Source organism: Ambystoma mexicanum, chromosome 2p (genome assembly GCF_040938575.1).
Source record: "Ambystoma mexicanum isolate Mex_15411 chromosome 2p, UKY_AmexF1_1, whole genome shotgun sequence".
In the NCBI taxonomy this organism is placed as follows: Eukaryota; Metazoa; Chordata; class Amphibia; order Caudata; family Ambystomatidae; genus Ambystoma; species Ambystoma mexicanum.
Window position 1 is genome coordinate 402,311,197 of NC_090923.1, and position 144,179 is coordinate 402,455,375.

The window sequence follows — 144,179 nt, forward strand, 5'->3', positions numbered from 1 at the left end:
CTGTATTTCTTCAAGTAGATCTTTGGCTGTACCATGTAGAAGAAAGTTATTTAAATTGGCTAGTGCTAAAGCAGGACTTTTAGCATAGTACAGTTTATAGACCAGATTTCTTATAGTTGAATGATATGTTGATATCATTTTGATATGATGGAAGGTGCTTTTGCAAATAGTTCCTGAAATGCAGGCTAATGAATGCCCTTGTAGTCCTGTGTGTGCGCACTGGACAGGTATCCATGTGTTGTTGTAGTTTCATTTTGATTTTGTCTTTGCCTTTCACATACCGATTGGGGAACTGGCATAAACCTTTGAAAGATTTTTTGGCAATGTTACACATTGACGTGCATGGCCATTTGTATACTGGACGATCTGGTTCAGTTGAATGGAGAGATGATACTGAATTATCTGGGGACACTTTTTTAAGCAGTATTTCTTGTTCCATAATGGTATTATTAAGTTTTGCATAGCCTCTTCCACTGCTATGTATGGCAATTATGTTTGTTTGCTTTTGTTTGTAAGCTTCTTCATTGAAATATGGTTCTGTGCTCGTGGTGTGACTCTATTCATCTCCACAGATATTTAAGAAGTTATTTTTGTTGACATTCCATTTATTTAGAAGTCTTTTTTGTAATTTAGTAGTTTTGTTAGTGGTTTCATTCTGTTTAAAACTAGAATAAATAACTTCCTTTTGAGAAGGATTGCACTGTCTATCAAAGCTTCTAAAATTAATTTTCCACGGTAGGTTTTAAGGGTTGTGCATGATTTCTCCCACTGTTTTTATAACATTTTGAAGGACTCTGTGGCGGGAACATTTTTTCTAATATACTTTTTTTGGTATGGTTACTTGCCACTACATCAAGATTTATAGGAGCAGTGTTAGCAGTAGTGGTAGCTGAATTGTTGTAAATCACTTTTGTTTTGTTTTACATTTTGAAAGAGGAGGGAAAGTGTTTGTACTGGAAGCTTGTTTTGTTTCACTTAATGACTCTATTAGATCTTTTGTTTTAACTTTTTGTACAAATTCTGCTAGAGATGGATGCTTATTTTGGACACTTTTATTTTCATTTGCTCTACTTCTGCGTTGCTTTCTACGGACTTGGTTCTTGGTAGGCATTCTTTGGGGTCTGTTGAAAAAAAAGAAGGTATGGGTTGGGCTGTTGTGCAATGTATGTGTGTTGTGTGCATAAGTATGATGGTGAAGATGTATGCGGGGGTGTGTGATTGTGCATTGGGCAGCTACAACTAGTTGGGAAGTCTATTTTTGTACTTGTGTGTTACTATACTTGGGTTCACATGACAGTACAAAGTAAGCTAGTGGTGAGCAGAAGTACCAATAGTAAATCTAATGGTATAGAATTAGAACAGTTCTTTGTTCTGTAATACTAACATTCTAGGGGCTGAGTTATGTCATTTGTGCATCGAAAAACAGGGATTTGTGCACTATTATGCCTGTTAATCGCTGTTTAACAAATGGGGATTTGTGGGTAGAATGGTGTGCAAATCTCTGTTCTTTGGCACACAAATTCCATGAATCAACTGCACAGTGAGTTTGAGTAACAGTAAGAATATTATGGTAGTATCGTACATACTTTTTTTGTTTGGAATGAACAGGTTTCTTCTGAGTTGTTTGTACTTCAGATGTTGCTGCTTTTCAGGAGAGTGGTCTTCACAGCAATTGTAAAAGAATGTAAAAGAAAGAAGTTAGTCATTTTGTGTGTTTATAGCACTGATGTTAATTTAGACATTTATTTGTATGTTTTTGTAGTAATATTCTTGTTTGATAAGTAAACATAGTGTGTGCATGCAGTTTCCTTTGACTATGTGCAGGCTTTATATTTTACTTACAATATGTTAGTTCAATATGCTTTGCAAATGAGTAGAATACTAAGTGTATGCAACTCACCTGCTTTTTTTAAGGCTGTGTTATTGAATGTTAGGAGATAGAACAATTAATTATATGCTTATTTTACAATTTAAATGGCAAAAATTGTATAGATAAGCATGGAATGTATGCATTTGTGAAGGTATGGGTAATAAAGCAGAAGAATGTGATTTATAGGCAGTGGTGTTATTTCAGCTGGGAGCTTTTCAATGATATTGTCTATCTGTGTGAGTGTATGAAGATGCATAATTTTACCCTGACTGTGTGCACTTTTATAATACACTACTAAGAGGGTAATTCATAGAATTCAGCGCACAAGTGGCGCACGCGGCTGGCGCACAGTGTGCGCATGCGAATCCCTGCGCCAGACGCGTGCGCTAAAATCCATTTCCGCGCACAGCGTATTCATGGATTCCAGCTACCAAAACCAGCCGTGGCGCACAGTGGCGCAGCGACCCTGCAGCAGCGCCAGTTACGCCCCCAAGAACGCCTCTCGCGCAGGGAAAAGCCATCAAAATCCCCAATCCAGCGCAAAGGGCTGCGCTAACCCTGTACCAGCACAGCAAGCGGGCTACCTGTATCACTGGGGTGCACGGGAAGTTCCACACGCGACTTCAGCAGGGTATGCGTATTTCAGGGGTGCGCGGGAAGTTCCACACGTGATTCCATCAGGGTACGTGTATTTCAGGGGTGCGCGGGAAGTTCCACACGCGATTTCAGCAGGGTACGTGTATTTCAGGGGTGTGCTGGAAGTTCCACATGCGATTTCAGCAGGGTACGTGTATTTCAGGGGTGAGCGGGAAGTTCCACACGCGATTTCAGCAGGGTACGTGTATTTCAGGGGTGCGTGGGAAGTCCCACACGTGATTTCAGCAGGGTATGTGTATTCCAGGGGTGCGCGGGAAGTTCCACACGCGATTGGCCCCATGCGAGCAGGGTACGTGTATTTCAGGGGTGCGCGGGAAGTTGCACACGCAATTCCATCAGGGTACGTGTATTTCAGGGGTGCGCGGGAAGTTCCACATGCGATTTCAGCAGGGTACGTGTATTTCAGGGGTGCGCGGGAAGTTCCACACGCGATTTCAGCAGGGTACGTGTATTTCAGGGGTGCGCGGGAAGTTCCACACGTGATTTCAGCAGGGTACGTGTATTTCACGGGTGCGCGGGAAGTTCCAAAAGCGATTCCATCAGGGTACGTGTATTTCAGGGGTGCGCGGGAAGCTCCACACGCGATTTCAGCAGGGTACGTGTATTTCAGGGGTGCGCGGGAAGTTCCACACGCGATTTCAGCAGGGTACGTGTATTTCATGGGTGCGTGGGAATTTCCACACGCGATTGGGGGTACGCGTATCTCAGGGGTGCGCAGGAATTTCCACATGCGATTGGGCCCTTGCGAGCAGGGTATGCGTATCTCAGGGGTGCGCAGGAAGTGCCACACGCGATTTCAGCAGGGTACGTGTATTCCAGGGGTGCGCGGGAAGTTCCACATGCGATTCCATCAGGGTACGTGTATTACAGGGGTGCGCGGGGAGCACCACACGTGAATTGCACGTGTGAGTCCTCCCAGGTGTTCCCTCTACACCCTCCACGGCCCCTGCAGGTGGCTCACACCACAGGGGCATACCCTGCACATGTCCTGCAGGCACACCATCCACCATGGCCATGACCCCCAGCCAACCCACATGTCAACTTGCACTACTGCCCACCAACGCATGTCCCCCTGCACCCCCAGTCACCAGGGGCACCCTCCACCAGGCCCCACCCATGTCTCCCAGCACCCCCAGCCCCCAGCAGTGCAGGGGCACCCACCACCAGGCCCCCACCCATGTCTCCCACCACCCCCACCGCCCAGCCACCAGGGGCACCCACCACCAGGCCCCCACCCATGTCTCCCACCACCCCCACACCCCAGCAGTGCAGGGGCAGCCTCCACCAGGCCCCCACCCATTTCCAACTCACGTCTCCCACCACCCCCACCCCCCAGCACTGTGGTGCACCTGCCAGCAGGCCCCCACCCATGTCCAACTCATGTTCCCCACCACCCCCACCCCCCAGCACTGTGGGGCACCTGGCAGCAGGCCCCCACCCATGTCCAACTCATGTTCCCTACCACCCCCACCCCCCCAGTCACCAGGGGCAGCCTCCAACAGGCCCCCAACCATGTCTCCCACCACCCCCACCCCCCAGCAGTGCAGGGGCACCCACCACCAGACCCCACCCATGTCTCCCACCACCCCCACCCCCCAGCAGTGCAGGGGCACCCACCACCAGGCCCCCACCATTGTCTCCCACCATCACCCCACAGCAGTGCAGGGGCAGCCTCCACCAGGCCCCCACCCATGTCTCCTACCACCCCCACCCCCCAGCAGTGCAGGGGCAGCCTCCACCAGGCCCCCACCCATGTCCCCCAGCACCCCCACCCCCCAGCACTGTGGGGCACCTGCCAGCAGGCCCCACCCATGTCCAACTCATGTTCCCCACCACCCCCACCCCCCAGCACTGTGGGGCACCTGCCAGCAGGCCCCCACCCATGTCCAACTCATGTTCCCCACCACCCCCACCCCCCAGCACTGTGGGGCACCTGCCAGCAGGCCCCCACCCATGTCTCCCACCACCCCCACCCCCCAGCAGTGCAGGGCACCCACCACCAGGCCCCCACCCATGTCTCCCACCCCCCCTCACCCCCCAGCAGTGCAGGGGCAGCCTCCACCAGGCCCCCACCCATGTCTCACACCACCCCCACCCCCCAGCAGTGCAGGGGCAGCCTTCACCAGGCCCCCACCCATGTCCCCCAGCACCCCCACCCCCCAGCACTGTGGGGTACCTGCCAGCAGGCCCCCACCCATGTCCAACTCATGTTCCCCACCACCCCCACCCCCCAGCAGTGCAGGGGCACCCAGCACCAGGCCACCACCCATGTCCCCCAGCACCCCCACCCCCCAGCACTGTGGGGCACCTGCCAGCAGGCCCCCACCCATGTCCAACTCATGTTCCCCACCACCCCCACCCCCCAGCACTGTGGGGCACCTGCCAGCAGGCCCCCACCCATGTCCAACTCATGTTCCCCACCACCCCCACCCCCCAGCACTGTGGGGCACCTGCCAGCAGGCCCCCACCCATGTCTCCCACCACCCCCACCCCCCAGCCACCAGGGGCAGCCTCCACCAGGCCCCCACCCATGTCTCCCACCACCCCCACCCCCCAGCAGTGCAGGGACAGCCTCCACCAGGCCCCCACCCATGTCTCACACCAACCCCACCCCCCAGCCACCAGGGGCAGCCTCCACCAGGCCCCCACCCATGTGTCCCACCACCCCCACACCCCCAGTCACCAGGGGCAGCCTCCACCAGGCCCCCACCCATGTCCAACTCATGTTCCCCACCACCCCCACCCCCCAGCACTGTGGGGCACCTGCCAGCAGGCCCCCACCCATGTCCAACTCATGTTCCCCACCACCCCCACCCCCCAGCACTGTGGGGCACCTGCCAGCAGGCCCCCACCCATGTCTCCCACCACCCCACCCCCCAGCAGTGCAGGGGCAGCCTCCACCAGGCCCCCACCCATGTCTCACACCACCCCCACCCCCCAGCCACCAGGGGCAGCCTCCACCAGACCCCCACCCATGTCTCCCACCACCCCCACCCCCCCAGTCAACAGGAGCAGCCTCCACCAGGCCCCCACCCATGTCTCCCACCACCCCCACCCCCCAGCAGTGCAGGGGCACCCACCACCAGGCCCCCACCCATGTCTCCCACCACCCCCACCCCCCAGCAGTGCAGGGGCAGCCTCCACCAGGCCCCCACCCATGTCTCACACCACCCCCACCCCCCAGCCACCAGGGGCAGCCTCCACCAGGCCCCCACCCATGTCTCCCACCACCCCCACCCCCCAGCAGTGCAGGGACAGCCTCCACCAGGCCCCCACCCATGTCTCACACCAACCCCACCCCCCAGCCACCAGGGGCAGCCTCCACCAGGCCCCCACCCATGTCTCCCACCACCCCCACACCCCCAGTCACCAGGGGCAGCCTCCACCAGGCCCCCACCCATGTCCAACTCATGTTCCCCACCACCCCCACCCCCCAGCACTGTGGGGCACCTGCCAGCAGGCCCCCACCCATGTCCAACTCATGTTCCCCACCACCCCCACCCCCCAGCACTGTGGGGCACCTGCCAGCAGGCCCCCACCCATGTCTCCCACCACCCCCACCCCCCAGCAGTGCAGGGGCAGCCTCCACCAGGCCCCCACCCATGTCTCACACCACCCCCACCCCCCAGCCACCAGGGGCAGCCTCCACCAGACCCCCACCCATGTCTCCCACCACCCCCACCCCCCCAGTCAACAGGAGCAGCCTCCACCAGGCCCCCACCCATGTCTCCCACCACCCCCACCCCCCAGCAGTGCAGGGGCACCAACCACCAGGCCCCCACCCATGTCTCCCACCACCCCCACCCCCCAGCAGTGCAGGGGCAGCCTCCACCAGGCCCCCACCCATGTCTCACACCACCCCCACCCCCCAGCAGTGCAGGGGCACCCACCACCAGGCCCCCACCCATGTCTCCCACCACCCCCACCCCCCAGCAGTGCAGGGGCAGCCTCCACCAGGCCCCCACCCATGTCCCCCAGCACCCCCACCCCCAAGCACTGTGGGGCACCTGCCAGCAGGCCCCCACCCATGTCCAACTCATGTTCCCCACCACCCCCACCCCCCCAGCACTGTGGGGCACCTGCCAGCAGGCCCCCACCCATGTCCAACTCATGTTCCCCACCACCCCCACCCCCCAGCACTGTGGGGCACCTGCCAGCAGGCCCCCACCCATGTCTCCCACTACCCCCACACCCCGGCCACCAGGGGCAGCCACCACCAGGCCCCCACCCATGTCTCCCACCACCCCCACCCCCCAGCAGTGCAGGGGCAGCCTCCACCAGGCCCCCACCCATGTCTCACACCACCCCCACCCCCCCAGCCACCAGGGGCAGCCTCCACCAGGCCCCCACCCATGTCCCCCAGCACCCCCACCCCCCAGCACTGTGGGGCACCTGCCAGCAGGCCCCACCCATGTCCAACTCATGTTCCCCACCACCCCCACCCCCCAGCACTGTGGGGCACCTGCCAGCAGGCCCCCACCCATGTCCAACTCATGTTCCCCACCACCCCCACCCCCCAGCACTGTGGGGCACCTGCCAGCAGGCCCCCACCCATGTCTCCCACCACCCCCACCCCCCAGCAGTGCAGGGCACCCACCACCAGGCCCCCACCCATGTCTCCCACCACCCCCACCCCCCAGCAGTGCAGGGGCAGCCTCCACCAGGCCCCCACCCATGTCTCACACCACCCCCCACCCCCCAGCAGTGCAGGGGCACCCAGCACCAGGCCACCACCCATGTCTCCCACCACCCCCACCCCCCAGCAGTGCAGGGGCAGCCTTCACCAGGCCCCCACCCATGTCCAACTCATGTCCCCCATCACCCCCACCCCCCAGCACTGTGGGGCACCTGCCAACAGGCCCCCACCCATGTCCAACTCATGTTCCCCACCACCCCCACCCCCCAGCACTGTGGGGCACCTGCCAGCAGGCCCCCACCCATGTCCAACTCATGTTCCCCACCACCCCCACCCCCCAGCACTGTGGGGCACCTGCCAGCAGGCCCCCACCCATGTCTCCCACCACCCCCACCCCCCAGCCACCAGGGGCAGCCTCCACCAGGCCCCCACCCATGTCTCCCACCACCCCCACCCCCCAGCAGTGCAGGGGCAGCCTCCACCAGGCCCCCACCCATGTCTCACACCAACCCCACCCCCCAGCCACCAGGGGCAGCCTCCACCAGGCCCACACCCATGTCTCCCACCACCCCCACACCCCCAGTCACCAGGGGCAGCCTCCACCAGGCCCCCACCCATGTCCAACTCATGTTCCCCACCACCCCCACCCCCCAGCACTGTGGGGCACCTGCCAGCAAGCCCCCACCCATGTCCAACTCATGTTCCCCACCCCCCCAACCCCCAGCACTGTGGGGCACCTGCCAGCAGGCCCCCACCCATGTCTCCCACCTCCCAGCAGTGCAGGGGCAGCCTCCACCAGGCCCCCACCCATGTCTCACACCACCCCCACCCCCCAGCCACCAGGGGCAGCCTCCACCAGACCCCCACCCATGTCTCCCACCACCCCCACCCCCCCAGTCAACAGGAGCAGCCTCCACCAGGCCCCCACCCATGTCTCCGACCACCCCCACCCCCCAGCAGTGCAGGGGCACCCACCACCAGGCTCCCACCCATGTCTCCCACCACCCCCACCCCCAGCAGTGCAGGGGCAGCCTCCACCAGGCCCCCACCATTGTCTCACACCACCCCCACCCCCCAGCAGTGCAGGGGCACCCACCACCAGGCCCCCACCCATGTCTCCCACCACCCCCACCCCCCAGCAGTGCAGGGGCAGCCTCCACCAGGCCCCCACCCATGTCCCCCAGCACCCCCACCCCCCAGCACTGTGGGGCACCTGCCAGCAGGCCCCCACCCATGTCCAACTCATGTTCCCCACCACCCCCACCCCCCCAGCACTGTGAGGCACCTACCAGCAGGCCCCCACCCATGTCCAACTCATGTTCCCCACCACCCCCACCCCCCAGCACTGTGGGGCACCTGCCAGCAGGCCCCCACCCATGTCTCCCACCACCCCCACACCCCGGCCACCAGGGGCAGCCACCACCAGGCCCCCACCCATGTCTCCCACCACCCCCACCCCCCAGCAGTGCAGGGGCAGCCTCCACCAGGCCCCCACCCATGTCTCACACCACCCCACCCCCCCAGCCACCAGGGGCAGCCTCCACCAGGCTCCCACCCATGTCTCCCACCACCCCCACCCCCCCAGTCACAAGGGGCAGCCTCCACCAGGCCCCCACCCATGTCCAACTCATGTTCACCACCACCCCCACCCCCCAGCACTGTGGGGCACCTGCCAGCAGGCCCCCACCCATGTCCAACTCATGTTCCCCACCCCCCCCACCCCCCAGCACTGTGGGGCACCTGCCAGCAGGCCCCCACCCATGTCTCCCACCACCCCCACCCCCCAGTCACCAGGAGCAGCCTCCACCAGGCCCCCACCCATGTCTCCCACCACCCCCACCCCCCAGCAGTGCATGGGCACCCACCACCAGGCCCCCACCCATGTCTCACACAACCCCACCCCCCAGCCACCAGGGGCAGCCTCCACCAGGCTCCCACCCATGTCTCCCACCACCCCCACCCCCCCAGTCACCAGGGGCAGCCTCCACCAGGCCCCCACCCATGTCCAACTCATGTTCCCCACCACCCCCATCCCCCAGCACTGTCGGGCACCTGCCAGCAGGCCCCCACCCATGTCCAACTCATGTTCCCCACCACCCCCACCCCCCAGCACTGTGGGGCACCTGCCAGCAGGCCCCCACCCATGTCCAACTCATGTTCCCCACCACTCCCACCCCCCAGCACTGTGGGGCACCTGCCAGCAGGCCCCCACCCATGTCCAACTCATATTCCCCACCACCCCCACCCCCCAGCACTGTGGGGCACCTGCCAGCAGGCCCCCACCCATGTCTCCCACCACCCCCACCCCCCAGCAGTGCAGGGACAGCCTCCACCAGGCCCCCACCCATGTCTCACACCACCCCTACCCCCCAGCCACCAGGGGCGGCCTCCACCAGGCCCCACCCATGTCTCCCACCACCCCCACCCCCCAGCCACCAGGGGCAGCCTCCACCAGGCCCCCACTCATGTCTCCCACCACCCCCACCCCCCAGCAGTGCAGGGACAGCCTCCACCAGGCCCCCACCCATGTCTCACACCAACCCCACCCCCCAGCCACCAGGGGCAGCCTCCACCAGGCCCCCACCCATGTCTCCCACCACCCCCACACCCCCAGTCACCAGGGGCAGCCTCCACCAGGCCCCCACCCATGTCCAACTCATGTTCCCCACCACCCCCACCCCCCAGCACTGTGGGGCACCTGCCAGCAGGCCCCCACCCATGTCCAACTCATGTTCCCCACCACCCCCACCCCCCAGCACTGTGGGGCACCTGCCAGCAGGCCCCCACCCATGTCTCCCACCACCCCCACCCCCCAGCCACCAGGGGCAGCCTCCACCAGACCCCCACCCATGTCTCCCACCACCCCCACCCCCCCAGTCAACAGGAGCAGCCTCCACCAGGCCCCCACCCATGTCTCCCACCACCCCCACCCCCCAGCAGTGCAGGGGCACCCACCACCAGGCCCCCACCGATGTCTCCCACCACCCCCACCCCCCAGCAGTGCAGGGGCAGCCTCCACCAGGCCCCCACCCATGTCTCACACCACCCCCACCCCCCAGCAGTGCAGGGGCACCCACCACCAGGCCCCCACCCATGTCTCCCACCACCCCCGTCCCCCAGCAGTGCAGGGGCAGCCTCCACCAGGCCCCCACCCATGTCCCCCAGCACCCCCACCCCCAAGCACTGTGGGGCACCTGCCAGCAGGCCCCCACCCATGTCCAACTCATGTTCCCCACCACCCCCCCAGCACTGTGGGGCACCTGCCAGCAGGCCCCCACCCATGTCCAACTCATGTTCCCCACCACCCCCACCCCCCAGCACTGTGGGGCACCTGCCAGCAGGCCCCCACCCATGTCTCCCACTACCCCCACACCCCGGCCACCAGGGGCAGCCACCACCAGGCCCCCACCCATGTCTCCCACCACCCCCACCCCCCAGCAGTGCAGGGGCAGCCTCCACCAGGCCCCCACCCATGTCTCACACCACCCCCACCCCCCAGCCACCAGGGGCAGCCTCCACCAGGCTCCCACCCATGTCTCCCACCACCCCCACCCCCCCAGTCACCAGGGGCAGCCTCCACCAGGCCCCCACCCATGTCCAACTCATGTTCCCCACCACCCCCATCCCCCAGCACTGTCGGGCACCTGCCAGCAGGCCCCCACCCATGTCCAACTCATGTTCCCCACCACCCCCACCCCCCAGCACTGTGGGGCACCTGCCAGCAGGCCCCCACCCATGTCCAACTCATGTTCCCCACCACTCCCACCCCCCAGCACTGTGGGGCACCTGCCAGCAGGCCCCCACCCATGTCCAACTCATATTCCCCACCACCCCCACCCCCCAGCACTGTGGGGCACCTGCCAGCAGGCCCCCACCCATGTCTCCCACCACCCCCACCCCCCAGCAGTGCAGGGACAGCCTCCACCAGGCCCCCACCCATGTCTCACACCACCCCTACCCCCCAGCCACCAGGGGCGGCCTCCACCAGGCCCCACCCATGTCTCCCACCACCCCCACCCCCCAGCCACCAGGGGCAGCCTCCACCAGGCCCCCACTCATGTCTCCCACCACCCCCACCCCCCAGCAGTGCAGGGACAGCCTCCACCAGGCCCCCACCCATGTCTCACACCAACCCCACCCCCCAGCCACCAGGGGCAGCCTCCACCAGGCCCCCACCCATGTCTCCCACCACCCCCACACCCCCAGTCACCAGGGGCAGCCTCCACCAGGCCCCCACCCATGTCCAACTCATGTTCCCCACCACCCCCACCCCCCAGCACTGTGGGGCACCTGCCAGCAGGCCCCCACCCATGTCCAACTCATGTTCCCCACCACCCCCACCCCCCAGCACTGTGGGGCACCTGCCAGCAGGCCCCCACCCATGTCTCCCACCACCCCCACCCCCCAGCCACCAGGGGCAGCCTCCACCAGACCCCCACCCATGTCTCCCACCACCCCCACCCCCCCAGTCAACAGGAGCAGCCTCCACCAGGCCCCCACCCATGTCTCCCACCACCCCCACCCCCCAGCAGTGCAGGGGCACCCACCACCAGGCCCCCACCGATGTCTCCCACCACCCCCACCCCCCAGCAGTGCAGGGGCAGCCTCCACCAGGCCCCCACCCATGTCTCACACCACCCCCACCCCCCAGCAGTGCAGGGGCACCCACCACCAGGCCCCCACCCATGTCTCCCACCACCCCCGTCCCCCAGCAGTGCAGGGGCAGCCTCCACCAGGCCCCCACCCATGTCCCCCAGCACCCCCACCCCCAAGCACTGTGGGGCACCTGCCAGCAGGCCCCCACCCATGTCCAACTCATGTTCCCCACCACCCCCCCAGCACTGTGGGGCACCTGCCAGCAGGCCCCCACCCATGTCCAACTCATGTTCCCCACCACCCCCACCCCCCAGCACTGTGGGGCACCTGCCAGCAGGCCCCCACCCATGTCTCCCACTACCCCCACACCCCGGCCACCAGGGGCAGCCACCACCAGGCCCCCACCCATGTCTCCCACCACCCCCACCCCCCAGCAGTGCAGGGGCAGCCTCCACCAGGCCCCCACCCATGTCTCACACCACCCCCACCCCCCCAGCCACCAGGGGCAGCCTCCACCAGGCCCCCACCCATGTCCCCCAGCACCCCCACCCCCCAGCACTGTGGGGCACCTGCCAGCAGGCCCCACCCATGTCCAACTCATGTTCCCCACCACCCCCACCCCCCAGCACTGTGGGGCACCTGCCAGCAGGCCCCCACCCATGTCTCCCACCACCCCCACCCCCCAGCAGTGCAGGGCACCCACCACCAGGCCCCCACCCATGTCTCCCACCACCCCCACCCCCCAGCAGTGCAGGGGCAGCTTCCACCAGGCCCCCACCCATGTCTCACACCACCCCCACCCCCCAGCAGTGCAGGGGCACCCAGCACCAGGCCACCACCCATGTCTCCCACCACCCCCACCGCCCAGCAGTGCAGGGGCAGCCTTCACCAGGCCCCCACCCATGTCCCCCAGCACCCCCACCCCCCAGCACTGTGGGGCACCTGCCAACAGGCCCCCACCCATGTCCAACTCATGTTCCCCACCACCCCCACCCCCCAGCACTGTGGGGCACCTGCCAGCAGGCCCCCACCCATGTCCAACTCATGTTCCCCACCACCCCCAGCACTGTGGGGCACCTGCCAGCAGGCCCCCACCCATGTCTCCCACCACCCCCACCCCCCAGCCACCAGGGGCAGCCTCCACCAGGCCCCCACCCATGTCTCCCACCACCCCCACCCCCCAGCAGTGCAGGGGCAGCCTCCACCAGGCCCCCACCCATGTCTCACACCAACCCCACCCCCCAGCCACCAGGGGCAGCCTCCACCAGGCCCCCACCCATGTCTCCCACCACCCCCACACCCCCAGTCACCAGGGGCAGCCTCCACCAGGCCCCCACCCATGTCCAACTCATGTTCCCCACCACCCCCACCCCCCAGCACTGTGGGGCACCTGCCAGCAGGCCCCCACCCATGTCCAACTCATGTTCCCCACCCCCCCCACCCCCCAGCACTGTGGGGCACCTGCCAGCAGGCCCCCACCCATGTCTCCCACCACCCCCACCCCCCAGCAGTGCAGGGGCAGCCTCCACCAGGCCCCCACCCATGTCTCACACCACCCCCACCCCCCAGACACCAGGGGCAGCCTCCACCAGACCCCCACCCATGTCTCCCACCACCCCCACCCCCCCAGTCAACAGGAGCAGCCTCCACCAGGCCCCCACCCATGTCTCCGACCACCCCCACCCCCCAGCAGTGCAGGGGCACCCACCACCAGGCTCCCACCCATGTCTCCCACCACCCCCACCCCCAGCAGTGCAGGGGCAGCCTCCACCAGGCCCCCACCCATGTCTCACACCACCCCCACCCCCCAGCAGTGCAGGGGCACCCACCACCAGGCCCCCACCCATGTCTCCCACCACCCCCACCCCCCAGCAGTGCAGGGGCAGCCTCCACCAGGCCCCCACCCATGTCCCCCAGCACCCCCACCCCCCAGCACTGTGGGGCACCTGCCAGCAGGCCCCCACCCATGTCCAACTCATGTTCCCCACCACCCCCACCCCCCCAGCACTGTGGGGCACCTGCCAGCAGGCCCCCACCCATGTCCAACTCATGTTCCCCACCACCCCCACCCCCCAGCACTGTGGGGCACCTGCCAGCAGGCCCCCACCCATGTCTCCCACCACCCCCACACCCCGGCCACCAGGGGCAGCCACCACCAGGCCCCCACCCATGTCTCCCACCACCCCCACCCCCCAGCAGTGCAGGGGCAGCCTCCACCAGGCCCCCACCCATGTCTCACACCACCCCCACCACCCCAGCCACCAGGGGCAGCCTCCACCAGGCTCCCACCCATGTCTCCCACCACCCCCACCCCCCCAGTCACAAGGGGCAGCCTCCACCAGGCCCCCACCCATGTCCAACTCATGTTCACCACCACCCCCACCCCCCAGCACTGTGGGGCACCTGCCAGCAGGCCCCCACCCATGTCCAACTCATGTTCCCCACCACCCCCACCCCCCAACACTGTGGGGCACCTGCCAGCAGGCCCCCACCCATGTCTCCCACCACCCCTACCCCCCAGCAGTGCAGGGGCAGCCTCCACCAGGCCCCCACCCATGTCTCACACCACCCCCACCCCCCAGCCACCGGGGGCAGCCTCCACCAGGCCCCCACCCATGTCTCCCACCACCCCCACCCCCCCAGTCACCAGGAGCAGCCTCCACCAGGCCCCCACCCATGTCTCCCACCACCCCCACCCCCAGCAGTGCATAGGCACCCACCACCAGGCCCCCACCCATGTCTCACACCACCCCCACCCCCCAGCCACCAGGGGCAGCCTCCACCAGGCTCCCACCCATGTCTCCCACCACCCCCACCCCCCCAGTCACCGGGGGCAGCCTCCAGCAGGCCCCCACCCATGTCCAACTCATGTTCCCCACCACCCCCATCCCCCAGCACTGTCGGGCACCTGCCAGCAGGCCCCCACCCATGTCCAACTCATGTTCCCCACCACCCCCACCCCCCAGCACTGTGGGGCACCTGCCAGCAGGCCCCCACCCATGTCCAACTCATGTTCCCCACCACTCCCACCCCCCAGCACTGTGGGGCACCTGCCAGCAGGCCCCCACCCATGTCCAACTCATATTCCCCACCACCCCCACCCCCCAGCACTGTGGGGCACCTGCCAGCAGGCCCCCACCCATGTCTCCCACCACCCCCACCCCCCAGCAGTGCAGGGGCAGCCTCCACCAGGCCCCCACCCATGTCTCACACCACCCCCACCCCCCAGCCACCAGGGGCAGCCTCCACCAGGCCCCACCCATGTCTTCCACCACCCCCACCCCCCAGTCAACAGGGGCAGCCTCCACCAGGCCCCCACCCATGTCTCCCACCACCCCCACCCCCCAGCAGTGCAGGGGCACCCACCACCAGGCACCCACCCATGTCTCCCACCACCCCCACCTCCCAGCAGTGCTGGGGCAGCCTCCACCAGGCCCCCACCTATGTCTCACACCACCCCCACCCCCCAGCAGTGCAGGGGCACCCACCACCAGGCCCCCACTCATGTCTCCCACCACCCCCACCCCCCAGCAGTGCAGGGGCAGCCTCCACCAGGCCCCCACCCATGTCCCCCAGCACCCCCACCCCCCAGCACTGTGGGGCACCTGCCAGCAGGCCCCCACCCATGTCCAACTCATGTTCCCCACCACCCCCACCCCCCAGCACTGTGGGGCACCTGCCAGCAGGCCCCCACCCATGTGCAACTCATGTTCCCCAGCCAACATGTCATCACAATCTAGATCCCTGGTCCCTATGGTCAGCCTCCAAATGCAAAACACCCACCCGAGTATTGCATCCACCCACTCATAATTTGCAATTACATCACAGAACACCAATTGCAAGTTCCGAAACAAACACATTTCCCTCACATACACCCAATGGGTGTCAGTGAATCTCAAAACACATATCATGAAATGCATTAAACCAATGAGATACCACACATTGAAGTTAAAAAAAATATATATGTATTAAAGGAAACATAAATAGAATAAAAAATGAAGAAACAGAAACGTGTATGTACAAAAATGAAAAGAAGCATGTCCGTTAAAAAAAGCAAAACCAAAAATAAAATTCCAAAGTAATGTCGTCCAAAGTCAATGTCCACAAAACAAAATCCAATGGGAAATAAAAAAGAAAGCCATTGCTCCATGGTAAAAAAGTGAAAAAAAATACATTCCAACTGCGAACTATGTACATGGGAACAAGCCAGGGTCCATTATCCCAACAAAATAAAGGAAACCTATCTAACTACACTAACTAATAAAATAAACTACATACAAAAATGTGACCAATGTCCGAAAGGTCCAACTAAAATAAAAACAAAAATGAAACCTAACACTACCTACATAACTATGTACAAGGGCAGCGGGCTAGTTTCACGGCTCACTTGTGGATGTCCCGGGCCAGGGCATCATCGAACTCCTCCTCAATGTCCCGGAGGCGGTCCTCCTCCATGGCCCCGAGGGTCCGCAGGGCCGTCGACGTCTCCACCTCCAAACCCCTGCGGATTGCCTCGAGGCACTCGGCCCGCCTCAGGGCCCTCCGCATGGAGTTCTCCGCCCTGACCATTGTGAGCCGTGGCTCTTCCGCCCGCTGCCGCTCTGCATCTATGGCATGGCCCAACCGCTGCCACACGGAAGACACTCTCTGTCCTGGGTCCTCCTGCCCTCTGGCCGATGCCTGCCCCTCCGATGTTGAAGGCCCCGAGCCTTCATGGCTCCCACCACGTTGCTGCTGCTGCTGTGCCTCTGCTCGTGCACTGCCTCCTGCTGCCTGCACATCCTCCGCCGGCTGGGGTGCAGTCGTTGATGTGGCCACCCCTGCTGGACGTCCGACTCCCGACTGTGGCAGGGATGCCTCCTCCACCAGCCTGGCCGCACCGTCAGAGGCAGCTCCACAGGGCACTCAGGTGACTGATGGGTGGGAAGATGGCACAGAGGACGACTGGCGCGTAGGGGGTCCAGTTGAGGAGGGGGTCAGAGCAAGCCCCATCAGACGGAGGAATCCGGCCTGGGTGACCTGTCCCAGCAGGCTGACGTGGTCAACGAGCCATTCGAGATGACTTGCAGTCTCTTCATGAAAAGACTGCAGGTCACCTCGCATGGCCCGTTGACGCAATGCCACACCAGCCAGGACAGGCTCAACCCGGACCTGGATAGCCACGACTGCAGGCAGAGGAAGGCCAGTTGACGTGAGCTCATCCCCTGCCTGAAAACGGTTCTGACGTAGGCATCCCTGCTGGTGCAAGATGATGCAGGGAAAGGATCAGGGACAGGATTGCACACAGGCACCTCCGCGGCGGCCTGTGCTGCCTCCTGTCCCTGGTCCTGCACTGCACCACTAGCACCAGTGGGATCCCCACCTCCAGACCCCGTCTCTGGTGCTTGCACGGCCTCCTCCTCCACCAAACCCCCCACCAACCTGGATGACTCTGTGCCATCTTCCCCTGTTGGGCCCTGTGTGGTCCCAGCTGCCCCTTCTGCTGCCGAGGATTCCAACTCCAACCTCCGCCTCTTGGACCTCCCCCCGGCAGCTGCGGCCTGGGACGCGGCACCGGACTCCTCACTCCCAGAAGAGATGACAACATGGGAGGGGAGCTGGGCCTTGCGTTTCCGGCTGGCGGTGGGATCCCCGCCGCTGTGCTCCACAGCACCTTCTCCGCCCTCTTCATCAGTTGACGCTGCAGACAAGGAGAAACAAAACACAGGCATCAGGGCACTGTACAATGGACACATACACACATGACAGTTGTACATGAGTGGCATTGGCAAACCTCAGACATGTCATCACAATCCCCAACACACATGTCATTACAACTCACACACATGAGCCATACCACAGCCATATCGCAACTGCCAACACCATCCATACACATACAACAGCATGAGCAGCCAAAGGTGAGCCATACATCACATGCAACACAGGAAGTGCATCACACATGTACACACACCACCACACTTGCATGCATGTGTACACCTCTGCCAAGTGTCGCACTGTTCAGACGGGCATCCATGTCACATCTGCCAATCAGGCTTCCACATACCGCTGTCACATGCATCCATGTTGCATCACTGTTGCACCCTTGTCAAATACACACACATGCACATGTACACAGTGCTGATACATGCAGCCGAAAACAACATACATGCGTGACATCACGGACATGTCAACTTACATACACATTCATCCAAACATGTGTGCCCACACAACTGCATTTGGCATGCAAGCCTACACACACAAGCACCATCCATGTCTCACACATTACAGCCCTCGCATGTGTCAGCCCCACAGCCCTGTACACCCCCACCCATACTCGACCCCATACAAACAGATGTGCAACCTGCACACTACTGAATAATCACCACACGCACTGCTCACAATCAGGATACATATACACTCAACGCTCGACTCCAGACGGGTCTGCTTCTCAAGGACCTGGACGTGGAGCGCTGGGGATATGCGTTCCAGGACCCTCATCTGTTCTTCCGACAAGTGGCCCCGGCGCCCCTTGGCATCCGCTGCCTTCAAGAGGCGCAGGGCCTTGTTCAGGGTCCTGGACCTGAAGTCCTCCCAGCGCTTCTTGACATGTTGTAAGTCGCGGACTGCCACCCCCTCCGCGTTGATGGCAGTCACGATGTCAGTTCAGATCCGAGTCCGTCCTTCCTTGTCGGCGCGGGAACATCCGAAGAGGGCATCATACTGCCCCAGGACTTGCTCCACCAGGACACCAACTTCGGTGGCACTGAAGCTGGTGTCCCTCTGCTTCTCTGGCCGGGGGTTGTCAGTGGTCCCAGATGGTGTTTGCTTCGACATGACAACCCCAGAGGCAGGAGTGGGTGGGCAACTGGGTCCTGGGGCTGGGCTGTGGAGCAATGGAATCCCAGTCGGGAGTCTTCGGTTCCAGCAGGGGTGGTCACAGCAACAGCACCCCTGGCTGATGTGCAGGCAGCAAATGGCAGGGCACGTGGGCAGCAGGCAGTCAGGCAGCAGCAGATGGCAGGTGGGAGCGTGCTCGGGGCACTGGGGGGCAGTAGTTCGGCCTTCTGGGCAGGAGCGTGGTCTTCTGTGTGCTTACGCGTGGCCAGCTTGCTACGGAGTGATTTGGCACGTGAAAAATCTGCACGTCAGCGTGTAATTCGAGGAAAGGCCCTTAGCGCGTAAGCGCGTCTGCACGCAGATGCATTTTCATTGGACAGAAGGCCCCTCAAGCGCAAGCGCCCCTGTGACGTGACGCGTACAGACGTGCATGGGCATTTCAGCGTGCGTGAAAAACTGCACGTTCGCGTGTAATACGAGGAAAGTGCCCATGCGCGTAAGTGCGCGTGGAAACTGCACGTCCGCGTGTAATACGTGGAAAGGGCCCAGGCGCGTAAGCGCGGGTGAAAAACTGCATGTCCGCATGTAATACGAGGAAAGGGCCCATGCGCGTAAGTGACGTGACGCGCGCGTGCGTTTCCCTCCGCACGGGTTAAAGGTGAGCGGGCCCAGCAGTTCGCTGTACGTGCCTTTCGTGGAGACCGACGTGTGTTGCTGCTTCCTGTTGTTTCGCGCCATCACAACTTCACAGCTATCAAGGTCGTATCTCTTCTTTTGGCGGGGGTATTGGCTAAGCGTGTTTTTCTGCATCGCGCTAGTCAGACGGTGAGTCGCACACGCTCTTTTTCCCATTGCGGGTGCCCCTGTGTATCGCACCCATTTTCGATGTCATAGTAGCCTGCGTGTCCCACGCGTACGCGTTATTCGTGTTACTGGGTGCCACCGCGTACTGCGGGAGGTTGAATCCACGCACGTAGGCTGTAGGGTTGCATGCACGGTTTTATTGCAGTTTTGGGGTGCCTGAGCGTTGCGTGACCTATCACCACATCACCGGGGTCACATACAGCTTTGCAGGTGCAGGGGGGCTGTTAACATATTGCTTCCCACCCCCTTAACCCCAATTGCCCAGGTCAATTGTGGTGTACACCTCCCATTGGCACCACTCCATCTGTGCCAGCACTACTACATCTGTGCCATGGTTGGGAGGCCACCAAAGGTGAGAGGCGCCTCAGCTGGGCGTACTCCTCGTGGCGGGCGTGGTCGGGGTCGTGGCCGTGGTGACCAGGGAGTAGGGGGACTCCAGGGTGTCCAGGGCAGCCACAGAGGGGGAAGAGGCAGGGGTGCGCCACTTGAGCACAATGTTGTGCCATGTGTCGGTGCAGCCATGCCACCACCCCCTGTGGTTCCGGGGGATGCAGCTCCTGCATCTGGCATTGGCACCCATATGACCCGGCAGTCCGTTCCATCGACTGCCACGGGCCCAAGGGTAGTGGTAGCTGCAGGTGCAGCTGTGGACACCGCCACCCAGGCTCAGGGTCTGCCAGCGCAGGCTGCGTTGGCACTTGAAGAGCCCTTGGTAGATCTCCAACAGGCCAGGGGGGAAACCATAGGGGCAGGCCGGGCTGCTCAGACCAAGACACATGTCCCTGGGGCAGTCATGTCATCTGCTGCCCCGAACAGCCGGGTGTTGGCAAGTGCAGGGGCAGATGCACCCAACAGCACCCCGGTTGTGAGTCTGCCAACCAGGACCGTTGCGGTCAATGACCCTGCCACAGCTGATGTTGCTGCGCAGGGTCCATTAGTGGGCACCCTGCTGCCACTGACACAAGTCAGGCCTTTGGTCATCCCTCCACCTGCCACTCCCTTGGCTCAATCCACCGAACCCACTGGCCATACTGGTCAGGGCGGCATTAGCCAGCCATGGTCTGCGCCACAGTCCAAGAGGAGGAAGGTTGCACCTGCAGCACAGGCTGGGACCCCACACACAGCCACGACCTCCTGCACGTCGAGGAAGAAGCCTTTCTGTAAGCAGGAACTGGACTTCCTCGTGGACTACGTGCGGGGCCACAGCCGTGACATGCTAGTGGGTGCCAATAGTCAGACCACGGCTGCCCAACGTGAAACCCACTGGAAGCATGTTGCGGAACATGTCAGTTCATTCGGCCATGAGGTGCGCACGGCGCAAGGGTGCAAAAAGCGTTGGAATGACATCAAGCGCAGCACTAAGGCCAAGCGTGCCTCAAATTACAACTTGACTCTGGTGACTGGCGGTGGGCCTGCACCAGAGGAGGAAGAACTCACTCCGCATGAGGCTCTCGTTGCGGAGTTCATACCACCTGAATTGGTCGAAGGAGTGGGAGAGAAGCTGGACTTTGATGCACAGTCCAGTGAGTGATGATGCGTGTTTGTTGAGGACGTGTGTGTTTCACTTGTGGGATGTGTTGTGCATGATTGCTGCTACATGTGACATGTACATGGTTCTGATGTGTAAGTAATGCAATGCTACCATCATGCATGTCTCCTCTGCCTGCATGCGGGACTCCATGTAGGCATGCTCCCTTGCCCCTCCTCCGCCACTCTGCACCCCAGTTCCACCTTTGCACTGGTCTGCTTCAATCTTGCCAATGTGTACTTTCTTGTTCATGTGTCCTGTGTAGATGCTAACTTCCAGCGTAGAATCTGCCAGACATATGCCGTGTGGTACAGCCTTAGTACTCGATGCAGGGTATCTCACTTGTACTGTGCATGGGTCAGATGTCCCACAGGGACATGAGTGCCCATTCATGCTCCATGTGCATTGCACGCATGCCCCTATGAGTCCTTGACTGGTTGATCACTGTAATATAAGGCCTTGGTTACATACATTGCCTGCCATCTCATCAGCCTTCCCATGTCAACTGTGGCTCAGTCCTGCATTGCACACATGTTTAGGCTCTGACAATCTGTGTGGCTCACAGGCCTCAGCCTGTTCAATGGCCAATGACTCTGTCCAACTCTTGTTGTGTCTTCTTCACACGTGGGCGGCCTCCGGAGTTTCCATCATGTGTCCTGCCCACTGTCCCAGCATCATTTGCAGTGTTGTAATTTGAATCACATTAAGCTGTTGATGCCAGTCAACACTGCCTGTCAATACACAGGTGTATGGTCAGCCATTTGATACCATGCTAGGCATCCCTGCTTTGGTACTGGGGTGGAGGGGTGCTTGGCTTCTAGACATGGTACACATTGAATGCACAATGCACGTGATGTCTGAATTTGACATTGCACTGCCTTCACATTTCCTGGCACACACCATGTAGTGCTTGTACATGTAGGTAGTGAGTGGCGTACACATATTCTGCACTGCATAGACCCACTTCCATGGAAACTGTGATCAGACCTTTCAACAGGTCTGATCACAGAAGCTATTCAAAGTATACCCAGCATGCATGCCAGGTCATATGTTGTGTGTCACATGTCTGCCAGATGCCTTTGCTGTCGGTGTGTGTGTCTGTCGTGTGCTTCTGACATGTGTATTGACCTTTTACTCTCTATTTTTCAGGTGATGACGCAATGGAGGCAGAGGATGGTGTTGTCATGCCAGACACAGGGTTGGTAACACCACATCAACCCGGCACTAGTGGGGGTCGTGGGGTGGTAGGCCACGAAAACCCCCAAGTGCTGCAGTCCATCTTGTCTCTGGCTGCCTATGAGTCCAGCCTTGATGACGACTTTGACGTCCATGTTGAGTTGGATGAGCATCAAGTCCATGTGTCAGGGGTGAGTGATTCTGATGTGGACACTCCTCTGTCTGCGACACCTGCACTGAGGGATCAGACAGTCTTGGTTCCTCCACCCTTGGTGGATCGGGACGCAGGGTCACCCTCCACACCAGTCACTGATGTGCCTGGGACATCACGTCGACGGGGGCATGTAGTCGTGCAGCCGCAGGCGGTGCCAACACAGCGAGGACCCCGGTCCTTGGGTCCCGCAGGGGTCAAGCCCGGCAACGCGGTCGCCGCGCGCCACCGCTGTATACTGAGTGGGAGCAAGACATGACTGCCAATTCCGAACGGCAGGGGGCAGCAATGGAGAACATCGCTGAGAGCATGGAGGGTGTGGCCCGATCTGTGCTCCCCACTGCTAGGCAGGTGCTTCTCCAGCAGCAGGCGGCACGGTCCACGGCCCGCTCGCTCAGGCTGGGCATGGCGGCCTCAGACAGGGCACGCCAGGCTGAACTGTCGTCTCTGCGTCAAGCAATTGCTGCTCCCACAGAGGCGCACATGGATGCCCTGAGGGAGGAGTATGCTTCCCTCAGATCCACTCTGGGTGTCCTTATGATGCCCCAGAGGCAGCAGGCAGAGGAGAGGTTTGCACAGCTTGAGCGTACCATCTCGGCTGAGCTACAGGCTTGCCGGGAGGTGCAGCAGTTGTCCAGCCAGGCCTTGCAGGAGGAACTCCGTGTTACACGTGCTACCTTGCAAGAGGAAGCACGTGTATCACGGGAGGTTCTGCATGCAGACCTACGTCACATCGCCACACAGAACCAGGCTCACCCGTCCGGCAGACTTGCTGCCAACGAGGGGCAAGCTGCAGCTAGGCGTGGCCAGGCTACTGTGCCACGTCCTCCTTTCCAGGATGAGCCAGACTCGGACGACCATCTATCTCCCACATAGGTCGTGCTGTGTAGGCGTTGAGCCCATGGAGGATTTGTTTTTGGCTCAGCATCATCGCATGTGGATGTTGAGCAGCACCCTGTACCTCCCCCCTCCTGGGTGCCTCCCCTTCCCCCCGGGTCGTATGTGGCCATTTTTGATTTTTCTTTTAGTTTAGTTAGTTAAGTTTCTGTTTGATAGTTAGTTTAAATAGGTAATGTAGGTTTTCCATAGTTAGTGTAATTAGCTAATAGTTGATTTAGTTTAAAATTGCTAGTCTATTGTGCTTTCATGTGATGGTGCGGTGCTTTGTGGCTTTTGAAGGCATCCACTGTCTGTTCCAGCTGGGCCCTTCATGGTTGTCTTGTGTATGTGTTTGCTGCTTGGGTTCCTTGACTCACATATGCCACTCCTTCCTCCCTTATCCATGGGCTCGCAAGGATGGTTCGGTGTTACAGCATTTTACACAAGGGCTTTGGACTGTCATATCTGTGGCATGTCTGGTGCTGTGTGACTTGTGTTGACACCCCTAGTGGGGATGATTTGGGTGTCATTGTCCACTGTTCAGCTTTTGCTAGATGGGGTGTGTCATGATTAATGTGGACATTGATTGCTATGCATTGTGTAGTATGTTTCATATCTTTCCTGTACATGTGCTTGTTGCAATTCATGCTGTACATAGTGTTCCACACTTTGGAGGTGAAAGACGGACTGATGGTGTGATTTGTGATGTGACTCTCTGACATGGTCAAGTAATGAGATGCCTGATGAGACACACACAGATGACTTTGAAGCATTAATCATGTGTATCATGCCCTTTCTGCAGGGGGATGAGCCTCCAGAGCACCTTTGCCAGCAGACATGGCCCATTGGACGATGAATTCTGGACCCATTTGTTGGTGCCCACATGCACATGTGTGCACAAGCAGAGGCACAGTGATTGCAGACCCACATCCTAGAGCTGCTGACATGTTCCAAGGAACTCCAGGCAAGGTGAGCATCACAGGGGGGCCACGACACAGCAAAGCTTGCACCAGGCGAGTTGCACATGCAGGCTTGGTCACAGCACTGAGGGTGAGCTTAGACGAATATTGGTGTTGAAGCACACAATGCAGCTCAGATGTGTTTGTGGACTGATGGCTGTTGATAGTAGGGTTGTCTGGGACACATGCAGGGGCAGTGGCACATACCCTCCGGTACACCAAGGTCCATTGAGCCACTTGTATCAACCATGTAGCCTTCCAAGACATGGAAAGGGGCAGCTCATAGGGACATACAGCAAGGGACATACTCGGGTGCAGTGCATGTCTTTTCCACGTACTTCATGATAAATGCACTGCCAACTTTGTTTCAGTCATGGTGGTACGCAACTTGCTCTGTAGTCATGGCTTGGTATATGGGTCTGTCTGCTTACCCAGGGAACATTGCATGTTGTGTGAATTGTGACACATTGGTGTTCCATTTGCCACGCACCCACCAGCGGCTGACTTACTGCATTGACTGTGTATGACCCGTCACAGGGGTGATGTTATATATGGATACGAAGCATCAACCACAGATTGTCTGTTTGTAGAGTAGTTTGTTGCTATGGGGTATGTTTGGTGTTGTGTTTTTGTGTAATTGGCACGTACAGGTTGTTGACTGTGGCTCTCTTTGCAGCATTGCAGTGCTCCTGTAACCGGACCTGAGAGTGCGCAGGCAGGAGGCCAGCACTCAAAACCAGAGCTAAGTGTCTTGTTGTTTTTCTTACGAACTGCTCTGCATAGGCTTGCTGGGAGTGTACTGATGCATGGATGTATGTGTGGTTCAATTTGGTATGTTTTTCTCTCCCTAATCACCCGTGATCCTATGCAATTTTGAAACCTGTACCCTCTACCCGGTGTTCCTGCTTCCCGTGCCTATCCAAGCAACGTTCCCTGACCCTCTTTCCCCACTGGGGTTGCGGATGCCTGTGTAAGCCCCGAACTTGCAGGCGCCAAAACCCTAGAGGGGGTGGTTGGTTCGTACCACTCCTGAGCCTGGACTACAGAAGGCCATGACAATGATGTCCAAGTTTGTTTGGATTGTGTATGTGTTCATGCAGGTTGTACTTTTTCGTGCATTCCCTAGTTTCATGTGTCATTCCTCCTCCCCTCTCCTGCCACTCATTCCAGTCATCCAATGTGTCAACACCTGTCCCGACTGCATATCCCTGAACCTCATTCCCCACCAGGGTCTCAGGGGCCTGTGTGAGTTTGACCTTGCAGGCACCCGGGACATGGTGGGGGTGGTTGTTTCGTGACACTCCCGTGCCTGTATAGGGGACCTGTGACAGTACACATCCATTCATGGTGCATCATCCTGTGTCATGTACCACACATGTCTCACATCCTGTCGTGACATTGTTTTGCTGTGCTACCTTGGTTGTTGCATCATTGTGGTAGTACTTGGCCTTTGTGAGATACTGCTACGTCAAGTCATCTACTGAAGGGTGTTCGGGTTCGTTTTTATGCCTTGGATTTTGTGATTTTGGAAATGAGTGTGGATTCTGAGGGTTCAGGCATCTTTTTACACACAAGGTGGGAGATGGTGACGAAGGGTAAAGGTCATCCTGTGGCCAGGTGGAATTGAGGTGTGGAGGCTCCATGACCCAGGTGCAGTTGTTCAGTGGGTCATGGTCATTTGTGAGGGAGGGGGGGGTTGTTGTTGATAGTTGCCTTGCCCTGCAGTGTGATGGGAACTCTGACATAGTAATGGTGGTATCCTATGTACATGTTGTGTTCTGCTGATCAATGCCTGTTCATGTGTTGTGTTTTCCTTTCAGGTGCGAGGGGATAGTTGTGGTTTGACATGCTGGGGTGTATACATGGTGGATGTTCACATGTGATGTGTAGGGAACACTGATGGTCACTTGAGTGCACATGCATATGTGGAGTGCATGTCCTTGCAGAACCACACACTTGCACTCTGATGCACTACATGTACTCCCACCCTTGCATATCCACCTGTACACTGTTTGCCTTCTGGTGCCCACTGTGTAGCGGCAGCACATGTTCTGTGACCGATCATGGATCCAGTACATGCCTAATTTGATGTTTGACATGGTCTGTCACTTAGATGTGATGCTCAGGGTGTGCATCACACACAATGGCTGTTCACTGTGCTGTGCGCTGAGCAGTGTGATGCAGGAGTAGGACACTGCACACATGAGCTGCAGTGTTGATTTTGCAATGCATAATGTGCATGTAGGCAGGCATTCATTGTGATGTTACGTCTACGACTGTTGTAATGCATTTGGAAATTACTTATTTTGGATGGGAGATTTTGTTGGTCTGTCATTTCATCCGATTCCGGGTCAGGCAGCAGTGTCCGATGCCACTGTGCATTTAGGACATGGCAATGTGTACCTTATCGTTACTGCATTGGTGTATGGGTATTGCGTGCCATGTCATGTTGATGTTTGGGAGGGTTTGAGTGACATGACAGTGATGGCCATGGCCTGTTTTGCAGGTGTGTGTGATGCACACCTTGCATGTCCGGGTCATCCGCTTCTCAGAGCAACTAGCTGGGGGTAGATTTCTCTCCGCAGCAGGGCCCTCCCCCTGGAACGGACTTCCAGCCTGACTTGAACTTGAGGGGAATCATCTCCAGTTCTGGAAGCACCTCAAGACCTTCCTCTTTGCTTCTGCTTACTGTCTGCCTCTCCCTTGCAGAATTCTCCACTGGAACTGCACAGGAGCTGCAACTGGGCCACTCTCACTGACCTCGGTCCCTGGCCCAGCCACTCTCCACTTGCACTGCCTCCCTGGCAACCCCTGCACTGCAGTACTGTCTCTCTATCCCTACAGCCCTCCCTTCCCAGCACTTGTCTGCACTTACCTTTGTAGTTGCCACCAGGCGACCAATGTATTATTTATTTGGGCTACTTCCCCTGTACTGGACCCCCCCCCACCCTTCCCCTGGCCTAGTAGTACCGTTCTCTGTGTTCCCTTTTTCCCCCCTCCCTGACTCATTGCGCCTTGGAATACTTGTGTATGCCCATATCATGTCATATGTCATATGTGTGCCTTTTGGTCACACAGGATAGCTTGTGTTTAAGTAGTTAGGGATGCAGACGATGTGGCACTTCCATGGCAACTTTCTGAGGGTGGTAGGGTTGTGACAGTTAACTGTCTCTTTGTCATCATCGATTGTCACCTGGTATGTGCCAGGCCTGTGTGCACTCCGCAGGGGTGGGAGTTTAGGTGAAAAATGTGGCCACAAGCTGGGTCCGGGCTTCCTCGCCACGGGCCCTGTCCCCTCCCATGGGCAGCGCCTGTGCCTGTGGTTGGGGATGTGGGGGCACCACCATGTCCACCGGGACGCCTTCCCGTGTTGCAACATTGTGCAGGACACATGCTGCCACAATGATCCTGCACACTACTGGTGGTGCATAGAGTAGTTGCCCACCAGAGCGGTCAAGGGAGCGAAAACGTGACTTGAGCACTCCGAATGTGCGCTCCACTATGCCCCTGGTTGCAATATGGGCGGCATTGTATCTTACCTGGGGTGGTGTGGTGGGGTTCCGGATTGGCGTCATCGTGTGGTTGCTCAGAGGGTAGGCACTGTCCCCTGGGGAGGTGATAATAGTTGAGATTATTAGGGTTTGGATATTTGTCTGTGTGTGACTTGCATGCATGTGCAAGGGCATTTGTACTGACCTAGGAGCCATGTGTCGCCATGCTGCCCAGCTTCCAGGGCCCGGCTCAGGGCAGACATTCTGTATATGAAACTGTCATGGGTGGAGCCAGGGTAGTTTGCATAGACAGAGGTGATGATTCCCTTTGCATCACATACCACCTGTACATTGATGGAATGCCAGTGCTTGCGGTTTCGGTAGACGTGCTCAATGGCCCTAGGTGGACGTAGGGCCACATGGGTGCAATCTATGGCACCGAGCACTTTGGGGAAGTGTGCCACCCTGAAAAAATCCAGGACAACGTCCTGCCTTTCTGCGGGTGTTATGGGCATGTATATGTGCCTGCGGACTGAGGGGTGCGCTGTCATGATTGCCAGTACCTGGTGTAGGCAGCGTGACTGCGTGGCCTGTGAGACCCCCCCACTATGGCTGTGGTTCACTGAACTGACCCAGTGGCCAAAAAATGCAGGACATTGAGCAGCTTCTGCAAGGGGCTCAATGCTTGGGAGCAAAGGGTGGGGGATGTGAGGTCATCTTCCCACTCCCTGACCAGGTCTAGGATGATATGGGGTGGAAACCTATACCTGCCATAGACCTGGTCGTCAGCCATCCCAAAAAGGCTTGTCCGTGGTGCGAAAATGCGTGCCCTGGCTATTCTCCTCCTCCTGCGGTGTCCCACGATCAGTGCAGAGACAAATGGGGCATTCATCGTAGCTGTACATACGCGTTTGTTGTTTGCGCGCACTTTTATGCTGTGCGCAGGGACGCTTCCGCCTGCCTTCGTGTGGCAGACGCGTTGACGCCTGTGCACGTCTTTTGCTGTGCGCGGGTTTCCCGTATTCGGATACGGTCCGAGTGTCATCGCGTGTGATCGGAGGGGAGTGAGCGTACACGCAACTGGCCTGGGTACGTGTGTTTTGGGGCGCGCGGTAAGTTCCACACGCGATTAGCCTGGGTACGTGTGTTCCGGGGTGCCGGGAACTTTCACACGCGATTGGTGGAAATCCACGTGTGTTCTGTCATCACGTGCAATGAGGGAAACACCTGCGTGCGTCACGTCACAGACGCGCTCACGCGCTAAGGGCCTTTGGTCCAATGAAATCGCATATGCGTGCTGCCGTGCATACGCGCTAAGGGCCTTTCCTCGTATTACACGCGGACGTGCAGTTTTCCACGTGCGCTTACGCGCATGGGCCCTTTCCTCATATCACACGCGGATGTGCAGTTTTTCACGCGCGCTGAAATGCCCATGCACATCTGTACGTGTCACGTCACAGGGGCGCTTGCGCTTGAGTGGCCTTCTGTCAAATGAAAATGCGTATGTGTGCAGACGCGCTTACGCGCTAAGGGCCTTTCCTCGAATTACACGCTGACGTGCAGATTTTTCACGTGCCAAATCACTCCGTATCAAGCTGGCCACGCGTAAGCACACGGAAGACCACGCTTCTGCCCAGAAGGCCGAACTACTGCCCCCCAGAGCCCCGAGCACGCTCCCACCTGCCATCTGCTGCTGCCTGACTGCCTGCTGCCCACATGCCCTGCCATTTGCTGCCTGCACATCAGCCAGGGGTGCTGTTGCTGTGACCACCCCTGCTGGAACCGAAGACTCCCGACTGGGATTCCATCGCACCACAGCCCAGCCCCAGGACCCAGTTGCCCACCCACTCATGCCTCTGGGGTTGTCATGTCGGGGCAAACACCATCTGGGACCACTGACAACCCCCGTCTAGAGAAGCAGAGGGGCACCAGCTTCAGTGCCACCGAAGTTGGTGTCCTGGTGGAGCAAGTCCTGGGGCAGTATGATGCCCTCTTCGGAAGTTCCCGCACCGACAAGGAAGGACGGACTCGGATCTGGACTGACATCGTGACTGCCATCAACGCGGAGGGGGTGGCAGTCCGCGACTTACAACATGTCAAGAAGCGCTGGGAGGACTTCAGGTCCAGGTCCCTGAACAAGGCCTGGCGCCTCTTGAAGGCAGCGGATGCCAAGGGGCGCCGGGGCCACTTGTCGGAAGAACAGATGAGGGTCCTGGAACGCATATCCCCAGCGCTCCACGTCCAGGTCCTTGAGAAGCAGACCCGTCTGGAGTCGAGCGGTGAGTGTACATGCATCCTGATTGTGAGCAGTGCGTGTGGTGATTATTCAGTAGTGTGCAGGTTGCACATCTGTTTGTATGGGGTCGAGTATGGGTGGGGGTGTACAGGACCGTGGGGCTGACACATGCGAGGGCTGTAATGTGTGAGACATGGATGGTGCTTGTGTGTGTAGGCTTGCATGCCAAATGCAGTTGTGTGGGCACACATGTTTGGATGAATGTGTATGTAAGTAGACATGTCCGTGATGTCACGCATGTATGTTGTTTTCGGCTGCATGTATCAGCACTGTGTACATGTGCATGTGTGTGTATTTGACAAGGGTGCAACAGTGATGCAACATGGATGCATGTGACAGCGGTATGTGGAAGCCTGATTGGCAGATGTGACATGGATGCCCGTCTGAACAGTGCGACACTTGGCAGAGGTGTACACATGCATGCAAGTGTGGTGGTGTGTGTACATGTGTGGTGCACTTCCTGTGTTGCATGTGATGTCTGGCTCACCTTTGGCTGCTCATGCTGTTGTATGTGTATGGATGGTGGTGGCAGTTGCAATATGGCTGTGGTATGGCTAATGTGTGCGAGTTGTAATGACATGTGTGTTGGGGATTGTGATGACATGTCTGAGGTTTGCCAATGCCACTCATGTACAACTGTCATGTGTGTATGTGTCCATTGTACAGTGCCCTGATGCCTGTGTTTTGTTTCTCCCTGTCTGCAGCGTCAACTGATGAAGAGGGCGGAGAAGGTGCTGTGGAGCACAGCGGCGGGGATCCCACCGCCAGCCGGAGACGCAAGGCCCGGCTCCCCTCCCATGTTGTCATCTCGTCAGGGAGTGAGGAGTCCTGTGCCACGTCCCAGGCCGCAGCTGCCGGGGGAAGGTCCAAGAGGCAGAGGTTGGAGTTGGACTCCTCGGCAGCAGAAGGGGCAGCTGGGACCACACAGGGCCCAACAGGGGAAGATGGCACGGAGTCATCCAGGTTGGTGGGGGGTTTGGTGGAGGAGGAGGCCGTGCAAGCACCAGAAACGGGGTCTGGAGGTGGGGATCCCACTGGTGCTAGTGGTGCAGTGCAGGACCAGGGACAGGAGGCAGCACAGGCCGCCGCGGAGGTGCCTGTGTGCAATCCTGTCCCTGATCCTGTGCCTGCATCATCTTGCACCAGCAGGGATGCCTACGTCCAGGCCCGTTTTCAGGCAGGGGATGAGCTCACGTCAACTGGCCTTCCTCTGCCTGCGGACGTGGCTATCCAGGTCTGGGTTGAGCCTGTCCTGGCTGGTGTGGCGTTGCGTCAACGGGCCATGCGAGGTGACCTGCAGTCTTTTCATGAAGAGACTGCACGTCATCTCGAATGGCTCGTTGACCACGTCAGCCTGCTGGGACAGGTCACCCAGGCCGGATTCCTCCGTCTGATGGGGCTTGCTCCGACCCCCTCCTCAACTGGACCCCCTACGCGCCAGTCGTCCTCTGTGCCATCTTCCCACCCATCAGTCACCTGGGTGCCCTGTGGAGCTGCCTCTGATGGTGCGGCCAGGCTGGTGGAGGAGGCATCCCTGCCACAGTCGGGAGTCGGACGTCCAGCAGGGGTGGCCACATCAACGACTGCACCCCAGCCGGCGGAGGATGTGCAGGCAGCAGGTGGCAGTGCACGAGCAGAGGCACAGCAGCAGCAGCAACGTGGTGGGAGCCATGAAGGCTCAGGGCCTTCAACATCGGAGGGGCAGGCATCGGCCGGAGGGCAGGAGGACCCAGGACAGAGAGTGTCTTCCGTGTGGCAGCAGTTGGGCCACGCCATAGATGCGGAGCGGCAGCGGGCGGAAGAGGCACGGCTCACAATGGTCAGGGCGGAGAACTCCATGTGGGGGGCCCTGAGGCGGGCCGAGTGCCTCGAGGCAATCCGCAGGGGTTTGGAGGTGTAGACGTCGACGGCCCTGCGGACCCTCGGGCCATGGAGGAGGACCGCCTCCGGGACATTGAGGAGGAGTTCGATGATGCCCTGGCCCGGGACATCCACAAGTGAGCCGTGAAACTAGCCCGCTGCCCTTGTACATAGTTATGTAGGTAGTGTTAGGTTTCATTTTTGTTTTTATTTTATTTGGACCTTTCGGACATTGGCCACATTTTTGTATATAGTTTATTTTATTAGTTAGTGTAGTTAGATAGGTTTCCTTTATTTTGTTGGGATAATGGACCCTGGCTTGTTCCCATGTACATAGTTCACAGTTGGATTGTATTTTTTTTTCACTTTTTTACCATGGAGCAATGGCTTTCTTTTTTATTTCCCATTGGATTTTGTTTTGTGGACATTGACTTTGGACAACATTACTTTGGAATTTTATTTTTGGTTTTGCTTTTTTTAACGGACATGCTTCTTTTCATTTTTGTACATTCACGTTTCTGTTTCTTCATTTTTTATTCTATTTATGTTTCCTTTAATACATATTTTTTTTGTTGAACTTCAATGTGTGGTATCTCATTGGTTTCATGCATTTCATGATATGTGTTTTGAGATTCACTGACACCCATTGGGTGTATGTGAGGGAAATGTGTTTGTTTCGGAACTTGCAATTGGTGTTCTGTGATGTAATTGCAAATTATGAGTGGGTGGATGCAATACTCGGGTGGGTGTTTTGCATTTGGAGGCTGACCATAGGGACCAGGGATCTAGATTGTGATGACATGTTGGCTGGGGAACATGAGTTGCACATGGGTGGGGGCCTGCTGGCAGGTTCCCCACAATGCTGGGGGGTGGGGGTGGTGGGAGACATGGGTGGGGGCCTGGTGGTGGGTGCCCCTGCACTGCTGGGGGGTGGGGGTGGTGGGGAACATGTGTTTGACATGGTTGGGGGCCTGCTGGCTGGTGCCCCACAGTGCTGGGGGGTGGGGTGGTGGGGAACATGAGTTGGACATGGGTGGGGGAATGCTGGCAGGTGCCCCACAGTGCTGGGGGGTGGGGGTGGTGGGGAACATGAGTTGGACATGGGTGGGGACCTGCTGGCAGGTGCCCCACAGTGCTGGGGGGTGGGGGTGCTGGGAGACATGGGTGGGGGCCTGGTGGAGGCTGCCCCTGGTGACTGGGGGGTGGGGGTGGTGGGAGACATGGGTGGGGGCCTGGTGGAGGCTGCCCCTGCACTGCTGGGGGGTGGGGGTGGTGGGAGACATGGGTGGGGGCCTGGTGGAGGCTGCCCCTGGTGGTTGGGGGGTGGGGGTGGTGTGAGACATGGGTGGGGGCCTAGTGGAGGCTGCCCCTGCACTGCTGGGGGTGCAGGGGGTGCTGGGAGACATGGGTGCGGGCCTGGTGGAGGCTGCCCCTGAACTGCTGGGGGGTGGGGGTGCTGGGAGACATGGGTGGGGGCCTGCTGGCAGGTGCCCAACAGTGCTGGGGGTGGGGGTGGTGGGGAACATGAGTTGGACATGGGTGGGGGCCTGCTGGCAGGTGCCCCACAGTGCTGGGGGGTGGGGGTGGTGGGAGACATGGGGTGGGGGCCTGGTGGAGGCTGCCCCTGGTGACTGGGGGGTGGGAGTGGTGGGAGACATGGGTGGGGGCCTGGTGGAGGCTGCCCCTGGTGACTGGGGGGTGGGGGTGGTGGGAGACATGGGTGGGGGCCTGGTGGAGGCTGCCCCTGCACTCCTGCGGGGTGGGGGTGGTGGGAGACATGGGTGGGGGCCTGGTGGAGGCTGCCCCTGCACTGCTGCAGGGTGGGGGTGGTGGGAGACATGGTAGGGGGCCTGCTGGCAGGTGCCCAACAGTGCTGGGGGGTGGGGGTGGTGGGGAACATGAGTTGGACATGGGTGGGGGCCTGCTGGCAGGTGCCCCACAGTGCTGGGGGGTGGGGGTGGTGGGAGACATGGGGTGGGGGCCTGGTGGAGGCTGCCCCTGGTGACTGGGGGGTGGGGGTGGTGGGAGACATGGGTGGGGGCCTGGTGGAGGCTGCCCCTGGTGACTGGGGGGTGGGGGTGGTGGGAGACATGGGTGGGGGCCTGGTAGAGGCTGCTCCTGCACTGCTGGGGGGTGGGGGTGGTGTGAGACATGGGTGGGGGCCTGGTGGAGGCTGCCCCTGGTGGCTGGTGGCGTGGGGGTGGTGGGAGACATGGGTGGGGGCCTGGTGGAGGCTGCCCCTGGTGGCTGGGGGGTGGGGGTGGTGTGAGACATGGGTGGGGGCCTGCTGGCAGGTGCCCCACAGTGCTGGGGGGTAGGGGTGGTGGGAGACATGGGTGGGGGCCTGGTGGAGGCTGCCCCTGGTGACTGGGGGGGGTGGGGGTGGTGGGAGACATGGGTGGGGGCCTGGTGGAGGCTGCCCCTGGTGGCTGGGGGGTGGGGGTGGTGGGAGACATGGGTGGGGGCCTGGTGGTGGGTGCCCCTGATGGCTGGGGGGTGTGGGAGACATGGGTGGGGGCCTGGTGGTGGGTGCCCCTGCACTGCTGGGGGGTGGGGGTGGTGTGAGACATGGGTGGGGGCCTGGTGGAGGCTGCCCCTGCACTGCTGGGGGGTGGGGGTGGTGGGAGACATGGGTGGGGGCCTGGTGGTGGGTGCCCCTGCACTGCTGCGGGGTGGGGGTGGTGGGAGACATGGGTGGGGGCCTGGTGGAGGCTGCCCCTGGTGACTGGAGGGGTGGGGGTGGTGGGAGACATGGGTGGGGGCCTGGTGGAGGCTGCCCCTGGTGGCAGGGGGATGGGGGTGGTGGGAGACATGGGTGGGGGCCTGGTGGAGGCTGCACCTGGTGGCTGGGGGTGGGGGTGGTGGGGAACATGAGTTGGACATGGGTGGGGGCCTGCTGGCAGGTGCCCCACAGTGCTGGGGGGTGGGGGTGGTGGGAGACATGGGCGGGGGCCTGGTGGAGGCTGCCCCACAGTGCTGGGGGGTGGGGGTGGTGGGGAACATGAGTTGGACATGGGTGGGGGCCTGCTGGCAGGTGCCCCACAGTGCTGGGGGGTGGGGGTGGTGGGAGACATGGGTGGGGGCCTGGTGGAGGCTGCCCCTGCACTGCCGTGGGGTGGGGGTGGTGGGAGACATGGGTGGGGGCCTGGTGGAGGCTGCCCGTGGTGGCTGGGGGGTGGTGGGGAACATGAGTTGTACATGGGTGGGGTCCTGCTGGCAGGTACCCCACAGTGCTGGGGGGTGGGGGTGGGGGGAGACATGGGTGGGGGCCTGGTGGAGGCTGCCCCTGGTGGTTGGGGGGTGGGGGTGGTGTGAGACATCATGGGTGGGGGCCTGGTGGAGGCTGCCCCTGCACTGCTGGGGGGTGGGGGTGCTGGGAGACATGGGTGGGGGCCTGGTGGAGGCTGCCCCTGCACTGCTGGGGGGTGGGGGTGCTGGAAGACATGGGTGGGGGCCTGCTGGCAGGTGCCCCACAGTGCTGGGGGGTGGGGGTGGTGGGGAACATGAGTTGGACATGGGTGGGGGCCTGCTGGCAGGTGCCCCACAGTGCTGGGGGGAGGGGGTGGTGGGAGACATGGGTGGGGGCCTGGTGGAGGCTGCCCCTGCACTGCTGGGGGGTGGGGGTGCTGGGAGACATGGGTGGGGGCCTGGTGGAGGCTGCCCCTGCACTGCTGGGGGGTGGAGGTGCTGGGAGACATGGGTGGGGGCCTGCTCGCAGGTGCCCCACAGTGCTGGGGGGTGGTGGTGGTGGGGAACATAAGTTGGACATGGGTGGGGGCCTGCTGGCAGGTGCCCCACAGTGCTGGGGGGTGGGGGTGGTGTGAGACATGGGTGGGGGCCTGGTGGAGGCTGCCCCTGGTGACTGGGGGGCGGGGGTGGTGGGAGACATGGGTGGGGGCCTGGTGGAGGCTGCCCCTGGTGACTGGGGGGTGGGGGTGGTGGGAGACATGGGTGGGGGCCTGGTGGAGGCTGCCCCTGCACTGCTGGGGGGTGGGGGTGGTGGGAGACATGGGTGGGGGCCTGGTGGTGGGTGCCCCTGGTGGCTGGGGGGTGGGGGTGGTGGGAGACATGGGTGGGGGCCTGGTAGAGGCTGCTCCTGCACTGCTGGGGGGTGGGGGTGGTGTGAGACATGGGTGGGGGCCTGGTGGAGGCTGCCCCTGGTGGCTGGGTGGTGGGGTGGTGGGAGACATGGGTGGGGGCCTGGTGGAGGCTGCCCCTGGTGGCTGAGGGGTGGGGGTGGTGGGAGACATGGGTGGGTGCCTGGTGGAGGCTGCCCCTGGTGGTTGGGGGGTGGGGGTGGTGTGAGACATGGGTGGGGGCCTGGTGGAGGCTGCCCCTGCACTGCTGGGGGGTGGGGGTGCTGGGAGACATGGGTGGGGGCCTGGTGGAGGCTGCCCCTGCACTGCTGGGGGGTGGGGGTGGTTGTCGACATGGGTGGGGGCCTGGTGGAGGCTGCCCCTGGTGGCTGGGGGTGGGGGTGGTGTGATACATGGGTGGGGGCCTGGTGGAGGCTGCCCCTGGTGACTGGGGGGTGTGGGTGGTGTGAGACATGGGTGGGGGCCTGGTGGAGGCTGCCCCTGCACTGCTGGGGGTGGGGGTGGTGGGAGACATGGGTGGGGGCCTGGTGGTGGGTGCCCCTGCACTGCTGGGGGGTGGGGGTGGTGGGAGACATGGGTGCGGGCCTGGTGGAGGGTGCCCCTGGTGGCTGGGGGTGCAGGGGGACATGCGTTGATGGGCAGTAGTGCAAGTTGACATGTGGGTTGTCTGGTGGGCATGGCCATGGTGGATGGGGTGCCTGCATGACATGTGCTGGGTAGGCCCCTGTGGTGTGAGCCACCTGCAGGGGCCGTGGAGGGTGTAGAGGGAACACCTGGGAGGACCCACACGTGCAATTCACCTGTGCTGCTCCCCGCGCTCCCCTGTAATACACATACCCTGATGATATCGCGTGTGGAACTTCCCGCGCACCTCTGTAATACACGTACCCTGATGGAATTGCGTGTGGAACTTCCCGCGCACCACTGGAATACACGTACCCTGCTGATGTTGCGTGGGATACTTCCCCCGCACCCTGAAATACACGTACCCTGATGAGATCGCGTGTGTGACTTCCCGCGCAACCCAGAAATACACGTACCCCGCTAAATCGCGTGTGTAACTTCCTGTGCACCCCCGAAATACACGTACCCCGCTCAATTGCGTGTGTAACTTCCCGCGCACCCCCAAAATACACATACCCCACTCAATCGCGTGTGTAACTTCCCGCGCACCCCCGAAATACACGTACCCCGGTCAATCGCGTGTGTAACTTCCCGCGCACCCCCAAAATACACGTACCTCGCTCAATTGCGTGTGTAACTTCCCGCGCACCTCCGAAATACACGTACCCCGCTCAATCGCGTATTTAACTTCCCGCGCACCCCCGATATACACGTACCCCGCTCAATCACATGTGTAACTTCCCGCGCACCCCCGAAATACACGTACCCTGCTCAATCGCGTGTGTAACTTCCCGCGCCCCCGAAATACATGTACCCCGCTCGATCGCATGTGTTGCTTCCCGCGCACCCCCGCAATACACGTGCCCCGCTCGCACAGGCCCAATTGCTGTATGTTGCCACTTTTGTGATGCGCTGGGACTCTACCGCCTGCCTTCGTGTGGCGGACGTGTTTCAGCTTGTGCGTGTCTTTGGCTGTGCGTGGCTTTGCCCTATTCGATTCCATGAATACGTGTGGTTAGAGTGCCTGTGGGCGTTCCGTCTGCTTCCCTGCAGTACATCCCCAGTTGCGCCCTTATTTTCGCGCGTTGTTCCCCATTCCGCGCGTTACGCCCCGTGTCCCGCCCACTTTCAGGTGTATGCGCCGAGGTTGTGCACTTTCACTGTGCGCGTCGCGCACGCCTTTCGGGATGTTGCAGTGACTTGTGCGCCATGCACGGGTTTGGCGCACATCCCGAGGTGAACACGCGCAGGGACTTCCATGAATCGCACGCGTGCGCCTGTTATTTTCCGCTTGCGCCTGCTTGCGCCTGCTTGCGCCTGCCTGCGCCTGCTTGTGCGAAGATTTTCGGCGCACGTTTGTTCCATGAATCGGCCCCTCAGTGTTTTTCTATAATGATACTGTTTTTCTCCCATCTTTTAATATTATAATTTTTTAGATAGCTGTGTGTGTAAAACAAAAAATTAGATGGCAGGTTTGGAAGTGAGAGTTGATTATAGCAGATGGGAAAAATGACAGTAAGTTTTTTTTATAGGTTATACAGGTTAAGTGGCAGTTACTCTGTTTATATGCATTCATAAGAGTTGTTCATGTACTGTGCAGAAAATAATCCTACCTGTAGTTTGTATTCTTGCATGTGGATATGCCTGTAGCTGTCAGTAGAAAACCTGGAGACTTGGACAGTAGTTTTTGTAGTAGGTGCTTTCCAATGATATGAGACTTGTACTCAGAGTGATCATCAGTACATTTGAAGTGCTGAACTCTGATGATGGAGTTAGATGTAGAGGTCTTGGATGTGATTGGTGGATGGTTGTGTGACTGCTTAGCTGTATCCAATGAGGGAATGGCACAGAGAGTAAAGTGGAAAGGGTAGAAGGGCTGTGTAAGAGTTACACTGTCTGTGGACACCACGGCTGTCCGCGGACAGGACGTGCCACATCTGGGATTTTCCTGCAAATCCAGCATGGAAAGGGGACTGTAGGGATCAGCCAATGAGATGTTGAGGTTGTGGATTTGTGTTGAAAGAGACTGTGTGTAGTGAAGATGGCAGAGGCGGAGAAAGTCAGGGTGTTGGTGCTTGGGGATATGTTTGTGCATGGTTTACAGCAGTATGCTCAATGTAGGCATGTGGCAAACAATTGTGATGTTAAAGGAGTGGAGTATTGTGGAGCTCTGTGCCTGATTGCAATGTACAAGGAATTGTACAAGTTTGTGAAAATATGGGCAGGATGAACAGTCCCCATGTGGTAGTTTTGCACCATGGTGCTTTCTATTTGGGCTATGTCAGTGCCTCTACTTTGTTGGCAGATTTGGAACACTTGGTTCAAGCAGTGATGAACATCCTTCCAAATGCCAAACTTATTTTTTCTGGATTAGTACCTATGGCAATATGGGACAATAGTTTTGTTTTATTCCTCAGCAAAACATTGCTAGGTGTGCAATCAACCGATCAACCAAGGCATGTGTGCTTTCATGCTTAGAGCTGGTATGTCCTTCTGTAATAATGATAATATTGATTCCAGTAATGCTGTTTATTTTAAAGAAGATGGCATTTCTTTATCTTTTATGGGAAATGCCATGCTGTTCTGGAATGTAAGGGTTGCTTTGGAGAAGGTAATGTGAGGATTTTAGGAGTAAAGTAAGAAAAAAAAGAAAAAAAATATAAAATAACAGGTGTCTGTCAACCATGTGCAAAAAAAACCCCCAAAAAATCTCTTTTCAGAGTCAACCTCAAAGTGGAAATGGGCACACTATTTAAATTGAAATAGACCATGCTCAGATTTTCGATATGTTAGCGGACATCGCGTATTACATACAGGGATTTTAGGGTGGAGAGGCATGCAAATAAGAATGAGAAAAGCAAGGGATTGGTCAGTAAAGTTTCTGGGTGTGTTGTGTAAGGAGAGAGTTTGACAAAAAGTATTTTTTCTGAGAGAAGAACAGATAGCTATGGCTCTGTGTTTCAGAAAACAGATCATACAGGTTTTTTGGAGAGTCATGGATCCATTGGTTGGAGGTGCATGAAAAACACTGTGGAGTAGCTTCAGACCTTGGATTCCCTCATGTGGAAGAGCGCTGGCATGGAGTGCGTGAAATGAAGTGGCTGGACTTGGTACCTCTCTGTGCTAGTTTGGAGATAGAGCTTCATCCAGACATAGGGCCTCATTACACAGAAGGCGGTGATCCAGGGTGCTATTAGCACCCTGGACCATGCCGGTAAATTACCGGCACCGCCTTGGCGGTAAGGGGATTTACCGCCCCATTCCAAGGTCGGTGGGGCGGTAAATCCCCCTTCCGCCATTGCCCTTCCCCATTCCCATTTCTGCCCCATAGGGCTCTATGGGAATGGGGAAGGCGCTAATTACGGCACCGCAATTTTGCGGTGCCGTAATTAGCTCCGATGTCCCTTAGCGGGTTGGCAGGCGTTAAAGCACCAACCCGCTAAGGGACCTCGTAGTCCGGCGGTAAGGGTTAACGGTCACCGTTGCCATTAACGGTGACCGTTAACCCTTACCGCCGTCCGTGTAATGAGGCCCATAATTATAATTCATTGTGGAGGGAACAGTTTAGGACATGTGTCTGGATTCCAACTCCAACCTCCGCCTCTTGGACCTCCCCCCGGCAGCTGCGGCCTGGGACGCGGCACCGGACTCCTCACTCCCAGACGAGATGACAACATGGGAGGGGAGCCGGGTCTTGCGTTTCCGGCTGGCGGTGGGATCCCCGCCGCTGTGCTCCACAGCACCTTCTCCGCCCTCTTCATCAGTTGACGCTGCAGACAAGGAGAAACAAAACACAGGCATCAGGGCACTGTACAATGGACACATACACACATGACAGTTGTACATGAGTGGCATTGGCAAACCTCAGACATGTCATCACAATCCCCAACACACATGTCATTACAACTCACACACATGAGCCATACCACAGCCATATCGCAACTGCCAACACCATCCATACACATACAACAGCATGAGCAGCCAAAGGTGAGCCAGACATCACATGCAACACAGGAAGTGCATCACACATGTACACACACCACCACACTTGCATGCATGTGTACACCTCTGCTAAGTGTCGCACTGTTCAGACGGGCATCCATGTCACATCTGCCAATCAGGCTTCCACATACCGCTGTCACATGCATCCATGTTGCATCACTGTTGCACCCTTGTCAAATACACACACATGCACATGTACACAGTGCTGATACATGCAGCCGAAAACAACATACATGCGTGACATCACGGACATGTCTACTTACATACACATTCATCCAAACATGTGTGCCCACACAACTGCATTTGGCATGCAAGCCTACACACACAAGCACCATCCATGTCTCACACATTACAGCCCTCGCATGTGTCAGCCCCACAGCCCTGTACACCCCCACCCATACTCGACCCCATACAAACAGATGTGCAACCTGCACACTACTGAATAATCACCACACGCACTGCTCACAATCAGGATACATGTACACTCACCGCTCGACTCCAGACGGGTCTGCTTCTCAAGGACCTGGACGTGGAGCGCTGGGGATATGCGTTCCAGGACCCTCATCTGTTCTTCCGACAAGTGGCCCCGGCGCCCCTTGGCATCCGCTGCCTTCAAGAGGCGCAGGGCCTTGTTCAGGGTCCTGGACCTGAAGTCCTCCCAGCGCTTCTTGACATGTTGTAAGTCGCGGACTGCCACCCCCTCCGCGTTGATGGCAGTCACGATGTCAGTTCAGATCCGAGTCCGTCCTTCCTTGTCGGCGCGGGAACATCCGAAGAGGGCATCATACTGCCCCAGGACTTGCTCCACCAGGACACCAACTTCGGTGGCACTGAAGCTGGTGTCCCTCTGCTTCTCTGGCCGGGGGTTGTCAGTGGTCCCAGATGGTGTTTGCTTCGACATGACAACCCCAGAGGCAGGAGTGGGTGGGCAACTGGGTCCTGGGGCTGGGCTGTGGAGCGATGGAATCCCAGTCGGGAGTCTTCGGTTCCAGCAGGGGTGGTCACAGCAACAGCACCCCTGGCTGATGTGCAGGCAGCAAATGGCAGGGCACGTGGGCAGCAGGCAGTCAGGCAGCAGCAGATGGCAGGTGGGAGCGTGCTCGGGGCACTGGGGGGCAGTAGTTCGGCCTTCTGGGCAGGAGCGTGGTCTTCCGTGTGCTTACGCGTGGCTAGCTTGCTACGGAGTGATTTGGCACGTGAAAAATCTGCACGTCAGCGTGTAATTCGAGGAAAGGCCCTTAGCGCGTAAGCGCGTCTGCACGCAGATGCATTTTCATTGGACAGAAGGCCCCTCAAGCGCAAGCGCCCCTGTGACGTGACGCGTACAGACGTGCATGGGAATTTCAGCGTGCGTGAAAAACTGCACGTTCGCGTGTAATACGAGGAAAGGGCCCATGCGCGTAAGCGCGCGTGGAAACTGCACGTCCGCGTGTAATACGTGGAAAGGGCCCAGGCGCGTAAGCGCGGGTGAAAAACTGCATGTCCGCATGTAATACGAGGAAAGGGCCCATGCGCGTAAGTGACGTGACGCGCGCGTGCGTTTCCCTCCGCACGGGTTAAAGGTGAGCGGGCCCAGCAGTTCGCTGTACGTGCCTTTCGTGGAGACCAACGTGTGTTGCTGCTTCCTGTTGTTTCGCGCCATCACAACTTCACAGCTATCAAGGACGTATCTCTTCTTTTGGCGGGGGTATTGGCTAAGCGTGTTTTTCTGCATCGCGCTAGTCAGACGGTGAGTCGCACACGCTCTTTTTCCCATTGCGGGTGCCCCTGTGTATCGCACCCATTTTCGATGTCATAGTAGCCTGCGTGTCCCACGCGTAGGCGTTATTCGTGTTACTGGGTGCCACCGCGTACTGCGGGAGGTTGAATCCACGCACGTAGGCTGTAGGGTTGTATGCACGGTTTTACTGCAGTTTTGGGGTGCCTGAGCATTGCGTGACCTATCACCACATCACCGGGGTCACATACAGCTTTGCAGGTGCAGGGGGGCTGTTAACATATTGCTTCCCACCCCCTTAACCCCAATTGCCCAGGTCAATTGTGGTGTACACCTCCCATTGGCACCACTCCATCTGTGCCAGCACTACTACATCTGTGCCATGGTTGGGAGGCCACCAAAGGTGAGAGGCGCCTCAGCTGGGCGTACTCCTCGTGGCGGGCGTGGTCAGGGTCGTGGCCGTGGTGACCAGGGAGTAGGGGGACTCCAGGGTGTCCAGGGCAGCCACAGAGGGGGAAGAGGCAGGGGTGCGCCACTTGAGCACAATGTTGTGCCATGTGTCGGTGCAGCCATGCCACCACCCCCTGTGGTTCCGGGGGATGCAGCTCCTGCATCTGGCATTGGCACCCATATGACCCGGCAGTCCGTTCCATCGACTGCCACGGGCCCAAGGGTAGTGGTAGCTGCAGGTGCAGCTGTGGACACCGCCACCCAGGCTCAGGGTCTGCCAGCGCAGGCTGCCTTGGCACTTGAAGAGCCCTTGGTAGATCTCCAACAGGCTAGGGGGGAAACCATAGGGGCAGGCCGGGCTGCTCAGACCAAGACACATGTCCCTGGGGCAGTCATGTCATCTGCTGCCCCGAACAGCCGGGTGTTGGCAAGTGCAGGGGCAGATGCACCCAACAGCACCCCGGTTGTGAGTCTGCCAACCAGGACCGTTGCGGTCAATGACCCTGCCACAGCTGATGTTGCTGCGCAGGGTCCATTAGTGGGCACCCTGCTGCCACTGACACAAGTCAGGCCTTTGGTCATCCCTCCACCTGCCACTCCCTTGGCTCAATCCACCGAACCCACTGGCCATACTGGTCAGGGCGGCATTAGCCAGCCAGGGTCTGCGCCACAGTCCAAGAGGAGGAAAGTTGCACCTGCAGCACAGGCTGGGACCCCACACACAGCCACGACCTCCTGCACGTCGAGGAAGAAGCCTTTCTGTAAGCAGGAACTGGACTTCCTCGTGGACTACGTGCGGGGCCACAGCCGTGACATGCTAGTGGGTGCCAATAGTCAGACCACGGCTGCCCAACGTGAAACCCACTGGAAGCATGTTGCGGAACATGTCAGTTCATTCGGCCATGAGGTGCGCACGGCGCAAGGGTGCAAAAAGCGTTGGAATGACATCAAGCGCAGCACTAAGGCCAAGCGTGCCTCAAATTACAACTTGACTCTGGTGACTGGCGGTGGGCCTGCACCAGAGGAGGAAGAACTCACTCCGCATGAGGCTCTCGTTGCGGAGTTCATACCACCTGAATTGGTCGAAGGAGTGGGAGAGAAGCTGGACTTTGATGCCCAGTCCAGTGAGTGATGATGCATGTTTGTTGAGGACGTGTGTGTTTCACTTGTGGGATGTGTTGTGCATGATTGCTGCTACATGTGACATGTACATGGTTCTGATGTGTAAGTAATGCAATGCTACCATCATGCATGTCTCCTCTGCCTGCATGCGGGACTCCATGTAGGCATGCTCCCTTGCCCCTCCTCCGCCACTCTGCACCCCAGTTCCACCTTTGCACTGGTCTGCTTCAATCTTGCCAATGTGTACTTTCTTGTTCATGTGTCCTGTGTAGATGCTAACTTCCAGTGTAGAATCTGCCAGACATATGCCGTGTGGTACAGCCTTAGTACTCGATGCAGGGTATCTCACTTGTACTGTGCATGGGTCAGATGTCCCGCAGGGACATGAGTGCCCATTCATGCTCCATGTGCATTGCACGCATGCCCCTATGAGTCCTTGACTGGTTGATCACTGTAATATAAGGCCTTGGTTACATACATTGCCTGCCATCTCATCAGCCTTCCCATGTCAACTGTGGCTCAGTCCTGCGTTGCACACATGTTTAGGCTCTGACAATCTGTGTGGCTCACAGGCCTCAGCCTGTTCAATGGCCAATGACTCTGTCCAACTCTTGTTGTGTCTTCTTCACACGTGGGCGGCCTCCGGAGTTTCCATCATGTGTCCTGCCCACTGTCCCAGCATCATTTGCAGTGTTGTAATTTGAATCACATTAAGCTGTTGATGCCAGTCAACACTGCCTGTCAATACACAGGTGTATGGTCAGCCATTTGATACCATGCTAGGCATCCCTGCTTTGGTACTGGGGTGGAGGGGTGCTTGGCTTCTAGACATGGTACACATTGAATGCACAATGCACGTGATGTCTGAATTTGACATTGCACTGCCTTCACATTTCCTGGCACACACCATGTAGTGCTTGTACATGTAGGTAGTGAGTGGCGTACACATATTCTGCACTGCATAGACCCACTTCCATGGAAACTGTGATCAGACCTTTTAACAGGTCTGATCACAGAAGCTATTCAAAGTATACCCAGCATGCATGCCAGGTCATATGTTGTGTGTCACATGTCTGCCGGATGCCTTTGCTGTCGGTGTGTGTGTGTGTCGTGTGCTTCTGACATGTGTATTGACCTTTTTCTCTCTATTTTTCAGGTGATGACGCAATGGAGGCAGAGGATGGTGTTGTCATGCCAGACACAGGGTTGGTAACACCACATCAACCCGGCACTAGTGGGGGTCGTGGGGTGGTAGGCCACGAAAACCCCCAAGTGCTGCAGTCCATCTTGTCTCTGGCTGCCTATAAGTCCAGCCTTGATGACGACTCTGACGTCCATGTTGAGTTGGATGAGCATCAAGTCCATGTGTCAGGGGTGAGTGATTCTGATGTGGACACTCCTCTGTCTGCGACACCTGCACTGAGGGATCAGACAGTCTTGGTTCCTCCGCCCTTGGTGGATCGGGACGCAGGGTCACCCTCCACACCAGTCACTGATGTGCCTGGGACATCACGTCGACGGGGGCATGTAGTCGTGCAGCCGCAGGCGGTGCCAACACAGCGAGGACCCCGGTCCTTGGGTCGCGCAGGGGTCAAGCCCGGCAACGCGGTCGCCGCGCGCAACCGCTGTATACTGAGTGGGAGCAAGACATGACTGCCAATTCCGAACGGCAGGGGGCAGCAATGGAGAACATCGCTGAGAGCATGGAGGGTGTGGCCCGATCTGTGCTCCCCACTGCTAGGCAGGTGCTTCTCCAGCAGCAGGCGGCACGGTCCACGGCCCGCTCGCTCAGGCTGGGCATGGCGGCCTCAGACAGGGCACGCCAGGCTGAAATGTCGTCTCTGCGTCAAGCAATTGCTGCTCCCACAGAGGCGCACATGGATGCCCTGAGGGAGGAGTATGCTTCCCTCAGATCCACTCTGGGTGTCCTTATGATGCCCCAGAGGCAGCAGGCAGAGGAGAGGTTTGCACAGCTTGAGCGTACCATCTCGGCTGAGCTACAGGCTTGCCGGGAGGTGCAGCAGTTGTCCAGCCAGGCCTTGCAGGAGGAACTCCGTGTTACACGTGCTACCTTGCAAGAGGAAGCACGTCGATCACGGGAGGTTCTGCATGCAGACCTACGTCACATCGCCACACAGAACCAGGCTCACCCGTCCGGCAGACTTGCTGCCGACGAGGGGCAAGCTGCGGCTAGGCGTGGCCAGGCTACTGTGCCACGTCCTCCTTTCCAGGATGAGCCAGACTCGGACGACCATCTATCTCCCACATAGGTCGTGCTGTGTAGGCGTTGAGCCCATGGAGGATTTGTTTGTGGCTCAGCATCATCGCATGTGGATGTTGAGCAGCACCCTGTACCTCCCCCCTCCTGGGTGCCTCCCCTTCCCCCCGGGTCGTATGTGGCCATTTTTGATTTTTCTTTTAGTTTAGTTAGTTAAGTTTCTGTTTGATAGTTAGTTTAAATAGGTAATGTAGGTTTTCCATAGTTAGTGTAATTAGTTAATAGTTGATTTAGTTTAAAATTGCTAGTCTATTGTGCTTTCATGTGATGGTGCGGTGCTTTGTGGCTTTTGAAGGCATCCACTGTCTGTTCCAGCTGGGCCCTTCATGGTTGTCTTGTGTATGTGTTTGCTGCTTGGGTTCCTTGACTCACATATGCCACTCCTTCCTCCCTTATCCATGGGCTCGCAAGGATGGTTCAGTGTTACAGCATTTTACACAAGGGCTTTGGACTGTCATATCTGTGGCATGTCTGGTGCTGTGTGACTTGTGTTGACACCCCTAGTGGGGATGATTTAGGTGTCATTGTCCACTGTTCAGCTTTTGCTAGATGGGGTGTGTCATGATTAATGTGGACATTGATTGCTATGCATTGTGTAGTATGTTTCATATCTTTCCTGTACATGTGCTTGTTGCAATTCATGCTGTACATAATGTTCCACACTTTGGAGGTGAAAGACGGACTGATGGTGTGATTTGTGATGTGACTCTCTGACATGGTCAAGTAATGAAATGCCTGATGAGACACACACAGATGACTTTGAAGCATTAATCATGTGTATCATGCCCTTTCTGCAGGGGGATGAGCCTCCAGAGCACCTTTGCCAGCAGACATGGCCCATTGGACGATGAATTCTGGACCCATTTGTTGGTGCCCACATGCACATGTGTGCACAAGCAGAGGCACAGTGATTGCAGACCCACATCCTAGAGCTGCTGACATGTTCCAAGGAACTCCAGGCAAGGTGAGCATCACAGGGGGGCCACGACACAGCAAAGCTTGCACCAGGCGAGTTGCACATGCAGGCTTGGTCACAGCACTGAGGGTGAGCTTAGACGAATATTGGTGTTGAAGCACACAATGCAGCTCAGATGTGTTTGTGGACTGATGGCTGTTGATAGTAGGGTTGTCTGGGACACATGCAGGGGCAGTGGCACATACCCTCCGGTACACCAAGGTCCATTGAGCCACTTGTATCAACCATGTAGCCTTCCGAGACATGGAAAGGGGCAGCTCATAGGGACATACAGCAAGGGACATACTCGGGTGCAGTGCATGTCTTTTCCACGTACTTCATGATAAATGCACTTTCAACTTTGTTTCTGTCATGGTGGTACGCAACTTGCTCTGTAGTCATGGCTTGGTATATGGGTCTGTCTGCTTACCCAGGGAACATTGCATGTTGTGTGAATTGTGACACATTGGTGTTCCATTTGCCACGCACCCACCAGTGGCTGACTTACTGCATTGACTGTGTATGACCCGTCACAGGGGTGATGTTATATATGGATACGAAGCATCAACCACAGATTGTCTGTTTGTAGAGTAGTTTGTTGCTATGGGGTATGTTTGGTGTTGTGTTTTTGTGTAATTGGCATGTACAGGTTGTTGACTGTGGCTCTCTTTGCAGCATTGCAGTGCTCCTGTAACCGGACCTGAGAGTGCGCAGGCAGGAGGCCAGCACTCAAAACCAGAGCTAAGTGTCTTGTTGTTTTTCTTACGAACTGCTCTGCATAGGCTTGCTGGGAGTGTACTGATGCATGGATGTATGTGTGGTTCAATTTGGTATGTTTTTCTCTCCCTAATCACCCGTGATCCTATGCAATTTTGAAACCTGTACCCTCTACCCGGTGTTCCTGCTTCCCGTGCCTATCCAAGCAACGTTCCCTGACCCTCTTTCCCCACTGGGGTTTCGGATGCCTGTGTAAGCCCCGAACTTGCAGGCGCCAAAACCCTAGAGGGGGTGGTTGGTTCGTACCACTCCTGAGCCTGGACTACAGAAGGCCATGACAATGATGTCCAAGTTTGTTTGGATTGTGTATGTGTTCATGCAGGTTGTACTTTTTCGTGCATTCCCTAGTTTCATGTGTCATTCCTCCTCCCCTCTCCTGCCACTCATTCCAGTCATCCAATGTGTCAACACCTGTCCCGACTGCATATCCCTGAACCTCATTCCCCACCAGGGTCTCAGGGGCCTGTGTGAGTTTGACCTTGCAGGCACCCGGGACATGGTGGGGGTGGTTGTTTCGTGACACTCCCGCGCCTGTACAGGGGACCTGTGACAGTACACATCCATTCATGGTGCATCATCCTGTGTCATGTACCACACATGTCTCACATCCTGTCGTGACATTGTTTTGCTGTGCTACCTTGGTTGTTGCATCATTGTGGTAGTACTTGGCCTTTGTGAGATACTGCTACGTCAAGTCATCTACTGAAGGGTGTTCGGGTTCGTTTTTATGCCTTGGATTTTGTGATTTTGGAAATGAGTGTGGATTCTGAGGGTTCAGGCATCTTTTTACACACAAGGTGGGAGATGGTGACGAAGGGTAAAGGTCATCCTGTGGCCAGGTGGAATTTAGGTGTGGAGGCTCCATGACCCAGGTGCAGTTGTTCAGTGGGTCATGGTCATTTGTGAGGGAGGGGGGGTTGTTGTTGATAGTTGCCTTGCCCTGCAGTGTGATGGGAACTCTGACATAGTAATGGTGGTATCCTATGTACATGTTGTGTTCTGCTGATCAATGCCTGTTCATGTGTTGTGTTTTCCTTTCAGGTGCGAGGGGATAGTTGTGGTTTGACATGCTGGGGTGTATACATGGTGGATGTTCACATGTGATGTGTAGGGAACACTGATGGTCACTTGAGTGCACATGCATATGTGGAGTGCATGTCCTTGCAGAACCACACACTTGCACTCTGATGCACTACATGTACTCCCACCCTTGCATATCCACCTGTACACTGTTTGCCTTCTGGTGCCCACTGTGTAGCGGCAGCACATGTTCTGTGACCGATCATGGATCCAGTACATGCCTAATTTGATGTTTGACATGGTCTGTCACTTAGATGTGATGCTCAGGGTGTGCATCACACACAATGGCTGTTCACTGTGCTGTGCGCTGAGCAGTGTGATGCAGGATTAGGACACTGCACACATGAGCAGCAGTGTTGATTTTGCAATGCATAATGTGCATGTAGGCAGGCATTCATTGTGATGTTACGTCTACGACTGTTGTAATGCATTTGGAAATTACTTATTTTGGGTGGGAGATTTTGTTAGTCTGTCATTTCATCTGATTCCGGGTCAGGCAGCAGTGTCCGATGCCACTGTGCATTTAGGACATGGCAATGTGTACCTTATTGTTACTGCATTGGTGTATGGGTATTGCGTGCCATGTCATGTTGATGTTTGGGAGGGTTTGAGTGACATGACAGTGATGGCCATGGCCTGTTTTGCAGGTGTGTGTGATGCACACCTTGCATGTCCGGGTCATCCGCTTCTCAGAGCAACTAGCTGGGGGTAGATTTCTCTCCGCAGCAGGGCCCTCCCCCTGGAACGGACTTCCAGCCTGACTTGAACTTGGGGGGAATCATCTCCAGTTCTGGAAGCACCTCAAGACCTTCCTCTTTGCTTCTGCTTACTGTCTGCCTCTCCCTTGCAGAATTCTCCACTGGAACTGCACAGGAGCTGCAACTGGGCCACTCTCACTGACCTCGGTCCCTGGCCCAGCCACTCTCCACTTGCACTGCCTCCCTGGCAACCCCTGCACTGCAGTACTGTCTCTCTATCCCTACAGCCCTCCCTTCCCAGCACTTGTCTGCACTTACCTTTGTAGTTGCCACCAGGCGACCAATGTATTATTTATTTGGGCTACTTCCCCTGTACTGGGCCCCCCCCACCCTTCCCCTGGCCTAGTAGTACCGTTCTCTGTGTTCCCTTTTTCCCCCCTCCCTGACTCATTGCGCCTTGGAATACTTGTGTATGCCCATATCATGTCATATGTCATATGTGTGCCTTTTGGTCACACAGGATAGCTTGTGTTTAAGTAGTTAGGGATGCAGACGATGTGGCACTTCCATGGCAACTTTCTCAGGGTGGTAGGGTTGTGACAGTTAACTGTCTCTTTGTCATCATCGATTGTCACCTGGTATGTGCCAGGCCTGTGTGCACTCCGCAGGGGTGGGAGTTTAGGTGAAAAATGTGGCCACAAGCTGGGTCCGGGCTTCCTCGCCACGTGCCCTGTCCCCTCCCATGGGCAGTGCCTGTGCCTGTGGTTGGGGATGTGGGGGCACCACCATGTCCACCGGGACGCCTTCCCGTGTTGCAACATTGTGCAGGACACATGCTGCCACAATGATCCTGCACACTACTGGTGGTGCATAGAGTAGTTGCCCACCAGAGCGGTCAAGGGAGCGAAAACGTGACTTGAGCACTCCGAATGTGCGCTCCACTATGCCCCTGGTTGCAATATGGGCGGCATTGTATCTTACCTGGGGTGGTGTGGTGGGGTTCCGGATTGGCGTCATCGTGTGGTTGCTCAGAGGGTAGGCACTGTCCCCTGGGGAGGTGATAATAGTTGAGATTATTAGGGTTTGGATATTTGTCTGTGTGTGACTTGCATGCATGTGCAAGGGCATTTGTACTGACCTAGGAGCCATGTGTCGCCATGCTGCCCAGCTTCCAGGGCCCGGCTCAGGGCAGACATTCTGTATATGAAACTGTCATGGGTGGAGCCAGGGTAGTTTGCATAGACAGAGGTGATGATTCCCTTTGCATCACATACCACCTGTACATTGATGGAATGCCAGTGCTTGCGGTTTCGGTAGACGTGCTCAATGGCCCTAGGTGGACGTAGGGCCACATGGGTGCAATCTATGGCACCGAGCACTTTGGGGAAGTGTGCCACCCTGAAAAAATCCAGGACAACGTCCTGCCTTTCTGCGGGTGTTATGGGCATGTATATGTGCCTGCGGACTGAGGGGTGCGATGTCATGATTGCCAGTACCTGGTGTAGGCAGCGTGACTGCGTGGCCTGTGAGACCCCCCCACTATGGCAGTGGTCCACTGAACTGACCCAGTGGCCAGAAAATGCAGGACATTGAGCAGCTTCTCCAAGGGGCTCAATGCTTGGGAGCAAAGGGTGGGGGATGTGAGGTCATCTTCCCACTCCCTGACCAGGTCTAGGATGATATGGGGTGGAAACTTATACCTGCCATAGACCTGGTCGTCAGGCATCCCAAAAAGGCTTGTCCGTGGTGCGAAAATGCGTGCCCTGGCTATTCTCCTCCTCCTGCGGTGTCCCACGATCAGTGCAGAGACAAATGGGGCATTCATCGTAGCTGTACATACGCGTTTGTTTTTTGCGCGCACTTTTATGCTGTGCGCAGGGACGCTTCCGCCTGCCTTCGTGTGGCAGACGCGTTGACGCCTGTGCACGTCTTTTGCTGTGCGCGGGTTTCCCGTATTCGGATACGGTCCGAGTGTCATCGCGTGTGATCGGAGGGGAGTGAGCGTACACGCAACTGGCCTGGGTACGTGTGTTTTGGGGCGCGCGTTAAGTTCCACACGCGATTAGCCTGGGTACGTGTGTTCCGGGGTGCCGGGAACTTTCACACGCGATTGGTGGAAATCCACGTGTGTTCTGTCATCACGTGCAATGAGGGAAACACCTGCGCGCGTCACGTCACAGACGCGCTCACGCGCTAAGGGCCTTTGGTCCAATGAAATCGCATATGCGTGCTGCCGTGCATAGGCGCTAAGGGCCTTTCCTCGTATTACACGCGGACGTGCAGTTTTCCACGTGCACTTACGCGCATGGGCCCTTTCCTCATATCACACGCGGATGTGCAGTTTTTCACGCGCGCTGAAATGCCCATGCACATCTGTACGCGTCACGTCACAGGGGCGCTTGCGCTTGAGGGGCCTTCTGTCAAATGAAAATGCGTATGTGTGCAGACGCGCTTACGCGCTAAGGGCCTTTCCTCGAATTACACGCTGACGTGCAGATTTTTCACGTGCCAAATCACTCCGTATCAAGCTGGCCACGCGTAAGCACATGGAAGACCACGCTTCTGCCCAGAAGGCCGAACTACTGTCCCCCAGAGCCCCGAGCACGCTCCCACCTGCCATCTGCTGCTGCCTGACTGCCTGCTGCCCACATGCCCTGCCATTTGCTGCCTGCACATCAGCCAGGGGTGCTGTTGCTGTGACCACCCCTGCTGGAACCGAAGACTCCCGACTGGGATTCCATCGCACCACAGCCCAGCCCCAGGACCCAGTTGCCCACCCACTCATGCCTCTGGGGTTGTCATGTCGGGGCAAACACCATCTGGGACCACTGACAACCCCCGGCTAGAGAAGCAGAGGGGCACCAGCTTCAGTGCCACCGAAGTTGGTGTCCTGGTGGAGCAAGTCCTGGGGCAGTATGATGCCCTCTTCGGAAGTTCCCGCACCGACAAGGAAGGACGGACTCGGATCTGGACTGACATCGTGACTGCCATCAACGCGGAGGGGGTGGAAGTCCGCGACTTACAACATGTCAAGAAGCGCTGGGTGGACTTCAGGTCCAGGACCCTGAACAAGGCCCGGCGCCTCTTGAAGGCAGCAGATGCCAAGGGGCGCCGGGGCCACTTGTCGGAAGAACAGATGAGGGTCCTGGAACGCATATCCCCAGCGCTCCACGTCCAGGTCCTTGAGAAGCAGACCCGTCTGGAATCGAGCGGTGAGTGTACATGCATCCTGATTGTGAGCAGTGCGTGTGGTGATTATTCAGTAGTGTGCAGGTTGCACATCTGTTTGTATGGGGTCGAGTATGGGTGGTAGTGTACAGGGCCGTGGGGCTGACACATGCGAGGGCTGTAATGTGTGAGACATGGATGGTGCTTGTGTGTGTAGGCTTGCATGCCAAATGCAGTTGTGTGGGCACACATGTTTGGATGAATGTGTATGTAAGTAGACATGTCCGTGATGTCACGCATGTATGTTGTTTTCGGCTGCATGTATCAGCACTGTGTACATGTGCATGTGTGTGTATTTGACAAGGGTGCAACAGTGATGCAACATGGATGCATGTGACAGCGGTATGTGGAAGCCTGATTGGCAGATGTGACATGGATGCCCGTCTGAACAGTGCGACACTTGGCAGAGGTGTACACATGCATGCAAGTGTGGTGGTGTGTGTACATGTGTGGTGCACGTCCTGTGTTGCATGTGATGTCTGGCTCACCTTTGGCTGCTCATGCTGTTGTATGTGTATGGATGGTGGTGGCAGTTGCGATATGGCTGTGGTATGGCTAATGTGTGCGAGTTGTAATGACATGTGTGTTGGGGATTGTGATGACATGTCTGAGGTTTGCCAATGCCACTCATGTACAACTGTCATGTGTGTATGTGTCCATTGTACAGTGCCCTGATGCCTGTGTTTTGTTTCTCCCTGTCTGCAGCGTCAACTGATGAAGAGGGCGGAGAAGGTGCTGTGGAGCACAGCGGCGGGGATCCCACCACCAGCCGGAGACGCAAGGCCCGGCTCCCCTCCCATGTTGTCATCTCGTCGGGGAGTGAGGAGTCCTGTGCCGCGTCCCAGGCCGCAGCTGCCGGGGGAAGGTCCAAGAGGCAGAGGTTGGAGTTGGACTCCTCGGCAGCAGAAGGGGCAGCTGGGACCACACAGGGCCCAACAGGGGAAGATGGCACGGAGTCATCCAGGTTGGTGGGGGGTTTGGTGGAGGAGGAGGCCGTGCAAGCACCAGAGACGGGTTCTGGAGGTGGGGATCCCACTGGTGCTAGTGGTGCAGTGCAGGACCAGGGACAGGAGGCAGCACAGGCCGCCGCGGAGGTGCCTGTGTGCAATCCTGTCCCTGATCCTGTGCCTGCATCATCTTGCACCAGCAGGGATGCCTACGTCCAGACCCGTTTTCAGGCAGGGGATGAGCTCACGTCAACTGGCCTTCCTCTGCCTGCGGACATGGCTATCCAGGTCCGGGTTGAGCCTGTCCTGGCTGGTGTGGCGTTGCGTCAACGGGCCATGCGAGGTGACCTGCAGTCTTTTCATGAAGAGACTGCAAGTCATCTCGAATGGCTCGTTGACCACGTCAGCCTGCTGGGACAGGTCACCCAGGCCGGATTCCTCCGTCTGATGGGGCTTGCTCCGACCCCCTCCTCAACTGGACCCCCTACGCGCCAGTCGTCCTCTGTGCCATCTTCCCACCCATCAGTCACCTGGGTGCCCTATGGAGCTGCCTCTGATGGTGCGGCCAGGCTGGTGGAGGAGGCATCCCTGCCACAGTCGGGAGTCGGACGTCCAGCAGGGGTGGCCACATCAACGACTGCACCCCAGCCGGCGGAGGATGTGCAGGCAGCAGGAGGCAGTGCACGGGCAGAGGCACAGCAGCAGCAGCAACTTGGTGGGAGCCATGAAGGCTCAGGGCCTTCAACATCGGAGGGGCAGGCATCGGCCGGAGGGCAGGAGGACCCAGGACAGAGAGTGTCTTCCGTGTGGCAGCAGTTGGGCCACGCCATAGATGCGGAGCGGCAGCGGGCGGAAGAGGCACGGCTCACAATGGTCAGGGCGGAGAACTCCATGTGGGGGGCCCTGAGGCGGGCCGAGTGCCTCGAGGCAATCCGCAGGGGTTTGGAGGTGTAGACGTTGACGGCCCTGCGGACCCTCGGGCCATGGAGGGGGACCGCCTCCGGGACATTGAGGAGGAGTTCGATGATGCCCTGGCCCGGGACATCCACAAGTGAGCCGTGAAACTAGCCCGCTGCCCTTGTACATAGTTATGTAGGTAGTGTTAGGTTTCATTTTTGTTTTTATTTTATTTGGACCTTTCGGACATTGGCCACATTTTTGTATATAGTTTATTTTATTAGTTAGTGTAGTTAGATAGGTTTCCTTTATTTTGTTGGGATAATGGACCCTGGCTTGTTCCCATGTACATAGTTCGCAGTTGGATTGTATTTTTTTTCTCACTTTTTTTCCATGGAGCAATGGCTTTCTTTTTTATTTCCCATTGGATTTTGTTTTGTGGACATTGACTTTGGACAACATTACTTTGGAATTTTATTTTTGGTTTTGCTTTTTTTAACGGACATGCTTCTTTTCATTTTTGTACATTCACGTTTCTGTTTCTTCATTTTTTATTCTATTTATGTTTCCTTTAATACATATTTTTTTTGTTGAACTTCAATGTGTGGTATCTCATTGGTTTCATGCATTTCATAATATGTGTTTTGAGATTCACTGACACCCATTGGGTGTATGTGAGGGAAATGTGTTTGTTTCGGAACTTGCAATTGGTGTTCTGTGATGTAATTGCAAATTATGAGTGGGTGGATGCAATACTCGGGTGGGTGTTTTGCATTTGGAGGCTGACCATAGGGACCAGGGATCTAGATTGTGATGACATGTTGGCTGGGGAACATGAGTTGCACATGGGTGGGGGCCTGCTGGCAGGTGCCCCACAGTGCTGGGGGGTGGGGGTGGTGGGGAACATGAGTTGGACATGGGTGGGGGCCTGCTGGCAGGTGCCCCACAGTGCTGGGGGGTGGGGGTGCTGGGGGGCATGGGTGGGGGCCTGGTGGAGGCTGCCCCTGCACTGCTGGGGGGTGGGGGTGGTGGGAGACATGAGTGGGGGCCTGGTGGTGGGTGCCCCTGCACTGCTGGGGGGTGGGGGTGGTGGGGAACATGTGTTTGACATGGTTGGGGGCCTGCTGGCAGGTGCCCCACAGTGCTGGGGGGTGGGGGTGGTGGGGAACATGAGTTGGACATGGGTGGTGACCTGCTGGCAGGTGCCCCACAGTGCTGGGGGGTGGGGGTGCTGGGAGACATTGGTGGGGGCCTGGTGGAGGCTGCCCCTGGTGACTGGGGGGTGGGGGTGGTGGGAGACATGGGTGGGGGCCTGGTGGAGGCTGCCCCTGCACTGCTGGGGGGTGGGGGTGGTGGGAGACATCGGTGGGGGCCTGGTGGAGGCTGCCCCTGGTGGTTGGGGGGTGGGGCTGGTGTGAGACATGGGTGGGGGCCTAGTGGAGGCTGACCCTGCACTGCTGGGGGGTGGGGGTGCTGGGAGACATGGGTGGGGGCCTGGTGGAGGCTGCCCCTGAACTGCTGAGGGGTGGGGGTGCTGGGAGACATGGGTGGGGGCCTGCTGGCAGGTGCCCAACAGTGCTGGGGGGTGGGGGTGGTGGGGAACATGAGTTGGACATGGGTGGGGGCCTGCTGGCAGGTGCCCCACAGTGCTGGGGGGTGGGGGTGGTGGGAGACATGGGGTGGGGGCCTGGTGGAGGCTGCCCCTGGTGACTGGGGGGTGGGGGTGGTGGGAGACATGGGTGGGGGCCTGGTGGAGGCTGCCCCTGGTGACTGGGGGGTGGGGTGGTGGGAGACATGGGTGGGGGCCTGGTGGAGGCTGCCCCTGCACTCCTGCGGGGTGGGGGTGGTGGGAGACATGGGTGGGGGCCTGGTGGAGGCTGCCCCTGCACTGCTGCAGGGTGGGGGTGGTGGGAGACATGGGTGGGCGCCTGGTGGTGGGTGCCCCTGGTGGCTGGGGGGTGGGGGTGGTGGGAGACATGGGTGGGGGCCTGGTAGAGGCTGCTCCTGCACTGCTGGGGGGTGGGGGTGGTGTGAGACATGGGTGGGGGCCTGGTGGAGGCTGCCCCTGGTGGCTGGTGGCGTGGGGGTGGGGGTGGTGGGAGACATGGGTGGGGGCCTGGTGGAGGCTGCCCCTGGTGGCTGGGGGGTGCGGGTGGTGTGAGACATGGGTGGGGGCCTGCTGGCAGGTGCCCCACAGTGCTGGGGGTAGGGGTGGTGGGAGACATGGGTGGGGGCCTGGTGGAGGCTGCCCCTGGTGACTGGGGGGAGTGGGGGTGGTGGGAGACATGGGTGGGGGCCTGGTGGAGGCTGCCCCTGGTGGCTGGGGGGTGGGGGTGGTGGGAGACATGGGTGGGGGCCTGGTGGTGGGTGCCCCTGGTGGCTGGGGGGTGGTGGGAGACATGGGTGGGGGCCTGGTGGTGGGTGCCCCTGCACTGCTGGGGGGTGGGGGTGATGTGAGACATGGGTGGGGGCCTGGTGGAGGCTGCCCCTGCACTGCTGGGGGGTGGGGGTGGTGGGAGACATGGGTGGGGGCCTGGTGGTGGGTGCCCCTGCACTGCTGCGGGGTGGGGGTGGTGGGAGACATGGGTGGGGGCCTGGTGGAGGCTGCCCCTGGTGGCAGGGGGGTGGGGGTGGTGGGAGACATGGGTGGGGGCCTGGTGGAGGCTGCCCCTGGTGGCTGGGGGTGGGGGTGGTGGGGAACATGAGTTGGACAAGGGTGGGGGCCTGCTGGCAGGTGCCCCACAGTGCTGGGGGGTGGGGGTGGTGGGAGACATGGGCGGGGGCCTGGTGGAGGCTGCCCCACAGTGCTGGGGGGTGGGGGTGGTGGGGAACATGAGTTGGACATGGGTGGGGGCCTGCTGGCAGGTGCCCCACAGTGCTGGGGGGTGGGGGTGGTGGGAGACATGGGTGGGGGCCTGGTGGAGGCTGCCCCTGCACTGCTGGGGGGTGGGGGTGGTGGGAGACATGGGTGGGGGCCTGGTGGAGGCTGCCCATGGTGGCTGGGGGGTGGTGGGGAACATGAGTTGTACATGGGTGGGGTCCTTCTGGCAGGTACCCCACAGTGCTGGGGGGTGGGGGTGGGGGGAGACATGGGTGGGGGCCTGGTGGAGGCTGCCCCTGCACTGCTGGGGGGTGGGGGTGCTGGGAGACATGGGTGGGGCCTGGTGGAGGCTGCCCCTGCACTGCTGGGGGGTGGGGGTGCTGGAAGACATGGGTGGGGGCCTGCTGGCAGGTGCCCCACAGTGCTGGGGGGTGGGGGTGGTGGGGAACATGAGTTGGACATGGGTGGGGGCCTGCTGGCAGGTGCCCCACAGTGCTGGGGGGTGGGGGTGGGGGTGGTGGGAGACATGGGTGGGGGCCTGGTGGAGGCTGCCCCTGCACTGCTGGGGGGTGGGCGTGCTAGGAGACATGGGTGGGGGCCTGGTGGAGGCTGCCCCTGCACTGCTGGGGGGTGGAGGTGCTGGGAGACATGGGTGGGGGCCTGCTCGCAGGTGCCCCACAGTGCTGGGGGGTAGTGGTGGTGGGGAACATAAGTTGGACATGGGTGGGGGCCTGCTGGCAGGTGCCCCACAGTGCTGGGGGGTGGGGGTGGTGTGAGACATGGGTGGGGGCCTGGTGGAGGCTGCCCCTGGTGACTGGAGGGCGGGGGTGGTGGGAGACATGGGTGGGGGCCTGGTGGAGGCTGCCCCTGGTGACTGGGGGGTGGGGGTGGTGGGAGACATGGGTGGGGGCCTGGTGGAGGCTGCCCCTGCACTGCTGGGGGGTGGGGGTGGTGGGAGACATGGGTGGGGGCCTGGTGGTGGGTGCCCCTGGTGGCTGGGGGGTGGGGGTGGTGGGAGACATGGGTGGGGGCCTGGTGGAGGCTGCCCCTGGTGGCTGAGGGGTGGGGGTGGTGGGAGACATGGGTGGGTGCCTGGTGGAGGCTGCCCCTGGTGGTTGGGGTGTGGGGGTGGTGTGAGACATGGGTGGGGGCCTGGTGGAGGCTGCCCCTGCACTGCTGGGGGGTGGGGGTGCTGGGAGACATGGGTGGGGGCCTGGTGGAGGCTGCCCCTGCACTGCTGGGGGGTGGGGGTGGTTGTCGACATGGGTGGGGGCCTGGTGGAGGCTGCCCCTGGTGGCTGGGGGTGGGGGTGGTGTGAGACATGGGTGGGGGCCTGGTGGAGGCTGCCCCTGGTGACTGGGGGGTGTGGGTGGTGTGAGACATGGGTGGGGGCCTGGTGGAGGCTGCCCCTGCACTGCTGGGGGGTGGGGGTGGTGGGAGACATGGGTGGGGGCCTGGTGGTGGGTGCCCCTGCACTGCTGGGGGGTGGGGGTGGTGGGAGACATGGGTGGGGGCCTGGTGGAGGGTGCCCCTGGTGGCTGGGGGTGCAGGGGGACATGCGTTGATGGGCAGTAGTGCAAGTTGACATGTGGGTTGTCTGGTGGGCATGGCCATGGTGGATGGGGTGCCTGCATGACATGTGCTGGGTAGGCCCCTGTGGTGTGAGCCACCTGCAGGGGCCGTGGAGGGTGTAGAGGGAACACCTGGGAGGACCCACACGTGCAATTCACGTGTGCTGCTCCCCGCGCTCCCCTGTAATACACATACCCTGATGATATCGCGTGTGGAACTTCCCGCGCACCTCTGTAATACACGTACCCTGATGGAATTGCGTGTGGAACTTCCCGCGCACCACTGGAATACACGTACCCTGCTGATGTTGCGTGGGATACTTCCCCCGCACCCTGAAATACACGTACCCTGATGAGATCGCGTGTGTGACTTCCCGCGCACCCCAGAAATACACGTACCCCGCTCAATCGCGTGTGTAACTTCCCGTGCACCCCCGAAATACACGTACCCCGCTCAATTGCGTGTGTAACTTCCCGCGCACCCCCAAAATACACATACCCCGCTCAATCGCGTGTGTAACTTCCCGCGCACCCCCGAAATACACGTACCCCGCTCAATCGCGTGTGTAACTTCCCGCGCACCCCCAAAATACACGTACCTCGCTCAATCGCGTGTGTAACTTCCCGCTCACCTCCGAAATACACGTACCCCGCTCAATCGCGTATTTGACTTCCCGCGCACCCCCGATATACACGTACCCCGCTCAATCACATGTGTAACTTCCCGCGCACCCCCGAAATACACGTACCCTGCTCAATCGCGTGTGTAACTTCCCGCGCCCCCGAAATACATGTACCCCGCTCGATCGCATGTGTTGCTTCCCGCGCACCCCCGCAATACACGTGCCCCGCTCGCAAAGGCCCAATTGAGGTATGTTGCCACTTTTGTGATGCGCTGGGACTCTACCGCCTGCCTTCGTGTGGCGGACGTGTTTCAGCTTGTGCGTGTCTTTGGCTGTGCGTGGCTTTGCCCTATTCGATTCCATGAATACGTGTGGTTAGAGTGCGTGTGGGCGTTCCGTCTGCTTCCCTGCAGTACATCCCCAGTTGCGCCTTTATTTTCGCGCGTTGTTCCCCATTCCGCGCGTTACGCCCCGTGTCCCGCCCACTTTCAGGTGTATGCGCCGAGGTTGTGCACTTTCACTGTGCGCGTTGCGCACGCCTTTCGGGATGTTGCAGTGACTTGTGCGCCATGCACGGGTTTGGCGCACATCCCGAGGTGAACACGCGCAGGGACTTCCATGAATCGCACGCGTGCGCCTGTTATTTTCTGCTTGCGCCTGCTTGCGCCTGCTTGCGCCTGCCTGCGCCTGCTTGTGCGAAGATTTTCGGCGCACGTTTGTTCCATGAATCGGCCCCTCAGTGTTTTTCTATAAAGATACTGTTTTTCTCCCATCTTTTAATATTATAATTTTTTAGATAGCTGTGTGTGTAAAACAAAAAATTAGATGGCAGGTTTGGAAGTGAGAGTTGATTATAGCAGATGGGAAAAATGACAGTAAGTTTTTTTTATAGGTTATACAGGTTAAGTGGCAGTTACTCTGTTTATATGCATTCATAAGAGTTGTTCATGTACTGTGCAGAAAATAATCCTACCTGTAGTTTGTATTCTTGCATGTGGATATGCCTGTAGCTGTCAGTAGAAAACCTGGAGACTTGGACAGTAGTTTTTGTAGTAGGTGCTTTCCAATGATATGAGACTTGTACTCAGAGTGATCATCAGTACATTTGAAGTGCTGAACTCTGATGATGGAGTTAGATGTAGAGGTCTTGGATGTGATTGGTGGATGGTTGTGTGACTGCTTAGCTGTATCCAATGAGGGAATGGCACCGAGAGTAAAGTGGAAAGGGTAGAAGGGCTGTGTAAGAGTTACACTGTCCGTGGACACCACGGCTGTCCGCGGACAGGACGTGCCACATCTGGGATTTTCCTGCAAATCCAGCATGGAAAGGGGACTGTAGGGATCAGCCAATGAGATGTTGAGGTTGTGGATTTGTGTTGAAAGAGACTGTGTGTAGTGAAGATGGCAGAGGCGGAGAAAGTCAGGGTGTTGGTGCTTGGGGATATGTTTGTGCATGGTTTACAGCAGTATGCTCAATGTAGGCATGTGGCAAACAATTGTGATGTTAAAGGAGTGGAGTATTGTGGAGCTCTGTGCCTGATTGCAATGTACAAGGAATTGTACAAGTTTGTGAAAATATGGGCAGGATGAACAGTCCCCATGTGGTAGTTTTGCACCATGGTGCTTTCTATTTGGGCTATGTCAGTGCCTCTACTTTGTTGGCAGATTTGGAACACTTGGTTCAAGCAGTGATGAACATCCTTCCAAATGCCAAACTTATTTTTTCTGGATTAGTACCTATGGCAATATGGGACAATAGTTTTGTTTTTTTCCTCAGCAAAACATTGCTAGGTGTGCAATCAACCGATCAACCAAGGCATGTGTGCTTTCATGCTTAGAGCTGGTATGTCCTTCTGTAATAATGATAATATTGATTCCAGTAATGCTGTTTATTTTAAAGAAGATGGCATTTCTTTATCTTTTATGGGAAATGCCATGCTGTTCTGGAATGTAAGGGTTGCTTTGGAGAAGGTAATGTGAGGATTTTAGGAGTAAAGTAAGAAAAAAAAGAAAAAAAATATAAAATAACAGGTGTCTGTCAACCATGTGCAAAAAAAAACCCCAAAAAATCTCTTTTCAGAGTCAACCTCAAAGTGGAAATGGGCACACTATTTAAATTGAAATAGACCATGCTCAGATTTTCGATATGTTAGCGGACATCGCGTATTACATACGGGGATTTTAGGGTGGAGAGGCATGCAAATAAGAATGAGAAAAGCAAGGGATTGGTCAGTAAAGTTTCTGGGTGTGTTGTGTAAGGAGAGAGTTTGACAAAAAGTATTTTTTCTGAGAGAAGAACAGATAGCTATGGCTCTGTGTTTCAGAAAACAGATCATACAGGTTTTTTGGAGAGTCATGGATCCATTGGTTGGAGGTGCATGAAAAACACTGTGGAGTAGCTTCAGACCTTGGATTCCCTCATGTGGAAGAGCGCTGGCATGGAGTGCGTGAAATGAAGTGGCTGGACTTGGTACCTCTCTGTGCTAGTTTGGAGATAGAGCTTCATCCAGACATAGGGCCTCATTACACAGAAGGCGGTGATCCAGGGTGCTATTAGCACCCTGGACCATGCCGGTAAATTACCGGCACCGCCTTGGCGGTAAGGGGATTTACCGCCCCATTCCAAGGTCGGTGGGGCGGTAAATCCCCCTTCCGCCATTGCCCTTCCCCATTCCCATTTCTGCCCCATAGGGCTCTATGGGAATGGGGAAGGCGCTAATTACGGCACCGCAATTTTGCGGTGCCGTAATTAGCTCCGAGGTCCCTTAGCGGGTTGGTTTTTAACGCCTGCAAAAAGCAGGCTTTAAAGCACCAACCCTCTAAGGGACCTCGTAGTCCGGCGGTAAGGGTTAACGGTCACCGTTGCCATTAACGGTGACCGTTAACCCTTACCGCCGTCCGTGTAATGAGGCCCATAATTATAATTCATTGTGGAGGGAACAGTTTAGGACATGTGTCTGGAATTTCTTTGCAATTTGCAATGAAAGAAGGACTTGAGCATGTTTCCAAATTCCCAAATATCTTTTTCTCATATTGTGAAGAGACAAATGTGGCTGCGTTCTTCTTCATTTGGTCCACAAATGGAGAAAGCGAGGCGCAATGTAAATAAGGCTGTTTGTGCGTTTCTAAGAGATGTTGGCATGTCCTATTTTCACAATTAAAATATTAGGTTTCGTAGCACATACATTTTTCGCAGAGATGGAGTTCATCTTACTTATGCTGGCAATCAGATTTTTCTGAGAAATGTACAAAATGCATTACGACCTTTTTTGGAATTACAGCCATCCATTTTGAATTAGGTGTTGACTATTTGAAGTTTTTCAAATACAAAGAAACACCACCAAACAGCTCTGTTCAGAGCCACCACTTCCTCCCAGATGAAAGTGCAATGGTTATAACAGGGCAGCACCCCAACATTTTAGACGTCCATGAACTGTCTGCGGACTTCTAAAAAATGCACAGGGCCCTGCACTATTTATTTGTCTCTTCTATTTTTAGACTGTGAAAGGCGGCTCCGAAAAGAGCCTTATTTTTTGGGTGAATTTTTGTTGTTTTATTTATTTATTTTTTTTACACACCACACAGTAGGAGAGGAGGGGGAAGGATGGTAAGGAAAGGACACCAACCACGGGGATAAGAAAGGGCAGATGGAGAGAGGAAGATGTAGGTTGGGCCTTATTTAGGTAGTGGGCAGACCTTCTCATGCTCCTTGATCGTATTCATGAAAGCACTACGAAGACTCTCCCCCCTGCAGAGTACTGCATCGCAGTACATAAATATTGTGACCCTCAAAAGGTAAGGGTCAACAGCATTGTGAATGGCCTGTGAGGCAGCTGGAGGGATGCACTGTCCCACAGGAGTGTATTTTGTGGTGACAGGAGCGGAAACGGAGGATGTGGTAGAGGAACTCAACCTACTACGTTGATCACAAGGTACAACATTGGGAAGGGCCCCACCCTGGAACGACCTTAGGTGTCGCTTCATAGATGTCGTACCAAAGCTGTACGAACCAGGCCTCCCACGACTCAGCACCATGTGGCACTGATTGCAGGTGACCTTGTTCGCACGTGCTTTTGGCACTGTAGGGTATTTTGTGGAGATTTGGGGCCTGACGGTATTTTATTACGCCGAAAAATAACTTAGCAATAATCACTCTTTGTATTCAGATTTGGCCATGTGCAACAATAATGCAATGGACATGCATTATTTCAGCACCCAGACCTGCATATTTGGTATACGTGGTTGGTGGTATTTTGGTGAGCATAATTCCCTTGTTTTATTTGTGGCCCCAATGTCCAGAATCCCTTATCTTTGCTTAGATTTTTCGTGTGATCACTAGAGAGACCTCAGACCTACATTTTAGGAATACCACATTTTTCAGTGATAGTGTTGGTGTGCCACCATGGGCGAACTCACTGACTTATTTACGAAAGAGAGCTATATATGGTAGTCTTGTGGTAATTTCCACTACCTTATATACGGTAGGGAGCTATGTTCAGAGAGTCTCTCTTCCCGTTGGCTCATGTACCTCCAACAAGCTATGCTACAGTCACTCACAATTATTCATACTGATTCTGACATGCACACATCTGTCTTAAAATGACCATTGCACTGTTTAAAAATCTCCCCACATCATCGGCATTTTAATGGTAAATAGTAAATACACCACCCGTCTGTTTTCAAATATTTTTCTGTATTATAAAAGTTGCATTTAAACACGATCTCATTCTTTACAGAAATAAGTAAAATGGTACAGTAAAAGCATTGTCTATGACACACTGCAAAGAGAGTGGCGGAGAACAGAACTCAAATTGCAACATTGGTATTTGATTAAGACACGCACAGGAATCCCCTTTCCTACACTGACTGCATATTTTCGTGCACACACGGCTCCCACACTTATGTAATTACCTTATCTGTTCAAAGTTTTCTTCAGCTGTTCTCTTTCGGAATGTGGTTCCCTTGAAGATTAACCCCAGTAAAAGGATCGCCTTTCCTTTTCAAACCGGGGTCATTGCCTGGAATTCTCAGCTTTTGCAGATAGGAATGCCTCCAACCAGGAAAAGGTCTTCCTCCCAGCTCTGCCAAATCTTGACTGTAGCAGGACGCAGGAATCTGCATTCAGTCAGGAGTCCCACAGCCAGGTCTTCTCCCCAGTAGTGCAGAAAAATGTCTGCCTGTCTTTTTCCCCGATACTGCCCACTAAAACTTTCATCTCCTCCCTCTGTATGACGTGTCCCAATGAAATCCATCATCTCTCATCCTCCTACTCTCAACAATAGCTTCGCTTATACATCTGCAATTGTTGCAAATCTGACTTCCTTCTTCCTGCAGTTACTGTGCACAAAAACACGGAGAAGCAGGCAGAGAAGAGAAGAAAAAAAATCTGCACACACATTTAAATGGCTTTCAGAGTATGCCTAATTCTGCAGTGGAGAACAGATTTTATTAGTGGGTTATGTTAAATAAGGTTTTATTAGTCAGGTTAATGGTTAATAGGTTAGCTGTTAATTTTCAAATGTGTCTCTCGCACCATAGGCATTTCAGGTGAAAAATAGTGTGCATTTTTAAATGAGCACCTGTGCTTTTAACCGTAAAAATAGATTTGCATCTTATATGTTAAAATCGTTTTTGACTGAATAGCCTGTCTTTCCTTGTTAATCTGGTAACCCATATAGCAATGCACCGCACCCTTGTGGTGGTGCTGCGAAAAAAAAATTGCTACCTGTGCAGTAGTGCTGTACTCTATGCTGTAACACGCCAAATATCCTTACATATACCCTCCTTTTGTTTTTAGAACTTGGCTATAATCCAAGCCAATTCCTAAAAACAACTTGTTCTTTCTTTTTCTTTTAAAATGCATGTGTATTGGGATATCTTTCTCTTCCTGACGTAGTCAGTAAAATCAGTAACATTTTCATTTTTACTGATAGCACAATCAACCATCCACCCCATCTATGAGAGGAGACAATCTTTTCAGGCAATCTGTCCCCATCAGAAATGGAATTTCACAAATAGATGTGATCAATACCTCTTGTTTCATTCTGTGCTTTCCTATTTTTATGTCAACCTCAGTTACACCTATGATGGGCACCTCCTCCCCATTAAAGTTATGCACTGGGCCTTGATTTGCCTTCACTGTGATCTGACTCTGTGGAGGCCTCCCTTCATTGATACTCTTTACCAGCTCCTTGGACATAATTGTGGCCTGTGCGCCAGTGTCAATCATAGCGAAGGTGTGGCATTTTTCTTCTACAGTGATGGGTGCATAATATCTGTCCTCAACTTCCTCTAATACACATAAGAAATGTGAATTCTTACTGATTTCAGGGCTCACCTTTCTCAGGTCTTTTTGACTTTTGGCTAAGCACATTGGTAAATGAAAAGACATTTTTCCTTCCTTTTTACCCATTTCTGTGCGAGATATTTTATTCATTTCTCCATGTTCAGAGGTTTTTTGGAGTGTGGCCACTGTTCGCCCATCCATCTGGGTAACATCAGAGACCACATTACAACCTTCCAACTGAACATGTGTAACAACATCATTCAGCAATTTGTCATTTTTTAATTCTGTGCATTTGTGATCATTTAGTGTAATACCAGCCCTTTCAGCCTCTTCAAAAATATGTGGCTCAAAGAATTCTTCAGGTGATTGACTTGTACCCTCCTTGTGAGTATTTCCTTTTTCTGTCTGTGTTTGGTCATTGTTTTGCTTGCCCAGGGAAGGAGCTATGGCATCCCCACTTACCCCCTGTTCACTGGTATTCCCCATGCATGAGTCATTTTTCTTAAATCTGTTCCTTTGTTCTTTTGGAATTCCTAATGTTTCTTTTTCATTTGTGCAAATCTTTACTGTTTTATTTAGCTCTAAGTTAAACCGTACCTCTTTTTTAGAAGTATTTGCACTTTCTATCACAATTTCATTTACTGGTACTTTCATTTTTAATCCATTAGGCATCTCAGAGTTGTTATGCAAAATTATATCAGAGCAATCTGTCATTTTGGCACTGCGATTATCATGAGTACTTAGTCACTTTTCGGAAGCCCCCCGGTCATTGCTATGGCCATCAGCCCCCTCTTTGGAAGGTTGTTTTTGCGCTGTATAGAGCTTTCCTATTTGCTCAGCTAACATTTTCACTTGGGCCTCAAGGCACTGGAACCTTTCCATCTCTCTAGGATCCTCTTTCTGTGGCCTAGGTCGATATTGGTTGTTTTCCCCCTGATTGATCTATTCTGATACCTCTCAGGTGATTGATGTCGGTTGGGATGGTTTCTGAACTCTTGATTCATTTGTGGAGGGGAGCGGGTTGCACCCATCCTTTGATTATAGTCCCCTGGTGGGGAATCATTGTACTGGCGTGGACTGTAGTTCACGTTTTGCCTCATGTCCTGTCTCTCAGATTGTGGATACTGGCCCCTATGTTGATTTCCATTATCAGTAAATCGATCCACATATCGGGGCCTATCCTGATTACCATATATCATGGTGTTGGGATCAAACCTACTCTGTGTCCCCAATGACTGGTAGGGACCATCATTTCTTTGATCTTGATTTTGTCTCTGGTTATTGTTCATACCTGCCATATCAGGCCGATATCCTACCCGGGGTCTATCCCCTAAATATCTAGGGCTGATGTAGCTCTCTCTATTACTAGGATCATGTGTTTGGAACATTGGTACAGGAAATGGCGATCTTTGTTGATTACCCCTTTGTTCAGGTGTCACATTATTTTTACCTTGGCTTTGAGCAGACTCAATGGACATTTTGGCTGACCTGATTTCCATTACTGTGGCTGAGGGTTCTTTAGATTTAGGCCTGGTATCTTTCATTTTATCACTTTCTCTACCCTGACAATAGAGTACCTCATATAGCTTTGTGCTTTGATGTACAATCCATTCAAGGGACTTGTCACGGTCAAATTCACGGACCAATTGGGATATGATGTCTTTCTGTAGCCCATAGAAGTATGCGGTTTTAAACTCATTGGAATTTGAGTCAAAAGATACATCAAAGCGAGAGAATGCTCTTTTTAAGTCTTGTAAAAATTGGCGAGGGGATGTATTAGGTCCAGCAGTAATTGTGTACGCGACTTTCGTTGCCTCCTGCAATGACTGAAAAGGAGAAAAATGACGCCTAATTTCTTTTTCAAACTCCAGCCATGTCATATTCTGCTGTTCATTTAATCCCCTTATGATGCTGGCCGTCGGGGCATCTAAAGTTAAATGAAAATATTGTCTGTACTGTTCCCTAGGTATCTGGAGTGCTTTAAAAATGTCATGTACCGCTTCTAAGTGATCCTCAATGCAGCATTCACCTCCCTTCTTAAATGGTTTGATCAGGGCTTTAATGTATTTCATTATTTTTATGGGGCTACTTGTTGCAATGCATGGAATTGCATTATTTTGTGATTCAATCCTGTTTTCAGGTGTATGAGATTGGTGGCTGCCCCCAATGGGAGTATCAAATCCCCCAAGGGCGCTGCAACCAAGTTCAGTCACCGGCCCAGTCACTGGGGCACTAGCTCTTTGGGCAGAGCTAGAATTCACCTCCACTCCATTGAATGTGGTACCCTGCCGCCTCTCCTGGGACCTGGGAATGCACATTTGCTGTTCTAAGTCCTTACACTTTTTAAGGAGTCTGGTTGCTTCATTTTGCAAATAATTATTTTCATCATTCATTTTATTAATCACCTCCTGCATATCGCACATTTGCATTTGGCATTCATTGAACTCTTTATTTCTCTTGTCTCTTTCTTGAATCATTTTAATCATTTCTTGTTCTGCACTCTGGAGATCACCTTCTTTTTCGCAATGTTCTTTTTGTAAACTCTGCATTTCTGAAATAACCTCATCTTTATCCTGCCTAATGTGATCCACTAAGGCTTTTAAGTGTGCCAATTCTTGCTCACTATCTTCAAATTGTTTCTTGCTTTTGGATAACTGAGTATCAAAGTCTCTGCATTTTAATTGCATGTCTTTTTGGCATACATCCAATTCTGCTCTCAACATTTCATGATTTTTACTTGCCCCCTCTAATTCAGTCTTTAACCTGTTAATTAGCTGAGTATCATTCTCTTGCATTCGCAGGGACTTGTTTAAAATAAACCATATTTTGCCGCATAGCCGTATTAAACAGTCTTTCTCTGCACTTTTATCGGCTGCATTCAATAATCTTGTAAGGCAGACCTGAATTATGCTGCCTTCTGCAAAAATATTGTCTAGTTTTTCTTTCTGCACCTCACCCTGAATGCGGTTACTCCATTCTAACGTGCTATTCGAAGACCAATTCCCATGTGCAAATAACTTTGCCTCTAAATATTGCACTAGATCTGAGAATGTGGTTTCCCTTTGTGACATTCTGAAATTCGTTTTTAGTGGCACACTGCTATTATAAAATGGGTTCCCTTTAATGTGCAAATGGCAGTGTGAGACACGCTTACCACGCCCAGTAGGTACTCTATGATCACTTTCCCGGCCTGCAACGCACCATAAATATGTAGGGTATTTTGTGGAGATTTGGGGCCTGACGGTATTTTATTACGCCGAAAAATAACTTAGCAATAATCACTCTTTGTATTCAGATTTGGCCATGTGCAACAATAATACAATGGACATGCATTATTTCAGCACCCAGACCTGCATATTTGGTATACGTGGTTGGTGGTATTTTGGTGAGCATAATTCCCTTGTTTTATTTGTGGCCCCAATGTCCAGAATCCCTTATCTTTGCTTAGATTTTTCGTGTGATCACTAGAGAGACCTCAGACCTACATTTTAGGAATACCACATTTTTCAGTGATAGTGTTGGTGTGCCACCATGGGCGAACTCACTGACTTATTTACGACAGAGAGCTATATATGGTAGTCTTGTGGTAATTTCCACTACCTTATATACGGTAGGGAGCTATGTTCAGAGAGTCTCTCTTCCCGTTGGCTCATGTACCTCCAACAAGCTATGCTACAGTCACTCACAATTATTCATACTGATTCTGACATGCACACATCTGTCTTAAAATGACCATTGCACTGTTTAAAAATCTCCCCACATCATCGGCATTGTAATGGTAAATAGTAAATACACCACCTGTCTGTTTTCAAATATTTTTCTGTATTATAAAAGTTGCATTTAAACACGATCTCATTCTTTACAGAAATAAGTAAAATGGTACAGTAAAAGCATTGTCTATGACACACTGCAAAGAGAGTGGCGGAGAACAGAACTCAAATTGCAACATTGGTATTTGATTAAGACACGCACAGGAATCCCCTTTCCTACACTGACTGCATATTTTCGTGCACACACGGCTCCCACGCTTATGTAATTACCTTATCTGTTCAAAGTTTTCTTCAGCTGTTCTCTTTCGGAATGTGGTTCCCTTGAAGATTAACCCCAGTAAAAGGATCGCCTTTCCTTTTCAAACCGGGGTCATTGCCTGGAATTCTCAGCTTTTGCAGATAGGAATGCCTCCAACCAGGAAAAGGTCTTCCTCCCAGCTCTGCCAAATCTTGACTGTAGCAGGACGCAGGAATCTGCATTCAGTCAGGAGTCCCACAGCCAGGTCTTCTCCCCAGTAGTGCAGAAAAATGTCTGCCTGTCTTTTTCCCCGATACTGCCCACTAAAACTTTCATCTCCTCCCTCTGTATGACGTGTCCCAATGAAATCCATCATCTCTCATCCTCCTACTCTCAACAATAGCTTCGCTTATACATCTGCAATTGTTGCAAATCTGACTTCCTTCTTCCTGCAGTTACTGTGCACAAAAACACGGAGAAGCAGGCAGAGAAGAGAAGAAAAAAAATCTGCACACACATTTAAATGGCTTTCAGAGTATGCCTAATTCTGCAGTGGAGAACACATTTTATTAGTGGGTTATGTTAAATAAGGTTTTATTAGTCAGGTTAATGGTTAATAGGTTATCTGTTAATTTTCAAATGTGTCTCTCGCACCATAGGCATTTCAGGTGAAAAATAGTGTGCATTTTTAAATGAGCACGTGTGCTTTTAACCGTAAAAATAGATTTGCATCTTATATGTTAAAATCGTTTTTGACTGAATAGCCTGTCTTTCCTTGTTAATCTGGTAACCCATATAGCAATGCACCGCACCCTTGTGGTGGTGCTGCGAAAATAAATTGCTACCTGTGCAGTAGTGCTGTACTCTATGCTGTAACACGCCAAATATCCTTACAGCACTCCACCCTGAATGGTAAACAACCGCCACACCCAAGACTCACGATGGGTGCTGGTAGTAGGGACTTCCACTACCTCATCCTCTTAATCCTCTTCTACATCCTCACGCCAGTTCCCCTCTTCAGGCCCTTGGGGAGGTGGTGGTGGTGGAAGGTATGGGGGTGGTGCTGAGGCAGATGTAGCACCAGCTGGAGCAGCAAGCATAGATGCCATCAGGTCTGATGGAAAGCAGCAAGAGCAGCAAAATCTGGAAGTTTACCAGCCAAAGTAGTCAATGCTCTGTCAGATAGCCAGAAGCACAATGAGGATGAGCTCTGGGGTGTGGCCTTTTATAGGTGTGCAGGTGAGCGCTCCCTGGACATCTGTGCTGTCTGCAGACAGTTCGAACACCCCAAAAAGGCTTAAAATGTTCCAAAAAGTAAGTAGAAAGTCAGGGTCATTGTCTGGGACATGTGCAATGGTGAATATTTACTGTAAAATACATTGGATTACCCACAAAAGTACTTTTAAAATGTTTACGGTTCAGAATAGTGTTCTCAATTCAGGACACACGCTCAGCGTGTGTGCGGTCACATGATGACGTTACGAACAAGTCCCCGAAGGGAACCGGTGTCCGTAGGACACCAAATGCACATGAACGGTCGTGTGCATGCGTGCGAATGTTCTACGTACAGTGTTCGGGTCCTCAAACTAATTAAAAGTGTGACACAAGTAATGCGGACAGTTACAGACAGGCACGATGTTCGTTGGACTTATGGGTGTGGTGCGCATGTGCGTAGATGTTCTAAAGACAGTACCTACAGGTATGGTGTCCTTAGAACTCCTCCATTTTGGTTAATTACGGACATCCCGGACACCACGCGTGTTCTAAGAACAGTTCCATCTTGCTTGCGAACAGTACAGACGGGTATAGTGTTCTTCTTAGGACACCTCCATTTTTGTAAATTACAGACATCCCAGACACTGCGCGTGTTCTAAGAACAGTTCCATTTTGATTGCGGACAGTACGGAGAGGTATAGTGTTCTTAGGGCACCTCCAGTTTGGTAAATTACGGACATCCCAGGCACTGCACGTGTTCTAAGAACAGTTCCATCATGTTTGCGAACAGTACGGACCAGTACAGTGTTCTTAGGACACCTCCATTTTTGGTTGGTTAATTACAGACATCCTGGACACCGCGCGTGTTGTAAGAACAGTTCTATCTTGCTTGTGAATAGTACGGAAAGGTATAGTGTCCTGAGGACACCCCCATTTTGGTTAATTACGGACAATCCGGACACCCACGCTGTCCGCGGACACCCCAACTGCCTTTTAAAAAAAATAGGACACAAAGGACTAAATTAAAACACACATTATTTTTTTTTATTATATACAGATATAACATTTATGAAAGGGATGGGGAAGCAGAAACTGACAGACACAAACACAGGGGAATTAGGGGTTTGGAGAGAATGGATGGGAGGGGATGAAGGGATGGATGTCTCAACAAAACGTTTTTCTTAGTGTTGAGGGTTTGGGGATAGTTGCCTGGGACATGACGAGGGGGAACAGGTGCATGTGGGACAATGATATGTAAGTTTTTCTTTTATGTGGTCCTCCACAAAATTTTCAAAAGATTGACATTTTTCATAAGCATGTCCATTTTTTGTTCCATGCGTTGTAGGCTATTTTCTAAAGTTTTTTTTGGTGTATTATTTTCAATGTTTGTATGGTCTGTTAAAAAAAATATTTGTGTTAAGTACATATAAAGTAATGGTCATTAATTTGCTTATATAGAGAAGAACAATTAAGTTTACTTACTAGTTTTTGGTAAATGGTGCTCTTACTATTGTTTTGGTATGCTGTTTCTCTTAGCTGTGCAGTTTCTGTCAGGTAATTATGTTGGAGGCATATCTTTTTTTTGTTGTTGTTGTGTTATATTCCATTTTAGGACATATGGTATTTAAATGGATGGTTGATGTGTTACATATATAGGTTCCATTTCTTATTCAATCTTACATATAATGTGTTAATGTGGTGCTTATTGAACTTTTTTAGTGTTTATATAGCATGATAGAACAATCTAAGATACCCCCGTGAGTTTTTGGGTAGTGTTGATGTTGTCCGCGTCCGTCCGCGGACATTTGCACAGTCCCCGGACATCAAAATCATTAGCAGAGGTTTGGCATGTTCTGTGTTACATGTATATAAAGTAAGGGAATCCTAGTAAACATGTATCAAATTCACACTATGTATATGTGTATTCAGGAAAAATAACTTTGATAAAGGGACGTTATGGTTAAGTTGCATTACTAAAACCCTATGAAATTCAGTAAAAAAACGTTGTTAAAGGATCGTTATGCGTTAAGTTGCACTACTAAAAACCTATGAAATTCAGTATAAAAACTTTGTTAAAGGGACGTTATGGTTCCAAGTACAACCGAAAAACCCCTGAAATTCGCCAGTTATGGTAAGATAAGCAACCATAACTCGTGCCACCACCATGCACTGCTAAGACTAACACCCAGGACATCAAAGATGACATCACAAATATCATTGATGATATCACATGTTTAACAATGTTTTTTTACCGAATTTCATAGGTTTTTAGTAGCGCAACTTAACCATAACGTCCCTTTAACAAAGTTTTTTTACTGAATAAATATATGAACGTTTATTGGACGATCCCCATCTTTTGGGTTGTAGTATTTTGGTGTTTGGTTTGCTACCAGAGAACATGCACACCCCTCTTCAGAGTATAACCTTCCCACTCCCCATGTTATCACAAAATTCAAAGGAGTTGTAGCTCTTAACTGTGCCTGTTTTACCTTTATAATTTTGATCACTCTTGTTTTGTAGACGTGTAAGGGCTGAGTATACGCTTTAGCCACTACCTATCCTCATAGTCCTGCATAGCAAAACTCATTTTGTTACACCCATTCACCAAGTCGTTTGTATGCAGTATTCTCAATGGCCCTCATTACGACCCTGGCGGAAATCGAAAAACGATGGCGGAAATGCAATACCGCCATCGAATAGCGCTCGGTGCGACTATGACCCGTCACCGCAAAGTACGAAGCCATTAGCGACACCGTAGTGAACGCCAACGCTAACTGCACCAAGCACGCGCGCGCGCGCCATGCCAAACCGCAAACACCACCATGGTGCAACGGTACGCCAATTCCGACCCTAGCGGACATGTACCTAACGCCATCAGGCATGGCGGAATGTACCATTCCGCCATGGCGAGAAGTACGGCATCGCGAATCAACCGTAAACGGCCCCACTGAGTGCCTGTACACCGCTCCCTGCCCACAAAGTACAACTCCCCGTAGGTGCAATGAAGCCACAATGCAACCATTGAAATGTACAAGTCACCCATGCATGCCAACGAACAAAAGAAACACAAGAGGGGCCAATGGGAGCTGCAGGGCACAGATGGCACGAATACAGAAGCCATCCCAATGGACATGACCACAGTCCCCCACCAAGAAACGCACGCAAACACAGGCACCTGTGACCAGCAATATTCCGAAAACCACATCATTCAACCAGTCCACCTGGCTGACCGGCATCTGTTACACAAAACCCAATCCCCCGCCCCTGAGCATGACAACATTCAAACTGGCATATTGGCAGCCCCCATCCCTGACCTCACTGGGCTTCGTAGGCAAACGCGCACAGCACAGTACCACGCAACTAAACCCCGAAGCTGGAACCCAATGCAGATCTCCTCACAATACATCGCCCCCCAAATAGGCATATGCCACATCACTTGCAAAGAAAAACGCTACACGGGCCAAATCAGAATAGAAATTTTATGCACATCAAAATCACCAAGCACATACAGCCATCAGGCCATGAACTCCAAAACACTAATCACCATTGTGGGCTGCTTCCGCAAGAAATGACCAGCCACTACCTGTGTGTCGCCCTGTTCCCCCATGGTACACAGAGCCACATTCACGTACGAAAAGGCAACATGGAAGCGCACAGAACCGCAGGGCCGTCCCAATGGGGAGGCACTAGTCCAGCTGAAAGGCCGAAATGTTGCTCCGAGCCACCAGTACTGCGTAAGGGCATGTGGCCCATTGGCGATCGTCCCATAAGATCGTAATGCTGCTCCACTGATTAACACGAAGCAGCAGGTGTCGGGAGTAAAATCCATCTGCAGGAGTGGCATACAGATGGCAGTGGCAAAAGGGGAGGAGATACCTGTCAACCAAAAGAAAAGAAAAAGAACAGAATGGCCATCAGAACTACATACCAACAACTCACTTCAATGATCACACGAAATCCACAGCCATATGCATGCTAGCCCATTCCAAAGGAACATCACCACCCCAAAACCACTTGCGACTCATAACCATCTATATCGAGGTGCAAACACCATCACAAACGAGTGTCTGAGGGCGCCTCGAGACAGGGAGGGCTCAACAAGGCCAGATGGACGATGGTCCCACTATGGCAGCCCTGCATCACATAGCGTAGGGGAGGCGGATAGATCCCAAGAAGCCCTGTACATGGCAAACTCTGTATCAAATCACCTGCCCATGCATCCATCCATCATTCCCTCATCCCGGGATCAAAATGCCTGAATAATTACTCACATAACATTAGAAACATCCATTGAGTCTGTGCGTTATGCAGCCTGCTAAATCCACAGTGCCCCAGCCTGTAATTCCAGTGTTGTGAAGTAACATGTATTTGGGAACGGACGGCCTCATCGCCCACGTAGCTATTGCGCATCCCAAACTATTCATATCAATCATTGCTCCCTCGCCATGGGCCCTGTCTCAAGGACATAGAACAATAGAACGTTACATTTGCAGTCAGACCTGTGGGCATCTCCTCGCCGCTAGCTGGAAACCGAAAGCGCCGCCCTTCGAATTCCTCATTTGCAACATCACGTCGAAAAGGCATCTGTGGCCGTTTGAAAATACTAATTATTCCATCGAGTGCGGCTGTGTGTGAAAATGGCAACTGCCTTCACCCACGAATGGGACGCCCCGCCCGTCGTTGCAACTCGGTACAGTGATGCATGAGGGCCCACCGTCACTCGAGTACTACGTCCCACTGACCCCTCACAAGTCTGTTCGCGACTGCACAGATAGTATGTGAAACAATGGGACCACAGCAGAATGAACATATCAACCAATCTTACACGGCCATCGGGTACAAATACATGATTGCAATAGCAAGATACAATTCCCCGAATTGCAGCGTTGTGCGCGGGACGTGCTCGGCCAAAGGGGAGAGCAGTTTGCACAGGTGGAATCAATCACCACAGGTGGAGGCCATACAGCCTGAAAACACATAAATTGCACAGCCAGTCTCCTCCCACAACCACACCGAAATGCTACCGGCAGGAATCGCGATGTTGGCCCTGGGGGACCTGATAGCACTGCAAGTGCTCCGACTCCAAGAAGTAGACGAACACCAACTACAACCAGCCGCACGGAGGAGACGCAGGAGGAGGAGGAGGCCAAGGCAGGGCCAGCAAGGCCCACCAGCACAGCCACTACCACCACGCAGGCAGCCCGCAATTCAACGCCTCCGAGCACATCCGTTCAACCTCACTGATGAGCAGATCCACACCCTCTACCGTCTGGACCGGGACACCATAGCCGCCATTGTGGACATGACACAGGCTGACCTTGTCAGCATGATAGATAGCCCAACCGCCATCCCACCCCTACTGAAGGTGGTGTCTGTACTCCACTTCCTGGCCACAGGCACCTACCAGCACACAGTCGGACAGTTGCATGGCATTTCTCAGCCACTGTTCTCACGGACACTATTGCAAGTGCTCGATGCCCTCCTGAAGCACGCAGACGACTACATCTCTCTACCACGCTCGGAGCAGGAAATAACCAACACAAAAGTGGGATTCCATGCACTTGCCGGCATACCGGGTTGCATTGGTGCCATCGACTGCACCCATGTTGAATTGGTCGTCCCACATGCCATGGAGGCCCAGTACCGCAACCGAAAACAATTTCATTCCCTGAATGTACAGATGGTGTGTGACTCCAACAGGATCATTACACATTGTTGTGCCCGATTCCCTGGATCAACCCATGATTCTATGGTCTTGAGGAACTCTACAATACCACGCTACATGGAGCGACACGCAGGGAACAGATCCTGGCTACTCGGTGAGTCTCATTACATGCATGATGATGTGGGGTATGTGAATTGTCAATGACCTGCCAGGAAGGGGGGGGGGGGTGTGCGTACGTATCAATGGCATTCCACATCATACGTTTCTCGTCCACATACAGGTGATGCTGGATATCCACTGAAGAGATGGCTCCTCACACCAGTCCGGAACCCACGGGACCAGCATGAGGAGGACTACAACCATGCCCACTCACGTACCCGTGTAGTCATTGAACAGGCATTCGGCCTACTGAAGACCCGTTTCCGCTGCCTCAGCAGGTCTGGCGGGGCACTCCTGTACCGCCATGAGAAGGTTGCAAAGATGGTGATGGCATGTGTCATGCTCCACAACATGTGCGTACGTAGAAATGTGCCCATGCCCCCTGACGCAGAACTGCAAGCACCTGATGATGGTCATGATGAGGGTGGGGATGTGGCAGCACCTCATGGAGTCTGCGAGGCACCGGAGGGCCGTGACATTCGTCAGCATCTCATTGATGTATGCTTCTAGCACTCACGCCTGGTGGCTGATACATGGACACGGGACTCGTGGCACTGCGTGTGTCTGGGACATGCACAATATGGACTGTACGCCTATGATGGCCTAGTACACAAAGATCAATGTCCACACTTCTCATTGGTTGATCGTGCACTTTTTATGGCATATGTGATATCATGTTGAACACCCTATCGACCCGCCACCCAAGTGAGCCCAACACACCCCCTCCACCCTCCTACCTCCCCCCCGAACACCAGTGTCCAAAGATGCTCATTGTCAGTGGGCTGTCGCTATTGCATGCCCCCTCTGTGGGTATCAGGGGCACCCCTGCCTGTGGAGCGCAGGTTCCTTCCAGATCTACGTTGGGGGCTGCCCTGGACGGAACTTGCAACGGATGATGTGTCTGCCTGCTCACGTCCATGCATGTCCCTAAGGGTTTGCGAGAGCTCAGTGAGCACACGGCGCACTGCGGCAAGTTCGGCACATACGTCTTTGGACGTCGCATGCAGTTCCCCCCTCAGGCTCTCGGTGCTACTCTCCATTTGGACTCTCAGGCTCTCGGTGCTACTCTCAATTTGTGCCCTTAGCGTCTCTGTACCTCTCTCCATTTCTGCCCTAAGTGTCTCTGTTGATGTTTCTATGTCTGCCTTGGTGCCCCCACATTCATCGGCATGGCCCTTGAGGAGTGTGGCCATTTGCTGCTGTTGGACGATTAACTTGTCGAGGGACTGTTGCCTCTGCTGGGCCATGGCCATTTGCGGTGGTGTCACAGAGGGGCTGTTGTCCTCATGTTGCCTTGCCACAGGGCTTGTGGGGGATGGCCAGTCGTCGTCTTGTGGCTGCACCTGCGTGGTATCCTCATGTTGTACGGGATGGGACAGACAGGGGGATTGGGACAGGTCATGGATGGATCTGACCTCGACATCCCCGTCTTCTGTGTCCGAGCATGCTGCCATCAATGGGGTGTCACCTATGGTGCTGCTGCCACCAGAGGCAGTGCCTTCTGTGGCATCCATTGGGGGGACCTGTGGTGGTGGTGTTGTGGCCATGCTGGCTGCTGGGGTGCCTGTTGATGTTCCCTCCTCTGTGCTGCCACCTGATTTGTGCTGCTGCCGTGTCTTGATGCGTGCAGCTGAGGTGGAGGGTCTCTGGCCGTTGGTCTTGGCCCTCTTTGCAGGTGTGCTGGTAGGGGTGTCCTGTAGCTCGTCGTTTGGATCGGACCCTGTGGTGGAGTAAAGGAGGGCGAGGGTTATTGATGGGTCAGTGGGAATTGGAATGGCATTGTATCACATGCATTGGGGTGGTACCTGAGGGTGATTTGGGTCGGGGTCTTGGAGGTGCTTTGATTTGTGTGTGGAGTGAGGGTGCAGTTGTTTGGCAGCCTGCAGTTAGGGTGTGCCTGCTGCACGTGTAGTGCGTGTATTAGGGGTTTTTAATTATTTATGTATTTATTGTGGGTTTTGACGTGCGCTTTCAGGCCGATGTGTGTGGACGTTCTCCTGGACATGTGTTTCTGTTGCACTATGTGGACGCATGGTACTTCACATGGTTGGACTTTGTGGATTTGGCATTGTTTTATCTGGCCCACCTACCTGAATCTTCGGATGTCTGCACTCCTTTCTCCATCCCTCCGACTCCCTCTATGCTCTCCATTCCGATGGTGGAGGCACAGATTTCTTCCCAGGGGGTCAACTTGATGGGTGATTCAGGACCTCCCCCGGTGGCTGTGGCAATGTTGCGGTTGGCAGAGAGTATGCTGCGGACGCGTATCCGCAGGTCGTCCCATCGCTTGCGGCATTGCTGTGGGGTGCGGGGTGCGGTCCCCACCGCACTTACCCGCTGTGCCACCAGAGCCCATATGGCCTTCTTGTTTGCAAGTGCCGTCCTGGTCATTTGCGTGGAGAAGACGACGGCAGCATTATCCAGGAGGGTCTCTGTTAGCACGGTGAGTTCCTCACGGGAGAAGTGGACCTGCCGCTTGCGGTCGCACGCTTTCTTCGCTACTTTTCCCATTTTTCTTGGTTTCGCTAGGGTGGTTGACGGGTTGGGGTGTGTTTCAGGGTAGTGATTTTAGTGGTTGTGTGGTTTTGGTGTTTTTATAGGTGTACGCCGGGATGTTTCCCGTTCCGGGCCCATGTTTTAACTTCCGTTTCCGTATATTTCCGGGCACCGTACTTTCCGGTAGGCGCACACTGCGGTGACCGCTAAGAGGGGTGGCGGTATTGCACCTAGGGCGCCGTACGGCGGCGGTGTGGGCCGTTTTGGGGTCATTTCCGCCATCGCGGACTTTGCACTTCCGCCGTGGCGTGGTGCTCGTGCCCGATGGGTCGGAATGGGCCGCACTTTGCTCCTTCGTACAATGGCGGAAACGCTATTTACGCTGTGGCGCTCCGGTCAGTCGCTTTCCGCAAGGGTCGTAATGAGGGCCAATGTTCTTCTCTGTCCTGTATAGAATGTTGTTCTCTGTCCTGTATAGAATGTTCTGGTGGGCTTAAGAATTAATTCCTGCCATGTTGCCAACATTCTCTCAATTCGTTTTGACATGTCTTTACTAAAATTTGAGAAAAAACATTGCCAGTGTATGATCAAGCCTATAGGTGAAGTTCTGTTTTCCATTCAAGGATGGCATTGGGCATTTGATCGTCCTTCTAAGATCATAGAAGTAAAAACATTTGTAATGTATCAGGGAAGGTTGCACAAGGGGGAGTAGTGGATGAACCTTCAAATAATTATTCCCTGCCAAAGTGAAGGGTTTTAGCTAACCTTGTCCACTGAACAGGATATTCTTCTTCACCTCTGCTGTCGGGGGGTGTGACCAGTGAATCACTGCCCACCTGCCAAATGGGCTCTCTGATGCATCACAGTCCTGGGACAACTTGATGCCTACTCCAAGGACAAACCTGCGTGTTTATCATTCAAATTATTCCTTTTGGAGAAGATGTAATCTATTGGTGGAGAGTCCTGCATCACCCCTCCCTATCTCTCGTATCTATCGCATCTGTTTTAGCTATAAGGTTACCCTTTGTGCCTCATTACAAGTTTGGCGGTGTGGGAAAAAACTAGTGGTAATTCTGTTACTGACATTTTTACAGGACCACCAAACTACAAGTTTGACCTCAAAGTGGAGAATGTTCGGCCAGCATCATTTTGGAGGTAAATCTGCAACTTTAAGGTAACCATTCAGATTCCTGCTAGTGGTGATACTGTCGAAATTCCTATGAAATCATATTGGCTTTCACATTAATAAGCCTTAGCACCACCTTTTGTGCCATGGTAAACACACAGGACCAAGTGGTGTTAACAGGAAACAAGTTTTTCTGTAATTCTGCGGATTTACTGCCAAATTGCCACCAAACTCATAATGACACCCAAAGGTGCAACAAACCAAAAAGGAACAGTAAGCAATGTATTTGCATGTGGGCTAAATACTATGGTCATGCAAGCTTGGTGAATAGTATTTTTAATCTCATTTAATTTGGTAGATATTGATGTAAGCACAAAACATTGATACTTATATAAATATACTTTCAACATTGCCCATGCATTAGATCTGTTTCATTCATTGGTACTAACAGGAAAAACACACTCTTGAATTACTAGTCATAGAAATATCAAAATATAAATCTAATTATTTAAAGGGAACGAATGACCCACATGTTCATCTTAGAATAAGAGTGGGGCATACGAATACCTGAAGACGTGCATATGCATTTCTGTTAACCATTAGAGCTACTTTACAAAAATGGTTCTAATTTGCTTATTATCCAAATTAATTTATAGTAATTGCACATGTACACCAAATACCTATTGTGTTGTTTTAGTTTAATGGCTTAGGTATTATAAATCCCATAGTAAAATGTAATTAGTGGAGACATATTTATCGGAAGAGATAATTACCGCAGATATACGTTTTTGAGACAGGCTTTAATTACAGCACATGTTCACCCTATATATGAAATGCACAAAGAGTAATGACTGCATAGATTAGTAACTTAACAAGTGAATACCTCAGCATTCAAATAACGGCAAAGGGTGTGAAAACAGAGCAGTCAACTAAATGATTGCTACCTAATAAACAGTGATTAACAATCCCAGAGAAAGAACCATTTTCCCAGAGTAAACATTTTTTTTTTAACTTAATGACCTGAGGGGAGCTGCTACTCCATAAGAGCTTCTATTAACTGAGCTGTTTACGTGCACCACAATGAAGAGGGTGTCAAAGCAGAATTGCAATTTTCTTCTGAGAGAAATTTCTGTGGCTCTATTGCCTAAATGGCGTAGGAAGGAAAATCAGTTGCTAACAATACAGGGAGCGATTTCCTCTAAAAAAAATAATGTGTCATGCCTCACTGAGCCAGCGTGATATGTGCCCTTATTTCTGATGATAATTGAGCAGGTATTGTTCTTGGTCCATGGTTGGGCGGTCGATTGATCATTTACTGCACCTGCAAGCGTTATTTTTGAGTGACCCGCTACAATCATGATGTTTTTAAACCTTAATGCCTGCGCAAATGGCTGCATGATTCTAAAGCTAATCAACATAGCAAAACAAGTGCTGGGGAAGGTACGTGCGTGTGGCTGCAAAGGCACGTTGTGGACTCTCACACTGCAGATTACTCAGAGATGGCATAGCAATGCAGATGCAGAAACAATACATGTCAGTGCACGTTGCACTGTATGTCAGGCCCGCCTACAGCAGCAGGGTGGGGAGTCAGGTGGCGGGTGGGGCCCTCCAACTCTATCACCTGCCCACCCTAGAAAAGGAGGCCCTGCCACTGGTGTTAACCACCACTGGGACCAGGGAGCACCAGAGCAGTTGCAGGCAGTGGGGATTTAGTGATTAGCATTCTGAGGAGCTGCCCGGCAAGTGGCCTGGCCAGGAAGTGTTTGCTTGCCTTGGACAATGTTTTATGCTCCACAGCCATGAAAACTCAAATGATGAGGGAGGTGGAGCGCCATGAACACCTCTAAGTGAGGTAGCACGCTTTCTCAAGCAAGCTACCTGCAACTATCTAGCAAGATGCTGTATTGGTTTTTTAGCTGCTCTATTACTAACTTAGATTCCCAACTTCTCAGTTACAAGGCAGCTATTTTTTCAAACCTATGAAGTGGTAAGTGTTGCATCCAGAAGACCGTACACATGGTTTTCCCGCATTAGGCACATATATAAAACCACGGATCAGAAAATTCTGAGGTAGGTGGCCGGGTGATGTGGGGGTGTCCCCTGAACTCCTACTTCAGTATTTCGTTGAAAGTGAATGCGGGGACAGTTAAAAATAATGCCAAGATCGAATTGCCAAATGCGGCACGCAGCGTGTCAGCATTTTGCAAATCGATCATTTTGTTCTATGTCATTTTAATGTACATCCATTTAAAGTATGTTGATTTTGTGTGGGAATAGACCTGTTCCCATCATACTTAACATGATAGCTAACTGTACCAAACAATAAATGGCAGATCATGATGCTTGGACACACATTTCTGCAGCAGGTGAATAAACGGCTGAGGAACCTGACAAATTACCCACCCAATTTACCCACCCAAGCCACACTCTGTGTGTGGCCACTGGGCATTACCCGAATTCATGCCCAATGGGCTCTTTTCCTGGTAGAGGGCAAAATGCCATGACCTGAGCACCATTAACCAACATAGGTTGGATACATTTCTGGGATCCGACGGATAACATGGAAACATTGTTCTGTAAACCCTGGCGAAGACTGGGCCTAGAGCAATTGCCTATTGTATGAACACATGCTGGTTTATTGATGCTTTTAAAACATTTCTAACTAATGCATCATAAAATATTTAACAAATTGAACTAACCCATAAAAAAAGTGTATCATTCTGTCTTCATCAATCAAATATTAGTTAACAATGTGTGTCTCGTCTGCGTCAAATGAATTGGAGAAATTATAGAAGTTCTTCTGGATGGGTATGATGTGAAAGGTGTGCATGTGTGTGCAATAAGAATCAATAAGGACAATAATAATGTGCCATGCATCATTGTTTGCAAACTGTAAAAAAACGTTTTGATATCACTTGCACTATACGACCTTGTATATAGAGTTTATATTATAAGTTGCACACTTGGACACACAAATTACTGGATACTGTATTTTCCGAAAAACCATGTTTGAAGAAATCCTTGCATACCTTAGTTCCATATCACTACACAGCAATCTTTCTCAAAATATTGTATTCCGGAGACTGTTGGGAAAAAAATAACAGAAAACCTCCTGAGAAATGACACTCATGTTACTTATAATAAGGATTACATTCATGGTCACAAACATGGCTATGCATGCATTTATGTTTTTATAGGTTTTATAAAGCCTTTCATTGGGGCTTTAGAGATGCAAATGAATGTGTTCTCACATTCAAATAGGGCGACAATGCCAGGTATTCAGGCATTCAAGGCTGCCCTTGATAAATGGCAGACTAAACCCCTTAGCCATGCCAATGATTGTCTTCTTCATTGGCAGCTTATGTTATATTTAATTTCTTAGCATTTAAGTGTTCACTATCGGCACATATTCTATGCTGTTGCTTTTCTTTCATGAAGCACCTGACATGGTTTCTTACTATAACTCTAAAATCATGTATGTTTCTTTCTTCTTTCTGGTAATAGAACAATGATTGGTTGTATCTTGTGGGTTATAGAGTTAAAATTATATATCTGAGTCCCCTAAACAAAGCTATTTCTACTCATTTTAAATTAGGTGGTGTAAGAGGATTCAATTCAACACTACAGCTAAGTCAATGCCTAGTCTGGGATACTGAATGGAAACCCTTATTGATATATCTTTATGTCCAGTTCATGCGTTCTGGATGACTACCCCTATATAACACCCCTCTCTTGGAATCCCCCTGACCCCACTGAGCCAAGAAGTAGTTCTGTTTTGCAAGTTAAAAGGTTTATTTGAGAATTTAAACAATATATATATATATATATCACACTTTATAATACATTAATAATTGAATATCACACTTAATCTGATATGATAAAGATTAACAACGGAGAATCTGGCACTAGCCCACTTCTTTATAATCACTAAGGAGTTGACATGAAATGGATAAGGTAGCACACTGGTAAATAGGGACAGAAGAATAATGTGGTAGAGAATGCTTTACAGGGTTCCAGGAAATGCAAGGTTGAATGAATGAAATGCAGTATAGAAAATAAACTGATATGGTTTCACAAAAGACAAGGTAATCACTTTCCCTTTGTGGCAATTCACCCCCCCCTATACAATGTAAGGAGATGGAAGGAAGAGCACACGGTTCAGGTATACAATCACAATATAATACAGAGTTCCAGTTTCCCAGCAAGCTTAGAGGAGAATAGATATGAGTTTTACACAGGCTCAAAATGCTTTAAAATGTGATAGCAATATATTGGAAAATGTGCTAAAATGATTTTAATTCCCTCTGGAGGTTCAGGTTGAGGATTAGTTGGTTTAAATAAGTTCAGGCTTACTTTAGCAATGTTCTAGGAAGGTAGGCAGGTTAAACGAATTTTTGGCAAATGAAAGCAAGGAAGCTGCTGTTTTCACACGTGGAGAAATTTGCAAATCGCGGTAAAATTCGCGAGTGCGTTTTTCGCGATTGCAGCAAAAGTATAGGGAATAGGAATGCAGTTCTAGGTTCGTTGAAAAGCCAAGATTCCTAGCTTTTAGAGGAAAGTTACTGCAAGTCTCTAAGACAAACGGTTACGGAGATATGAGCGATATGGTAAAGGTTGTTTTTCAGATTTGAAATTTTAAAAGTTCAAAGTGACAAGTTACAGCTAGCAACTAGAAATGACAGGTGACAGCTTTGCAAATGACAGGTGACAGTTAGGAGACAGTTAAGGTTAGATTAAAATAGATTGAATTATATTATTTTAACTAAGAGATTGGTTCTGCACAGTTCTGCTAGGTACTCACAATATATTTAGAAATAGAATGGGCCTCGCCACGGATCTGGTCAGGTTTTCTTCACTCGCCACGGACGGTCTCTGCGCACAGCGGTCTGGGTCAGCTCTCTGGTTCTGCGAACAGCGGTCTGGGTCAGCTCTGCTCTGCCTCTGGTTCTGGATACTGCTCTGCTTTCTCTGGGTACAGCACTGCTTCTGGATCTTTCTGCACAGCTTTCTCTGGACCCAGCGCTGATCTGCACGGTTCCTGGATGCTGCTATCGCTGTTAGGTTTGCTGAATGCTGAGGCCCACTGAGAAGAGTTCTCAGTTTGTGGGTTTAGGCCCTTGCTTTGAGTTCTGAATCAAGTTCTTTGGAGTTTTAAAGTCTAAGTGTTGAATCTAGTATCTTCTGGATGTTGTGTGGTCCGGCAGAGCGCGTTGCAGCAAATGGAATTGAATTTCCCTATCTGTCCTGACTGTCTGCTTTTATGTGTTTTGAAAGTGGGTGGAGAGGCTAGCTTTCTAGACCCTACCCCTCTCCACTTGTCATTGGCCACTTCATCCTCTTCCCCTTGATTGGGGGAATGAAATGAAGTGTCATCATGATGAGGTCTGTTTATGATACAGAGAACCCACCCCTGTCAAATTACACACAATCTATATTTTGACCCAAAAGACATATTTGCACAGGTACACATTTGTTTAAAATTACATGCACCCATCACATATCACAGGAGGTATACCCTGTCCAAATCTGCTCTTCCTGAGAGCTTGCATTGAGAAATGGCAACTTTTTGCACTTTTTAACTGGTTTTGCAATATCGGACATTAACCCAAATTTACACACATGTACGCAAGGAGTATGGACATTAATTGATGAAGTGTCAGATTTTTAACATGCATACATTTTAAGTAATACCCTCTTAACTGCTAGCTTGCCCCCAGATCATACCACCGGTTCTAAAAACCTCTTAAAATGTGGGCAGAAAAATCACAAGAATTAAGGTATCATTTATATCATTTTCACAAGTCCGCTCTATGAATTATTCATCTTTTTCTAAAACCATATTCTGGCTACAGGGGTGTGTCTTTTCAGGTCACATGGTACAGAAACCAGTCTTTCCACTTTCTTCAAGCTCAGCCTCTGTCTCCAGTTTCTCCCCCTCCCAGTTTCTGCCAAGAGGAAGCCATTTTTATGACACCCCCAATAAAACATTTGCCTGAGTCAGGACAGGGCTTTGTTCAATTTCCTGCAGAGCCCAGGTAATTCAATCAGAGAAGTGTCATCCCTTTTGGTGGGAGCAGCAAAAGGCAGCTAGGCCTGGGAACACAGCTGTTGTGCAAGTCTCAACTCCTGTTGGGGGTAGCTGGTGGGCAGAATTCAGTTTCATTAAGCCAGGTTTCAGATAAAATGTCACTTTTTGTTCCCCAGTTTAAGTCAAGACAATTTTTACATATGCAGCTAGAATGCTGATTCTAAGTTCAAAACTATGACATTTTAACAGTGACAAACTATATGGCAGTCACAAGTCTGTCCCTCAGTTTATTTACACATTTCGATTTTTGGTAATTTTAAATCCAGTTTCAGTTTAAGCCGCTGCAGACCTGCAGAGCTCAGCCAGTCTTGTTATAAACCTTCAAGTCACTTCAGAATATAACTTTACATTGTATCCACCTCTTAGTAAGTCTTTCTTTGGCCTGCTTTGGGTTCATTTATTCAGTTTTACACAAAAAAGTCTGGTGTTGTTTTAAAACGCCGGCTTTCTGATAGTGGTGAGTACTGGTAATGCACCCATTTTTGGGATTTAAGAAAATGAATTCCCCACAATTCTAGGTTGCTTTTGGCAATCAGCATTGCCATTCCCAATGGTTTCAGGCTACTGTGTGGGTAGTCCAATGGTGGTTTTAGGCAGTGCCCTTCTGTGCCCATAACATCGGCAAAAATGGGTGGCAGCCTATTCTTCAAGCCTTTCCCTGGGCATTTTCTGGGAAGCTCTGGCCATCATGATGTTTTCAATGCCAGTACTGCACAGTTTTTGAGGTAGGGCTCGGATGCATGGGTAAAAACATCCCACAAGCCCCCCTCTTGCGATGGCCATTCTGTTTCACTGATGGAACTCGCAAGACCTGGGATGTTTCCTCATCTTCTTCCAATAGATGGCACAGTTCAGCATCTTTTCCTCCATCCAGTCGGATCGATCGGTTCTCCTCGCCGGTCCTGATGGGAGTATTGGGCGGTACACTGGGCCCCTTGCGTCTCTGCTCCCGGTCTCCAGATCGTCCTCCTTGGCCCGTCTCCAGGTTTTCTTTCTCCTAGCACGACAAAGGAAGAGCGGCAATACCTATTCATGGACATTTCTCCCCCACCATTGATATAGTGGGGTGGCATATAAATTTATAGTCAAAACATATGAACATGCACATTTCTTTTTGCATTCAAAAACCAAAACACCCACATTGAGAAACTCAGAATTTGATAGGCGATATGTAGGATATTTTAAGTTAGAACTGAGTTAATCTGAGACAGCACCCTCTAGGATTCCAGAGGATTCCTCCAGTTGTTGCAGAGTGTGCCTGGGATGGCAACACTTCAACTGGTTAATGTGGACCCACTTGTCTTCCCCCTCTGCCAAACCGCCTTTGGGGATGCGGATCTTGTAGGCCACAGGGGAGATCTTGTCTATAATCTCAAAGGGTCCCTTCCATGCAGGCAAACATTTTCGCTGTTTGGCCTGGTTCCTTTGGAAATTGTATAGATAGACCCGGTCCCCCACCTGATATTCCTTCCTGGAAGTCTTCAGGTCATAGTGGGTCTTCATGCTATCAGCTGATCTTTCTAGATTCCGCTGAGCATAAGCAAAAGCATGTTGAAGGTGTTTCCTTAAATTCTCCACATACTCATGTCATGATCTCTGCTTCCAAAAGGTCAGGGTTTTCCCAACTCCCTTGGAAGCAGATCCATAACCCAGGTTCCGAGTGCCAACCAGTCCCAATTGGGACCTTTTGGACCCAGTCCTGGCGCCAGTGGCACCAGGTTCATAAATATGCCCAGTCCCAGCGCTGGAAGCGCCGGGCTCATAATGCTTGGGTGGACTTACCTGCAGCAGACCATGCTGCTTACTTTCCTGCCAGTTGAGCCTCTGATCCTCTTCTGTTTGGAACTACTTTTCCTGTTGGGTGGGGCAGGAGCCACTCCCTAGATTCAGAACACTGGAACTCTTCTGGAAAGCAGGAACTCTTTTCTTACCTAGGCGTGGCTGTGGAAGGAGGCACCTAAGCACTACAGGAGGCTATTTAAACCACACCCGATGGATGAATCTTGCTTTGCGTTATTCTGCATCCTCTGCAGCAGAACGCTCATCGTGTCTTCTGCATCTGATCCTGGGCCTAAGGAAAAAGGCTTACCATCCTGAATCCAGTCTTCAGCAACACCTATAAAGACAAGAAAGAACAGGTTAGCATTACGGTCTTCAGTGACAGTTCTTCACTTACCTGGTCCATCGGCTGTCACCAACGCCTCGCGCTGCATTCCGGCATCTGAAAGACAAAGGCTTACCTACTCTTCGTGCGCTCCGGAGGTCTTCACACTGCATTCCGGCATCTGAAAGACAAAAGCTTACCAACTCTTCGCACGCTCCGGAGGCCTTCGGCGCTGCATCCCGCATCTGAAAGACAAAACAAGGTGCGTTTAAAGACATTGGGGAACTTTAATACTCACGTGCCATTACTCCTTTCCACATCCAACCCAGTGGGTATTCCGGCACCCTGCAGCCGCTCCGAACTTATACCTGCAAAATAAAAAGAAAGTTAGAGCGCATCGTGAAGCAGGCAACAAGCGCTTACTTACGTGCTTCCAGGCGCTTCTATTCATCACACGGGCTCCATCTTCAACTCACTTCAGCCAGTCATCCGCCATCGCTGGAACCCTGCAAAACAAGAGACATCATTCCTAAAGACTTTTAAAGACATTAGAATTACTCGAAACTTACAGTTCGTGCAGTAAACGACGGACAGCAGTCCTCTGAAGTCAAGAGGCCTGCTCCCCTTATCCAGTGAAGAAACTGGTTACAGCACCCTGCCCCGAGGCAGATGGAGAGCACGGCGTTCACTTACCTAAGTTGAGAGCGTTAACCTTTGGGTTCTACAGGAGAAGAGAAAGGGAAGAAGAGAGAGACATTCAATAACCCAGTTCATTAATCCCATATTTTCTATCTGCAGACATCTTACCCTTCGAGTCAGACATACAGTGCACAGAGGTCCAGCCCAAAGAGCCAGCCGTGTGTTACACATCACCTTTGAAGATACGGTATACGCCCAGTCAAGACCGGCGCCTCTACGGGAATCAGGTGAGCGTTACAGAACGCAAAGCCTACCGCAAAACTCCCGTCCAGGCGCTATGGAAACCTCGGATACAGACCAGCTAGCCCAGTTACTTGGGGAACTAAGGGCAGCCCGTCAGGAAACGAACGCTCTAAGAAGGGAACTGATTATTTCCAAGGAGCGAACAGATGATCTCGCTAGACAATTGCTACAGTCACAAGCCGGACAGACCCCGTTACCCGGATCTGGGGGAAATCTTCCTTCTACATCCTCTATGAATCCAGTGCAGATCAACCTACCTGGGAATGTACCTCTGGCTCCGCCCGAACGATTTTCTGGTGACCCAAAGAGGTTTGCAGTATTTATCAATCAGTGCCGGTTGCATTTCTTATGCCGGCCAGCAGCCTTTCCAACTGATCAAGCTAAAGTAGCTTTCGTGCTTTCGTACCTTAGTGGCAATGCGGCAGACTGGTCGATCCCTCTAGTAAATCAAGATGATCCGGTCCTCCATGATTTTCAAGCTTTTCAGCTCAGTATGGAAAAACTGTTCGCAAGACATTCACAGGGGCAGGCCTTGGACAATGAGCTTCTTTCGTTGCGACAAGGTAATCAAGACCTTTTGGCTTATATTGCGTCTTTCAACAGACTGATAGTGGAAACTCAATGGCCTGAGGACAAAAGGATTACGCTGTTTTATAGAGGTCTACGTGGAGAGCTCAAAGATGTGTTAGCCCAAGTAGTGAATCCCCCACAAGATTGTTCGGACTATATAGACTTAGTCGTTCAAATAGATCACAGACTGCAGAACAGGAAGGCCGATCGTTCCAAGTTTGATGCTCGAGTATTTTCCAAACCGCCAACTCCTTCCAAAGGAGTAGACTCCGGGGAACCCATGCAAATAGGGGGCCTGAAAGGTCCTCTAACACAAAAGGAGCGGGAAAGGAGAAAACAGTTGCAATTATGCCTCTATTGCGGAAACTCAGGGCACTTTCTTCGAGACTGTCCGGTGAAACCTGCCAAGAAGGCAGTAGGAGCTGCAGTTACCAAAGTTACAAACTCTGAGCAGGGAAACAACCTCGCCCGACAAGAATAGAGGTCCTCTTGCCGAGCGTGAAAACCAGTTCCGTGACCTCGCATTTCGTGATACCTATGGTCCTCATTAGCCCTGATAATCCGGATCGATTACATGCAATTGAAGCTTACGTCGACAGCGGTGCCATCGGCAATTATGTGGATCATGAAATGGTTTTGAGGATGAATCTAACTCTTTGTCCCAAGGCTGTAAAGGACGTCATTACTACGGTGGAAGGTACGGAGATAGCCTCCGGGCCAGTAACGCATACCACTCAAGAGGTGACGCTAGTAAGTCAAGATGGACACCATGAGAAGATCGTGTTCGATGTGATCAAGGCCCCTCAGTTTCAGATAATTCTAGGAATACCTTGGTTAGAGAAACACAATCCTCTGATCGATTGGCGAGCAAGAACGGTCCAGTTTCCAGAATGTGTCTCTACTTGTCACCCTCCACCTGGTGTTGCACTGGCAGCAATTTCTTCAGAGACTCCCCAGTTACCTCCCGAATACCTAGAATACCAAGATGTTTTCTGGAAGGATCAGGCTAACTCTCTACCTCCTCATAGGTCTTATGACTGCCAGATAGACCTGATCCTGGATCTACTCCTCCTTGTAGTAGAATTTATGCCCTCACCGAGCCTGAGAACCTTCACCTTCGACAATACCTGGATCAATACCTGGCAAATGGGTTTATTCGTCCTTCCAAGTCCCCTGCTTCTTCAGCTTTGTTCTTCGTTCCAAAAAAGGAAGGAGACCTTAGAACTTGTATAGATTATCGCTCCCTGAACCAGATCACCGTTAAGAATAGATATCCGTTACCTTTGATCCCTGAACTCCTGGACCAAGTCAGAAAAGCATGCATATATACAAAGCTGGATCTTAGAGGAGCTTACCACTTGGTGCGAGTAAAAGAGGGCGATGAATGGAAGACGGCCTTCCGCACCAAGTATGGGCTATTTGAATATCAGGTCATGCCCTTCGGACTTTGCAATGCCCCGGCCGCCTTTCAATATTTTATGAACGATGTCCTCAGAGAGCTCATAGATGTGTGTGTTGTTGTTTACATTGACGACATCCTCGTTTATTCTTCATCGGAATCTGAACATCGGAAACACGTGAAAATGGTCCTCGAAAGATTGCGTCAACACAAACTTTTCGCTAAGTTGGAAAAATGTGTTTTCAACGTGACTGAAGTTGAATTCTTGGGATTCATATTATCACCTGGCGGAGTGCGTATGGATTCAAAGAAGGTCGATGCAGTTCTCAAATGGCCATCACCATCCTCCGTAAAAGGTGTGCAAAGCATGTTAGGCTTCGCTAACTTTTACCGCAGGTTTATCCCCGAATTCTCTCGAATAGTCCAGCCTATCACTGCCTTGTTAAAGAAAAACAAACGTTTTGAATGGTCTACCGAGGCGGAACAAGCTTTCCAGGATTTGAAGACTAAATTTATCTCTGCACCAATCTTAAAACACCCTCGCCCCGAACTCCCCTACATCGTGGAAACTGATGCTTCAAGCCTTGCCATGGGGCAGTTCTATCACAAAAGGACCCGGTAACCAATCAGTTGCATCCCGTGGCATTTTGGTCCCGCAAATTCTCGCCTCCTGAAATCAATTACACGATTACTGACAAGGAACTTCTGGCTATCAAGTCTGCCTTTAAGGCTTGGCGGCATTATCTGCTGGGGGCCTGACACACCGTTACTGTGATTACGGATCACCGAAACCTGCAATATTTGAAAACCGCAAAAGCCCAATCCTCTAGACAACTCCGTTGGGCATTATTCTTTGCCGAGTTTGACTTCATAATTACCTATCGACCTGGTACAAAGAACGGTAAAGCTGATGCCCTTTCTCGGATGGGAGTGGAAGAACACTTGATCAACCCTAAACCTGTACCAATCAATCCCGAACAAAGAATTCTGGGTGTAATCGCCGCAGAATCCATAGAGGAAGTTAAGGATAAAGCCAGGCAACTTGTAACTCCAGCAGACATACAGAATTGGCATCTGCAGGGAAAGGACTTTGCAGTAAAGGACAACTTATTGTATTTCCAAGAACGATTATACCTACCCAGCACAGATTTACAGAAAAAAGTAATCTCTTGTTATCACGATTCTTTAATGGAAGGACATCCCGGTATGGCCAAGACCTCAGAAAAGATCAAGCGCTACTTCTGGTGGCCGTCTTGGAAAAAAGATATCAGAGACTTTATAATGTCCTGTGGAGTATGCGCCCAAAACAAGAGTCAAAAGGAAAGACCAGCAGGCCTCTTACGCCCTATTGACATCCCACCTCGCCCTCGGCATACGCTTTCTATGGACTTCATCACCGATCTACCTCCATGCTCCGGATACAATACGATTCTAGTAATCGTGGACTTATTCTCCAAGATGGCGCATTTCATTCCGCTCAAAGGCTTGCCAACAGCAGCAACTCTGGCCCGAGAATTTCTCGAAAACATCGTCCGACTGCACGGTTTTCCTTCGGTTCTAATTTCGGATCGAGGTAGTCAATTTATTTCTCATTTTTGGCGAAGTTGCTGTCGGTCGGCTCAAATTGATGTGAGACTATCGACCAGTCACCACCCTCAGACCGACGGACAAACCGAGAGGACCAATCAAACTCTGGAACAGTATTTACGCTGCATGCTGCAACAAACTGAAAAAACTTGGAAAGACATCCTTTGGATAGCCGAATATGCCTACAATAACTCTGTCCATTCGGGAACTGGGAAAACCCAGTTTTTTCTTTTGTACGGCAGTCACCCTCGAACCTCGGAGTTGGATCCCCTCCAAGATCTTGAAACACCAGCAGTAGACTACCTGCATTCTACAATCACCCAAGCCTTTAAGGAAGCTGTTTCTCACCTTCAAAGGGCTAAAGAACAATACAAGAAAGGAGCAGATCAACATCGGAAGGAAGCCCCTCAATATCAAGTAGGGGATCAAGTCTGGTTATCCACCAAATATCTACCTCTAAAAGGGCCACGCACATTCAACCCAAGATACCTTGGTCCCTATTCCATCACTACCATAGTAAACCCAGTAGCGGTCAAGTTGGACTTGCCCCCGCACATGAAGATACATCCGGTCTTCCACGTCTCTCTAATAAAACCCGTACAACCTCAAACCCGACTAACTAAATCTCCAAAACCTATCCTAGTTGATGGAGAACTCGAGTTTGAAGTCAAAAGCATTCTGGACTCCAAGATCTCCAAATCTAAACTATTTTACCTAATTGACTGGAAAGGCTACGGCCCCCAAGAGAGATCCTGGGAACCTGCTGAATATGTCCACGCTCCTCGCCTAATCAAAAGATTTCACCAAACATTTCCTGACAAGCCAAAACCCCCGGAGAAGCCCGGTTTGGGAGGGGCCTTGAGGCGGGGTACTGTCATGATCTCTGCTTCCAAAAGGTCAGGGTTTTCCCAACTCCCTTGGAAGCAGATCCATAACCCAGGTTCCGAGTGCCAACCAGTCCCAATTGGGACCTTTTGGACACAGTCCTGGTGCCAGTGGCACCAGGTTCATAAATATGCCCAGTCCCAGCGCTGGAAGCGCCGGGCTCATAATGCTTGGGTGGACTTACCTGCAGCAGACCATGCTGCTTACTTGCCTGCCAGTTGAGCCTCTGATCCTCTTCTGTTTGGAACTACTTTTCCTGTTGGGTGGGGCAGGAGCCACTCCCTAGATTCAGAACACTGGAACTCTTCTGGAAAGCAGGAACTCTTTTCTTACCTAGGCGTGGCTGTGGAAGGAGATACCTAAGCACTACAGGAGGCTATTTAAACCACACCCGATGGATGAATCTTGCTTTGCGTTATTCTGCATCCTCTGCAGCAGAACGCTCATCGTGTCTTCTGCATCTGATCCTGGGCCTAAGGAAAAAGGCTTACCATCCTGAATCCAGTCTTCAGCAACACCTATAAAGACAAGAAAGAACAGGTTAGCATTACGGTCTTCAGTGACAGCTCTTCACTTACCTGGTCCATCGGCTGTCACCAACGCCTCGCGCTGCATTCCGGCATCTGAAAGACAAAGGCTTACCTACTCTTCGTGCGCTCCGGAGGTCTTCACACTGCATTCCGGCATCTGAAAGACAAAAGCTTACCAACTCTTCGCACGCTCCGGAGGCCTTCGGCGCTGCATCCCGCATCTGAAAGACAAAACAAGGTGCGTTTAAAGACATTGGGGAACTTTAATACTCACGTGCCATTACTCCTTTCCACATCCAACCCAGTGGGTATTCCGGCACCCTGCAGCCGCTCCGAACTTGTACCTGCAAAATAAAAAGACAGTTAGAGCGCATCGTGAAGCAGGCAACAAGCGCTTACTTACGTGCTTCCAGGCGCTTCTATTCATCACACGGGCTCCATCTTCAACTCACTTCAGCCAGTCATCCGCCATCGCCGGAACCCTGCAAAAAAAGAGACATCATTCCTAAAGACTTTTAAAGACATTAGAATTACTCGAAACTTACCGTTCGTGCAGTAAACGACGGACAGCAGTCCTCTGAAGTCAAGAGGCCTGCTCCCCTTATCCAGTGAAGAAACTGGTTACAGCACCCTGCCCCGAGGCAGATGGAGAGCACGGCGTTCACTTACCTAAGGTGAGAGCGTTAACCTTTGGGTTCTACAGGAGACGAGAAAGGGAAGAAGAGAGAGACATTCAATAACCCAGTTCATTAATCCCATATTTTCTATCTGCAGACATCTTACCCTTCGAGTCAGACATACAGTGCACAGAGGTCCAGCCCAAAGAGCCAGCCGTGTGTTACACATCACCTTTGAAGATACGGTATACGCCCAGTCAAGACCGGCGCCTCTACGGAATCAGGTGAGCGTTACACTCATGAGTTGTGGAGGCATTTATTAGTGTCTGCTCTTGGGTCCTGTAGAGCAAATGCTGAGGAAGCACCATCTTGCGCCCAGTCATCAACTCAAATGGTGACATTTTGGTTGCAGATGAAGGGGTAGATCTGATGGCCATTAGGACCAGAGGTAATCTGATATCCCAACTTGGCCCAGAATCTGCCACAAACTTCTTTAATATGCTCACAATGGTTCGGTTATATCTCTCTACTGCCCCAGAAGAAGCTGGCCGGTAAGCAATATGCAACTTCCTTTTGACCCCCAGTATCTCCCACATCTTTGTCATTACTTCACTGGTGAAGTGGCTACCCCTGTCTGACTCAATCCTTTGAGGTAGACCGAAACGGGAAAAGATGTGGTTAATCATCAGGGCAGCTGCAGTTTCTGCCTTGCAATTTGGGGCTGGGAGACATTCCACCCACTTGGTAAACAAGCATGTAACGGTCAACATGTACTGGTTTCCTCTAGATGGGCGAATCAAAGGGCCTACAAAGTCGATTTGCAAATCTGACCATGGCAGTGTCATCCCCCGCTTTTGGAGAGGCGCGCAGTGTGTGAGGGACGTCGGCTGAAATTGCGCACACACAAGACACCCCTTCAAGTATTGGTCAAGGTCCTGCCCCATGTGTGGCCAGTATGCAACCTCTCTTAAGATTTCCAGTGTTGTGTGAAACCCCCTATGACCGGCGGTGGCCGCATCATGGGCGTGACTTAACATCAGGCTTCGGAATGAGGTAGGAACCACCCACTGATCGTGGCCAGCTTTGGATTTCCTTACCAGCAAACCGTCTTTGATTCGGAACATTTTTGGACATTTCATCAACACTCTTAGGTCCTCTTTCCCAATATAATCGGTGTCCGTCAGGGGAAAGTTCTCAGGGTCCTCAAGGTGTTAGTAAAACTTACCAATAATTGGATCCCCCTTCTGAGCGGTAATCAAATCAGCATCAGGGGTCTGCTTACTCCAATGTGCAATTGAAAGGTCGTTGTGAGCATTTGTCTGGGACCTAGTGATAGCAGTGACATGGATTTCCCCCAACAGGGACTCAATCTCAATTAGATCCCCTTGGATGGCCCCGGTTTTGGCCAGCTGATCAGCTAAGTCATTTCCAGTTTTGTCTGGTCCCTCTACTTTGGAATGACCCTTGATCTTTTTCCAATAGATGGTCATCTCATTCGAGGTGACCAGATCATCAATGTTTTGGATCAACTTCCCATGTTTCAAGGGTTTGTTGTTAGCACATAACATGCCTCTGGTTTTCCAATTAACCAGGTGCTCCACGAACCCGTTCCGTACATAATCCGAATCTGTGATTATGACCAGTTCGTGGAGTTGATGCTGGACAGCAGTGAGGATGGCCTGATGCACAGCCATCAATTCTGCCACCTGACTACTTCGGGGACCAATTTTGTATCCAGCGGAGGGTTCTGGGGACTCATTCACCCATGCATTCCCTACGCCGGCCACCAGTTCTTTCTCCCTGTCGTTGTCAACATGGTAAGAGCATCCATCCACATATACAGTGGGCATTCCCTCACACTTGTCTTCTTCAAAGACTTTGTGGGGGTAATTAAGGTATGCCTCCATGTTGTCCTTTATTTTTAGACTTTCGTCCTCGAGACAGTTTTCTCTGGCACAATCATGCAAGTCAGCCAGACCTTGCGCGAGGGGACTCTTCTTGTTTTGGCCATATCTGACCTCCACAGGAAAGCCTTGCATTGACAGAATCCAGGAAGTAATTCGGGAATTACTCACATTTCCGGCCCGGATTCTGTCACTTTGGAGATATTGCAGAGGCTGGTGTGGAGTCTCCACTATGATGTGTTCCCCCTGGATAAACGGGCGGTAATTCTTCAATGCCCACACCGTTGCCAGGAGTGCCTTCTCACAATCGATGAATTTTTCCTCCACAGAGGATAAAGTTTTGCTCGCATAGGAGATTACTTTATTGACCTTGTCATGCTTTTGGTATAATACTGCCGTCAAGCACGTATTAGAGAAACCCGTCTCCAGGAAGAACTCCTTGTTTCTGACAGGGTAAGCTAGGCAAGGCGCTTTTGAGAGGCTTCTTTTGAGTTGTTTTACTGCCTCGGCTTGTTCTGGACCCCATTCCCACTTGACCCCCCCCTTCAGGAGATGAATCAGGGGTCTGGTGATCTCTGGGTAGCCCTCAATGAACTTTCTGCTGTAATTAGTCAGTCCAAGGAGGCTCCTTAGTTCTCGCAGAGTTGTGGGGTCTTTCAGATTCTGAAGTGCTTCCACTTTCTTTTCCTGGGGACAGAGACCCTGAGGAGTAATCTCATGCCCCAAGAAATTAACACGGGTTCTACACCACTGTGCTTTCTGAAAGGAAAGTTTTGCTCCAGCGGCCCTCAACTGCGTCAGAACATAACGGATCTCCCCTATGTGTTCCTCCACAGATGAACTTTTGATGAGGACCTCATCTACATAAGCCAGGTTACCCCTCGCACCCAGGTCGGGCATGGCCTTATGTAGGAAAATATTGAACTCATTACCGGAGTTAAGGTATCCGAAGGGAGTCCGGGTCCATGTATACTGCTGGCCCCCAAAGGTAAAAGCCAGCTTGTATTGGTCCTCCCTACTGACCGGCACGGTCCAGTATCCATTGGTCAGGTCTATTGCAGTGAATACCTGTGACCCCTGGATCTGGGCCAGCCCTTGGTCAATGTAGGGCAGAGGCAATCGGGAAGTATGGACCCGTTTGTTGAGCTCCCTGAGGTCAGCGCAGAGTCTCCACTGGCCGTTTGGCTTCAGTATTCCCAGCACCGGATTATTGAAGGTGCTGTGGACTGGACGGATTATTCCCCGGGACTCAAGGTTCTTAATTATTTCAGTAAGGGACTCCATTGATGCGAGAGGCAAGCGATATTGCTTCACAAACACAGGAGTCATGCCAGGGTCCGTGGGGATTGTTGTTGTGTGGATGTCAGTGCGACCACAGTCATATGAGTCTACCGCAAAGAGATCTTGGAAATCCAAGAAAACTTGTTTCAACTTTTGCTTTTGTTCCAGAGTCACACAGGCATCAGCTAGGTTGACTCTCTCTTCCACCATCTGCCTGAAGCCTGGAAAGACTTCTGGTTTGGCTATCTCCGCGGCCTCCTCCAGCTGGGTGGAGAAGTCCCTGGTCAGAGTGCTGATTTGGACCGGAGGCTTCAGGTGGGAAAGGCAGCCCTCATGGACCTGGAAAATCACCTCATCCCTCCTGAAGTCACAAGTCACATCTTCCTTACCATAGGTGCAGGAAGTGTACACCAGGAAGTTCCCCCCATGCCGGGTAAAAATCCTGTCTGGTGTTGTATTGTCCTCACTGTCACTGTCAACGCAGTCCTTGGGGATTGGCCCTAACAGTTCATTACCTAAATCAATGGAAAAATGTCGGTCATCAACCGCCATTCCAATAATGGTGCCTGCGGCTAGAGTAATACCCTTTAAGTCGCTGTTATCCACCTCTATTAGAATGGTGTCATGTTCTATGTTGACTACTGGTGTTGGGTTTACCCCTAACCCTTGCTGTTGGAGAGAAGCATTTAGATGTATGTAAGCATCAGGGTTTTGCAAATATTGTCCTCTTTTAGCTTTCACTTCCAGGGAGAATTGTCGGGTCCTTTCTGGGATGGTGACTTCCTCTTTGATCTGAATTTCAACTGCATAAGGTAGCAATTGAGCTGACCTAAATGCTTTTTCTGGATCATCAAAGCCGATGGGATTATCCGCTAATCGGGACCAAGCTTTGAAGTTTATCAGGTCCAAACTAATGGCAAAGCGATTGAGAATGTCACTGCCTAAGTAAAAGGCGGCAGGGACGTCTCGCACGACCCAACAATTGTGGACTATGCTCTTGTTGCCAATGGAGATTTTGAGCATACACCTGCTTGGCAGGAGATGTTTGGAATTAGGTGCTTCCAGGTCCATTTCCCATTTGTCTATCAGTTTGAAGGTGGGAATGGCTGGATCTTTTGGGAGTTGGCGAAACATGGCTTCGCTGATGAAGCTCTTATCATTGTTCACGCACACTCGAGCGAGAACAGAGTCCTTCCCATCATTTAACTGAACAGGGATGAACAACTGCTCTCCAATTTGCTGAATATCAGCCAGGCTCTGAGCTGATTTCACATCTTTCTAGACTATAGGAGTGGGAGTTTCTGATTGTGGATTAGTAAAGAATTTCAGGGTGTTTCCTTCCAGTGTGGAATACCACCTTAAACTGGAAGGAAGGTTGATTTTCAGAAATAGAGAGGACCCCCCATCACCAGTCTGTTGTCCTACTGCTATTACTGTCACGTCTGGAATTTGGTTGTTCTGGAAGTGAAATTCTACTTGGTCAGATTTTTGTTCAACCACGTGGCAGGTGCCGTTTAAACTAACATGGTTGACACTCTGTTTTAATTTTATTGGTCGGCTAGTCTGGGTCCAGAGGACCTTGTTTACGCAATCTATTAAGGGTGACAACCTCCTCAGGAGGTCATTCCCCAGTAAACAAGGGGTGCCCTCTGGAGTCACTACTATGACCGGGTGTTTCACCTTGTGTCGCCCGATCTTAATGTCCAAGTCTGCAGTCCCCTCAACGGGAATTTCCTTCCCGTCAAAGTTCTGCAGTTGTCCAGGAAGAGAGGTGAGAGGAATTTGGTAATTCTCTCCCCTTCCTGCATTCAGTTCGTCAAAGGCCCTTCTGGACAGAAGGGTAGCTTGAGATCCAGTGTCCACCAGTGCCAAAATTGTACCCTGCCCCTGTACTTGTACCGGGGCATAGTATCTTCTCTCCTTCTCCTCAAGGGGGCACAGATAATGCACATTTTTGGACAACTGGTGGGCTAACTTTCTGGTTTTGGACATCGCTAGCGAAGAGATTTGGGCAGAATTCTGTGGAGAGCCTTGGGAATCTGAAAGAAAAAATTGGCAACTGGAGATCAGAACCATTGTGGGTTCCCCTGGCTCCGGTTCCGGGCCGCCCCCCCCCTTTTGGAGGCAGTCACCAGGATGGGTTTGAACCAGGGGATTTTCTTGCTGTTGGTTCTGGGATGAGATGGTGGGCGGTGGTAGCTCAGTCTCCACATCTCCCCAGTCTGGATTTGCATCCCTAGGGACCCATTTTTCTTTGGGAGGAGTTCCCCCCTCTCTGAAGGAGAAGATCCTTTTCCCAGGATCCTCTGAGGATCCCTCTCCCTCAAATTGGAAGATCTGTACCTCCTCCTCAAACTGAGTCTGTTTGGGTCTTTTGTTTCTCCTACCCCCCCTCTGCTCCTTAGGAGGCAGACTTTCAGGGGCAAGAGATTTTGTTTCCGGTTCCTGGGTTTCCAGGGGCTGTTTACAAGTGAGGAAGGAAGCTTCCTCCAAGGCTTTACACCCCCCTTCCCTTTGTTCCTCGTCCCTGGGAACCTGTGAGTTATCGGGGTGCTGCCCCCGTCATTGTTCTGGAGCACCAGGTCCAGAGTTGGGTGCGTTCTGCGCCGGCATGCCGATCTGAGGGTTCTGCTGAGCCCTCAGTATGTGACCCAGATCCCGCGCCATGTTTTGAACCTGGCGCTCTAACTGGGAAACCCGCTCAGGCTGATACGGGGCCCTGTTTTCTCCCCTGGGCTGATCCCGGGAAGGGTAGCTATCCCTTCTTTGGTAGTACCCCTGGTTGGGAAGATTTGGATACCCCTCCACCCTTGGCCTCCCCTCTCCTGGATTTGGTTGTCTGGGCTCAGGGAATTGGGGAAAGAAGGATGGAGGATTATGGGGCTGGAAGTTGGGTGGATACCTGGGGAAGAAGTTCTGCCCAGGGTTTGGTGAGTTTCTGCCCTCCTGTGAGAAGTTGGGAGGGAAGTTCTCTGGGTTAGGTGCTTGGCTGGATCCCCCCCCTTGGGCTGGAGGAGTCCACACATAACCCAGGATGGGTCTGTTTCCCTTGTAACGGGGGCTTAAATAATCAGGAGAGCGAGAGACCCCATTTGTGGGGCTGCCTCCCTGGCTCCCTGTCTGTGACTGGCCCGAGGACCTTCTGGGCCTAGCATTATTAGGTGCAGGTAGGTTTTTAGGCCCCCCCATCTCCAAATCTAAAACGGGGGTGACCTTTACCTCTGCCACCTTGGCAGCAGCACGGGTGTTGTTGGCTTTGGGGTTTTTGGGCGCATTATTTTTATTTTCTATTGGCTTCTGCACCTCATAGATCCGGGTCGCCTGTTCAATGACCCAGTCTAAAGATCTTTTCTCGTGAAAATCCCTCACGAGCTGGGTCATTATGTATTTGGGCAAGGCATGGAAAAACGTATTAATAAATTCTCTGCTATCCGTGCGCACCCTTCTTGTGGTCTGTGCAAAAGCACGCTTTAACTCCTGCACAAATTCTTGTGGGGCCTGATCCTCCCCACATTGTAAATTGTAGGCTGCCTTGCGAGCCTCTTGAGGATTTCTATGAGTAGAAAAATGTTTCAAGATGGCCGCCTTATAGGTGGACCATCTTAAATGATTTTGGTCCTCCAGCCCCGCAAAGAAACTGGAGTATTCCGGCTGTCCTGCTTTGGCTGTCCTTCAAATGGAAAGTCTCCATCATTTGCTCAAACAACTCTAATTGCTCCCAAACAGAATACTTGGCGTTCTTATGATAAGGTGTGATGACGCTCCTGATTGCCTTAATCTGCTTTAAGGGGTCCTTAAGCAAGGCCCTTTTTGTCTTATTGGCCCTTTTGGTCCGGGTAACCCTGGTCCATTCATCTTCTGACTCAGAGGCACTGCTCCCAGAGGTTCCCGTCTGTTCTTCCAGGTTTTCCCGGATTCTGCGAGCCTGGGAATGGCTGGCAGAATGTGGGGACCTGGTCTCCTGTGTCCTGTACCGCTCAGAGGAGTCTTCAGATCCCTCCTTGCTGCCAGGATTTGATGGGTACCCCCCCACTGACCCAACTGGGCAGTGGTTTTCAGGATGCCCTTAATGGGCCTACTCTCCTGGGGTTCCCCATTAAATTGCACTGTGCTTGGGTGCCCATACCCGGATGCCCTGCCCTCCATTCCTGGGTGGTACTGGCCTATGAGCCCCATGCTTCTGGCTGGATAGTAATCTGCCATCCCTGTGGCCCTGTGCTCATGTGCGCCAGGGGACATGGGGGTGGCAGAGTCCAGGGACTGAGAGAGATAAAGGCCTCTGGTACTAGGGCTCCTGGGGTTATGCTCAGGAGTTTCTCTTTCCCAGCGAACCTCATCTCTATCCGCCCCTGCTCCCTGTTGCAATGCAAGAGCCTGCGCCTTCAGTTCCTCAGTTAAGGCCTTACTAGACTCTATCAGTCTCTCCTGCATCGCTACCTGTTGTTGGAGTCTATCATTGTGCTGGCAGAGAGCCTCATTCTCTCTCTGTGCCTCCTGATTGGTCCTGGAGCACTGGGCCAGTTTTTGCTGCAGGAGGGTTACCTCCTGAGCTGTGTCCCTATTGGCCTGCTCCTTTCTTGCCAGAGCATCCTCCACCCTCCTGGTGTGTTCTAACAAGTTCTGGTGTTCTTTTTGGAGGTCACCCAGCCCCTGGAGGGCCAAGTGATTTTCTTCTGTTTTTCTTTTTAAATGGCAGACTTCCTGGCCTAAGGCGTCTCTTTCCTGACTAAGAGCCTGCATTTGTGCCGCCAGGTCGTCCCTCTGCCTTTGAAAGGCACCAGCTTTCTGGCGTTCTTCATCAAACTCTGCCTGGGTATCCAGGTCTTTCAAAATCAGCTTGTTGCTCTCTGCCTTCACTCTGTCTAGATGACTTTGCAGGGTGGCTACCTGCTCCGTGCATGCCCTGTTAAAGTCTAATTGTTGCTCCAGCTTTTTCTGGCTCTGCAGTAAGGAGTCCAAACTGTCTTGGTGCTCCTTCTGCAGGGCCAGAAATCTAGTATCCTGGTCAGCCTTTTCCTGTTGCAGTATATCCATGTCCTCTTTTATTTTAATGATATACTGCCTACTATCATTTTCTGACTCCTGGCTCCTCTGCAGCCTCTGCTCAGAAGAGTCCAGATCAGATTGGGCCTTCTGTAATGCCAGCAGTTGCCTACGCGCCAGATCTTGGCCTTCAGCACATTTGTCCTGCATGGCTCCCATATGTAAATATAAATATGCCGCTACCCTGGCAATCTTGTTGTGCTCATCCTTGGCCTTAGAGGACATATATAGTTCACTCAGGGCCACATGTAAGGGACCCTGGTCTCTCCATATATCTGACCCTGTTTCAGTGATCTGGGGTGCGATTGCTTGCAACCAGACCGTCTGGTCCTGATGAGTCCACTCACCTCCTACAAATAGCTTATGTAAGAAGTGCTCTCTGGCTATTTTCATATCTACCAAGGTCGTCATTCTGGAATTTGAGTTCCTTCCTGACTTACAGAAGTTTGTATTTTATTTTTGCAAAACAGACCTTTTCCTTAGAGCGTTCCTTTGAGGAGTGCTTTACAGCGTAACACAGCGTGGTGATCCGATCGGATATGTGTATCTGGTCAGCTGGCACACTGTATTAATCTGCACAAGTGATAGATCTAATCCGGAATCCCCGGCTACGAGCCCCCAATTTGTAAGAGGATTCAATTCAACACTACAGCTAAGTCAATGCCTAGTCTGGGATACTGAATGGAAACCCTTATTGATATATCTTTATGTCCAGTTCATGCGTTCTGGATGACTACCTCTATATAACACCCCTCTCTTGGAATCCCCCTGACCCCACTGAGCCAAGAAGTAGTTCTGTTTTGCAAGTTAAAAGGTTTATTTGAGAATTTAAACAATATATATATATATCACACTTTATAATAAATTAATAATTGAATATCACACTTAATCTGATATGATAAAGATTAACAACGGAGAATCTGGCACTAGCCCACTTCTTTATAATCACTAAGGAGTTGACATGAAATGGATATGGTAGTACACTGGTAAATAGGGACAGAAGAATAATGTGGTAGAGAATGCTTTATAGGGTTCCAGGAAATGCAAGGTTGAATGAATGAAATGCAGTATAGAAAATAAACTGATATGGTTTTCACAAAAGACAAGGTAATCACTTTCCCTTTGTGGCAATTCACCCCCCCCCTATACAATGTAAGGAGATGGAAGGAAGAGCAAATGGTTCAGGTATACAATCACAATGTAATACAGAGTTCCAGTTTCCCAGCAAGCTTAGAGGAGAATAGATATGAGTTTTACACAGGCTCAAAATGCTTAAAATGTGATAGCAATATATTGGAAAATGTGCTAAAATGATTTTAATTCCCTCTGGAGGGTGAGGATTAGTTGGTTTAAATAAGTTCAGGCTTACTTTAGCAATGTTCTAGGAATGATTGGCAGGTTAAACGAATTTTTGGCAAATGAAAGCAAGGAAGCTGCTGTTTTCACACGTGGAGAAATTTGCAAATCGCGGTAAAATTCGCGAGTGCGTTTTTCACGATTCCGGCAAAAGTATAGGGAATAGGAATGCGGTTCTAGGTTCGTTGAAAAGCCAAGATTCCCAGCTTTCAGAGGAAAGTTACTGCAAGTCTCTAAGACAAACGGTCACGGAGATATGAGCGATATGGTAAAGGTCGTTTTTCAGATTTTAAATTTTAAAAGTTCAAAGTGACAAGTTACAGCTAGCAACTAGAAATGACAGGTGACAGCTTTGCAAATGACAGGTGACAGTTAGGAGACAGTTCTGGTTAGATTAAAATAGATTGAATTATATTATTTTAACTAAGAGATTGGTTCTGCACAGTTCTGCTAGGTACTCACAATATATTTAGAAATAGAATGGGCCTCGCCACAGATCTGGTCATGTTTTCTTCACTCGCCACGGACGGTCTCTGCGCACAGCGGTCTGGGTCAGCTCTCTGGTTCTGCGAACAGCGGTCTGGGTCAGCTCTGCTCTGCCTCTGGTTCTGGATACTGCTCTGCTTTCTCTGGGTACAGCACTGCTTCTGGATCTTTCTGCACAGCTTTCTCTGGACCCAGCGCTGATCTGCACGGTTCCTGGATGCTGCTATCGCTGTTAGGTTTGCTGAATGCTGAGGCCCACTGAGAAGAGTTCTCAGTTTGTGGGTTTAGGCCCTTGCTTTGAGTTCTGAATCAAGTTCTTTGGAGTTTTAAAATCTAAGTGTTGAATCTAGTATCTTCTGGATGTTGTGTGGTCCGGCAGAGCACGTTGCAGCAAATGGAATTGAATGTCCCTATCTGTCCTGACTGTCTGCTTTTATGTGTTTTGAAAGTGGGTGGAGAGGCTAGCTTTCTAGACCCTACCCCTCTCCACTTGTCATTGGCCACTTCATCCTCTTCCCCTTGATTGGGGGAATGAAATGAAGTGTCATCATGATGAGGTCTGTTTATGATACAGAGAACCCACCCCTGTCAAATTACACACAATCTATATTTTGACCTAAAAGACATATTTGCACAGGTACACATTTGTTTAAAATTACATGCACCCATCACATATCACAGGAGGTATACCCTGTCCAAATCTGCTCTTCCTGAGAGCTTGCATTGAGAAATGGCAACTTTTTTGCACGTTTTAACTGGTTTTGCAATATCGGACATTAGCCCAAATTTACACACATGTGCGCAAGGAGTATGGACATTAATTGATGAATTAACATGCATACATTTTAAGTAATACCCTCTTAACTGCTAGCTTGCCCCCAGATCATACCACCGGTTCTAAAAACCTCTTAAAATGTGGGCAGAAAAATCACAAGAATTATGGTATCATTTATAAAATTTTCACAAGTCCGCTCTATGAATTATTCATCTTTTTCTAAAACCATATTCTGGCTACAGGGGTGTGTCTTTTCAGGTCACATGGTACAGAAACCAGTCTTTCCACTTTCTTCAAGCTCAGCCTCTGTCTCCAGTTTCTCCCCCTCCCAGTTTCTGCCAAGAGGAAGCCATTTTTATGACACCCCCAATAAAACATTTGCCTGAGTCAGGACAGGGCTTTGTTCAATTTCCTGCAGAGCCCAGGTAATTCAATCAGAGAAGTGTCCTATACCTTTTGGTGGGAGCAGTAAAAGGCAGCTAGGCCTGGGAACACAGCTGTTGTGCAAGTCTCAACTCCTGTCGGGGGTAGCTGCTGGACAGAATTCAGTTTCATTAAGCCAGGTTTCAGATAAAATATCACTTTTTGTTCCCCAGTTTAAGTCAAGACAATTTTTACATATGCAGCTAGAATGCTGATTCTAATTTCAAAACTATGACATTTTAACAGTGACAAACTATATGGCAGTCACAAGTCTGTCCCTCAGTTTATTTACACATTTCGATTTTTGGTAATTTTAAATCCAGTTTCAGTTTAAGCCGCTGCAGACCTGCAGAACTCAGCCAGTCTTGTTATAAACCTTCAAGTCACTTCAGAATATAACTTTACATTGTATCCACCTCTTAGTAAGTCTTTCTTTGGCCTGCTTTGGGTTCATTTATTCAGTTTTACACAAAAAAGTCTGGTGTTGTTTTAAAACGCCGGCTTTCTGATAGTGGTGAGTACTGGTAATGCACCCATTTTTGGTATTTAAGAAAATGAATTCCCCACAATTCCAGGTTGCTTTTGGCAATCAGCATTGCCATTCCCAATGGTTTCAGGCTACTGTGTGGGTAGTCCAATAGTGGTTTTAGGCAGTGCCCTTCTGTGCCCATAACATCGGCAAAAATGGGTGGCAGCCTATTCTTCATGCCTTTCCCTGGGCATTTTCTGGAAAGCTCTGGCCATCATGATGTTTTCAATGCCAGTACTGCACAGTTTTTGAGGTAGGGCTCGGATGCATGGGTAAAAACATCCCACAGTGGCGCAGGAAATGGAGACATAAATGTGAGGATTTATGGACCCATTTGGGATATGTTTTACTGTTATTATGATTAAGCAGTGGTTTATTATGAAATATTTCAATGTTCATTTTATTAAGTTGCTATTATTTTAATTGTGATTCATATAATGGAAAGAAAGAAAAACAATTTGTGTTTCCTCCAATTGTGGATTTCGGTAGCCAGAATTGTCAGAAAAGGAGGGTATGTAAGGACATATATATTTTACCAAAATGAAATGGAATTTTTTTATTGCAAAATGTAGTGGCATTTTTGTTGCCAGCAGTAATATGCATATATATATATGTTGTTGTTGGCATGCAAAGTACAGGTTTTACTGACTAACATAATGAACCTTGCTAAAATACTAAATTCTAATTTCCCTAACATTATAATGCAGTCTCATATGCAAAATGAGGTGAAAATCCATGTTTTAGCGGCACTGCTGTAATTCATTTTTAAATGCACACTGGCATTTTTTTTCTGTATTAGCTTGTGAGGGGCAGAGGGAAAGAGGCAACAGGAAACAGAATGAAACATTTATTCAGGGAGGCCTAAAGCACTCATTGTTCTAAACATGAGGGTTGATACAAAACACATTCTTGTTAACCTGATTGTGGGAAATTATAGGAAGACAAGAAACGTCAAAAGGGGAAGGACAGAAGATTTCTTGGGACAAGAAATGCGGGGAAAGTTTAGTTTGTGCTGGGCTGAGAAGACTGACAGTGGTCCAAGGGGTCAGAGCGCTGGCTGTGAGAGATATCTCGCTGGTGCTCCCCACACAAGATTACAGAATCATTTCGCGCTGACACTGGGCCTGCCTTTGCGAGTGGAGCAAGGTCGCTTGAGAACTTCAAAGAAGTACTAATCTTGGTCAAATATGTGCCAAGTGAGGATCATTTGAATGTCGTATGTTTGGCTAAGATTTATTACAGTGTAGAAAGGTTAGGAAATCACTGCATGTTTACTTTTCGTCATGTTCAGAATGTGGGAACATTAACCCATGTTTCAAAAGGCCGTTTTGTTCTGTTTTGTTTTGTTTTTTGTATTTCAGATGACAACGCAATGTATCCCTGGTAAGATTTGATGACATGTAACTAAGATTCAATATAATAAGTATCCATGAAAACAAATGGGATTTAGTGTCATTTTTGCATCTGTGAATTCATTTTTATATATAAAGAATACAGGGGAGGTTCATTTCAGTTCAGTAGTGCATTTGTCCATTTACTACTGCAGGTAAAATAACAACCCAGAAGAAGCTAATAATATTCAGAGATAAGGCAGGTTTGTGTGTGTGTGTGTGTGTGTGTGTGTCTGTTTGTGCCTTCCTTGCATGCTGATGGGAAGGAATCTGATATGATATATAGATTACTGGACGTCCATGAGTCGGTAATGCCTAAGGGCACATAGATTACTGGATGTAGATAAGCCAGTGATACCAGCCTCAAACTGTAGGTGGCGCTCTGAATAAAATCATTGGGTTCTAACAGTGCATAAGTCTGGGGCTCTCTACAGACCACTAAGAGGTATTCTAATAGATAGGAAAGTTTTGTTTTATGATGGGTTTATAGTATAAAGAAGAAAACCATGCTCACCACTATACCACAGAAATAATTACCGCAAAACAAAATGCCACTAAAATGACCACCAATATAAGCTAACAAGGTATGGTCATTAAAATATTGTGATGCCAAACCCGATCTAAGTGCAAGAGTAATTTACCACCAAATTACCGCCACTATTTTTACGGTAAGAAAATACTGCCAAATCCCAAATTTACCCCAATAAGACAAAAATATATTACAGTACACTGTCTTCAGAGCTCTTGTTCACTCTAGGCAGGACTACTGCAACAACCTCTTTCTAAATCTGCCTACTTCTACTCTCTGCCCTCTGCAACTCATCTAGAACAGGACTGTGAGACTTGTCCTTGGCCTCAAGCCCAGGGATCATATCTCTCCAGGACTGAAATCTCTGCACCAGCTTCCAGTGGCTGCATGGATTAAGTTCAAAACCTTCTTGGGCCTGGGCCTCAATACCTCCAACTCTATCTTCCTAAATATCTTTCTTCTCTAGCTCTTCGCTCATCCACCTCCAACTCCCACAGGGTCAGTCGCTTCTCCAAGCAACACGTTGGTGGTATATCTCTTTCTTTGGCTGGGGCCTCCCTCTGGAACAGCATCCCTGTCACCCTGAAACTTGAGAACCATCTCCGGCTCTGGAAGCACCTCAAGACCTTCCTCTTTGCTTCTGCTTTCTCTCCTCCTCTACCCTGCTGAACTCCTGACTCAAACTCCACTGGTCACCTGGCTACCCTCTGATCTCGGGCCCAGGTCCCCTCCCCACAACCTGCACACCTGCACTGCCTTCCAGGCAACGCCAGCACTTGGGGGCTGTTTCTGTATCGCTACAGTCCCCACCAGCTCCTGACACTTGATGTCTGCACTGACCCTTGCACTTGCCACTAGCTGACTGCACTTGTACCTACTGTTTTTATTTATTCTATTTGTGTTTTACTGTTTATCCTATGTATTGTAATGCCCACTCCCCCTACCCGCACTTTCCCTGCCCCCCCTCCAGTGCCCTTGGGCAATCTCACTGTCACCTGGCCTAGTACGATCGTTGTCTCTGTCTTCCCTCTGTTCCCCCTCCCTTGCCTTGTTGTGCTTTGAAACACTTGTGTACATGCAGGTTATAAATGACATGTCACATCATATCATACATGGAGCATTCATGAAAATGAACGCCAACAGTAACCAAAATATTTCCTTTTTCGCTCTGCCACTCAGAGAAAACACCCAGTCATCTCTGGTCTTCATCTCCACACCTTTTGAGGTCATCATCTTCACCGCTTCTTCTGTCATGGGACACTTTTCATGGTATCCTCCAGGTTTCCAGCACATCAAGGAAAATAACGATTCTAGAGTAAAAAGAAAAAGCAACTTAAGCATCAAGCATATCAAAACTTTTACTTTCCTTTTTTCAATGGAGCATCTGAAACCACATTTGATTATGTACACAAATACAAATGATAGAAATACCAGTACAAAATTAACCACACCACTACCACCTGGTATTTTTTATATAAGAGTCCCATTGGACCTTTTTGCACTAGCATCATTCACACCTAACCATTTGCTGTGGAAATTCTATTTTTCTTTTTTTTAACTTTTTTTTTGTTCTAGTCTTTTCACTTCATTTTTAGGATGAACAGGTTTTATTTGATTAACATTGACAAACTGTTCCACTGTTAAGTGACCCTCCTTTTTACCAATTCTGTAGACCATAGGAGAAACTTTATGAATAATTCTATATGGCCTTTGCCATGTTGCAAGAAATTTAGAGTTTTTATGTTTCCCTTTCCCGAAATTAAATTTGTAAACCTGATCTCCTATTCCATATTCCTTTACAGATGCCTTGCTATCATAATATGTTTTTGCACCTTCAGCAGCCTTTTCCAAATTTCACTGCGCAAATGCAAACGCATGTTGTAAGTGCTTTCTCAATTCTTCCAGATATTCATGAATTGTGGACGCATTTACAAGTACATGTTCATTTGTTCTGTAAAGTAAGTGTTATGGCAGAACCATTTTTGTTCCTGTCAATATTTTATGAGGGCTGAAATTTGTTGATTTAGAGGGTGTCGACCTGATAGCCACTAGTACCATTGGATGTTGCAAATCCCAACTAGATCGTGCTTCAGCTACAAACTTTTTTAACATGTCAACTATTGATCTGTTACACCGTTCCATTCCCCTGAAGAGGAGGGCCGGTAAGGAATGTGTAGTTTCCTTTTCACACACATGCCATATTTTTGTCATCAATGCACTAGTGAAATTACTTCCACGGTCTGATTCTTTGAGGTAAACCAAATCTTGAAAAAATATGATTTGGGATCTGGAGCTGGAAAGCACTCCACCCATTTGGACATTAGACAAGTTACTGTTAACATGTACCTGTTTCCCCTTGCTGATCTTTTTACGGGCCTGACATAGTCGATTTGTGAATCAGACCATGGGAGAGTTAAACCATCAATGGTGCTCTATGAGTAGGTGATGCAGGTTGAAACTGTGCACATAGTAAAGACCTTATGGTGTAGAGCTGAACATTCTGGGACATGTGTGGCCAATAAGCATAATCTTTTAAAAATGCCCATTGTTTTTTTGTGAACCTCTGTGTCTTGCAGTTATGGCATCGTGGGCATGATGGAACATCAATCCCCAAAATGACAAAGGCACTACCCATTGGATTTGGCATGTCACAGATTCTCTAATCATCATTCTGTCTTGTAATCTAATTTTCTTTTTGTTTTTCAGTACCACTCTCAATTCCTGTTTCCCTTTGCAGTCCTCTTCAGTCAGAGGATTTTGTTCTGCATCTAAAGAATGGTTATAAAATAGACCTAAAATCAGGTCTTCCTTTTGTTCTTTGTCCTGATCTGGGGTGTCAACACTCCATCGTGCCACAGGTTGCTCAACTGCTTTTTGGAGTTTTGGAACGTGTTATCGCATCTACCTGTATTTCACCAAGTAGGTGTTCAATTGGAAATAACTCCCACATTACAGATCTAATCTTGGCTAACTGATCTGCCTTGTTATTCCCTTCTTTGTTTTCACCTGGGGTCTTAAAATTACCACATATTTTCATCCAATGGATTATCGGATCACTTTCTGACACAAGCTTGTCTATGACTTGAATCATCTTGTCATGCTTACTCTCGGAATGTTGTCACATTTAAATCATATGTTTCCTTTCCCTGCTACTAGCTCTTTTTCTCTATCATTTTCTACATGGTTTGCACCTTCATCTACATACACAATTGGTAAATCTGTACATGTTTCTTCATTGAAGGCTTTGTATGGGGACTGCTCAAATTTATTCAAACTTGTTTCTAGCTCTGTGTCATCAGGTGCACACACAGCCACACAATCATGCAACTCTGCTAGTCCTTGTGAAATTGGGCTCTTTTTATTTTGCCCATATTTCACTTCTACATGAAATCCCTGAACCACCAATGCCCAGGAAGTATTGGATCAAATTCCCTGATCTGATTCTCTTACTTTGCAGAAATTGTAGGGGACAGTGATTTGTTTCAATAATTACCCTCTTCCCTTGAAATATGGTACGGAACTGTACCGCACAGACAGTGGTCAGAAGCGCTTTTTCACATTCAGTAAATTTGGTTTCTACCTGTGACAACGCTTTGCTAGCATATGCAATAGTTTTGTTATTCACATTATCTTTCTGATATAACACAGCTGACATGCATTGATAAGTGAATCCTATTCCCACAAAGAAATCCTGGTTCTTTATTGAATACACCAAACATGGTGCTTTCATTAGGCACTCTTTTAGCCTGGCTACTGCCTCACTTTGTTCTTTTTCCCATTTCCAGGGTATACCCTGTTTCAGTAATCTCGTTAAAGGTTGTGTAATCTCTGCATAATTCTCAATATATTTCCTGTTGTAACTTGTCATTCCTACAAAACTCTTTAAACTTTTCAAATTGGTGGGATCTTTTAGTTTATGAACTGCTTCCACCTATTTCTTTTGTGGGTTTAATCCATGCTCTGAAACTTCACGACCTAGGAAGTTTACCTTTCTTCTGCACCACTGTAGTCTCTGAAAAGATACTTTTGCCCCAGCCTTCTGTAGCTGACTAAGCACATGTCTAATCTCATTGAAGTAGCTTTTCAGATCTTCATTTTTGATTAACACATCATCCACATAATCTGTTGTCCCCCTTTCAGCTGCATCCGGGAGTTCCTTGCTCAGAAATATCCCAAACTCACTCCCACTATTGACATGCCCAAAAGGTATCCGGGACCATGTATATTGTGATTTGTCAAAAGAAAATGCAAACACATTTTGAATATCTTCAGCTAGTGGCACACACCAGTATCCAGATGTGAGGTCTAATGTGGTAAACACCTTTGACATGTGGACGTGTGCGAAACCCTGATCAATAAATTAAAGGGGCCACATTGAAACAGGTACTTTTCTTTTTAATTCTCATAGATATGCACACACGCGCCAATGGCCATTAGGTTTTAACTCACCTAATATAGGGGTATTTGATGTTCTATGAATAGGCCTAATGATTCCTCTAGATTCTACATTTTTGATTATTTCAGCTAGTGATTGCGAACATGCCAGGGGTAACCTATATTGTTGCACGAATACAGCCACATCTTTCTGGTAGTGTGGCAACATGCACATCCGTTAACCTACAATCATATGCATCTTTGGCATAAGCTGTTTGAATTCCATAAATATTTTTCTCAATTGGTCTTTTTCTTCATCACTTTTGCATGCACCTGCAGCTTGAATTTGCTCTTCTACCATTTTAGAGAACTCTGGGAAGTCCTCCAAAAGAGGAACCTCTGTACTTTCCTCTAATCATGAGGCAGTATATCTTTGGAGGGTCGTACATTTAAATATTTTGGAACACTGACCTTCATTTCAATATGCTGCTTTTCTCTTCTAGGTTCACTTAATTCGAATAGAACATACTCATCTTGATAACAGCAGGCTATTTCACTCAGCTCATAAGGGTACACAGACTGAAATTTAAAGATCCCTTTAGGTTTAGAATCCAAGAATTCTGGCAACTCATCCTGTGCAGTCACATAGCTTTCAGGAATGTTCCCAGTCACTGGGTTACTGAAATCGGCAGTGTAGTACAACTTCTGTATTGCTATTCCTATTGCTGAATTATCTTCCAGGTAAATGTCTTGACATCCTTTATTGTCCATCATTATTTGAATGTGTCCGTCTCCAATCTCTATCAGTGGTGTATATCCGCATTCTAACGCTTGCTGCCTTATAGATTCAATTAGACATACAAATACATCAGAACATTTTATTTGTTGTACCTTTCTGTATTGTAATGCTACTGGAACTTGCCTGGTGAATGTGGGAATTGTAGTATCCCTTTTCAATGGTAAGCTTGTCTTTTGTCTTCAAATTCAGGTGAGGCTCCACCCAACCTCGACCAAATCTTTTGATTTAGAAAGTCTTATACCATACGCATCCTGTGCATTATGTCATTTGCCAAATAAAATGTGTTTTGTGTCCCACTCACGATCCACACATTGTGATGAATACTCTAAGGACCAATTGTAATCTTTAACTTTCGGGTTCATCTAGGCCAGAAAATGTGTTGATTCTTTATTCTGAACTTTGGGATCTCCTCCCTGTCAATTATTTTCTGGAGTACCTTTTTATTAATGAAACTTCGTTCATGTTCAAGTGCTAACATGCCTTTTAATATTTCAGGATGCCCATTCACATGGATAGGGGTCCATGGCTGCCCATCTCTCATGTGTATTTCTGAAAAGGTTGAAATGTGCTTTTCTTTGTTTATCTCTGGAGTGACATTTGGTTTGCATTTATCTTCATTTAGATAAAAAACAAAATGGGCCTCATTACAAGGTAGGTGGTAAGGGATTACCGGCACCGGTAAGGACACTGGTGCCGGTAATCCCTTACCACCCTATTCCGAGGTTCCTTAGCGGGTCCCTTCCTTAACGCCTGGTGACCCATAACTGTGTATGGCCTATGAGCTGCGAGACTCCATTTTGTGTTAACTACAAACTCCATTTTCTACTACGCCGCATATAAATGATGAATGCAGGCCTGCACCTCTCGCCTTCATTCTCTGTGCACAACCAGCATGCCAACTCCCCACCTCCTCCCTTCTGCCGTCTCCACGGCTTTCCTGTTCTCACGGAAGCTTGGGCACGAGGTGTAGCAAGCTAAACACTGCATCTCTCCTCTTCCTTTTACATCATTGCTCTGTCTGTGACCGGGCCAGAGCCTGGTGCTGGAATGAACCATCCATCTTCACAAACCTGCCTCTGCACCAACAGACCCCTTCAAAGAGATATAGACTGTAAGCCCCCTAACCAAACACCTCTTTTTGATGTAGCAGTTACGTGCCCCTTGCCCATGTGACACTCTAGTTCACCCCCATATCACTAACCCCCTGTGGCTTATATTTTTTTTGTACTAACAACGAGTAAAACACCCGCATTAGATTCAAAGAGATACTTGATTAATGTGTTTTTGAAATACTGTGTTAGATAAGGCACCTGGGCCAATGTACACTCACTCTTGGTGGCTCAGGTCAAATGCTTACATGATATATACTAAATTGTGTGTGGCCAAAAGGGCAAAGAGTTAGATAGAATGCATTACTGCAACCTGGACATCGCCTGACCCCGCACCCCTCCCAGATGAGCCCAGCTGACCCGCGTGCTCCACAAAGTTAAAAGTCCGGAGCCGACCAATCTGGGAGCAACAACCCTACAGAAAAGATATTGTCCAGTCCCCTTTGCCCAATGAACACAACTTACTGTATCCCCTCTAGTACACATCATAGATGACATGTTTTTGTAATATAATGTGTATTTTCTGTGGTTTTGGCAGAGTGCTCTCGGAGTAGCAGAGTCCTCTGCCTGCCCCATTTTATCTTTATATAAAGCCTTATATTTTACCTCACTTGCACTTGGTCCTGGTCTCATTCCCTACTAGGGTGTGTCCATTAGTGTCTATTATTTGGTTATTTCACTATAATTATGTGGAATGGCAGCTTTCATTTGCTTACCCCAAAGTGATAGCATTCATTTGTTCCTTTTGGTACGAGACATCCCCCGGCCACAGCTGCGAGATCCAGGGTGCCCCCGTCAAGGCTGCCCACCTACGCAACTGGTACCCTTAGAAGTGTGCACATTAGGACAGAAGGTTCCATGGGTCCCTGCTTTGCAAATACCAGGCTGTACCTCTCGCCGGAGCCAGGTGGGGCCATTGAGTGTAGGGCGGCACCTTGACAGATCGGGCCCGGAGGCTCTCGGATCAATACGGACACGTGAGTATCAAGTGCGAGAGGTTCTAAAAGAAGGTGGGGTAAAACAGGAAGGGAGTCATATAGAGGTGTGTTGAGAATATATGGTGGTGATAGAAGTGGGGGACATTACTTTAAAGCAGGGGACTTTTTCTTTACTGCCCTTTTCTTTCGCATATGGCCATTAGGATTTTATGAGAGGATAAAAGGTGAACAGAGGTACAGGAACCTAGCTCCGCGAGGGGTTTGACGGCGGCACCGGGGAGTACTATCTCGACTAGTGCAGGGATTAAAAGGTGAGAAAGTGAATAAAGTAGGAGTCTTGTATAAGGAGAAGACTCAGAGTAGTGTCTAGAAACGCTTTTTATTTTTTCCTTCTTCCTTTCTTGTCTCTTAGAGGGTGGTTCAGGAGGGGCTAGCACAAGCTTGAGATTCGGGGTGTAATAAGGGGAAGGGGAATAGGGGACAGTAGGCAGGCAGGGCCCATGTATTAATGTTTATGTATCATGTTTTGTTTGTTGTTGCATGATCTATGTTGTGTATGTCAAACGGTGCGTCAAGTGGCCAATGTCCTGTTTAATTTTTGGTTTGAAATTGACAAAGTGTGGTAAAGGTAGAAGAAAAGGTATCTTGTGAATATTATTGCTATACATTTGTTGAAAAAAGGTTTTTGTTCTTAAGAAACTGGTTGAAAGTGATATTAGATTATCCACACATTCACGCACACCCCATAGGTCACTAGTAAAAAGGGGGAAGAAATGCCACTTATGCATATATGTCAGAGTTTAGTGGGGTATAGTGAAAAAATTTGAAAATACCATGAACAATGGCGTACAGAAATGAAAGGGGAAGGTATTCCCCAGGTATGGCCTGAAGGTGGGTCATTTGATAAGTCAGTACCAGACATGGTAGCAACACTTGACCATTAAATACAAAGGAAAACAGCTCCAAAACAGAAGAGAAGTGTTGGATTTGTGGAGGTTATTTGAAGAAATACCCCCAAGCAAGAACAAGGGCCAAAGCACGTCTCCCCATGCAACGAACAGCATTGGGGGGGGAGTAAGGAAAAGGAAAAAATACAGAGCCTGCAAGAATATACCCAATGCTAACAAAACGTTCAGAGGAATATAGTGACCCTGTGTATGTACCAAAGCCAAGTACACCCCCTGTGTCACCAGCAAACAGCCCCACCGCCATATGATCCAAAAGGGTCGTTCAGACAGATGTGCACCCCTCCATCAAATATAGAATAGGTAATACAGGACCTAGAAACACAATTAAGAATGACACAAACAGAACTAACACGGCTCAAGGGGATATGCAAACAGAGTACACCCTTACAGAGGGGCGAGCAGACCCTGTCACCCCAGATGCCTCGTACCCCAGAAAACATAGTGGGAGATGACTGTTAAAAGGGGAGATCCTATTTTGCATTAATGATGCCCCAGCCAGAATAATACAAGTAGAGCAGGAAGAGGGGCAGGTGAGTACGGGGCAAGAAAGTGTGTCATCTGAAAGGGAAGAAGAATACTGGACCGATCTAGAAGAAACAGAGCAGGTGAGGTGTCAGGTGGGGCGTCCCTGCTTATAGGATCAGCGGCCGGCGAGCAGGGAGAAGCGGAAGGGTGGCATCAAGGGAGACTAACAATAGAATGGGACCGGTGGTGGTAGTACGAAAAAAGGGAGTAAAGGTGAGTGCAGGAAAAGGGAAAAGTTACAAATGCCATTGATACACAAGGGAGCAGAGAGGCTGCATTATGTCCCGTGGGCACAGATGGACAAATCTATTGAAAACATTACCTCCACATTCCGGGGGAGCGAGTACATGGATATACACATTTGAGAAAAATACCGCCGGGGTCCCCCTAGCAATTGGTGATGATAGAGGTTTGTTGGTTTCTGCAGTGGACGATAAGGCCAACAGGGTGTGGGCGAAGGCGGGGTTCCCCAGGGTAACACTGGATTGTGACCGGCATGATGAAGCATCATTTAACACTGTGAGAGCCCAGGTATGGTACTTATGAGTACATTTCCAGACACTCCCGATTTGTGGTCAGTAATGCAGTGTACAATGGGGGAGGACGAAGTTGCTGTGACTTACATTCTTCGGGTGCAAGATATGTGGAGGGCAGAGACGGGCACAGCTTGGGATCAGTCTACCTCCCTTTTTTTACTTTATACTTAAGAGGGGCCTCCCAAAGAAAGTACAGAAGGCACTCAATAAAATTGCTGGAATAGACGCCAAAGGCTGCCAGAAATACAGAGCATCATAGTGCACCACTCTAGGAGGATTAAAGAAAAGGAAAAGGAGATAGTGCAGAAAAGGCTGGCAGACAAAGCAAAGTTGGTACAAACGAAATTCGTGAAGGTCACAGCAGTAGCAGCTGCCCTCCCCACAGAACGACTGGGAGACAGGGAGGAGGGGCCAGTAGCAATACAGGCAAGAATGGTGGCAAATTGGGCAGCAAACAGACAGGAACAATGGGCTGGCGAGGAACAGTATGGAGTGCCACAATGGCAAGGAAGGGCCGGAAGAGGAGGAAGAGGTGGGTACAGAGGGTCAAGAGGGGAGTATGGTGGTCAGGCGCCCAGAGGAACAGGGCAAGGAGTGTGTTGGAACTTTTGTAGATGGGGCCATTTTTCAAGAGAATGTGGCAGCCTTCCCATGATGGCACCTTACCAAAACGAACAACAGTATGGCCACCCCCACCCAGGTAGCCCCTATGGTTTGCCTATGGGTAGATATACATGCAAAGAACAAGCAGATCCCTGGTATGCATATGAACACAGAGCACCCCCACAGGGCACACAGCAATATCCACCATCACAGAGTCACATGACACCTATACACAGCAACCCATTCGACACCACAGCAAATGGTGCACTGGCACCATTCAGAGGGACAGCCGTGGGGAGACAATGGGCCTCATTATAAGGGTTGCGATGATGGTATGAACGGTGCCAGTAAGGCACCGGCACCGTTCATACCGTCCCGCCGCATTACGAGTTCTGCTCGCGGGTTCCTGACAGCCTGCCAGGTCTTACCTGGCTGGCTGTGTGGCACGCGCGAGCAGAACTCGTGCTTGTACTGGCACCATTATCAACTTTGCCGGTGCAACCATGCTCCCCACCCCCATACTGCTCTATGCGGCAGAATGGGGATCGGGAGCCCTGCAATACCGCCACCCGCGAAAGATCAATTACTGGCCCTTTCATCTCGTAATGGGCCAGTTATTACCCAATCATGGGAGGCGGTGCCGGTAACGAGCATGGCGGTAGCGGTAATGAGGCCCAATGTTTTCCACACTCATGAAACAATGAGACACCCAGCATAGAATAGTCGACAGAGAGCACTTGCGTGACCAGTACTATCAATGACCCTCTGCACGGACGAGGAACCACTGGTGAAGGCTGAGATAGGAAACAAACAGCTCATCTTTATGGTGGACTCAGGGGCAGAAAAATCGTGTCTAAAAGAAGGCTGGTTTCCGATTTTGAATAGAAAAATGGAGACGCAGGTTTGTTTTGGGGCGGTGGTCGAGGTTCCATACACTGAAGATTTGGATGTAATGGTGGGGGGGAAAACAGTGCGGGCTCCCCTGTTGTATTATGAAGATTTGCCCATAAATGTATTGGGGAGGGACCTCCTCAGCAAGCTTAATATGACCATCCCCTTTACAGAAAGAGGAATAGTGTGTTCAACACCAGGGATATGCGCCACGAGGGCCATGTTGCTAATACACACGCAAGCCAATGAACTAACAGTCTGTGGGCTACCCATTGACCCAGACATGTTCATGCAAGGGATACAGGTGTTGGCGAGAGTAGTGCCAGAAATAACCCTCCAAGAGTGGCGAGTACCATCGTAATTTGTATTTCGCCCTGTGACAGCTACAGAAGTGGTGCCTGGGTCTAAAGTGTCCATAGATCTGCATGGTGTGCAAGTACCAGTGCAACGAATCATGGTAATAGGAATGGACATGAATGGGTGTAAGTGGCGGACAGTGCTGTGCCTAGACACCAATGTAGCACTTGGTGACGTATCAGATGAGGAGCTGTTCACTGACAATGACAATGACACTGATGGAGAAATAATCATGGAGATATCCATCCCATGTGAGATAATGATTCAACACAGACAAGTGATGACCCTCCACATGGCCATTGTCAGTGCACCGCCAGCATTTTTCAACCAAAACATGCAACAAGTACCTTCCATACTTTGGACCACAGGGCCCCATGGTTTTGGACTCTTGCAGGAAGTAACCCCCGTTAAGATCAAGCTCAAATCAGGTGCAATACTACCCTGCGTAAAACAATACCCACTATCAAGAGAGGCTGAGGAGAGGATAAAAGAAACAACACATGCCCTATTAGAGCAAGGATTAATCGTACCATCAAATTCACCATGTAATACTTGCATTTATCTGATTAAGAAAGCGAAGGGCATGGCTTGGAGGATGATACAGGACTTAAGGCCTCTTAATGACATCATACAAAAGGAATTTTTACTTGTCCCCATCCCTGCATAAATTCTGTGTAGCATCCCAAATTCAGCAACATGTTTTACAGTGGTAGACTTGAAAAATGTGTTTTTCTCAGTACCGCTGGACCCAGAACACAGTACCTAACGGCATTCACCATGGGGGGAAAGTGATACTAGCATTGCCGGTTGCCCCAGGGATACTGTGAAAGCCCAAGTATTTTTAACAGGATACGAAACGAAGACCTCGGGAACAATGCCACAAAAAGCACCATTATTCAGTACGTCGATGACCTGCTAATTTGCAGAGAAAATGAGGAACAGTGCCGGAATGATTCAATAATATTGCTCACCTTGCTAGCCCACAAGGGATACAAAGTAGATAAACAAAAATTGCAGTACTGCCTAACTGAAGTGTTGTATTTGGGACAACTCATATCAAAAGATGGTAAGAGAATAATGCCAGACAGAGCAGCAGCAGTGCGAGCAGTGAGCAAACCCAGCACAGTAAAGAAAATGCAAACATTCCTGGGCATTTGCAATTACTGCCGAGCATGGATATTGGACTATGCAGCATATGCAAAACCCCTATTGCACGCGCTAAAAGAAGCACAGAGAGAAACCTCAACAATAATATGGACCCCAAAAATGAGCAAGACTTTTGATACACTCAAAGACTTGATTTCAACAGCACACGTCCGAGCAACCCCTAATTATGACCGCAAGTTCTACCTGTTCTCACACTATGATGGAATGCTGATTGATGACAGCAGTACAAACACAAAAAATGTCACTAGGGCACAAGCCTTTAGCATACTACAGCAGAACACTTGACGAAGTAACGCAGGGACACTTCACACGCAAACAGGCTCTCGCAGCCTCTGCGTTCGTGATTGAGAAAAGTGCCATAATTGTAATGGGATGCTCAGTGACTTTGTTTGTTGAACATTTATTATTTGCCACCCTGGAAAGATCAAAATCCACACTGACAACACAGAAAGCCACAACAAATGAGATTATCCTTTCTAGTCCAAACATACACATAGTGCGGTGCAAAACAGTAAACCCAGCAACGTTCCTTACAGCAGCCTGTACCATAGAAGATATGCAAAACCATGACGGTGCCACATACAATGGGGAGGATGATGACATGCCCAACGCCAATGAGAATGCCATGGAGGAAGGAGAAGTGTATTTTGTAGACAGGTCAGTGTCTATAAACTCAGAGACAGGGGAAAAACACGTTGGAGCAGCAATAGTGCGACTGGAAGAGGAAAATATGAGACAATAGTGCAAAAGAGGTTAACAGAACACTTTTCAGCACAAGCAACAGTATTGGTAGCCATAATTGAGGCCTTACACAGAGCAAAATGGTGTGCAGTAACTATTTAAACAGATTCAGTTTACATGACCGCAACAGTACACGGGGGATTATCACGATGGGGAGGGAGAGGATTCAGGAGGGCAGATGTGTCCCCGGCACAGCATGTCGAGCTTCTAAAAGAGCTAATAGAAGCATTAACAGAACCAACAATGGTGGCCCTGGTTAAATGCCAGGCCCACACAAACAATAATGATGTCATCTCCTTGGGAAACGCGGCAGGGGATCCTGCCGCCAAAGAGGCAGCATACTTAGGAAAGGACGTGCAAGGGGAATTCATAATAATAGGAAGTGTGGAGGAAGAGAAAGGTGATGGTTATAACTCAATGCCAATATCACAAATAATTGATTTACAAAAACGGGCTCCACCCGAGGAACAGGAACTCTGGACTAAAAGAGGGTGTACCCAGTCATCTACTGACCTCCTTTGGTGACAAAATGGTACAGGAAAAGTAGTAATGCCAGTGGAACTGTTAGAGATAGCATTCCAGCAGCTGCACTTTCCCTCCCACACTGCAAAGCAACACATAGCAGCAGACATACAGGAAAATTGGTTTGTGCCAGGGTTACTGGAACACTTGGCAAAACTGGTGAAAGAATGCACAACCTGCCTGACATACAATTCAGGAATGACTCTAAGAACATTGAGAGGGACACTCCCCGTCCCATCAGACTATTCCGTGAACTGCATATTGACTATGCAGACATGGGAGAAAGGTGTAATGGAGCACGATATCTGATTGTGGTGGTCTGCCCCTTCTCGCGTTGGGTGGAAGCAGGCCCCTGCACCCACCCGGATGCGAAATGCGTGGTCGAAATTTTTAGTGAGAGAGGTGTTTTCCCGGTGGGGGAGTTGTGACGTCATACATTCCGACAATGGGAAACATTTCGTCAATTATTTATTTCAAAGCAGTGACTGCGCTGCTGGGGATTACACACAAACTGTGTTCGATTTATCAACAGCAATCTAACAGGGTTGTGGAAAAAATCAATGGCCTCCTTAAGAGCAGATTGTCAAAATTGTGCCACACTCTAAAACAAACTGGGTGTACCGCTTGCCTTTGGCTCTATTTGAATTGAGAAACCAGCCCAGCAAAGACCACCACTTGTCACCCCACGAGATAGTGACAAGGAGGCGCATGCATACCCAAACATCACCTCTAAGGAGAACATCAGATGCACCCAGAACAGCCACAGTATTGTGTGAGGAGTTTCAAGAATACCTGAGGAAATTGACTAGAGCAGCAAGGATAATAGCAATGCAAATAGCATTGCCCTTTACACAGGAAAGTGAGAATGACACAGTAACTCCGGCAAGAAACAGCCCAAACGTGCAACTAATGCCTGGGGACACGGTACATGTGCTCAGTTTCGTGCGGCAATAGATTCCTCCACGATTTCATGGCCCATGTGAGGTGATATATTGTACGCCTACTGCAGTGAAAGTAAAAGGGCTGAAATACTGGATCCATGTATCGGACGAATGAAAAGCACATGATAGCATTGTAGTGGAGGAAGGGAATGTTGATGAAAGAACAGCGCAAACATAGCATTAATGATCATACAGAGAAATTGTACAGCCCTAGATGAAAACCGAAATATAATGAAAACCGAACTGCAATAAATGGAAGAAAAAGGTGTGCATAGAACAAAGAAACAATTGTATATAAAATTGATTGATACTCGCAAAATGCAAAATACTGTGTCTGGTTTCTCTTTCTCTTTCTCTCTTTCTCACTCACTCTCTCTCTCTCTCTCTCTCTCTCTCTCTCTTTCTCTTTCTCTTTCTCTTTCTCTTTCTCTCTCCCTCTCACTCTCTCTGTTTCTTGCTTTCTCTTGCTCTCTTTCTATCCTTGTCTCTTTCTCTCCTTGTCTCTTTTTCCGTTGTTATATCTTACATCTGAGTACAATTCTCTTTCAAGTGTGGAATTTGTTTTTCTGAAATTTTGTTTTTTACACTATTGTTTTTCTTAGCAGTATATTGGGCCATGTCTTTCATATATATTGATATCAAAGAGAGCTGAGGGGGAGTAAAACTGATACAAGAAGGATCCTACTTAGTGTGGGATGGTTTCAAATTAATATGGGCCCACAATCTTCCCAATAACCTTACTACCCTACACAAGAATCAAACTGTTGGAGCCCCACTGGTGAACTACTCAATAGTTGACTTTTATGAGCATGATTTTTACGTGTACGAGATGAATTAACCCAACCCTTATGCATTTACATTATCATATGATGCTCTCTATAAAACCACACAAGCTACCTCAAATGGTGATTATGTAAATGATGAGAAGCAAACCCCTGCCCCGGCTCATGCTAAAACAGATGGACAGCAAAGTGATGGTAGGGGAGCAAGCATAATAACTGGAATATTCCCAATCCAATACCAGAAACTATTAGACATACGAAGGTCCAGGGGGGAGCATGAGGCGGAAAAGGGGGGGCGGTACGGAAAAGGTATGATGAATATCATGGTCTAGGCTTGGATACAGTAGAAGATCCACATCACCCAGACCAGTCCAACAAATGGTACGCAGTCATGAGCACAATGGTGAAGCAAGTTACCAACGAAAGCTGCTATGTGTGCTCTTTGATTCCCCTGCGGCTGATGACCATGCAGAACCGGTACATTCTGGACCTTCTAACTGCAACGGACGGTGGTGTTTGCCGAAAAATCGGGAGTGCATGTTGCACGTTCGTACCTTCTGCTGATGCAGAAAAATGTAACATTATCACATGTGATAGCAGCAGTGCACAATCTTGGAGAAAGAATGAAGGAAGAAGGAGGAGTGTAGTCCAGCACATGGTTCGACAACCTGTTCGAGTGGGTCTCGTCGTGGCTTGGGATGGCCGTGAAACTGCTGGTACCCATCATCGTCTTTTTCTTATACATTTTTTGTGTGTGCCAATTGGGACTTAGGTGCTGTGCGAAATCCATTCCTAACAGTGCAATGATGATGGTGACAATGTGCAATGCAGCAGGAGTAGTACAGGTAACACATGAAGCCCAGGTTCAAACAGTAGAAGATTCAGAACCAAAATATAGAATGACTGCTATATATAACACTGGATACGTTGTAGATCCTCTATGGAACACCACAATTAAGGAACCCTGGGAATTAGAATGGTACAATGAAGTATGGGTAAATCTGGAGGGGGAAGGTGGCTGCATCTACATGACCTGTAACTCAGATGAATATGCACGAGCAGGGGAAAGCCTTAGGGTGGTGTATCGGGCCTGGATGCCAAGAAAGGGAACCCCGGCTTGGGACAAAGCAGTAGCTGAGGAAGCCGAACGGAAACGTTTGGGAGAGTTGCAGTATTCATTACTTAAGTAACGAAAGGGGGGAATGTATGGGAGGAAGGGTCTCCCAGGCCCCCCATCATTCTGAATAACACACATGATATGCTCATTCCACGGTTGACAAAAAACCGCTGGCCAAGGTGTGAGGTTACCATTGAATGACCCATAACCATGTATGGCCTATGAGCCGTGAGACTCCATTTTGTATTAACTACAAACTCGATTTTCTACTAGGCCGCATATAAATAATGACTGTAGGCCTGCACTTCTCCCCTTTATTCTCCGCACACAGCCAGCATGCCAACCCTCCACCTCCCCCCTTCTGCCGTCTCCACGGCTGTCCTGTTCTCACAGAAACTTCCTTTTACATAATTGCCCTGTGTGACCGGGCCGGAGCCTGGTCTTGGAAAAAAAAATCTGTCTCCACAAACCTGCCTCTGCACCAACAGACCCCTTCTAAAGAAATATGGACCACACGCCCCCTGATCCCACACCTCTTTTTGATATAACAGTTAGATGCCCCTTGCCCATGTGACACTCTAGTTCACCCCCATATCACTAAACCCCTGTGGCCATATATTCTTCTTGTACGAACAAAGAGTAAAACACCCACATTAGATTCAAAGAGATACTTAATTGATGTGTTTTTGAAATACTGTGTTAGATAAGGCACCTGGGCCAATGTACCCTCACTCTTGGTGGCTCAGGTCAAATGCTTACATGATATATACTGTGTATTGAAATGTATGTATAATAATAAATTGTGTGTGGCCAAAAGGGCAAAGAGTTAGATAGAATGAATTACTGCAACCTGGACATCGCCTGACCCTGCACCCCTCCCAGATGAGCCCAGCTGACCCGCATTTACAAGTCCATAGCTGACCAATCCGGGAGCAACAACCCTACAGAAAAGATACTGTCCAGTCCCCTTTGCCAATGAGCACAACTTACTGTATCCCCTATAGTACACGTCATAGATGATGTGTTTTTGTAATATAATGTGTATTTTCTGTGGTTTTGGCAGAGCGCTCTCAGAGTAGCAGATTCCTTTGTGTGCCCCATTTTAACTTTATATAAAGACTTATCTTGTACCTCACTTGCACTTGGTCCTGGTCTCATTCCCTAATGGGGTGTGTCCATTAGTGTCTACTATTTGGTTATTTCACTATAATTGTGGAGAATGCCAGCTTTCATTATCCTTTCCACAACAAACAAAGATCGTGCAGTCAGCTCTGACTTAACCGAGTTCCTAAGAACCACCTGGAAGGCCAAGGAGTTAAGAACTAAATTGAATCCTGAAAGGTCCAACACTTCTTCAATTTCACTGAATCCAGTGATTAACATAGACAATAAAGTCTTATTCTGGTATAGCTGGTTCACGGTTGGTATCAAGAAAATTGGAGATTTATTTGATGGGCCGAGATGGAAAACTTTTCGAGAATTAAAGAATAAATATAACTTGTTTGATGGCTCATATGGTGAATATAGGAGATTGAAGAAAGCGGTGAACCTGTCTACTTTAGGTAATTCCAACTTATTGTCCAGCCTTAATAAAATAGGCTGCAGTGATCATATGGCTTGTAAAATGTATAGTCTCTTAAATGGATTCTCTGAAGTGAACACAAAGATCTTGGCTTCTTGGTCAGCGATCCTGAAGTAAGAAATGACTGAAGGAAGATGGTTGGATCTTTGCAGTAACATAAAAAGGGTGCCCCTGAACATAGGGGAAAGGGCTCGACAGGTAAAGATCCTCAACCAAGTATTTTGGACACCAGTTCGCCTGTTCAAGCAAGGCCTGAGTGACTCAGACAATTTTTGGAGCTATGGGGCCTCCTTACGAGTATGGAGGTAGCTATGCCCTTAATAAAGGCATGGCTGCCTCCATACCGGGTTCCAGTACCGGGTTCTGTGAATGAGGAATTACCAGGTCATTCCAAACTTGGAGGACCCGGTAATTCCTCATGCACAAAACCAATCCCCATTCCAATTTGAGCCCCCATAGGGCTCAATGGGAATGGGGATGGAGCTAATAACGGGCCTGTTAATAACGGGCCCATTATTAGCTCTTGGGTCCCCTTCCGGGACCCGGAAAGGATGTCTAGTTTTACCAGACATCTGTTCCGGGTCCTGCTAGGGGATCTCGTAATCAGGCATCCCGTAATGAACGGTGCCGGTCCCGTACCGGTACCCTTTATTATAGGAGCGCAAGCCTCATAATGAGGCTCATGGTAATGATCGTGGTACGATGGAGCATTCGTTCTAGGACTGCCTTTAGGTGAAAGACTCTGGCGCGGTATTGCCAAAGTGATGAATAGTGTATTTAATACAAGAACCTGGATTACGACTTTGAGACAGTGATTCTAGGGGAAACCACCGTGTTAGAGGACTTGAATCAGCATCGAATAACTTTGATTTTGAGAGGGGTTTCTGTGGCGAAAAAATGAATTTAGCGGGTTTGGAAATCGAAGACATTTCTGAAATGTGACAGTTGGTTAGAGGAAATGTATTACATTTGCAATATTGAAAGAGTGGTCGTTTCAATGCAGAAGAAGGACTCACTATTTCAATAGATTTGGAGAACATTTTTAATCTTGGAACTTGCTTGAACGTGTCTCTTTGGGAGTGGCTGGTGGCTTAGAAAAGTAACATTTTTGTTTTAACTCATATCTGATAGTCTGTTTGTTTGTTTGTTTATTTATTTGATAATGTGCACCAAACCCTTGGGTAGCCGGGCGCAGCAGTACAAGTAGACTTATAGCTTAGTTTCAATGCATATCACAGGCATGTGCAAATATATTCATACATACAAGCAATACAGAGCATATCATATGTGTGTCAAGGAGCATGTACATATACATACCTACATACAATACAGTACCAATCAATGCAGATTTTTATGGGCATGTGTGCATTCAGGGAGTGTATAGTAGTGATGCCGGTCGGGTGCAGGGGATGCAGTAGTCATGTCTGGTTGGGGTAGGTAGTAGTAGGGGATAAGGTAGATGTGGTTAAGAATCATTAGTGCACAGCCTTTTGAGTACATTGTATCTGAATATGGGGTATGGTTGTTCTAGTCTCAGGTCAAGTGGGAGCATGTTCCAGGATTGTACAGCTTTAACTGGGAAGCTGGTTCCTCCGGCAGTAGATTGTTTGAATCTGGGAATCTCAAGCATAGATGTATTGGCAGATCTCGTGGGGCGGGTGGCTGTTCTTCTAGTGATTTTTTCCGACAGGTAGATTGTTCAGGCATTTGGAGGTGAGAGAGACTGTTTTAAGGAAGATTCTATCCTTTATTTGTAGCCAGTGAGCCTCTAATATGAATTTAGTAATGTGCTCTCTGTTGCGGATATTCAATACTGCTCTCAAGGCGTTATTTTGCAGTTTGAATTTTGTCTGTGATGTACTTGTTAGCTCCTGACTACAGGGCATTGTGGTAATCTAGTCTAGACATTATAAGAGCGTTGGCTATGGTAATACAGCTGGCAATAGAGAGAAATGGTCTAGAGGCTTGGATTAGTTTGCAAGTTTAGGCTGTTGTGGAAGCAAGGGAATTGACTTGCTTCTTGAGGGCGAGATCGGAGTCCAGATAGAATCCTAAAGTTTTGACCTCAGGTATCACCTTAATGATATTGTTATCAATGGTGAAAGATGCGTAGTTTGGGCTTAGTTTTTTAAGGTTAGCTTCAGAACCTAGGATCAGTATCTGAGTTTTGTCGTCATTCAGGCAGAGGCCATGTGATGCCATCCATGCCTGAATGAGGAGGTATATTTTGTTCACCAAGGCCGAGTCCACCTCGAAGTTGCCCGAAAGGGGTATGAGGATCTGGGTGTCATCTGCATAGTTAGTGTAGGTGACGCCCAGTCTATCCAACTTGTTGAACAGAGGTTTGGTGAAAATGGTGTACATGGTGGGTGAGACACAGGATCCCTGTGGGACACTGCAGGTTATTTTGATGGGGACAGCAGCAGCTGAAGTGGAGAAGACTCTTATAGTATGGTTAGCTAGAAAGGATTGGACCCAGGCTATGGCCTCCCCTTTGAAGTTGGCAGTAAGCCTGAGGTAGTTACATAAGACTGCATGATCCACAAGATTGAAGGCTGCCGGCAAGTCCAGTAGAAGTAGCAAAGCTGTTTTCCCGTCATCCTTCAGCTCCTCGATTTGTGTATTGAGGTCTAACAAGGCTGTTTTGGTGCCATGGAGGGGGTGGAAGCCAGATTGCCATGAGCCTAGCAGGTAATTGGCTTCCAGATAGTCCTGAATTTGTAGGTAGGCCACTCTATCAAGGATTTTGAGTAGGAATGGCATGGTAGTGATGGGTCTGTAGTTGGTTGGGATGTTGGGATCAAGGGTTTGGGTTTTAAGTAGGGGAAGGACCCAGGATTGGTAGGTACGGTGTTTGATTTAAAGGAGGAGTTTATGAGCTTTGAGATAAATGGGACTAGGTCCCTAGCTGCATCCTTTATTATTTGCGCTGGGAAGCTGTTGCCCTTGCAGTTTGAAGGTTTGAAGGAGAGTATGACTTTTTCTGTGTCAATTGTGGAGATAGTCTTAAAGCTGAGGGTTGGGATTGTCCTGGTCTCAGTGACTCAGTGAGTTGAGGTATTTGTTGGTCAGAAAGTGGCAATTTAGCTTTTTTGTTAGCTATTTTGAGTTGGAGAGAAGACATTTTATTTGATAAAGCATTTTGTATGTTGGTGCTCCATACCTTGTCCTTGGGGGCATTGTCTACCGGTTGGATTGGGTATTCCATTTCTCGCAGGATGGAGAAGAGTTCCTTAGTGTTGGATTTGGCTTTTGTGATTCTGTCATTAAAAATATTCTTTTTAGTATTGGTTATTTCTTTTTTATAAAGTTTGGATATTTCAGTTAGATTGTCTTTATTAGCATAGGTGGGGGAGCTGCACCAGATAGATTGGAGCTTTATTTTTTTGTAATCTTAGCGCTTTGAGTTGGGGAGTAAACCAGGCATTCAAGTGCGCTTCCTGTCTGCCTTTGCGCAATTTAACTGGTGCAATAGTGTCCAATGCCTTAGTCATTGCGTTGTTGAAGGTATTTACTAGTCTGTCGTGGTCGGTATTGCTTTCCAGTCCATTAATAGTGGGAAGTAGGAGGGGGATGAGTTTTTCCGCAGTAATGTCGTTATTGCTTCTGGTGGGGAGGGGGGTGCGCTAATGGTTTTGGGGCTGAGGAGATCAAATATGGCGGAGAAGGTTATTAAGTGGTGATCTGTCCAGGGTTGCGGGACAATATCAGTAATGGCGATATTGCAGTTTAGGTCGGATACCCAGTCATGAATATTGTAACATGGTGTTACTGAAGATATTTGTATAATATGAAACTATGATCCATATATTTCCTTCCGGATGGTCTGAGGTTGGGCATGTGTTGGGGTGGGAGTTGGAGTCTGGTTCTGGGTGTTTTTCTTTTTTTTTTACTTTTTTTCCCCTTTTTCATTTCCTTACTACCTTATGGATGTGTTCTTCATTTTGTGGATACTTGATTTTGGAGGGGGGTATTAACTTCCTGTTGTTTTGACTTTGAGGTGGGGTTATGAGGTATTTTGGCGTATTGATGTTTTCTATTTGTTTTTTTTGTTATGGATATTTTTTGAATAAATTGGTTTAAAAAACGCTTTTAAGTGGGTTAATTCTTGCTCACTCTCATTGAATTGTTTCTCTTTCTGAGCCAATGGAGTAGTCATATTACTGCATTTAGATTGCAATTCCATGTCTAGCTTCCTCTGTTTTCATTCTGCTTTTAACTGCTGACACCAGATCACATTCATTGTGCAAACTGCATTGTAACTTAATAAGTTCACATTCATTGGGCAAACTGCATTGTAACTTAATAATTTCATTGTAATTGTAATAATTTCAGTGTCATTTACCTCCATCTTTGGGGACCTATGCAGAAAAAACAATAACTTTGCGCACAATCTGATAATGTCATTTTTCTTCTCCTTGCGGTCTGATGCTCAGAATAGCCTCATGAGGCAAACCTGCACAATGCTTCCTTCATCAAAGATGTCTCCAATGCCTCTTTTTCTACCTCTGTATTAATTCTGTCCGACCATATTGTTGCATTTTCTGAAGACCAAACTGCATTGGCAAAACGTTTTGCCTCAAGATAGTTTGCCAGTTCACGAAACTCAGCATCAATTTGGGACATGGTGACACTATTGTGTAAGTCAAATGAACACACAGTATTGCACTACCCCACAACACTAATTCAAATAATGAGTGCACGATATGGTTATACTTGCAACTCCACGCTGATTAATTGTTTTAAAGTTTCCCAATGGCCAACACACTAAATATGTTGGATGTTTACTTTGGGATTATGCCTATTACTTAATGGTACTTATTATTGAGGTGGTACATGGTGGTATTTTTACGACTCTTGGTGGTATATTGTGGTAACTCATTGGGGTTATGGTGGTTATAATGCCTTATAATTGTTTTACCAGGGTCACTAACCACAACCAGATGCTGGACACAACCAGATACTGTATACACTCTGGGTGGATAACTTAAGCTCCAATCTTGTGATATTTTATGTACAATACCACACTATGCCCTTGTGGCCAAGTTTCACAATTGTAAAACAGGCAAATTGAAATACTGCACATTCAGTCACTTTCTGGCTAGGCAATTCATAGCAGTTACTTTATTTGGAGATATTTATCATTGCACACTTGTCTCTGGGCAGATCAAATAAAATAACTGACTGCAGCAAAAATGCATCAGGACTACGAGTGACTTTGTAATGGGTTTTCTTTTTCTCGTAACAGGTAAACATGCAATTTACACACAGCAACAGTTCTGCCTACAACGTGTTTATGCATTACAATGATATGATAGGTTATTTTTAACACGCTTAATACCCAGAGGTTTTTAAGCAAGGACCCAGGGATCGAACCTGTGTTGCTAAGCGTCTTCTTGCTTCCAAGGCAAATATGTTGCCCCTGAGCTATCCTCCCGAGACGATGGCCCCTTTTCAAAATAGAATCAGCTGGGCCCAGTCTTAGCAATTGTCCTTGAAGGTGTGGAACTTGGAAAGAAATATACTTTGAGAAAAAAGAAAAGAACACAGCAATGACATTCACATAATTACAGAATTTCAAGCACGTTTAACATCAACGGCACCTAAATTAAAGTGACCTATCTCCCTAACGGACCGACAGACTGCCCATCAATTCCTCACTTAAACTGATACTTACACAGATCTGTTGGTGATGTTGTCTGATTCAGTTTTGCATGAAAATCCTCTTCAGATAAGGAACTCCCAAATCAAACAGCCTGCAAGCAGTGAATTTTGACTCCAACCAGCCCTGTGACCTCGTCTCACCCAGCCCGGAGATATCTCTGCCTGAACACTCCCACTCACCACACTTTTTAATAGATCTCTCTGTCAATCAAAGAAAACCTTCCCATGACCAGATCCACCCACATCACCCGACTCCCTCTGTGTGTTTTCCTCATTGTTCTAACTGCATTTCTGAAAAGGGAAATGCAACATTGCTCATGCGCTTCCTGATTCACAATGCCTTGTTTTATTAGAGCAGAATTATCTTCACATTTTCCAACTTACCACACAAACCCATCCTGCACATTTAAATTCACATTTTAAAAAGAATCATGCATTTTTCCAGTGTAATTTGCACCAAATGTCATAAACGGATTGAGTTACCTGTTACTGGGATTGGATTAGTATGTTAATATATATTAATATTAGGTTGAATGCAAATCAGTCCATTTGAAATATCATCCTGAAATAATATGAAATTTTAATAATGTGCTCTCACATTGGCAATCATGTGCCTTATGCATTGGCAACCATGTGCCCTGTGTATTTCTGCATTTCTGTCTGAGATTCACATTCTTTAGTCCAAAATGAGTTTCAAATTGCTAAAATTCTGACCTCCTACCACTACTCCTACACTCACTAGGCCCAGCAGGCATGAGAGCCATGTCTGGACATATCGGTCCCGTTTGGGGTGACTATAGCAAAACACAAGAGGTAATGGTTGGAAGGTTTTGAATTAAAGAATGGTCTTCATTGTAGTCCTAACAGAAGGAAATCAACCAACATACTGCAATTATTTTGTGGGGTAGGAATTCCAGCCGCCTGATCACCGCCAGGCATTAATTACTCAGATGCATTTCTTCAGGTATCTGCAATTACAAAGTAGTGGACATTCCTTGGGCAAACTATTGGTCTGGCTCAAATCAAATGCTCAGTGTTGTCCTGATCAAAGGTTTTTCATGCCTCGTGCATGATTTAGGCAGGAAGTCCAGGTTTTGGGGGATTAGAATCATTGCTTCTAGGAATTCTGTTCACTGTAGACATAAACCGGAGGTAGGAACCAACTCCTCTCCATTCCTCTAGTCGTTAGCCCTCAGTGAGGGTGTGAATGCTAGCAGTATGGTACTCTGTAGTGGAGAATGAGACCCCATGGTACAGCCACTCCACAGACCTACATTTTAAAGTAGTGTGATTTTCTGGGGGTCTGAAGTAGGAGTGGTGAACACCTAATTCCATTTATCTTTGAGAAGAAACAACACAAAACCTACTTATACTCTGCCTTCTACAAGCGGACACAAGATGCTACTATGCATAATTGTGTTACTTTCTTGCAAGAAGCATCATCCATAGACTTCACTGCTTATGAACCTCATGCTTAAAGTGAATGTTTCTTCTTGTGGACTGTGAAGAACCAGGCAATTGCAGTTTATTTTCAGCTCACCGGCTGCATCCAGTTGTTTTCCTCACAGCTGTGAGTGTTATAATTAATGTTCCTACAGTCCAAAATTTGAGACAGTTTTTGTCCAATGACACCAACTCTAATCACCTGCCCTGTGATGTCCTTTTACGAAAGTTGTCACGCCTCTCGCACTCGTCAGGGAGGCAACGCTAGTGCGCGTATTAGCAGCATTGCTGCTAGGAATGCAGGTCACTGTAGGCCTAACAGGGAGCAAGGAACGAAATCCTCCAATTCTTTCATTAGTTCACTTACATTTGGAGGGAATGCCAGCAGTCTGGCAATCCACATTGGGGCATGAATCAACCTGCTGCAGCCCCTCCACAGTCCAGCACTCAATGCTTGCTTTCCTGTGGAGTGAGGGGTGCCTGCCTGATCACAATGATTCCAATCATCTGCCAGTGAGACCCTGATCCAAATGCTTTCATGGGGATTCCTCTATCAAGGAGGCAGTCCAAGTGTAAATGGGGGAGTACTATTGCTGCTAGGAATGATGGTCTCTGTAGTCATAAGAGGCGACACAAAGAAACCTCTCCGCATTTGTTTAGTAGTTCAAACTCAGTGTAAGGGTAATGTCACCATTACGGCACTCCACACTTTGACATAAATCACCCTGGTTGAGCCCCCTCCTCCACTCGCCCCTGAAATCAAGAACTCCAAAGTAATGCGCTTGCCTATGGTCATTATAGACCTAATTGGGAGCCAGGAATTAGCTCTTTAGGATTCCTTTAGTAGTTCCTCCTCAGTCGTGACACCAGTCTGGCACTCGTCAGTGCGGTATAAAACAGCATGGTGCAGTTTCTTCAGAGTCCTGAATACAAACGTATTGTGCTGCCTTGCGATATCATGCTTCTTGCACTATTCAGGGAAGCATTACAGGTGTGGAGAGCTTAGTATCACTTTTGTCAGGAAGGCTGGTCGTTGTAATATTGACTGGGAGCCATAAACGAACTCCTCCCCATTAATTTAGTAGAGAATAATACTGGGCCATGATTAGCCGAAGTGAAAGCTGAAGAGAAAGAAGAATTTGAACAGTTCCAGAAGATTCCTACCCCTGGTTTAGAGAGAACTAGTGGAACATTGTGGTGATGATTTAATTGTTTGCAAAGCTTGGTCTATCAATGACTGGCATGCATTGAAGGAATGGCAGTTCAGGGTTTTAAGGTATTCAGCCTGAGAGCGTCATAAATGGTAAAACGCATATTCCAGTTGCTGGTCTTGTAATAGCTCGGCCAAGTGTAACGTAGAAACCATTAATTCTGACTCAATAATGTTATCCAGTATTAGGAAGGAGTAAAAATGATTCTAATGTTTGCATTACATTAGCATTTTGCACTGTGGAAGATCTAGTGCTTTTGGATGGTGCACAACAAACTACTGATGAAGTGAAGATGCACTCTACCACCACCAGACTGAGTGCTGTGCCCACATTCACCATTCATCACCCTGTGAACTTTCTTTGTAAACCTCCAGGCATTTCCACAAAGCTTGCCAATGGGTTACAGCAGAGGCTTCATTGCAAGGGTGGCTGGACTGCAGGATTGCAGACGTGCACGAGGAAATCAGTCACTGGAGAAACCAAACACGCCTGGCTTCTCCAGCCTTTTCACCCAGGAACGTGGATTATCTCCTCATAAAAGACCGATGACACACTGAGCACATACAAAAATGTTTGCACTTTCTACTGACATGTGACTGCTTTTGGGACTCCTGAGTATATCTGTATTACTTGTTATTCGTATTACTTTTCCTTTGTTCTGAAATCGTAGCTGTTGATTCCATCTAACTAAAAACAAGCCGCGTATCGTTTGCTTAATGGGGAGTCTGTGTTTCATTACACACGATGTGGAAATGCGAACTGCTTTTGAGAACGGTGCACGATTTCCTAATAGTGTGTAATTAACTCCTGTTAAGGAAAGCAGTCCTACTAAGGAATCTGATGCTTGAAATGACATGAAACTGTCACAGTAACTGAAAGGAGACTGCCAATTTCAATAAGTAAACAGTAGCTTCATTTTACTTTGCTGACAGTCAAATGAAAGTAAGTTAATTTTAATCAGAAAATAAAGGCAGTGTCATGCTCATGATACTACCCTGATCTCCCAAATATGACTACATGCAGAGGACTTTCCTGGAGACACGCATCATACTACACAGATAAGCGATGCACAGCTGCATTCATGATGTGATTAGGGGGATATTTTCGATTTGAAATGTACTTCCTCCATAAATAAATTGTTCAAATCCAAATCCAGACCGAGCACCTGGAATGTGAAGCAGAAGACTGGTGACATATGTTTGCATGACTTGAGTTCACAAAGCCAATCGGGTCACTTTCCACTTTGATTCAGTGGGTAAGCAGCCTTCCCAAGAGAGACCCGCTGCGCAGAAACATGCAATGGATCTGCTGGGACTTGAACAGTCTGTTATCTGTTACTTGGTTGAATTCTTCAGGGAGTCATTTCCAGGAAACATGTTCTGCAAACACATATCTAGTGATCTATTGGAAAAATACATCAAATCCGTTACCCAGGAGAAGATGAACTAAAACGTTGGATTTGTGAACAGGTATACGCTGATGTAGTACGTTTTTAGTATTCCTATATTCATTGCACTGTTTTATGACAATGTGATTATGTAATTTGATATTTTTAAGTTAGAACCTGTTTTAAATTTGAGAATGAACACGAGTTTGGTTTGAACCAGTCTTACTCTCAAACCACAATAGACTGCTTTGCTATTCATATCAGGATAAAGATAGTTCTAGATCCCAGATTCAGTGCTTATTTACATAGTCTTGTGATATGGTTTTAAGCACCAAATGCTCTCTGATGCCACAAATTAGATATACAGACTAATGAACTGAAGTGACATTTCATCAAAGGCCAGCCTTTTGCTGCCTACAAACTGTGATGTACAGTAAGCAATTCATGTTGAATAGGAGTTTGCAGAGCTTTTGTTCTGTGAGGTTATGCAGCAATGCGAAGTTGTGCAGTTTCCTCCAGTTATGACTTTTTTTTACCAGCAACATTAATGTATATGATTTCATTTGGCACTAATAGTCTTACTGGACACATGTATGTGCATGAAGTTTACAAAATGCACTTTCACTTAGAGAGAAATTTCAAACGCCGTTTGCAAATGTTTACTGCCTAAAGTGCATATCACATAAACAAAGCACACACACACAAACCCATTTGTAAAAATATATTGGCTAATTAACATTTAACGCGCAACAACCCATTTGTAGAATTTTACTCACGTTTAGTGCACATAATGTTGGCAGAAGTCCATGTACACAGACACACACAACACATGTGACTGCCTGATCATGTTTTGCCCTGGCTACTCTGGTTGTATTTATAGAGTGCAAAACCTTTACCCAATGGCACCTTCTCATTATAAGACTGATTCACAATACAAGTTCTCAGTGTTTTTTTGTTCGAAAAGTGCTATAAGCAAGAGGTTGGTAGTCCTAAAAATGGAAAATGTTCTAGTTGATATTCAATTTTCTCGAGGCATTTACTGAGAAGCCTTTCCCTCATAGTCTAACTTTCATAAAGCTGGGACCACCAAACAAATGGCATGCTTTGACCCAGTTTGCTGTTATGAGTGTAGAGCTTTAGGGCCTGATTCATGGAAAAGTGTGTTGAAATCCTGCAAAGCCTGTGCACCGAGAAAGTCACTGCGTGAACGTGCGTGCATAACTTATTCTGTGCACCTTGCATATTCATGGAATTGTTTGTGCAAAGTAACTGTGTACGCAAATCGCTGTCGGTATTCCCCCGATCCGCCACCATGCAAATCAAAAATAGCCAGAAACATCCACCTATGAATGCTCCCCAGGGGCAAATAAAAGCACCCTCAAAACAGTGCATGGGGTCCCCCGTAAGTAGGCCTGCATCTCGGGGACCCTGTGCAGGGTCCCCCATAATTGTGACCGGCACCCAAACAACATGCATACAATTCATCATAACTCGGGTAAAATTAAAAAAATCTGCATGCAAACCCCCGTAAACCATTCCAGCACCCCGCTACATTGTGCAGTGATTCCTATGTGCAAGTGTCTCTACACCTGCCTTCGGGAGGTGGATAGTATGAGGGTTTTTTGCGTGGCCATTTCCCTGCCGGGAGGTTGCGCAGTCAGATCCCTGAATACGTATTGCTCCATGCAAAAGTGGGCATGCGATGGACTGTCTGCGGGCCATCGCTCCTAACGGCCACCTTTTTGCATGTTCTTCCCTATTTTCACTGTTCTGCCCATTACCCCACCCCATGTGCAAGCAACGCCCACGCTCTGCGTGGTGCCTCTTTGCAAAGCACTCGGCTGCTCGCAGGGGCATGCCGGACTGCTGCGAAATCCATGCAAGTGCAAGGAAAATCCTGCGCATTCGATTCCATGGATCGATGAACAGGATTACTCATGCAGTTTGGCACGCAAGTTCCCTATTTTCCATGCACATAATTCCATGAATCAGGCCATTAGTACATGTTTAAGTGATGCAGGCTTTTATTTTCCCAATATATTCATGAAATAGCAAGTAATGTTATTAACTATCTCAACTCTAGGTGGTGCCCGCTTCCCCAAGACATTACTTTGTATAGACTAAATGATGCAGGCTTGTCCCAGCACAAAGCCTTTTTAGTAAGGCACAGAGACCTACAATTGATACGGCTGAAGACAGGTAGCTAGAGTAGTTAGACCAATTCAGGAGACACGTCTGTAACTCTGCATTCCTTTTGTAGCTCTCTGGCTGCTGAATTCTGTACTCCGTCTAGGTGCTATACTAGCTTACAAAAGAATCCATGGCGAGTGGTGTTGCAACAAAGGATCCACTTCTATAAATCACTGCTACGTTGTGGTAGAATCTGAGCAGTCGGAGAAGACGCATATGTCATGTTAAGTTTGAATAATCAGCACTGATGTGTGCAGCTGCTGTGTGCTCTGATTTAACAGTGTATGAAGATATCCAAGTTCTGAGCAACTAGTAATGATAATAGATATGGCCCAAAGGATATAGGGCAGAACATATCATTCCAAACATTGAGATTAGCATTACCAGGGAGGAATTTACATTGATGTTTATGTTTGTGGTTTTATAGCCTGCCCTGTCACTTGATGGTATTATGGCACTTGGTGCAGTGAAAGGAAGCAACAACACAAAGTGCACCCTAAAACTGCAGAAAAAGTACAGAAATAAATTACGTTTTTGATGGAACGAAGAATAGAGAGGTAATTATCAATTTTGCTAAGAAATAGTTAGATGGTTTTGGACAGTGTAGGCGTCAGAAACAAAAATATATTTTGATACTGTTTAAAACCGAGGTTCCTGACAACAGGCACAAAACAGGGTCGAGGGCCCATCTCGGAAAGTCAACATTGTGCACCCCAGTGTCCTACTTCGCCTCCCATTGCCATCACCACAGATTTCTTAGCATTGAACCTGCACGAATGGGATGCCATTCAGTCATCCACTGTCCTTAACCAACACCCACCCCCTCACGATTCAGGCCAACATAGAAGGAGATGTATGTCATCTGCAAAGGAATAAAACAGAAAAACATGATTACGAATAAGCCTTGCAAAAGCTGATGATAGACCGAATAAATGTGGTGCTAGTGGAAAACCTAGAAGCACTCCAAAGAGAAGAGAAACAAAAGCATAAACCTCCCCTCCAATGCCTAACGCCAAAGCAGGATAGAATGGTTGACAGTGTTAAATACTGCAGACAGATCTAATAAAATAAGTGTGAAGGCATTACCAGTAGCAGAGGTGAGGCCCTCTCCAGTGGAAGAAGCCAACCTGAAAAGGATTGCATGTATTAGAGGATTTTAGAAACCCATCAGCCAGGAGCAACTGCAAACGTCATTAACTCTGCAAAAGCTGGTAAAAAAGATATAGGCCAAGAGTTTATGAGAAGCAAAGGGTCGGACATGGACATCTTCAGTAGAGGATTACGATAGCTGATTTAAGTTTGTCCAGGATGACTGCTTGTGATAGGGAACAGTTAATACATTGAGTAAGGAAACAGGCCAGGGTAACAACCAGTAAATTAAGCAGCGTATCATATATGCGGTCTGACGGGAACAATATGTAAAACACTGTTACTTCCCCAATAAGTAATATAAATACATGCCATAAAATAGGACATTAGTTCAGAGATTGACAATGGAGAGGGACCTAAGGATGAATTTTCTGAACGCCAATAGTTTCATTTAAGTGTTTCAAAAGATGATAGATTGTCAGTCAATCTCTAGGAAGGGGTGCGAGGAGCTGTAAAAATATGCCTTTTATTGTTTTCAATAACTAGAAGCCATAGAAAGTAAAAGTTTCTGCCCTAATAATTTGTCTACGGTAGACTTTGAGAGGCCATTAAAACGTGCATGCATTTTCTAGTGAGTAGGAGCTGCAGCATTGATATTTCAGATGGCATACCTTTTTTGGGGTATCTTTAAGTGTATCGGAATAGCAGAGAACTACTTTATCAACTGCATTAGCCAAACAATGGGCACATTGTTAACAGTTCAACTTTAGGGCAAACTTACTGATTATTTGTGAGACTGACCATTGTATTGCACAGATTGTAACCATTGCACCTAGAAGGTCTCAAGTCACAGCCTCCACATATCACTTGAAAGGTTGTGCAGCTGGCTAGGGTGCTGCAGCTAGTCAATTCTATGAGGATAGCCAATATATTGGGCTTCATTACGAGGATGGAGGTAGCCATGGTGCCATTAGCACCATGGCTGCTTCCAAACCGGGCTCCAATACCAGGTTCCTTCAATGTGGAATTACTGGGTCATTCCAACATTGGAGGACCCGGTAATTCTTCCATGAAGGAACCATTCCCCATTCCCATTTGAGCCCCCATAGGGCTCAATGCGAATGGGGAGGGAGGTAATAACGGGCACATTACGAATGGCCCGTTATTAGCTCCCTCTTCCCCTCGCGGGACCCGGAAAGGACGTCTGGTCTAACCAGACGTCTGTTCCGGGTCTCGCAAAGGGAACCTCGTAATCGGCGCTCCCGTAATGAAGGGTGCTGGACCCGTATCAGCACCCTTCATTACGTGAGCGCCAGGGTCGTAATGAGGCCCATTGATTCTAGGAGATTGTAGAATGTCCCATGGAATGCAGGTGTTGGCAGAATGCAGCCTCCATGGTCATGTTGCTTTCACAATGTAGCCAATTTATGATAGCTGGATGCATGCAGAATGATGTCACCTCCATTTATCTACCCAGATGTTTGGAATCGGGCCAAATATATCAAGTTTAGGCATTCCTTTGAATATAACAATTGCATTTTTTTTTCTCTCGCAACCCACGTTTATGGAATTAACCAAAGGCACGGCCACACTCCCTCATGCACCAACTTTCATGCACAACCCGAATGACAATTTGCACAACACTTCTCCAATAAGAATGCAGGTACCTTTCACAACAATTCAAACTGCAACTACGGACATAATTGAATATTTCTTTAGTGCACCCCTCTCTACCCATCCACATGCCATTTAGACATGAGTGGCTAGCAGGGACTTGGCCAATCCTCATAACTTTTAATGGCATAATGCACACATGCATAATAGACCCTCACAATTTCTCATACATTGTACTTCGGTCCCACCACAGTTGTTCAACCTGCAGAACGTTGGGACCATACCTGGTGAAAGACGCTATACAAATGATGAAAATTAAATGAAAATGAAATTTTAATTTAATGTGCATGTTCTAGGAAGCCCTGAAGAGCTACGATGAGTACCTTATTCCAAAGTCAAATCAGCTGTGTGTTAATATTCCACTATTACGCTATTGTACGTTTCCATTTGAATGCAGAAATTGACAGGACTAAACAAAAGTGGAATTTTTCATAAGGATCAGCTATCCTGAGCACACATAAAATCTACAAATTATGAGTAAGGTTATTAAATATGTTATTAGCCAACAGAGTTTAATCAGGGCAATCCCATGACAAATTTAAATCAACAGTAATAATAATTCAGGAATGGCCTAAAAAAAAGTTAGAGCTAGAAGATTTGAAATTTGAAATCGTATAGTTGTTAATAGAAATAGCTGGAAGTAGACAGAGAAAAATCATCATTCAAATGACACCCAGTCCATCCCTTTTCCCATGAATATGGTCTATGGGAATCTGATATAATATTGTGTGATTATCAAGCTTTTTATAGATGTGAGAATTATATATGTGAAGTAAGATTTCCTTAGCCCAAGAACTTGATCAGTATCTGCAATCCTATGCATAGTTTAAAATATTTTTTAAAGCATTAACCTGTCTTGTTGAATCAGGTTGTCCCGGGGTTGAGTATATTGATTAAAAAGGAGAGGTGACAGTGTGGTTGCATTATTCTGAAATTCATAGATTTAAAGGGACAAATAAATACACGCAGCATTTTACACTGCATGATGTCTAATGAAAAGGGAATATTCTAATGAGCCATGTACTGTACATCCCAACCTCAACAACCTTAACCACCACCAGTCCAGGTGGACTCTACAGACTCAAATGTCATGAAGAGATTGAGTAGACTCATTGCCCCGACCCCGCACACCACACTCCCTCTCAGAGTTGGGTAAAGATGATGGTAAATGCAGTCTGACATAAATTTGTAACTGGCCCATATCTAAAAAAACAGTGGACTTATACAAAACACAGTACCTGTCATATGACTACCTGATTTATTTTAAAAGAAACAACTTGAAGTTCTGACATTTCTAATGTTTCTTAGGTTAAGGAAGATACTTGTTAGGAGGCTGGTTTTATCCCTCGGGTCAGAGAGGAATTAACTGGACCTGTGTTAAGCTGACCTGGTCTCTGCGGGGGTGTTGCGGCACGTTTGCAGCCACCCAGGGATTAGTTTGCCCTCATCTGGCTTCTTCTTCTACGCTAATACAATTAGTGTGGTAGTGCTGCTCAAGACTGCTCCTAAGTAAATGTAAAGGAGGCGTAAGAATGCCAGTCTGTGACCCGAGTTGCCTTCCAGACCCCTTCCACGCATGGTGTAGTTCCCGTAGGTTGCGCTGCTCATAGAAGGCTCACCTACTTATCTTGAATGATGAGCTCTCTGTCCTGCTACTTCCGGCAGGGGCGCTTGCTTAACTAGGACCGAGTTCCTTCACTGGTTCCTCTGTGTGGCTGTCCAGTCCAGCTATGACTAATCCACTTCTCTCCCGGTGAGTGTTTTTTGTTTGTATAGTCCGTTTTGCTTTCAACCTGCTTTACAGTGTTTGTTTCGTCTGTTCCGGCAATGCTGTTCGTTCTTTCCTTAATGCCTCTCTTTTGCTCTTTCCCCATGTAGGTGATATCGCGATCCGGCAGATGCAAAGATGAATATGGCAGCCGGAGCGAACAGGAAACGAGTTCATGATGGCCTGGCAACAGGTGAGTGACTTCTGAGGATGTGCGCGTGGTCCTGATGCAGTGCGTCCCCCAGCTGCTGAGTTTGAATTGTCTAACCTTGTCTTTATGCCTTTTTACAGGGCCCGTCTCCATGGACGATGGATGCAGCATTGTATGATGAGCGTGGTGCCGGAATCAGTTTCCTAAAGGTGAGTATGTTAATGCGATGTGATGATAAACGCTGGCTTCCAGGAGTTGAGTATGCAGATGTGATGAGTTGGTGATCGTTGTCTTCCAGAAGGTGACAATGCAGATGCGATGAGATGGTGATCGCTGGCTTCCATAAGGTGAGTATGCAGATGCGATGAGATGGTGATTGCTGGCTTCCAGAAGGTGAGTATGCAGATCCGGCGACAGGTGAACTCTGGCTTCCAGAAGGTAATTAAGCTGGTCCAAGCAGCGGTGAGCGTCACGTTGCATGAAGATGCAAAGTAACGCGAAGCATGGATCAGTGTGATGGCGGGGCTTAT